General features: G+C 45.6%; 1 protein-coding gene across 3 annotated transcripts; it reads left to right on the forward strand.

Annotated features, from left to right (window-relative positions):
• Positions 1 to 67,748: 67,748 nt before the first annotated feature.
• On the forward strand, positions 67,749 to 121,055 carry St3gal5 (ST3 beta-galactoside alpha-2,3-sialyltransferase 5). 3 transcript variants are annotated; one of them, XM_035448628.1, is made up of 7 exons: positions 67,749 to 67,887; positions 94,151 to 94,274; positions 97,394 to 97,505; positions 109,588 to 109,931; positions 113,975 to 114,161; positions 115,901 to 116,059; positions 117,478 to 117,720. In XM_035448628.1, the coding sequence occupies exons 2-7, from the start codon at positions 94,153 to 94,155 to the stop codon at positions 117,703 to 117,705; spliced, it is 1,152 nt and encodes a 383-aa protein (XP_035304519.1). In that variant the 5' UTR covers positions 67,749 to 67,887; positions 94,151 to 94,152; the 3' UTR covers positions 117,706 to 117,720. The 3 variants fall into 3 exon arrangements, with proteins under 3 accessions (XP_035304519.1, XP_027285303.1, XP_027285302.1); XM_027429502.2 differs by lacking the exon at positions 117,478 to 117,720 and adding an exon at positions 119,816 to 121,055 and having other exon boundaries at positions 67,750 to 67,887; XM_027429501.2 differs by lacking the exons at positions 67,749 to 67,887; positions 117,478 to 117,720 and adding exons at positions 67,906 to 68,100; positions 119,816 to 121,055.
• Positions 121,056 to 126,790: the final 5,735 nt, after the last annotated feature.

Consider the following 126,790-nt stretch of genomic DNA (forward strand, 5'->3'; position numbering starts at 1 on the left):
TTAGAAAGATGTGGTCAAGTCACAAGGGAGCTACAAGAAAAATAGGAACCTACAAGAGTAGAGAATGCTAAGGATGAGACCAGAAAAGTCCCAGAATGTAGACGAACCCAGGCTGTGTCTACATGTGCCACTGTGACACTGGCTAGTGCACCACAGACCAGTCTCTCTTGGAACCTGGGCTCCCTGATTAGGCCAGGCTGGCCAGCCAGTGAGCCCTCCAGGACCTTCCTGCCTCTGCCTTCCTGGCACCGGAATTGCAAGCTTGATCCACCATGCCATGCTTTTTTTTTTTTTTTAAAAAAAAAACATGAGTTCTGGGTCATCAAACTCAGGTTCCTCATGCCTGCAAGTCAGACACTTTACCAACTATTCCCAGAGCCCATAAACCTTAGTGTCTTTATCCCTAAAACTGAGAAAAGAAATAACATCATGGGCCAGCTGTGAGAATGTCACAAGACTGTGTAGCATACCAGTCCATGTGAACTGCATCTCAGCAAGGCCAGGGCCAGACAAGGAAAGCCTTCACATTTAAACACAGCAGATGAATCCTTATGCCTAGGGGACCAGACTGACAGAGCTTTGTTCAAGGGCAAAGGAGCCCTGGAATTTGACTTGGGGTGCTAGTGAGAAATACAATTGCATCTGAAACTGACATTGACGGTGGCTGTGGTGGTTTGAAAGAAAATAGTCTCCAAAGGAATGACACTATTAGGAGGGGTTGTCTTGTTGGAAGAAGTGTGTCACTGTGGGGATGGGCTTTGAGATCTCTTTTCTCAAGCTTCACTCAGGGTGACAGTCAGACCACTTCTTGCTACCTAGGGTCAAGATGTAGCACTCTTAGCTGCAGCACCATGTCTGCCTACAGACCTCCGTGCTCCCTGTCATGATGATAATGGACTGAACCTCTGAAACTGTGAGCCACCACCTCAATTAAATGTTTTCTTTGTAAGAGGTACTGTGTCTCTCTTCACAGCAATAGAAAACCCTAACTAAGACAGTGGTATTGGTCAAGCTTTGGGTCCTTACCAGCAATTCATCCTTAGAATCTGAGGTTATTGCCTTCTGAGGGTAGTCACCAGGCTCTGATGACAGAGCCTTGTGAACAGCTCTGCTCTGACAGGACTGTGTCCTTATAACATATCTACCTCTGCAGGGAGTTATTGTATGTCACATGGTCTGTGTCCCCGATAGGGAGTACATGGTCCACTTGGGTTAGAGGGCCACACACACACACACACACACACACACACACACACACACACACACACACACACACAGAACAAAGACAAGGGTCACTGGGTGCTTTGTAGAACCTCGGACTGGAACTTCCTGTTGAGGATCCAGAATGACGACGCCACAAACATCTAGAGGTCCTTCATTGTCTGAAGCCAGAGCAAGAAGTGATATGTTAGACAGGAAATTCCAGTGAGTTCATTGACCAGGAAGGAAGTAACCAGAAGTAAGGGTCACAGGAGGGGCGGGAATAGAGGAAGTGAGGAAGCAAGTAGGAGAGACGCCTTCTTCCCTTGCTAGCTGCTCATCATGTCCAGTGACTCAACCAGACCTGGCATCAGGGCCTGGCCACTACCAGAGAGTCGAACTCCACTTCTTAACCCCTGACCCCTAGCTGTGGGAGCCTCCTAGAGTGAGGCAAGGATTCTGGAGAAGGCACTGGCTGATTCAGGCACTGGCCTGATTCAAAATGCTAGTTGGATGTGGTATTGCACACCTTTAGTCCCGGCACTCGGGGCAGAGGCTGATGACCTCTATGAGTTCAGTGTTGGTCTACTCTATGTAGCAAGTTCCAGGCTAGCAAGAACTACATAGTTATATCTGATCTCAAAACAAACAAACAAAAACCCAGAAACATTTAGATTTGAGAATATTTGTATGCTCATAGTGAGACAATGGGACCTAAATACAAAATAAGTCAAAACATGAAGTTTATTTATGTTTCCTACACATTTTTATATACCATAGCCTGGAATTAATTATATGGAATTTGTTTTTGAGACAGGTACTTTTCTTTAGCCTCGACTGTCTTGGAAGTCACTCTGCAGACCAGGTTGTCCTGAAATGCATAAAGATCCACCTGCTTTTGCCTCCCAAGGGCTGTGAATAAAGGCATGTGCCACCACTGCCCAGTCCTAGAATATTCTCAAGAATTATATTAATTTATTTACTATGTATAAGAGAAAAATGTGTGGGTGTCCATGTGAGTGAGTTCTCATCCTTCCACCATGTGCTTCCCAGAGATCAAACTCAGGTCATCAGATTTGGCAGCAAGCACATTTACCCACTGAGCCACCTTGGCAGCCCTTGTACAATGTTTTACTGTGCCCACATTTTGACTGTGACTTCCAGAGATGAAGGTGAGGTCAACTGTGGCGTTTTCTACTTATAGCATCATGCCGGCTCTCAAAAGCTTTCTGAGGGTAGTCACCAGGTTTAGGGTACTCAGCCTGCAGTTCTCTGAGGCCATCATAGCCACTCAGATTACATTATAACACAGGTCCCGTCTGCCCGACTGTCCTTCAAGCCTTGAGAACAAAACAAACCAAGTCACCATAGATAGGATCCATTGCCACAGGCTGCTTTGACTAAACAGCCATACTTGAACAGTTGTCCCATGAGATACAGTAGGTGCCGCTGTGGGTCACCATCAGGGACTAATGCCTGGTACCCAGGAGAGGTGACCTGAGTGACATGGACTCCACACTATGGAGGGAGGCCTCCAGGATCAGGTTCCTTATCGAGGGAAGAAACTCTAGATCAGGGTGGAGAGACCATAAAAAAGCAAGATGCTCCAGACTCGTGTGCTAGGCGAGTTGGAGGCTCTTGGGGCAGTGTTAAGGGGACACTGTGACTAGGGTGACAAGGAGAGAAGTTCCCTGGGGTGTGGGGCATCCTCCCTTCTCCCTCCTCCTTGCTCTTTCCTAGCAACATTTTCCTGGACTATTTGTGAGCAGCACAATTTCTTGGAACCTTGAAGAAGTGAATGTGCATTGGGAGTCTAAAACAAAACAAAACAAAACAAAACAAAACAAAACAAAACAAAACAAAACACCGCTGTCGCTGTTCTCCCCTTCAACATTCCGTGGTGGTCACACCAAACTTTCCTCCTGATGGGCAGGAGCAGGTGGACGTTCCAGATTGAGGCTGACCTCTGGCTTAGTTAACAGTTCTCTTTAGCATCATGGGAAAGGATATGAATACCTTGTTCTCCCAGCTGCGATGGAACACTCCAGATCTTATCGTAGCCGGAGCTGCCGCCTGGGTGGACTGTTTCCTTAGAAGAGGCCCATAGTCCAGTAGATAAATCATTTAATTCTCCCGTGGTCTTATACCCAAGCCCAGGGCCACAGGATCTGAGCAGTCCCCACATGGAAGTGTGCAGACTCCACCTAGCCAGTAGGGTCTCTCTGGAGACATTGTACCTTCACAGGGTCAATGGAGGCGGACAGAGACTTAGTGGTCCAGGCACTGTCCTGTGTCTCATATCTGAGTTCTTGTGGGTCCATGAGCAATGAGATCTGAGAATCTTCCTTGACAACAAGAACTTTACCAGTCTCCCTAACTCCAGTACCATCTCCTTCTCTACCATGCCGGCCAGAAATGGTTAAAACACAGATCTGATCCAGCCATGGTAGCCTACACCTATAGTCTTAGCACTTGGAAAGTGGAGGCAGGAGGATTTCAAATATGGGCCCATCCTGGGCTGCCTAGGAAGAGTGTCTCAAAAAACTAAAAACAAACAGAAACTCCCATCTCTTGGATGCACTGCTTCCCCCCCCCCCGTGTCTGATCATCTCCAAACCCTGAACACACTTTGTCCTGCTCCAATAAACTTCTCAGAGGGGTTCCATTGCCCCTTCAACCCATCTCCTGGCCACACCCCACTGCCAGTTCCTGATAATGCTGTCTTTGCAAATACCAAGCCTCTGTTAGAAATAAAGCATTTCTTGTTCTCCTTCTGATTCCTCGTGTTCTCCTCCCCCCTTCTCCCCTCCTTTTTCTCCTCCCTCCCTCCCCTCCCGCCATGCTCCCAATTTACTCCGGAGATCTTGTCCCTTTGCCCTTCCCAGGGGGTCTGTGTGTGTCTCTCTTAGGGTCCTCCCTATTTCCTAGCTTGTTCGGGGCTGGTAATGTTTTGCTCTATGTCTAATAACCACTTATGAGTGAGTATATATCATGTTTTTCTTTCTGTGTCTGGGTTATCTCACTCAGTATGGTTTCTTCTAGTTCCATCCATTTACCTGCAAATTTCAAGATTCCATTGTTTTTTTACTGCCCCATTGTGTAAATGTCCACATTTTTTTTTTAATCCATTCTTTGGCCGAGGGGCGTCTAGGTTGCTTCCAGGTTCTGGCTATTACAAAATGATGCTGCTATGAACAGAGTTGTTATGTTCTTGTGTTATGAATGTGCATCCTTTGGGTATACACCTAAGAGTGGAACTGCTAGATCTTGAGGTAGACTGATTCCCATTTTCCTGAGAAACTGCCATGCTGATTTCCAAAGTGGCTGCACAAGTTTTCACTCCCACCAGCAATGGAGGAGTGTTCCCGTTATGGGCTTAACTAGAAACCTGGCACTAGGGAAATCTCCAGGAATCCACGAGGATGACCCCCACTAAGAATTTAAGCAATAGTGGAGAGGCTACCTTAAATGCCTTTCCCCTATAATGAGATTGGTGACTACCTTAAATGCCATTATAGAGCCTTCATCCAGTAGAAGCAGAAGCAGAGATTCACAGCTAAACACTGACCCGAAGTCCTGGGATCCAGTTGTAGAGAGGGAGGAATGATGAGTAAAGGGGTCAAGACCATGCTGGGGAAATCAGCTGACCTGAGAAAGTGGGAGCTCTCGGACCCCAGTCTGACAGCTGGGGAACCAGTATTGGACTGAACCAGTCCCCCTGAATGTGGGTGTCGGTTGGGGGGCTTGGGCAGTCTATGGGGCCTCTGGCAGTGGAACCAGTATTTATCCCTAGCACACGAATGGGCTTTGGGGGCCCATTCCCCATGAACGGATACTCTCTCAGCCTAGATACATGGGGGAGGGCCTAGGTCCTGTCCCAAAAGATGTGACTGATTTTGATGATCCCCCATGGGAGGTCTCACCCTCCCTGAGGAGTGGATGGGAGGAGGAATTGGAGGATGGGAGGGAGAGGGAACTGGGATTGGTATGTAAAATAAGATTGTTTTTAATTTAAATAAAAATTAATTTTAAAAGAAAACAAAAACCAAAACAAACAAAAAGAAATAAAGTATTACTCATCCTCTCAGATCTGGAGCAAACACCATTGCACCTTTGCCCCATGTGCCTCTGCCTGCCCCAGGGAGTATGCTGCAAGTCCTTGTTCCAGTCTGGGTGATGACTCTCAACACCCACACCTGGGGTACAAACCCTCAGCACATGTATGGGCATGGCAGCCACGGATAGGAGCACTATCTGCTCTGCCTCCTTTTCAAGTTCAAAATGTTCCTAGGAAGCATAAGGCTGACGGGAGAGTTGGAGTCTAACATCACAAGGGCAAGTACAGTTCAAGGACTTTGACCAGATATTGATGTCTGGAATTAGTTACTAGTTAACAAGCTCTGCAAAGATCAAACAGAACAGGGCATTTTCCAGAGTTCATTGGGAAATTATTGCCAGATAATTGTAACATAAACATCCATATGTCATTGCTAAAGTACCCAGTCTTTCAATTATGGAGGAAGCAGATGTCCCAAAAGCTACCCATGAAGACACTTTTGTTGGGCCCATTGCAGAAGAAGCCATGGTAAACCCTGGACAGGGGCATGCTTGCAGTTAGTAAGAAATGGTGAGGGCACCAGGGTGCTGACCAAGACACAGACTTCAGCCTCCTCAGGGTTGTCCCACCGCCTGCCCTGTGAAGATGGAGCATCCTGAGGCTGTGGCCATCATTTTCCTTTCTTCTCATTTCCAGAGAGAAATTTCATTGCAGGCTTTCTATTTCCTTTACCCCTGGGCCTGATACGATAGGCAGGGGTGACAGTGGGCAATTTATCTTTTAGCAATGTGCTCCCACGATATCTGTCGTCATCCTCAACTTGACTGGATTTGGAGTCAGCTAGGAGACACACTTCCTGGCATGTCCATAAATATGTAGGCAGCACCATCCCTTGGCCTTGGGTTCCAGACTGAATAAAAAGAAAGGAGAAGGTGAATGGAATACCAGCATTCATCTCTCTCTGACACAATGTGGCCAGTCGCTGCCTGCTTCTGCTTCCATGTCTGGACACCATGTTAGGCCTTGACCTTCTTAACTGTCAGCCAAAATAAGTCTTCTTCTCCCTAAGTTGCTTTTGCCTCAGTGACAAGAAAAGGAAGGAACACAGCTGCCAAGGACACAAATACTGCTTTGGAGTTGAGGAAGTAAGGAAACACATTCCCAAGAGCTTGACCATGAACTTGAGATCAGGTCTGTCAAATGCTTGGTTTTCTGTGGATAATTATCGCACTGTGCTCTGAGGTCACTCTCTGATCCTCACCCCCAGTGGCCACATCTGAGTATCACTAGAAATGATGGTGGTTGGAGCTGCAGTATTTCCTGCTGGTGTGGCATTGGGACATGATGTGCTTTGGGGACTTTACCTGTTGTGGATTGTAACAGGCCGATATGAGGGATTCTTTAGCAGTATTGTTTATCTGGTAACTTAATAGGCTTCCAGACTTTACAGAATAGAGCTCAGTTGGTAGAGTGCTTGCCTAGCATGCACAAAGCCAGGAGTGAAATCCCCAGCACTGAGCAGGGGTAGTCCCAGCACCCCTGGAGTGGAAGCAGGAGGGTTAGAAACTGAAGGTCATTTTCAACCATGTAAGGAGCTGGAGACCAGCCTGAGCCACATGAGCCCCATCAAAAATACAAAAGTAAGAAGACTTTAAGCCTCCAGATTCCTTGGGACAAGGTTTGCTCAGATATCATTATCTGCTCTGTCCTTTGACTCATTGTCTTATTACTTCTAAGGCATGCTTTTCTTAGACGTTTAATCAGCATAAAGCTATAGTACATTCATATAAAGTGAACAAATGGTGGTGTAGTGTACTTCTTGGCACATTTTCACAGGATGATCCCATAGATCTGACCCCACCCAAGAACTATAGCGTTAGCCATAACATAAACCTTCCAGTAGCTGCTTCCTTTGTGGGTGTGTGCTCATCACCCAACCTCCGACATTACAGAGTCGGCAGGCAAGATGTCTGGCTATGTGGAGGCCACTATATTGTGAGGAAGCTTAAGCCACCCAAACAAGCTGAAACACACAGGGTCTACACTTCAGGCCTGGGATAGAATCCAAGAGGCCTGAGTCTCTGTGAGTTGAGGTCTCCAGAGCGAGTGCCAGGATAGGCTCCAAAGCTACATAGAGAAACCCTGTATCGAAAAACCAAAAAACAAACAAACAAAAAAGAAAGAAAATGTGACATTATCCATGGTTCTCAATTGTAGATAATTTTCCTCTCCCTTTCCTGAAAGGTACAGTTAGCTGTCAATGTCTGGAGATATTTTTGGTTGGTTAGTTGAGAAGAGGTTGTGACTAGCATCTCATGAATGAGGCTAGGGATGCATCTAAACATCCCATAGCACACAGGACAGGCACCATCATGGTAATTATCTCATCTAAAATGTCAGTACTGCCAAGGCAAGCAAACACATTCTGCTAAAATCTTCCCAGGAGATCTGGGGTGCAGGTGTGGCAACAAACTATATTGATTATATCTCCTTTGGCTTAGAGAAAAAGCTTATTTGCCAAAAATTAATGAGGAAGAATGAACATTCACAGCTTATTGAGCCCTTTCTTTTAAAAAATTTTTTAGCTTAGCACAGAAATCTCCAGGCTGCTTTTTGCTACTGGTGTATGTTTCTGAGCATGAGATCAGAAAGGCAGCGACTCACTTATTTCCTTGTTTTCTCCAGACCTTTGCTGATTTGGATCAAAGGCTAACAAATTGTTGAGGGCAAAGGCAGGTATGTTGCTGTAGTTTTAAATAAATGTAATTTTAAACTTGAAATCCAGTTTGAGTCTGGATTTTCATCACTCGAACATGTCACACTGTATGGAGGGGTCATGGTAAGTTTCTTGCTGACTTTTGAAAAATCTGGAGACCTAAACACAGAGTTGACATTCACCTTCCAGCACTGTGACTCAGCCCTCTTGGATTCTATCCCAGGCCTGAAGTGTAGACCCTGTGTGTTTCAGCCTGCGGCATCTTCTCACCAGGGCTTCCCTCTCTGTGAAGAGATGAGTGGGATATTACTTACTGGACAGGCAGAAAAAGAAAAAAAAAGAAGACAGCCTGTTTGAACAGTTTGCATTGTTGCTTGACTTGGGGAATCTCACAAATTGTCCAGAAATGGGATCAGTAAACAGTGATGAGGGTGTGCAGGAGGAGCTGGAGTTTGATACTGATTCACAAGGACCATGCACAGTGCTTCGAATGGGTCCTCGGCAATGTGCAAACCCAGGGGAAAAGCTACAATTATCAAGGGATACTTACTGGCACATGCCATATTCACGTTCCTGCTGTAATGTCTTGCTTTCATCTGAGGATGAAACATTTATGTCATTTATACAGAGTTAACAGCCACGTATCCAGTGTTGGCACATTCCACCAAATTATAACCAGGAGGCGATGACTCCATTGGCAAAGTGCTTGCCGCATAAGCCTGGGACCTGAGTTCTAGAATCAGCACCCACATGAACACAGGGTGCCTTGGTGTGCACCTATGATCTTGGCCCCAGAGAGGCAGAAGTAGGTGGGTCCCTGGGACCTGACCTAACCAGGAAACTCCAGGCTAATGAGAAGCTCTGACTGAAAAAGTGAGGTGGAGAGCACTTGAGGAAGAGTCATGGGGCTGACCTCTGGCCTCCACACACATGTACACACACACACACACACACACACACACACACACACACACACACACTTCACAACCAGCTCTCCATAGTCCCATGACCATTGTTATTGTCTCCTGGTGGAAGAATCCTAGCTCCACACTAGAAGAGCCCCAAGACCGGGTCAGGATTCCTCTCCTTGCTCTGTAAGGCTCCTGTGATCCATTCATATTCCTCTCTCAAGGACAGTGACCACCCTTCCCAGGGACTCTTATTTTTGCCATTCAGACATACTGCCTGATTTTGCATCACCAAAATAAAGTTGCTTTGTAACCCCATTCATATACATACACCAAAATATATAGAACCTGGATTCTTTTCACTCTTTCTTTTTGTTTGTTTTGTTTTTTTTGAGACAGGGTAGCCCTGGCTGTCCTGGAGACCAGGCTAGCCTCTGTCTCCTGAGTACTGGGATTAAAGCCATTCGACAACACCTCCCAGCTTAGATTCTGGTTTCTAATACCATTTTCTAATCAGAGGATCCACGGCTTTTGGAGGAAGGATTGATTCTGTCTGGACAGGAGGCCGTGATGAGGAGATACTGGAGCATTTCATAGTGCCCAAAAGTCAGGAAGTGGTCCTAAACATGTGCTCACATACTCATGCAAACATACACACACTGAGGAAATGCCACAGCATGTGGAGGGACCGATGGGAGCACGATGGAAAAACTGAAAGCACTCCCAGTGGCCAAAGCAGGAGATAACTGAGCAATGAAAAAGAAGGAATAGGGGATTATGTCTAAAACATGCAATGAACACCAATGCATTGACGCTGATAACAGGATAGAATAGATAGGTGTGCTGGCTGGTTTTATGTCAGCTTGACACAGGTTGGAGTCATTTGGGAAGGAGGAACCTCAATCAAGAAAATACCCCCAACCAGACTGGTCTGTGGGTGAGCCTTTAAGGCTTTTTTTTTTTTTTTTTTTTTTTTTTTTGATTCATGACTGATCTGGGAGGGCCTAGCTCATTGTGGGCAATGCCACCCTGGGGCAAGTGGTCTTGAATGTTGTAAGAAAGCAGGCTGAGCCAGCCATGAGGAGAATGCTAGTGTCAGCATTTCTCCATGGCCCCTACACCAGCTCCTGCCTCCAGGTTCCTAACATGGCTTCCTTTGGTGATGGACTATGAGCTATAAAATAAAATAAATCTTTTCCTCCCCAAGTTAAATTTGGTCATAGTGTTTTCAATCACAGCTGTAGAAACTCAAAGGCAGTACATGATAGGATAAATAGCACGAGAGAACTCCCTCATCTAGAAGGACAGATAAGTCACGTGACCAGCTGGCCATGAGGAGACAAAGCTTGAGTCTGGACTCCTTCAGGGTGAATTGTACAGTGACTTCCTTCTAAACAACACAGCATACAAGGGGAGAGTATTCATTTCCCAGTGGAGAAACTCAGCAAGTATCACCTTAGCCAAGCAATCGAAATCAGTGCCAAAATAAGCCGTGTCAATAGTGTGAGGGAAATGGCCTTTACTGCTGTGGCCTTCCTCCCAGAGACTGCACCCCAGTTGGAGCCTGAGAAAAACATCCAAGCTGAGGGATCGACTACAAACCAGTGTTCCTAAAACTGTCAAGATCATGACAAATGAAGAAACAAGAACAAGAACCAAAAGAGAACTGGGGAATGAATGGACACTCGATGTCCTGGATGGAGTCTTAGAACAAAGGACATTAGAAAACAGAAATCGGAATAAAACCTGCATCTTAATTGTCAGGCATCAGTATGGGTTTCCTCGTTGCCACAAATGTGCCTTGTTAGGAAAGATGTAAAGAGTAGAGGGAACTGGGTGTGACATTCTGTACTATTTCCAAAAGGCCGAGGCTGGAGCTCAGTACTAGAACATTTGCCTAGCATATGCAAGGCCCTGGATTCAATCATCAGCACTTTCCAAAAAGAAAATGAATGTTCAGTAACGATAAATCTTTTAAAATAAAAAGATCTGTTTTTTTTTTTTTTTAAAGAAAGGGGGTTAGGACATGGTGCCAGGTAGTGATGGTGCAGGCTTTTAAACCCAGCACTCAAGAGGCAGAGGCAGGAGGAGCTCTGTGAGTTTCAGGCCAGCCTGCTCCACAGAGCTAGTTCTAGGACAGCCAGAGCTATACAAAGATACCCTGTATCAAAAAATAAATAAAAATAAAAAGGAGATGGCAAGCATGAGCCCCTGAGTTTAATCCCCAGTGCACAAGCCAAGAACAAGTCTTGGTGACACTATAACCCGAGTGCTGGGGAGACAGAGATAAGGGGATCCCTGCCCTTGCTAGTCAGTGCAGCCAGTTAACAAGGTTCATGTTGAGTGAGAGAGGCTGTCTCAAAACATAAAGTGGAAAGTGACTGAAAAAGACACCTAACATCAAGGGCTAACCTTCACATGCATGTACATACATCACACATGCCCATACACATATGTGTACACACAAACATGAACACACACACCAAGAAAACAAAGACAGGTGCCAGGCATGGTGACACACCCCTTTAATCCCAACACTCGGGAGGCAGAGACAGGACAATCTCTGTGAATTCGAGGCCAGCCTGGTCTACATAGGCAGCTCTGGGACAGGCAGGATTACATAGAGAGACCCTGTCTCAAACAAACAACAAACAGACAAAGACCAAAGACAAAGAGGGGAAAAGTGGATTTTTATTATGAAATTAATAATGCAAGTTCAGAGCTGGTGAAACCTCTCAGAAGGTAAAAGTGCTTGTCTGGGAAGCCTAACAAGCTGGGTTTGATCCTGGAAGTCGGTGAAAGGCAAGAAGCTGTCTTCTGACCTCTACATGTGTGCTGCACCATGTGTGGCCCCAATAGTGAATAATAATAATAATAATAATAATAATAATAATAATAATAATAATAAATAATTATAAGTAAAAACTTAAAATACAACTTCAAGTAATACAAAGAGCATAAAGACAAAAACAGTACTCACTCAGAAAAATCTTCCTTTAACATTTGGTCATTCCTTCCAGATGCAGAGCTGAGAGTGAGTTTTTATAGGGGACAGACAGATCCTGTGCCCATGGCGATCTCATCACTTGCCTCTTTCCACACAACAGGAAATCCAGCATATCTTCCTGTAATGGAATAGTGTTACACTATTGCTTTACTGGTTATGGTGCTCTATTATGGTCAACTGTGTGTGTGTGTGTGTGTGTGTGTGTGTGTGTTGGCTTGTTTTATGTCATCTTGACACAAAAATCTAGAGTCATCTGAGAGGAGAAAACCCCCAGTGAGAAGATGAGGCTGTAGGCAAGCCTGTGATTCACTTGGGAGGGCCCCGCTCACGGTGTGCCTTCCTGGGCTAGTTAGTGGTCCTGGCTTCTAGCCTTCTCAAATAAATCATGAAGAACAGCCAGTAAGCAGCACTCCTCCATGGCTTTTGCATCAGCTTCTCCCCCAGGTTTCCGTCATGTTTGAGATTCTGCCCTGACTTCTTTTGATCGTGAACAGTGATATGGAAGTGAAAGCCAAATAAACCCCTTCCTCCCCAGCTTGCTTTTGGTCATAAACCCTAAGATAAGCGGTATGCCATTTAAAGTGGGGTTTTTCAGTCTCTGAAGAATACTGTGCGCGCACACACACACACACACACACACACACACACACACACACACACACCTCTTTCTGCTGTTGTTGAGTTATTCACACAAGTTCCTGGATTGGGCATTTACTTTAGATTGCCCGATAATCTTGGCAATATTGCCACATTGTTTTTCATTACTGGATCTGGTGTACATCTTGCCAACACTGGCTGTTCATCTTTTGCAAGTCTTTACCGATGCTTTCTGAGAGCTGCAGGCTTGGATCGAGTGCTACGGGAGCATCACTCAGACGTATGCTCCCACTCATACTGTACCTGCTTTCTGTTCTTCTATTTCTTTTATTTTTTACTTTGCACACTTTTAGTATGCTATCTTTGCTAATCTGTGTGAATTTCGTACATGCACATGGTGTAGTTTGATTGTATTCATTCCCACACTTCTCCCCACAGCTCTCCCTGTTCTAACTTGTAACTAGGTCTTGGGTCTGATGACTAAGTTTCCACCACTAGAAAGATTTTGGGACAGGGAGATGGCTCAGCAGGTAAAGACAACTTGAGTTCCATCTCTGAGTCCCACATGGTGGAAAGACAGAACAAACTGCTGCAAGTTGTTCTCTGACTTTTACACACGTGCTCACACGTATGCTGAGGCAGACTTATGCCCACACATTTATAAACACAAATAAATAAATAAATAAATAAATGTAACAAATTCTTCTTGTTACTTAAAATCGGGATCATTATATTTAAAATGTTCCCTTCCTCCTGGCTAGAGAGATAGGTCAGTGGTTAAGAGCACTTGCTGTTAACCCAAGTTTGATTCCCAGCATCCACATGGTAACTTACAGCTATCTGGAACTCCAGTTCTAGAGGATCTGATGCCTTCCTTTGGCCTCCACAGGTACCAGGCACACATGTGGTGCACATATAATACATGCAGGCAGAACAACATACACATAAAAAATTTTAAAGTAATAATACACTTTAATATTACTTTTCTTTACACTTTCTTTTTCATTTTATTTTGTTATTTGTAGTCTAGGCTTGTTTTTCTGTGTCTATGTCTTTGTACCACATGCATACAGTGATTGGAGAGCCCAGAACAGGGTAACAGATCCCCTGGAACTAGAGTTATAAACAGTTGGGAGTGGCCATGTAGTACTTGGAAACTAACCTGGGTCCTCTCTCAGAGCAACCAGTGCTCTTAGCTTTGAAGCCATTTCTCCAGGACACGTGAAATCACAAGCCACGTCACAGAGGGTAGATAAGAAATATGGATTAATTTAAAATATAAGAGTTTTCTATTAATAAGCCTGAGCAATTGGCTGAGCATTTACAATTCAGGTAAGCATCTGTGTGGTAATTTGGAAGTGGCTCCTGGGACAGGAAAACTCCACCAAGACAGGGGCTGGAAAAATTGCTCAGTGAGTAGAGATTTTTGTTGTCAACCTGGTTTGCTCTCCAGGGTGCACATGGTGGAAGCAAAAGGTAGACTGCCACAGGCTTTTCTTTGACCTCCACATGTACACACAAACAAAATAAAATAAATGAATCAATCAATATATAACTCGCAGGAGCCCTGGCCTTCTTGAAGCCTGCCCAGCCTCTCCCAGAAGTGCTCTGTGTGCTTGCTCTAAAACAGAGTGCAGGTGTGCCCGTCTCCTCTCACTCAGTTTCATGTCCTAATTCTATACTGTGGAGAAGCCTCGGCGTCACTAAGAGCTAACACTGTCCAAGTGGCTTCCCACAGCCACTGGAGTGGTGAGTGGAAAGGCCGCTGCTTCCCTGGCTGTCCAGCTACTTCCTTCCCTGTGGTGAGACAGGACACCGACTGTGGTGGTCCTCTCAAGGAATGACCAGCCCTGCTTCAGGACAACTATGAAGTTGTTTCCACCTTTCCTACCTGATCTCAAAAGATCCAGATCCGATTACTCCTTTTCTGTTCTTTGAATGGGCTTGTTTCTTTCTTTCCTCTGGACATACTGTCCCTTCTTCTAGAACACATTCCCCATCCTCTCTTGAACAACTGCTTTTTTGGCTTAGTTCTCAGCTTCAACATCAGGCCTTCTAGGAAATGTTTGTGTTTGCGTCTCATGTAGCCCAGGCTGGCCATAAACTTGCTATTTCGCCACAGGATGACCTTGAACAGTTTCGCCCTGTGTCCACATCTCACATACTGGGATGACAGGCACTCGTCCCACACATAAAGCTGCTATGCTCTGTGTGGCTGGCAACACGGGATTCTCATCCTATGTTCTAAAGATTGTGTGATGCTGCTACTGCTGTATCCCAAGCAGTCATGCAACACTGCTACTGCTGTATCCCAAGCAGTCATGCAACACTGTTACTGCTGCAACCCAAGCAGCCGTGCAACACTGCTGCTGCTACATCCCAAGCAGTCAGTACATGGTTCATTCAACACCTCACGAGGATGCATGATTGAAAGGCCATTCTGCTTACATTAACTCACCCTTCCCATCATCACCTCGACTGTGTAAGTAACACTACAGTTGCTGGGTCCTGGGGAGGCCCAACAGCAGAGTACATGTACTCCAAGGGGCTTGGGACAACAGAGCCTTTTATTTTCTGCTTTTAACAAGTTGGTGTGTTCTGGTGGTGTACATGTTTATTTTCCCGACGACTTTCCTGACTGAATGGAGATGGTAGTCCCTGGTGAAATGACACAGAACTGGAAATGGGCTGGATGAAGGGGAAGACAGATTTTCTGCCAATTGCTGAAAATAGCATCTTTGGCTGGAAATAGCAAATCACTCATGGTAAGATAAGGAGACCGTAGGTTAGTCCTCTTCCTCCCACAGTGACATTTCCCTTTGACCCAAGGTTTGGGAAACATTCTAGACTGGGTAAGAATATGTTCTATTCATGTTCCAAACAATGTGGTGTGTGTGTGTGTGTGTGTGTGTGTGTGTGTGTGTGTGTGTGTGTGTGCATGTGATCGTATGCGGGGGATGATGTGGAGGGTGTGTCTGTGGTATATGCCGTGATATGGTCTGTGGATGTGACTGTGTGTGTATATGTGTGTGTTTGTTATGAAGGTGTTGAGATGAGTATGATGAATGAGACTAAGAAGAGAAAAGAGTGGAGGATCCTGTTTGGCCAAGTCCCCTAGTCTTTGGATGTGGCCATGCAAATGGTGACAGTGAACAGCTGACTTTATGGCACCAGCCGTCAGTGGGACCAAGGAATGTCACAGAGGAAGCCAGAGCTGTCAGCCACAGTCCCACCAGGCTTGGGTGGCTTCCTGCTCTGCATTATGAGAAGGAAGTATTTCCTACAGACAGAAAACGTTATAAAAATAAACCCTGTATGAAACGGGAGGGTTTGCTGGAGAGATGACTCAGTGGTTGAGAGCATTTTCTGCCCTGGAGAGGACCCAGCATCACACTGGTGGCTCACAACTATATGTAACTGCAGCCCCAGGGGATCCAACCTCTGTGGGGACCAGCACACACATCAGATACCCATCCCACAGACACACATAGTTAAAAATAATAAAAACAAAAGCTTTAAAGACAGAGAATTTTGACATAAAAGGGAAGGGCTCCTCAGCTTCCTCTGAAGCCTCGGGGCTGTTTGTGTTTGCTCTGTGCCAAATTAATTTATCCAGTTGAGGATGTTGGAGAAAACCCACGACTTGAGTCAGTCCCAGGCCACATCAAACAAAGCAATCCCTGCGGACCAAAGTAACTCTTCACACTTCCTGGCTTAGGATAGGCAGCTTCCTAACACACATCCTGCTTCAGGAGCCCCTGGTTTCAGGACAGACTGGGAGGACAATAGTACCTTGTTGGGGGTCACATACCATTGCTTCTCTGTGGCTATTGAGTGTTGGTAGGGCTCCAGGTGGGTTAAGTAGTCAGTACTGGTTATTGGAAAGGCAGAATCTCACCCTTGAATTTCTCAGCCCCATTCATACCTGCTAACATAAGGCCTGTGCTTTTCTCCAACTCCCTGGTGCCTTTCAATCTCTTGTTTTGCCTTTTTCTAACCAGTATGTCACAGTGTCTTCAGACCTGTGTGGCGATATTTTATTTATGATTTATTAAAGCTTGCCTGAAGGTTCAGAAAGCAAAGTCAACCACAAGCTATAGAGGTCAGGAGGCGATGACACACACCTTTAATCCCAGGACTCAGGAGATAAATGTAAAGGGATCTCTGTTAGTTCAAGGCCACCCAGGGATACATTATAATGAATCAGTCTAAAAGAGGTTTAGAGCTCACACCTTTAATCCTAGGACTCAGGATAAAGAGGTAGATGGATCTCTGTTAGTTCAAGGCCACACTTAGCTACACAAGATTGATCCAGTCCTAAAGAGAAACAGCTCACACAAAGATGATCTCAGCACCTGGGATCACATGCCTTTAGAGGGTTATAAAAGATAGGAGCAGGGTCTTCAGTAGTCAGTATCAGGCATTTATTCTCCAGCCACATTGAGGATAGGAAGACATTGAAGTCTCAGAATTCTCCAGCCACACTGAGGAGAGGCAGCAGTCTGAAGTTTGGTGGAACCAGGATTGCCTTTCAGTCTGAGGTAGAGTAAGAGCTAGTGACCAGCTGCTTTGCTTTTCTGATCTTCAGCTTGAAGCTTGAAGCCTTTTTTTAACCTGGTTGTTTTTCTTTTTCATGTTACAGACCTGGGTGTCTGGGGACTTGGGCAAGCCCTGTTCCTCAGCAGGGGTATGTCTTGGGACTGACACATAAAATCCACCTATGAGGATATTCTGATTTAACTAGACTAAACAGAACCTGAAAAATTGCAAAATCACCAGCATCATGATCATCATCATTGCCATCATTAGTTGAGACAGGGTCTCATTATGTTGCCTGGATACATCTGGAATTCCTGGGCCCAAGTGATTCTCCTGCCTCAGCCTCCTGAGTTGATAGAAGTATAGATGTATGTCACCATGATCAGTTCATTTGTAATCTTCCCTTGGACAGGTCTTGTGTTCCATTCAGGAAATATTTCAGGAGTGATTAAATACCGGCACAGAGTAGAAATGACGCTGCTGGCTTCTCCAGCATCACTAGTCCCTGTTACAGTTCAGGATGCAGTTCAGTTTGTTCTTGCAGCTTTGAGGAGACAGCTTGATATGCTTGTTGTTGTTGCTGCTGTTGTTGAGATAGAGTCTCTCAGAGCCAAGGCTGCTCTCAAACTTACTTTGTGCCCAAGGATGACCTTGAACTTCTGAGCTTCCCTCCTCTACCTCTCAAGTACTGATATTATGTGCTATCACATTTAGCTAAAAGTTTTTTCTTATATTAAAAAGACATATATATATATATATATATATGTGTGTGTGTGTGTGTGTGTGTGTGTGTGTGAGTGTGTGTGTGTGTGTGTGTGTGTGTGTGTGTGTGTGTGTGTGTGAGCGTCTAGGTGTGAATGTGCAGAAAGACCTGTAGAGGCCAGAAGAGAGCATTAGATCTCCTGGAGCTGGAGATAGGTGACTGTGAGCTGCCTGACATGGGTGCTAGGAATCAAACATGAGTCCCTTGTGAGAGACGCAAACTCTCTTAACTGTTAAGTCATCTCTTCAGCCCTAAGAGTTTCCAAAGCATCATTTACATTCATTTACACACTGAGCCATCTCAAAGAGTTCTGGAAGTGTTCTTTGTATAAAGTGAAATGCTCAGGTTGACCTTTACAGAGTTAAATGAGTTTTGACAAATCCTTACACTATACAACCCCACTCCATGAAGACATAAACCTTTCTGCAAACAATTTAAAAGTGCAAGACTAGGGTGTGCTAAGTGGTAGTGCAATCGAAGTAACATGCCATTCCACTGTGATAGCACTCGCTCACTTAGAGATGAAGGGAAGGATCTTTACTAGCGCTTGCCCAGTTCTGCCCAATGCCCAAGGAAGAGTCAGCCCTGAACAGAAGACTTTACTGCTTAGACATACATTCTCCAAGCTTCTGGATTCCACTCACGCTGCCGTCCTTAAATCTCTTTTGCCCCTCCCCGCCCCCCCAGGTTACACTTTAAACAATTCAAACAGAGACAGAAGACTGAAAGTCTGGCCATTTGGCCAGATGGGACATATATCCAGCAAAGATTTTGCTACTGTTATTTCTTAAGTTCACCAGTGTTGTTCTTTTTGAATAGTAGTTACCCAGGGTTATGTTGCCCACCTGGCAGAATAATGCTTTGTTTAATAAGAGCACAGGGAACATAATGATAGACAGGACTTAATGGTAGCTGTGACCCTGCTCTTCCTGACTTCAGCTGCCCTTAGAGGCATGTCTTTTGTTGTGGGAACAGACCTAATGACTGGTTATAAGGGATGGAGCCTAATGGCTGGTCAATCCTGGTTAATATTTACATCCTAACATGGCGTGATGACTATTCTTGGTTGACAACTTGAGTACATCTGGAATGAACTACAATCCAAACATGGATTATTTTTGCTTGGTTTGAAGTGTGTGAATCCACTTCTGGTCAGACATTTGACATAAGAAGACACACGTCTTTGATCCATATCTTGAGGATGAAGACACAAGCCTTTTGTCAGGATCTGGAGACTGGATGATACACCTGTAATCTGAACCACTCTTTCTGCTGGAAGCCTATATAAGGACTTGGAAGAAGGAATTTTTTGCTCTTTGCCTGCTTTCCCTCACCTTGCTGGCATACCTATTCCTCCACTGACATTGGAGTCTACTTCTTTGGGATTCCAGCATCTACTGAAGACCAGCTGAGCCACCCAGTCTTGTGGACTGAGCAACTACTGGATTTTTGGACTTCCTTTTCACAGCCAGCCATTGCTGGATTATCTAGACTGTAGCCTGTAACTCATTCCAATAAATCTTGTGTGTGCATGTGTGGGCATGTGTGTGTTCATTTTGTAAGTTCTGTTACTCTAGAGAACCCTGACTAATGCAGAGAGATCAGTTATGAATGGTACTCACTCTGCTCATGTCTACATGTTCTAACTCACCATTGCCCTCTGTCTGCTGACCTGGGCTCAAAGGACATCAGGGCAATGGCAGTGATAACTTCACGTAAAACTTTCTAGGATGTATTGTAGAAGCCAGGGGAACATTCCAACCATGTCAGCACCTCTGCTGGGCTCCCATCTCCTCCCCCAGTCCCTTGGGACTGAGGAAATAGAGCAAAAATGGGATTGGGAGCCCTCTAAAAGGACAATGACACAGGGACTCAGATCCTGGGGCTGAGATGCTGACCTTCAGTCCAGTCTGCCAATGGGGACACTCGGGCTCAGACATGTTAAAAGGCTTCTTACAATTCTGTGGGTCTTGAGCAGTGGAACACATAGAGTGAGCCGGGTCCTATGTGCTCTAGGCATAGGACTAAGCTGGAGAAATGGGTATGAGAAGGAAACACAACAAAGAATGGACCCTTTCACCTCACTGTCTGAAATGTGACCCCCAGCACTGGATACCAATTAAACTCCAAATGCTTTGACATCTCTTCTATCATCTCTGGTTCTCTCTGTTGCTGTTTTTCTCTAAACTAAAATGTGCCTCCTGGTGGGAGGACAGGAGCTTGTTCAACTTCCCAGGCTTTGGAAACTCAGAAAGTTACAAACCAGACCCCTACCCTGATGTTATCTAAGTAGTAACAATCACTGGGGACAGGAGGCAGACCAGCCGAGCTGCCTGCGGGTTGTACGTACAGCTCCAGGGATGTAGCTTTCTGGGGACCTCATCCATGCTAGATGGTGCCGTTGAGTCACCCATGCTCCTATGAGGAAATCTTGACCGGTAAATCAATTTCCAACTTCAGCCAGTTTACAGGCCCAGGAACCCTTGAATGAGGGACACCCAGGTTCCCTGAGGAAAGAACTTGATAAAGTATCTAAGAGTTTAACTGCTAATCTCTCTCCAGACCTTCCCCAGAGGGCTCTACAGCCTTTACAAGGATAACTGTACACTTGGGGAAAGGAAACTACCAGACTCTCCAGGCTCTGTTGGACACTGGTTCTGAATTGACGCTGATTCCAGGAGATTCCAAGAAACACTGTGGTTTATGGAGGTCCATAGGGGTTTATGGAGGTCAAGTCACACTAGGTCCGGTGTGTCCCTAAACTCATCCTGGGGTTATTTCCCCAGTTCCAGGATATATAGTTGGGATATATATACTTAGAATAGAGCATAATTCTCCCATTGGTTCCCTGACCTGTGAAGTGAAGGGTATTATGGTTAGAGGGGCCAAATGAAGCCTTTAGAGATGCCTTTGCCAAAGAAATTGGTGAATCAAAAACAGTGATGCATCCCTGGAGGAATTTCAAAACTTAGTGCCACTATCAAGGACTTGGAAGAGGCAGCAGTGGTGGCTTCCACCACATCTCCCTTTAACTCTTCTATCTGGCCAGTGCAGAAGACAGATGGATCGTGGAAGGCGACAGCAGACTATCAAAAACTCAGGGGGGCAATGGCCCCAACTGCAGCTGCTATACCGGGTATGAATATGGTGTCCTTACTTGAGCAAATGAACGCATCTCTTGGTCCATGATATGCAGCAATTGTTCTAACAAATGTTTTTCTCTTAGTGCCTGCCCATAAAGACCACCAGAAGCAATTTGCTTTCAGTTGGCAAGGCCAGCTGTATATCTTTACATTTTTACTTCAAAGACATATTAACTCTCCTGCCCTGCGTCATAACTCAGAAAGGATCTTGATTGTCTCTCCAACAACATATCACACTGGTGCTCTACATTGTCGACATTGTGCTGATTGGACCAAGTGGGCAAGAAGTAGCAACCACTTTGAACTCATTGGTAACACACACAGGCATCAGAGGATGGGAAATAAATCCAACCAAAATTCAAGGGCCTTCTGCCTCAGTGAAATTCTTAGGAATCCAGCAGTGTAAGACATGCATGGGTAATCCTTCCAAGGTAAAAGATAAGTTGCACCTGGCCCCTCCCACCACCAAGAAAGAAGCACAAAGTTTACTGGGCCTATTTGGATTCTGGAGACAGCACATTTGCCACTTGGGTGTGTTGCTCTACCCCATATACCAAGTGACCCGGAAAGCTGCCAGCTTTGTATGGGGTCTGGAACAGGAGGTGGCTCTTCAACAGGTCCAGGCTGCTTTGAAGACTGCTTTATCACTTGGACCATATGATCCAGCAGACCTGATGGTTCTAGAGGTGTCAGTGGCAAACAGCGATGCAGTTTGGAACCTTTGGCAGGACTCTGTATGTGAATCACAGAAGAGACCTTTGGGATTTTGGAGCAAGGCTCTACCATCATCTTCAGACCCTTCTCCCTTTGAAAGGCAGATTTTGGCCTGCTATGGGGTCTTAGTGGAAAATGAACATGTGACAACGAGCCACCAAGTTACCATGCAATCTGAGCTGCTCATCATGATCTGGGAGTTATCTGACCCAGAAAACCACAAAGTGGGCTGTACACAGCATTAATCTATTATCAAATGGAAGTGGTATATATGTGATCAAGCCCAAGCAGGTCCTGAAGGCACAAGAAAGTGACATGAAGAAGCCACCCAATTGTCTATGGTTTCTGCTTTCATTACAATGCTGTCTGCTGCCAAGCATGAACCTATAGACTCACAGGGCATTCCTTATGATGGGTTAACTAAGGAATAGAAGACTAGGGCCTGATTACTGATGGTTCTGTACTCTATGCAAGCACCACCCAGAAGTGGATGGCTGCACCATTACAACTCCTTTCTGGGCCAACCCTTAAAGACACCAGTGAAGCTAAATCTTTACAGTGGGCAGAACTTTGAGCAGTACATATGGTCAGTTTGGAAGGAGAAATGGCCATATGTGCGATTCTTCTGATTCGTGAGCCGTAGCCAATGGATTGTCTGATGGTCAGGGACTTGGAAAGAACATGATTGGAAATTTGGTGAGAAAGACATCTGGGGAAGAAGTGTGTGGGTAGATCTTTACAAATGGACAAAGGATGTGAAGATATTTGTATCCCATGTGAATGCTCATCAAAATGTGACTTCAGCTGAGGAGGAGCTCAATAGTCAAGTATGTAGGATGACCCACTCTTTGGACAGTCAGCCTCTTTGCGCCCAGCCATCCCTGTCATTGCCCAGCAAGCCCATAAACAATCAGCAATGGTGGCAGAGATGGGGGTTATGCATGGGCTCAACAACAGGTGCTTCCACTCGACAAGGGTGACCTGGCTACAGCTGCTGCTGAATGCCAGATCTGCCAACAGCAGAGGCCAACATTGGGCCCCAGATATGGCACCACTCCCCAGGGACCACTTCCTTTATGGAAAATGCAATGCTCTATTCTTACTGGAGTAGATACTTATTCTGGTTGTGAATTTGCCTTTCCTGCATTAAATACTTCTGCCAAAACCACTATGCATGGACTTAGAGAATGCTGTATCCACTGTCATGATAATCTGCACAGTACTTCTTATGACCAAGGAACTCACTTCATGGCTAGGGAAGTGTGACAGTGGGACCATGATCATGGAATCCACTACTCTTGCATGTTCCCTACCATCCTGAAGCAGCTAGCCTGACAGAAATATGGAATGGCATTTTGAAGAGATATTTGGAGTGCCAATTAGGTGGCAGCAGCCTGGAGGGTTGAAGCAGGGTTCTCCAGAAGGCAGCATATGCTTTGAATCAGTGTCAAATATATGGCATGTTTCTCCCATAGCCAGGATCCACAGGTCCAGGAATCAAAGGGCTCCACTATCACCCCTAGTAAAATTTTGGCTTCCTGTTCCCATGACCTTAAGTTCTGCTGGCCTAGAAGTTTTGGTTCCAGAAGTTTTGGTTTCAGAGTGGGAGAGCACTCCTGCCAAGAGCTGCAACAAACATTTCAATGGACTGGAAGCTCAGACTTCCCCCTTGGTCACTTTAGGCTTCTAATCATTAGGCTAAGAAAGGAATAACATTATAAGGAAGGGTGATTGCTCCAGATTATTGAAAGGAAATTGGCTTGTGATTAAAGTCAATGGGAAACTACAACAACCTAACCCAGGCAGGATGGCAAAGGGCGCAGACCCTTCAGGAATGAAAGTGTGGGTCACTCCTCCAGGAAAAGAACAAGACCTGCTGAGGTTCTTGCTGTGGGTAGAGGAAATACAGGATGGGTAGTAGAGGGAGGTAGTTATAAATGCCAGGTAAGGCCACGTGACCAGTTACAGACATGAGAATTATAGTTGACATGAGTGCTTCTGGTGTATTTTGTTAAGAATGCATTTGTACAGATATTTGTGTTTTCTTTCCTCAGTGTCTTTATCATGTGGTGTAACATCAATTAAGAGTTGTGTGTCAAGTTGACAAGAGGTGGACTTGTGATAGCTATTCTTGGTTGTCAGCTTGACTACATCTGGGATGAACTACAATCCAGAAATGGAGGGCACACCTGTGAGAGGATATTTTGCTTGGTATGAATTGTGTGAATCTACTTGTAGATCGGATCTTTGAGGTAGGAAGACACAAACCATCTATCTGGACCTTTAATCCGGGCTAAACCTTCTGCTGGAAGCCTAAATAAAGGCTTGGAAGAAGGAAGGTTTCCTTCTTTGCTTGCTTGCCCGCACCGCACTAGCACACCCACTCTCTCACTACCACGGGAGCCTACGTATTTGAGATTCCATCATACACTAAAGACCAGCTGAGACATCCAGCCTTGAAGACTGAGCAGCTGCTGGAGTTTTGGACTTTCTGTTCATAGTCAGCCATTGTTGGATTAATTGGACTTAGCCTATAGTCATTCCAATAAATCCCATATACACATGGAGATTATATATGTACACACACACACACACACACACACACACACACACACACACACACACTATTACTCTTGAGAACCTGACTAATATACATGGTAAATTTTACTTATTTCTAATAGGCCTGGTTAGCATGGGGTATTTAGATGATAGTGTTCCCTAGGTTAAATTCTACTCTGTGTAATTTAACGTCTCTTAAGCGAATCTATTAGTAAATTCTTTATAACATCAGTCCTATCACCATGAGTTTCTTCTGCATCAGTAATGGGCTCACCTAACATACATGAGGCCATGAGAAAAGTTGCAAAACATTTTCATCACTTTGTGTCCTACCTGCCCCTTTCAGTCAATCTCAGGTGTCCTGATTTCTGTCCCCATAGATGGCTTTTGTCTTCTATTGAATGTTTGATAAAAATAGTCATATAGTAGTCATTTGTGCCTGGCTCCCTTTCTTCAGTGTACCTGTGACATTTATCAAGGCTCTTGTGTATTTGGGGGGTCCCTTCTTTTCTATTGTGGGAAAACTTTCTTATATTTCACAATTTATCTATCTACCCATCTGTTGATGCATAATTGGATTTTTCTGGTTTCTGGCTAGTAAGAATAAAGTTAAGCGTGATGTAGGCCATACCTGTAATCCCAGTACTTGGGATACTGAGGCAAGATCATGAGTTCAGGGATAGCCTGGTCTACGTAGCAAATTTGAGGCCAGCCTCAGCTACATAGTGAGACCTTGTCTCAAACAACAATAATAACAAAAAGAACAGAATAAAACATTTTTAAAGGGGCACTAGAAGGAGGGAAAGGAGGAAGAGGAAGAAGGCAAATAGAGAGGAGAAGCACAGAAGAAAATTACTCTGAACATTTATGGATAGGAGATTGTGCCAAACAGACTGAAGTTTTTATTTGTCTAAGTGCCCAGAAATGAAACTTTTGGGTTATAGGATAAGCTTATGCTTATGTTTAACTTTGTAAGAACTGTGGCTTACATACTTTGGTAAATCAAGCTACCGATAACCTGAAAAACTTCCTCCCAACTGCCTAGCTTTTGCAGGAAGTGCTATGTGGGCCACTGGGGGAGAAGTGCCGTCAATGGTATTACCCAGTGACAAACCCTGCAGGCTTATAATACCAACCTACCAGGCAAGATGTGTCCACTGGTACAACATTGGCACAAAAAATATGGAGGTTACCAATCACTTTTGAACTGGATTTGAGGCCTGTACCTTGGAAGGAATTCATATCCAGTGCTGTAAGCCTAGTCAAAAGCTCATGCATGGCTCAAGTGATCCCAGGCCCTACAGGGAAACCCATTACTGTTGTCTTGTTAAATGAACATGTTTTCAAACTGCCTTCTGAACGGTTTACCCACATAGATTAGCGCTGCTTTCAATCTTGGCCAGAAGCTTCTTTCTACCTACAATGGTCAGAGGTAACACAGAGACCCCCTAAGAGGTCAAAGTGCTGAGAATAAGAAGCTATTGTGTGCTGTGCTCAGCCCTAAATGGGATGCCTATATCAGCCCCTAAACCTCTAATGCTCAGGGAACATTGCCAGAAAGGGGGAGGAAAGAATGAAAAAGCCAAAGGATGGGAGGGTTTCTGTCTTCTAGACATGATTTGGCCGTTACACCCATGGCCTCAGACAGCTATGATTGCCTGTAGAAGATCAAGCCATTGAGAGCAGCCAACATTTCAACAGGTGGCATTAATTAGACTCAGTGGACAATGAGAAAGAGCAAGAGAGAGATATGATGATATATTTTTTATTATTTAATAAAGCTTGCCTGATGGTTCAGAATGCAAAGCCAGCCACAAGCCATAGAGCCAGGCAGTGGTGATACTCACCTTTAATCCCAGCAGCCATACTAGTTATTCACAGAAGCCAGACAGTGGTGGCACACACTCCTAGGACTCAGGAGACAGGCAGATGGATCTCTCTTAGTTCAAGACCACACTGAGCTACATGAAGTTGATCCATTCTAAAAGAGAAACAGCTCACAGCACTGTGATCTCAGCACTTAAGATCCCATGCCTTTAATCCCAGGATTTAAGAGGTATAAAAGGAAGATGCAAAGGGTCTCATGGGAGATTGATTCTCCAGCCATGTTGAGGAGAATCAGCAGTCTGGGATTGCAGTCTGAGGCTTGGTGGAGACAGGATTAGAGTCTGAGGTTTGGTGGAAAGCGTTGCAGTCTGAGGATTTGTGAGGACAGGACAGTCCTTTCGGCCTGAGGTAAGAGCTAGTGCCTGGCTGCTTTGCTTTTCTGAACCTCAGATATATATATATATATATATATATATATATATATATAATATATGTCCTGGGATTAAAGGTGAGTATCACCACTGCCTGGCTCTATGGCTTGTGGCTGGCTTTGCACATATGTATATATATAGTTTTTATTTTTCATGTTACAGAGAAAGGGGGGTGTGAAAGGGCAGAGGAGAAGTTAGGAGTGCCCAAGGGGAGTGGAAGAGAGGAGTTGGAAGTGGATATGACCAAGATACATTTTCTTACTATTTTTTTTTTAGATAAGGTCTTTCTACATAGCCCTGGCTGTCCTGGAGCTTACTACATAGACTAGGCTGTCCTGGAACTCACAGAGATCCTTCTGCCCCAACACTGGGATTAAAGGTGTGCATCGCCATGCCTGGCTGGATGATTGACTTTTAAAAAAAGAAACCTGTGGCTAATTTTTTGTGTCACCCTCCTGAAAAGGAATAAGAAACCAATTTGAACTTCTACATTACACAAAGACCACATTAAAGCCACCTGTATGGGAAGGGGTGGCTCTAGTGTAACAGAAGTGACTGTCACTTGTGGAATAACTAGTTGCTCGGTAATTTTTATAATTGATGTTAACTTTGGGTTGTAGCTGAGAAGTTTAGGTTTTCTCATCTATTTGCCTGGGTCTAGAATCTCCTGGGAAACAGGTTTCTGGGTGTGTCTGTGAGAGTGTTTACAGAGATTAATTGAGGAAAATCCGTTCTGAATGTCAGTAGCACCATTTCACAGATAAAGGCCCAGAATTGAATAGTATTGTTTTATTATTCAACAATGGAATGAATAATAGTTTTGTCACAGCAATGAAAAGAAGTCACTAGCACAGAAATGAGCTAAGGCAATTGGTATTAGTGAGGTACCCTGAAGGTCATTTATTTCAAAAAGGTTGACTAAACCTTTCAGAAATTTGCCTGAAGCTCAAATAATTACCATTTAGCTGGGTGACTTACTGAGAATGTAAACTACGAAAAGGTCACCCTTTGGGAAAGCTAAGCTAGTCACTGAATTCTGAATTTTCACTGTTGTAAAACCAATTTTGTTTTGTGTACGTGAGTGAGTGAGTGAATGTGTGTGTGTGTGTGTGTGTGTGTGTGTGTGTGTGTGTGTGTGTGTGTGCGCACGTGCATGCAAATGCATGGGTAAACCAGACAAAATATACATCTTCCTCAATTGCTCCCCATCTTACCTTCTGAGTTCTCACTTACTTGCATGGAGCTCACCAGTTTTTGCCAGGCTAACAGGCTGGGCCCCAAGTTCCAGGGATCTGCCTGTCTCTGCCCCTCTAAGTAGTAGAATTATAGATGTACACCAGGTCTGTGTTTTTTTAATTATGACTATTATTTTGTGTGTATGAGTGCTATGTCTGCACGTATGTGTGTGTAGTATGTACATGCAATGACAGGGGCAGGGGCAGAAAAGGGGCATCAGATTCCATGGAGCTGGAGTTCCAGAGGGTTGTGAGCCCGAGTACCTGGGAGGCATCGAACCTGGGCTCTCTGCAAGAGCAGCCAATGCTCTTAACTACTGAGCTGTCTCTCTGGTCCTTGTGTTTGGCTTTTTATGTGGGTGCTGGGAATGGGAACTCGAGTCCTCGTGCTTGAGAGCTGCAAGCACTCTACCGATTCAGTCATCTGCCTCAATAAACCCAGTCTTAATCCAGCAAAATAAAACCAGATTTTCAGAGTTCAAGGTTCTCATTGTTCAGAATCTCACTGCCTCATAAAGAATCATTAAGCTGTGATGTCACAGAAGGTGATATGATAAACCTTTGGTGTTTGGGAGGGACGGAGTTGGGGAAGTGGGTCTGGCCCTCGTTAGGCCTTTGGAAACTGAAGCAAAAACAACTAAGTTCTGGTCACACTTGAAGAGATTTAGAAGCTTGTTTCTAGGCATGAAAAGCTGCAGGTGGCTGTCAGAACAGGAAGTGAGGACTGTTAGTTGAAGTGCTTTTGTGAGAGGCAGAACTTAGCTTAGTCCTGAAAGGCAGATCATCAAGGGGGAATCAACCAAGAACTCAGGCCAGCATGGAAATCAAAGCAACGGCAAGAGGCAGTTGCTCCTGGGGACCTCAGAGGATGAACTGCTGGTTCTACCATTACTGGTGTTCTGGCTACCTTTCTATTGCTGTGATAAAATGCTCTCAGCAAAACCAACTTGGAAAAGGAGAGCATGTATTTGGCTTATACACTTCCATGTCACCGTCCATCATTGGGGAAAACCAGGGCAAGAACTCAAACAGGAATGTGAAGCAGAAACCATGGAGGAACACTGCTTGCTGGTTTACTCACCTAGGCTTATACTTCTACCTGCCCAGGGAACTGTGCCATTCACAATGGGGCTAGGCCCTCCCGAATCAATTAATAATCAGAGTCCCTCCCTCAGACATGCCCACAGACTTATATGACCTTCACAGTCCCTCATTGGAGACTCCCTTATCAGGTGATTCTAGGTTGTGACCAATTAACAATTACAGCTAACTAGCACACCAGGTAATATTCACTATCTTTTGTAGTACAATGCATCATTATTCACCATGCTCAACCACTCCTGTGTTCAAATTTACACAGACCCTTTGCCCCGTGATTTGTAATATTTTGTATCAAAATGAGTAGAGTGTCTCTTCTGTCCTTGCTGTTAACTTGGACTGTATCTGGCTTTGGTCAACAGAGTATGGGAAGGAGTCACTCAAGAGGCTTCCAGAATCATCTTGTATATTTGATTCACTTCTTGTGTACCTACCATTTGCCATGAAGAGAACCCACCCTAGTAGTACCGATCCTGGGGGGATGTGGAGCTGGACAGACCCGAACCAGCCTCAAGCCGGATCTAAGCTTATCAAGCCTGTTACTGGAACCGAAGCTTCCCAACTAACCAAGTGTACCGGAGAGCAAGTGGGGCATGGGCTCACTGATGTTTACTAGAGTTTCAGGTGTCTTGCTATGCAGTACTTGTTAAGCATTTGCTAATAGATACATGCTCCAAAGCCTCGTTTCTCTTTATGTACTAATGAGAGCCACCATGGCTGATTTCAATAAAACTAAATTCCCCAGACTTCTTTGCAGGTAGACATGGCACTATGAACGAGTCCCTATCAATGGGATGTTAGTACATCTGTTGTTGAAAGCCACTGACATGTTTTTCTAAAAGTCAATGGCACACAGCTTTCATTCTGTCCTTATTCTTGCTGTCTGGAAAGAGGATTTGATGGCCGGAGCTCCAGCTGGCATGCTGGATCCTGAGGAAAAAAAAAGTTTTACATTGGGCAAGAAGGAGTTGCGAGCTGCCTCCAGCTGCCTGTAGGATTGGGTGAGGGAGAAATGAACTGTGCTCTTCTTACATGCCCTGCTGAGTTTACCTTGACACAGTTCCCAAGTCACTTTCACTACACCCGATCGAAAGATCACGGTTCTGGGATGTATGGTCAGATGGTCAAACTATTGACCGTCATGGAGCAAGGGCCAGCTGTCACTCATGACAACCAAAATAGGCCCAGTTTAGAAGCTAGCACTTGGAAGAAAATGAAGAGTGACTTGTAAAATGTGTGGTTTTTCTTCGAAGTTTTATTTGGGGTACACAGTGCTCAGAGAGGTCAGAAAGGAGTGCTGGGTCTCCTGAAGCTGGAGTTCCAGGTGTGTGTGAGCCATTTGCTGGGATCTGAACTCCAGGGCTCTGATGGAGCAGTAGGAGCCCTTAACCTCTCAGCCATCTCTCCAAGGTGTGCACTTTCTTTGGAGGGTAACAAAATGTTCTGAGATTATGGTAATGTTTGCATAATTCTGTAATTATGCTAAAAATGATGGAATTACACAGTTAAAGAGTGGTTTTATATTGTGTGATTTCTATTTCAATAAAGCTTTTATTTTAAAAGCCAGCATCCAGATGGCTCAGTGAGTAAAGGCATGACTGAACTTCAGCATTCATTGTTTCCTGACTGAGGACACCATGTGACCAGCTGCCTCGAGCTCCTATGATCATGATTTCCCCACTAGGATGAACTGAACCCTAGAAATGTGAGAAAATAACCCCCTTTTTAAAGTCCTTCCGCCAGGTATGTCATAGCAATGAGACAGATAACTACTATGAGAAGGTGGGGTTTATTCTAGTACCACCCACATTCGAGTGCATCTTCCCCTCTGCCAAACCACTCTGGAAAGCCCCTCACAGTCCCACTCAGAGGCTTTGTCGCTTGCTTTATCCTAAACCTCTTGAACTGGCAATATGAAACGATCACGTGTGTCAAAAATAAAATCAAGTGAAAAGGAAAGAAAGACTGTCGCGACCTGGCATGTCTCAGCCTTAAGCCATGAGGTTCAGCCTGAGTGTGTCGGGGGTGGGTGGGGTGGGGTGGGGGGTGTGTGGACCTGGAAACTCCTAGCAACCCAGCGGCGATAAAGACCAAACACAGGCGTCTTGTCATCTTTAGAGAACTCTCAGTTCCATGTTGTAAAACTAGAGTCTCTTCTTTATTTACCATCTTTTCGGCTGTTTCCTGACCATGCTTCCATGGCCACGAGGAGACCACTTCTGTCCTTCTGTTCTCCTCTCTGCTAGATGGCCCCTCACCATCCTCACTTGTTTCTTACACTCCTAGCACCTCCACCCAGGTGCAGCAACACAATAGTGGGCCGGAGCTTTCGGTTGCTCCTGTATAGTGAAACCAGAGGCTGGACCTCAAAACATTCCATGATGGAATTATTTTGGTCCCCCACAAAGACTAAAAGATATTTGAGGGCCAATCAGATAGCTCAGTAGGAGAGGCTCTTGCCACCGAGACTGACGATCTGAGCGCCATCCCTGGGATGCACATGGTGGAAGGAGAAAGAGCCGCCTCGGGAAAGTTGTCCTTTGACCTCACAGGCACTCTGTGGCACTTAAGTGTATGCAAACACTAAAGAAATGTTAAAAAAAAATGTTTGAGGGCTAGTGAGATGGCTCATAGGGCAAAGTGCCTACTGGGTCCCATCCTAGAAGGAGACAATGAAAGACCCTTGGAGGCTCAGGGCCCCAGGATCTCAGACCAGGACTGCAGTCACCCCAATCACCAGGCAGAGTCGAAAGCTTGATGCAAACAGCAAGAGGCTTTATTGCAGTTGTTTAACGAGCTAACCCCATGTTAGCTTGGGCCTTTCATCCATCCACCATGGCGGGTGGCTAGGAAAGACTCTGCAAAGCCACTGCATAGAGATCTTGTAGGGCAGCACACGGGGAGTGTTTAGGAATACGCACAGGCTCAGGATTGGTGTGCCTCCAGGCTGGGAGGGTTTGCCCTGTGTTGATTGGTCAACTGGTTATTATGGCCCATAGGCCCTCCCAGGGTGGTTGCTATGCTTTGTGCGTCATTGCTGTGCACTTGTCCGAAAAGCACACCCAGAGCCTAAAGTATAGCACCACCAGCTAACTTCTGATTGGTTCCTTGCCACGAGGCAGGCATCTGACCTCTTAGTGACCAAGACAAGGTCAGGCAAACATGTGTTCTGCTGTTATGGCTGCCGAAATGGGGAGCTGGTCCCTTCAACAACTGACTCTGGCAAATTGACTGTGGGTCTCCACCTGCCCTCCTAAGTAAATAAATACACGTAATTTTTAAAAATGAAAAACTTCTGACTGATAGCCTATGACTGCAAGCAGCTTTAGTTTTTCTGGCATAAACCCCAACTCTCAATTGCCCCCTCACACAGGGTAGCTAGAGATAGGGCATGGCTCTTCTTTTGGGAGTCTAACCACAGTGGGGACTTTCAGTGACCGGCATCACATATCTTGGGGAGGCCTACAGTGGACCAGTGACTACGGGATGCTTTGATGTGCTCTTACCTAAACCTCCCACAGCTTGAAGACTCTGCGTCCCATTAAGCCCAATTTACTGAAAAGAAAACCAACACTTGTGAGGGGTGACCTGCCCACAGCTTCTTGTGAGAGGTGACCCGACCACAGCTTCGGAAACAGAGGTAAGCAAGCCAGTGAACAAACCAGGTCTCCTAATTCTAAGTCACACAGTCTTTTTTTCTTATTTTGTGAATGTGTTTGTCACCCACATTCTCCAAGGGGACTAACTCTGCTGGAGGGCAGGAAAGGGGCCCAACAAGCCACTGAAAACAAAGGAAAGAAAGCCAGCCTCAGCCAACTTGCCACAGGGTCTTTTTCCCCCTTCAGCAAAATTTACAAATCAGCCCTAAACCAAAGCACATGTGTGTGGTAGGGAGCATCAACAAAGCACACGTGTGTGGTAGGGAGCCTCACCAAAGAACATGTGTGTGGTAGGGAGCCTCACCAAAGCACATGTGTGTGAAAAGGAGCCTCACCAAAGCACATGTGTGTGAAAAGGAGTCTCACCAAAGCACATGTGCGTGGTAGGGAGCATCACCAAAGCACATGTGTGTGGTAGGGAGCATCACCAAAGCACATGTGTGTGGTAGGGAGCATCACCAAAGCAGGAGTAGCAGGAACCTCATCCAGGAGGCTTTTCAGTTCCAGGAGGGAAGGTCAACTGTCCTGAGCTGGCATTATTTGAGCATGAAACAGAAGAAGAAACTAAGGAACCCTCATTTTCTGTCTTCCACCTGGAACTTCATTTATACTCGTGGTTTATTGAATGCCTACCACGTTTCAGGACTTAGTTGCCTCCTATGGGTAGAAACCAGGGTAGGAAAGCAAGAAAGGGGGCTGGGGAGATGGCTCAGTGGTTGAGAGCACTGGCCACTCTTCCAGATGTCCTGGGTTCAGTTCCCAGCCCCTGCTTTAAAGGGCCATTTCTAACTCCAGTTCCAGAGGATCCAACTCTGTCTTCTGTCCTCCACGGGAACTAGGCACAACATGGCGCACAGACATACATGTAGGCAAAGCAGCCACACACACACACACATAATAATAACGACAAACGAAAATAAAAAATGAAAAAGAAAAGCGAGAAAGGTTTTGATTCACTTTCTTGGAGGTATCAGGAGCCTCTGGCAGGATGGAAGCCAAGCACTAGCATGAGGTGCTCCTCAGGGGCTGTGGAGTGGATCTCAGCTCACAGCAGCTCCTACTTTATTAAAGGAAAAAGAATTCGGAGCCAGGTATGGTGGTGTCTGCCTAGAGCCCCAGCACTCGGGAGGAAGAAGCAGGATGCTCAGGAGTTCAAGGTCATCCTCAGCTGCAAAGCAAGTGGAGGCTAGCCTGGGCTACATAAAACTGTCTCAAAAATTGCAAACAGGTTATCACCATGTTGAAACTCTTTTAGAGCCATAAAATACCACTCACAACGCCTTCCCTTCTTGCAAAAAATATCATAGGTAGCTGGTTACCACCACTTGGCCCAAGACACCGGTATGGTTCTAGCTCTAGTGCCACCGAGACAAGATACTGGAGACCTTTGTCATCTGCCCACCAGAAGGAATTCTGTTTCTAAAGTTTCATCTAGATCGATGAGTTCCAGGTGGAGATGCGCTGGGCCTGTCTTCCTACTCCTGAGACTCGAGAGAATCCTGTCATCTTCCCAACACCCAGATGAGACTCTCTCCACAACAGGCTCTTCTCCATCATAAGCAGTCTCCAGTAATAGTGACTAAATAAGAATCTACTAGAATGGAGGCGGGGCTACCTACTTCTCAGGGTTGCTGGGAGCTGTGAGTAACATCATGACTTATCCTTCCACCATGATTGAGTCAGCCACGAAGCTCCCCTAAGGGAATTGAATCCCTTCTCTAAGTTCTGAAACACCGCAGGCCTTCACTAAAAGCTCTGACTGGGGGACTAGGGAGCAGAGGAGCCATCTTAGTTTCTCGGTGATGCCCAGACAGAAGTAACTGAAAGGAAAGTTTATTTTTGACTCCTAGTTCACATGCACAGTCTATCATGGAATGTGCAGTCTATCAATCACTGACAAAGGCCACTGCAATCAGGAAGGAGAGAGGAAGGCATGCATGCAAGTGCTCAACTTCCTTCCTCCATTTTATACAGTTCAGAACGTTATGCCCAGGGAATGGTCCCAACTAAAATTAAGAAGGGTCTTTCTGTATCTAGTAACATCATCAAGAGAGACCCCAGGGCATGGCCAGAGGCCCACTCCAGGTGGCTTTAGAGTTTGTGAGGTGACAATCAACACTAAGCATCACAGAGGGACACTGAAGCTCCCTCTGCTGAGCACTCAAATCGACTCTGGTCTCCAGGCTTCTTGGAAGCCAGTGCGATTAGCTTTAATAACAAAACCCACAAATAATTAGCTTAGTAGATTCTTTCTAGAGTCTAAATATTGAGCCAAACATTACACAATCAATTTTCTCTACTCCTAATCCCCATGACAAATCTATCAAGTAGATATTATTCTTTTAAGATTTATTTATTTTGTGGGAATGAGTGTTTTGCCTGCATGTACATAAGTGTACCATACCCTAGGTGTACCATACCCTGGATCTTTTGAAAGAGCCACCAGTGCTCTTAACCACTGAGCCATCTCTCCAGCACCCTATTATTACTGTTAATACTAGGTTTTCCCAGATTACAAAGAAAAGTTCAGTGTGGTTAGGTAACTTTTTTTCAAGATCACCCCATTAGTAAGTGGGATTTGAATCCATACCCACTTGATCCCAGAGCCCAAACTATGAATTACACTCTGTAATTCTGTCCAGCACTAAGCATCTAGGGTGAAATATTGAGGGCTGCCGGCCTCACAGCCACAGGCAAGGCCTTTGTGAAACTCCAGAGGTCCATCCAGGCAGGCCGTGCCAACTTGTTGAGGTGCTCTTTCATTTTTTCATGTTTTTGTTTGTTGGGCTGGTTTGCATTTAAGCAACTGATTTCAAATTTCCCTTTCTTTTTCCCTCCCAGGAGCAGGGGCGGAAGCAAATGGAAGTGAGAAGCTGCTGCAGGATGGCTGGGAGAGCAAAACCAAATGTACCACGCAGGAGGCCTGGCAGGACACGGGCTTTCATCATCCGGTTTCCATTAATTCTTGGAACCAGGGCCTCCCTGGCACAAGGGCGAGGAAGACAAGGCTGATTTTATGCTCAAAAATTGGCTTAGGGCTGGTGAAATGGCTCAGCGGGTAAAGGTGGGTAAAGGCACTGCTGTCAAACCTGATGGCCCGAGTTTGATCCCTGGAACCAAATGGTATAAAGATGGAATTGGCTCCTAAATGTCTTCAGGACGCATGTGCAGGACACATTCACATGTGTGCGTGTGCACACACAATACTCTCTCTGTCTCTCTCTCACAGTAAAGTAAAATCTAATAAAATAAGCTTAAAAAAATGTTGGGCCTAGAAGAGAACTTTGAATCTTCTTATCCAAGTATTTTCCACAGTTTTAAAAACTGAGAAACATTCTTTTTAACTGCACAAATGAGAAAATTACTATTTTTATTGGCATGTATATTGTACAGAATTATGAGCTTTATAATGATGTTTTCATATATGTATAGAGTATATTGTCAAATACAGTCCTGGATTTCCTACTGTTGTGTAACGGTTTCCTTCAGAATAGAAACATTCACATTCTTCAGGAAAGTTCTTTAAGCAGGAAGGTAAAGAACTCAAAGTAGCTTCAGGAAGTCCCTGAAACTGACCAGATTCACCAGGCCCCTCACTCCCAGAATAAGCTATAACTACTGTTGAGTCACTCTCAGACAAGACAAGCGGCAAAGGTGACTCTGGGACCAGCCCAGCTGCCTGGGAGAAGCAGAAACCAACTAAGTTGCCTAAAAGAAGTTTAGACCAACTGAGGCACTTGGGAGGGACACTCTTCAAACTCTTAAGCTGCCTGCAGGCTGTGCAGTGTGCTCCAGGTTCCCAGCTTTTGTGAGCTGTCACCCACGCTGAGTTGTTTCTGCTCCTATAAGTAACCACTCACCCAGACTCTTCCTGTTAAATATTCCTGGTAAAACCAGTGGTTCATCAAGTTGGACTTTGGTAGTATCCATACTCTGGTCTCTCATGGGCTCTCTATCGGGGATGAGTAAATGTGTGTGTTGCATTTCTCATTTGTTACATAACATCTAGTCTTATCCCCTGACCTCTGATCCCTTTTTCCCATCTCTTCACTTTTCTATCTACCTGTCATATTTGTATATGTGATACAAAAGTAGGAAGGAAATATATACACAGAAACATTAAAATCTATATTCTACATGTTAGAAAAATGTGACATTTATCTTTGAAGTCTGGCTTGCTTCATTTAACATGATGAGCTCTGGGACCTATCTATTTCCCTGTAGATGGTCTAATTTCGTTCTTCCTTAAGGCTGAATAAAACTCCAGGATGTACTGATACCCAATTTTATTTATTCACCTGTTTATTGACAATTTGAACTTTCTTGGATGGAGTCTAACTCTTACAAGACAGGTAAAGGAAATGAAGTCTAACCAAGAGAGTAAGGTCCCTTAACTCACAGCTGTTTGGTAGCAGACTCCGCACCCACACTCAAGAGTAGCGCTCTGAGCCAGAGCCCCGCTGCTCAGCTCCTGCTTTCTTAGCACACTCCTTTGAAATACACTTTCAGGTCTGATGCACTTATGGCCGAAGGAACCATGGCAGTCAGTATCCTCGCAGAGTGCAACGGAGAAGGAGGTGGCCATCTTATACAGCCATAGGGGCATGTGTCCCCCAGCTATGCATCAACAGGACAGAATGGGGTCACTAGTGATGCAGGGGAGATGCTAGGGTATTCTGGGAGTATGTGTCAGCCCCAGAGTGCCTGAATTGTCAAGGTCAGAATCAACAGACATCAACGGAGTATCTGAGGAACTGGTAATGGAGGGCGGTGTGTCAATCACTGTGACAGATTCTTGACAGAAACAGTGTGAGAAAGGAAAGACCATTTGGCCCGGGGTTTCAGAAGTTTCCGTCCCTAGTGGCTGGTTCTGGAATTTCTGAGCCCGTGGTGTGTTAACTGGAGTTTTCCTGCCAGCCTGGTCCTGCCACTGCTTCAGCCCCAAATAAACATACAAAGACTTATATTAATCATTAAACTATTGGCCAATAGCTAGGGCTTCTTATTGGCTAGCTCTGTCCTAATTATTAGCCCATAACTACTAATCTATATATTTCTACTTATCTTACTGGAGAATTCCTGGTGTGTCCTATCTTCCTGGTCTCTACATGTCATCTCTTTGAGCATCCTCTCTGCCTACCTTTCCCAGAATTCTCCTCATCTCCTAGTCCTGCTTATCCTCCTACCTCTATTGGTCAAACAGTGTTTTATTCACCAACCAATAAGAGAAACATATATACAGAAGGACTTCCCTCATCAGTGATGGGACAACATCAACTTCCTGTAGCTAAGCCCTACCTTCTAAATTTTCCACTACCTCCCAATGGCGCTACAAACAGGGACCACACCTTGAATACATGGGTATGTGAACAGAACATTTCATATTTGAGCCATTACAGACCATGTAGAAAGTTAGTGACAGGAGCATAGGAAACTTGCGTGGAGTAAAGGTGTGGAACATCCCAGGTGAGCTCCTCTGAACCTCTGCCAGACCAGGAACCCATGGCAAAGGAACCTGGATGAGGCAGCTCAATGAAGGTCAGCATTGCAGGGCACTGAGTGAGGCAGAGGACGGAGGAGGGAGAATTTGTTGGGAGTCGCAAGTCTATTTCATGGTGCTACAATAGAAGACCGCAGCTTGAGTTGTTTCTAATAAACAGAAAGGTTTCTTTTTTAAAAAAATAAAAATAAAAAGTTATTAGTTCCTAGTTCGGGAGGCTGGGAAGTTTAAGATTAAGGTACTAGCAACTAGTGAAGGCCTCTTGCTATATCATAACATGGTGGATGGGAAGCAAAACTTCAATAGAAGAAAGGTAAGCGGAGAAAAGAGAGGAGAGGAGAGGAGAGGAGAGGAGAGGAGAGGAGAGGAGAGGGAGAGGGGAGGGAGGGAGAGGGAGGGGAGGAGAGAGAGGAGAGGAGAGGAGAGGAGAGAGGAGAGGAGAGGAGAGGAGAGGAGAGGAGAGGAGAGGAGAGGAGAGGAGAGGGAAGGGGAGGTGAGGAGATGGAGAGGAGAGGGAGAAGAGATGGAGACTGGGAGGTTCACCAGACTTGGGGGCTTCAAGTCGCTCCCATGGACATGCTAAAGACCTCTGTCCAATCTTGGACAGCTCTTAAAGCACCTTCCACCTCCATAGACCTTTCTGTGTAACCTAGGCCAGCCTGGGGCTCCCAACGGCCAAAATCTGTGGTCCTTCAGCCTCTACTTCCCAAAGGGCTGTATCCCAAAGGGCATGATCACAGATATGTGCCACCACAAAAGTCCCATCCATCAACTCAGCTCTCATGGTAAATAAGTTTCACTCTGAGTTTTCAAGGGGGCAAACTATCCAACAACAGTAGGGGCAAGCTGTGTCAGTTCAACCACAGCAGGGGCAAGCTGGATCTGTCCAACACAGTGTTATGCAAAGAAAGACGCAGCAGCAGACAGGCCACACAGCTGATCATGCTTTTTTATAATGTATGAGCCCTTTTCTGCAGCTTGGGACATAGAAGCTACTAAGGCAGTCAGTGCAGGAAAGAATTTGCAAAGTAAGGTCATGACTCTTACCCCATTCATAGCTATTAATGCCTGGGGAAACACGGCCCACAGCATTCCCAAAGCCCTGCTTCTCTAAAGTTACAGTGGAGGGAGATGTTCTCACTGGAAAGGCAGGTGAGGTCCTCAAAGATTCTCTCTATGCCAGCACTCCAGCTGCTCTGACAGCCTTAGGGGCAGGTAGCTTCATCTTTGGCTTTCACCTCTGCTGAGCTGAGCTGCAACCCTGACCACAAGTCCCCCAAGACTACCATTGCTACTGGTGTCAGTTATAATCTTGGGAGTTCCCAGACTGCTACTTAACTCCCTATGAAGTCAGGGTTTCTCCTTGCCCTCTCTTTGACACTTTTCTATAACAACTCTTAGAACTAAAAGAGAAAAAAATGCAACAAACAAAAAACCAACCCACATTATAGACATGATCTCAGTGATTTTTAGAAAGACTTAATTTATGTTTATGTGTGTGTGTGTGTCTTTGAATATTCGCCACATTTGTGTGGCTTCCAAAGAGGCCAAAAGAAGGTATTGGATTTCCCTGGAGTTGGAATTATCGGGTGCTGGGAACTGAAATCAAGTCATGAGGAAGAGCAACAAGTGTTCTTTCATGATTTCCAATTTATTTTTATTTATTTTTTTTAACTTTTTATTGATTCTTTGTGGCTTTCACACCATGCATCTCCATCCCACACCTCTGCCCCTGCAACCTCCCCCACAAAATGAAGTAAAATAAGAGAAAAGAACAACAACAAAATCTCTGCATGGGAGCTGCAGTGTGACACGGTGAGTCATGCCGTAAGCCCTTTAGTCCACATATCTTTATTTGCAAGTGTTCATTGCAGAGAGTCATGGGTCTGGTTTGAGGCCTCTGGCTTTTGCTATACTATTGATACTGGACCCTCACTGAGACTCTTCTTGGATATCCTGTTGTTGCCCTGTGTCGTGGAGATCCTGCAGCTTTGGATCTGCAGAGCCAGCCCCTTCACAAGCTCCAGTAGTTAACAGATGAAGTGGATGCTGGGATGGGCCAACTCATAGCCCTGGTTTTGTGCCTGGGTGGCTGCAGGGTTGGTCAGCCTGCCGGCTCTCTCCCATCCTCATGCCCAGGGTGAGCTCTCCAGCACTGTCCTGGCAACGAGGAGCAAGGGGCTCGGCCAGTTCTCCTGCTTTGAGGCTCTCTGACCAGCTATACCCATGCCTGTGTTCCCCAGGGGAGGTGCAGGGGTCACTCTCCCAAGTGCTACAGCCAGTGAGGGGCAGAGCCAGCTCTCCCACTCTCATGCTCTCAGAGCTGGCTCACCCACACCCTGGCCAACAGGGTCAGCTTAACTGTGCTGACTAGACAAGATGCTCTCCCAAGTGCTGCAGGACCACCTCTTCTACTCTGATGACCCAGGGGCCAGCTCTCCTGCCTGCTGCAGATGGTGAGGGGCAAGGAACAAGAGATCTCTCCCTCACACATGCCACCATACGGCAAATGGAGCAGGGGCAAATCTGTCATGCTCATGTTCTCAGAGCCAGCTCTCTCACACGAACAGGGTCAGCAGGTGCAGGACCTGCTCCCCTGAGTGCTGCAGCCTGTGAAGGGACAGAGCCAGTTCTCCCTAGTGTTGCAGCCAGTGAGGGGCAGGGCCAACTCTGAGCACCCTTATGCTCTCTCCATGGCCCGCAGGCCACCCACTGCAGCCTACTCCTACCACCTTCCCCTCTTCAGACCTGCATCTCTCCACAGGCATGAGGCATTCTCTCTCTCTCTCTCTCTCTCTCTCTCTCTCTCTCTCTCTCTCTCTCTCTTCTCTCTCTCTCTCTCTCCTCTCTCATACCCCATCATATATTTGCTTACCATAATAGTGCCAGGTGGGCCCGAGTTTTCTCCACGCTGCCTGGGCAGGCTGCCCCAGGCAGGCGTGTAGGTCTCCTTCTCCTGCTCTGATTCTAAAGGGCATATGTAAAGATAAGTCAAAAGAAGAGACCCTTAGAGCATTGTTTCTCAACCTATAGGTCTCTACCCCTTTCACAGGGGTCACACATCAGATATCCTGAATATCAGATATTTTCATTGTGATTCGTAACAATAGCAAATTAAATTATGAAGTATCATCAAAAACAATTTTATGGTTGGGGGTCACCGCAATGGGCAGAACTATATTAAATGGTGACAGCATTAGAAAGGTTGAGAACTACTACCTTAGAGTGAGGACTAATAGGGTCCCCTCTGCAATGCCTCTGAGGCTTCCACACACAACCAGGGGGGTGTTACCCCACAGCATATCACCTGGACTGGAGTATCCAGAGTTTTTATTGGGGCTTCATGATCCCGGAGTGATAGATGGAACACCATCTCTGGCTGGCTGTCCCTTTCACTGACATCGCATGACTCAAAGCCCTAACCCTCTAATCATGTCAGGGACCATCTTTATCCTACAGATATGAATGGGCCACTGTAATGTCCGTTGTATTGGTAAATTGCCAGTCACTGTTTGAGCTGCTTGAGAAGTTGTCTCTGGAAGCAGAGTCCCCCTTCCAACTTCTGACCCAAGCATGTTTATGTCAAGTGTCCTACAGGACCCTTTGTCTGAGAATGGGCTGTCTCCCTAACTCTGTGACAGGGAGGGAATAGCAAAGCAGCCCTGGAGTAAAAACATTATGTCCTTGGAAGCAGCTGGATGGTGAACGGTTTCCAACAGGTGTTGCTATTGTTTATCTCATGATAAGAAAGTGCCAGTGATGGGAAACTCGCTCCTGCTCCTGCTGACCGTCGTAACTTCTTTAGCTGGTGTCTGCTCATATTTGCAAGCCCCTGGTTTGGTGATGTATCTGTGTCTGTCACTATTTGTTCTTTTACTAGGAAGTCTCACCCGAGGGGACACTAGTCTGACCAGGGCTTTCTTTATCAGAACTCCAGCTGGCTGCCTCAATGGGCCTTGGCCAGTCAATTTCTGCTGGGTGTCTGCACTCTTTAATGGTAGGACATTTCTGTTGTTATTTGTTTTTTTTACTAGAAAGCCTCACCTGAGAGGATACTCTGTTCTGTCTGGTACTCTACCAGATACCCAGCTGACTGTCTCATGAGGGTTCCTTAGTTGGTTTTTAAAAGCCGGATTTGTTTGGAACATCTGCTTTGATGTTTGCTATCTAACATCTGTCTTCCGGTCTACCCACCTATCTCTTGTGTTTATTCTTTTACTTTGGTTTGCTTTATGCTTAATAAACTCACTCATGCAAAATTGAAAATACGGCTGCCATAGATCATTTTCAAGCCTGTACAGAACAGCCATCATTAATCACCTTCTTAGTATAAACTCTGGAGTGATCCAGGGCCCACCATGACTACCAAAGACACTCCTACCACTTAGGAAATTCCAAGGGTTTAGAAGCTCTGCCTCAGGGATCTAAGACAAAAAACAGACAAATTCTTTTTTTAAAAAAAAAAAATACCATGTCCCATAGACTGGCTGAAACGTCTCAGCTGGAGCAGACAAAAGACTGGTGTTGCCATGGCTGCAGGTCGGTCTTGACCTGCTATGATCTTAGCCTTTGCCAAGAATGCCTGGGAGGCTACATCTAGAGTCTACGTAAAGGGGTAACATGGTTAGCATTCATGACAGCCCTGACACGGGGAGCTGATGAGAAGGGGACAGTCAGAACATGCATGTTTGGCACCAGCTATGCCAGGTCCATGGGATTACATCTTCATTTTTATTACATTTATTTATTTGGGGGGGGGGCACATGTGGAGGTCAGAGGGCAATCTGCAGGCTCAGTTCTCTCCCTCATCTTGTGGAGAAGGGATCAAACTCAGGTCATCAGGTTTAGCAGCAAATATTTTTACCCACTGGGCCATTTTTTCAGCCTGGATCATTTAAGGCGAATAAAATCTTATTACAGAGTAATAAAAAAGTCACATTATCTACAAATGAAGGCTTACATGTTAGAATGTGCAAAACCTATTCAATTTTATCTCTGGTCCTAATGTATAGAATGGATGCAGCCAGACAGTGGTGACACATGCCTTTAATCCTAGCACTCAGGAGGCAGAGGCAGAGGCAGAGGCAGGCAGATCTCTGTGAGTTCGAGGCCAGCCTGGTCTACAGACCTAGTTCCAGGACAGCCTCCAAAGCTACAGAGAAACCCTGTCTTGAACCCACCCGCGAAAAAGAATGGATGCTATGCTTCATTCCTGCCATACAAAAAGCATGCCTCCGTTTTTCTTCTTCAAAATCCAGCCTAAGAAATGGAGACACAGGCAGAGATGGGGGCATCTAAGCATCTCCCCAACATGGCCCAGCCCAGCCCTCTGAGCCTTACTAATCCCAGGAGTCCCTTCTCCAAAGAACTGTCTCAGCAAATGTGAACTGTCACATCAATCCACCCACATGCAGGACAGAGATCCAGCTGGCATGTTCTGGTTGCTACCAATCGTTAAAAGATTGGGTTGCTTTATGGTGGTGTTCAATCCTCTCTTCCCCTCACATTCTGTGCAAAATAAAATAACAGGGTTCCTTGCTGAAAGATTAATAAGGGACTGGGAATGAAGCTAGTTTGTACAGTGCTTGCCTGGTATGCAGGTGAAGACCCTGTGTTCAACTACCAGAACGATATGAACCAATCCTAATAGTACATGCCTGGAATCTCAGCACTCAGGAGGTGAAAGCAGGACAATAAGAAGTTCAAGGTCAGCCTTAGCTGCATAGTGAGTTTGAGGCCAGCAAGAGCATAGCATTCAACCTGCTGTAGCGTCTTACTGACCATGAACCCCTTCTGATTCATAGAGCCGATGTGTGATGGTCACTCTCAATTGTTGGCTGGATGAGACCTAGAATTACCTTGGAGCTAAGGCCCCGGGTAGGCCTATGGGAGATTATCTTGATTAGGTTAATTGAGATGAGAAGATTCACCCATTGAGGGGCCACTCTCTAGGCTGGAATCCTGGGCTGTATGAAAGGGATAAAGCGCCCTTTATCCTCCCTCTGCTTCTTTTGATCTGCAAAGCAGTCAGCTGCTACAGGCTGCTGCTACCCCAACTTCCCCACTAATATGGACTGTACCGTGTGAGTCAAAGTGAAATCTCCCTCCCTTGTGGTGATTTTGTCAAAGTATTTTATCATAGAACAGCAAAAGTAACTAAAGCACAACAAAACTGCAGAAGTCCTGAATCATGAAGCTAAACCTGCCTGGGACCCCTTCAGTCTTCCAATCTAACGGCAGGGGCCTCCAAGACCCTGGCCAGCTCCAAAACCAGCATCCTTCTGATTGATACAGTAGGTAGTGGAACACTCCTGTGTTTATAGGCAAAGAGGGGTTAAGCAACCAAGAAGTCAGCCTGTCTCAAGATGCTGACATTTACCACAGCATAATTCAGTGTGGAAGGAGGAATACTCACCCTTCAAACTCTGTTGTTTTGCCTGTGGTCCTGCCCACGTGGTTATATCCTTGTGGACCATATGGGACAACCAGAGTCAGTTTTTAGAAGGAACAGGGCTGGACTTGGTTCGTGGAAACTCTTTCTCAGAATTGTCCAAGGGAAAACAATCATCACAGACTTTATTTTTAGCAGATGTCCTTTGCTGGCATGACGAAGCGTGCTGTCTACCAGCGTTCTAGTAAAATAGTAAAGTGTATATTTATAAACATGCTCTAATGCATCATCCTGGAGTAATAGACTTCTGTTTTCATGGGCTGGCCTTTCCAGATGAGTGCCGACTTCATCTTCCTAGGATCCAATGAGGCACGAGAGCGCGCTCGGGGGGGGGGGGTTCACTTTTATTGATTTGGGGGACGGCTGGGCTCCCTCCTGTAGGAAATTAGAGGAGGATAGTTGGCCACCAAGGAAGGCCTTAGCCCCTCTCACTCACTCCTCACTGGTACCAGCTACTTCATTCATTGCTGTGACAAAATATTTGGCAAAAAGCAACTTAAAATAGGAAGTGTTTTAGTTAGGGTTTCCTTTGCTGTGAGGAGACACCATGACCATGTCAACTCTTGTAAAGGAAAACATTCAATTGGGGCTGGCTTACAGTTCAGACATTCAGTCCATTATCATCACGGCAGGACATGCCAGCATGTAGGCTGACATGCTGCTGGAGAAGGAGCTGAGAATCCTACATTTTGATCCACAGGCAGTAGAAGGAAGAACTGTGTCACATTGGCCAGACCTGAGTTATAAGACCCCAAAGCCTCCACAGTGATTCACTTCCTCCAGCAAAGCCACACCTCTTCCAACAAGGCCACACCTCCTAATAGTATCACCCCCTAGAGGCCAAGCATTCACACATGAGTCTATGGGGAGGGGGTCATACCTATTCAAACCACCACAGGAAGGATTTCTTTTAGCTTGTAATTTGAGGGGTTACAGTGCCGCATGGTAGGGAAAGGCATGGCAGCACGCTGCAGGTGATCATGTCATGCCCAGTCAGGAAGGAGAAAGCCATGAGGCTCAGCTCACATTCCCCCTTTTCCTTTTTGTTCAGCATGGGGACCTGACTTCAGGATGGTGCCACCCCAGTCCAGTCAAGCTGATAAGATTAACCACCATACTATTCCTCTTTACCGTCCACCTCTGCAAGAGGGGCATTGATGCAGTCAGGGTTGTCAGGGGGCAGAACATTAAGAGTTAAACAGTTCATAAGTGCGGGGAAAGGGGAGGGAGAGGGAAAGGAAGCATAGGTGAGGCGTGAAACTACTCTGTGTGATACTGTGTGGTGGACACATGTTATGGTCACACACTTGTTACAACCTGTAGAAGGAACAACACCCAGACTGAACCCTAATACAAACCACAGCCTTTGTAAGGTGTGAGTATTGGCTAGCTAGCAAGAATTTGTGTGTCCTACTAGCCCAAAGCACAAATGGGAAATTTAGAGGTGGTGATGGGACTGTCTGATATTTTCTGCTCATTTTTCTGTAAGTCTAAAACTGCTCCACACTAAATTCCATTAGTTAAAAAAAAAAAAAGGTGTGCCAAGCGGTGGTGTCACACACCTTTAATCCCAGCACTCAGGAGGTAGAGGCAGGCAGATCTCTATGAGTTTGAAGCCAGCCTGGTCTACAGAGTGAGTGCCAGGAGAGGCTCCAAAACTACACAGAGAAACCCTGTCTTGAAAAGTAAAAAAAAAAAAAAAAAAAAAATGTGCATTTGAGAAAGCACATTCACTCATTCTCACCTCCACTGTCTGCTGGGACTCATCAAGGCCTCCCCTGACTAAAAGAAGGAAATGAAAAAAGGGACTCAGAGAGGCCCCTTGGCAAGCCATAGCTTTGAACCCAAGGCCCCATGTGTGTTGCTTGGGTGGAGCACTGCACAAGGACTCATACTGAAGAGGACACAGTTTTCTTATGGACCCTGGAGCTTTGAGTGTCGCAGAAATACCAAGTGGCTTTTCTTATGTTCTCAAAGACTGTAGGTGAACCTTGTAGCACAAATAATATAACCCAGAGACAGATATCGGGGTTCAAGCTGAAGATCAGAGAAGCAAAGCAACCAAGTCACCAGAGAGCTCTTACCTCTACCATGGCTGGGGGGATTCTGTCCTCAACGTGACTGAAGACTAATTGCCAGCACTGAGACCCTGCTCATGTCTTATATGCCTCTCTAGTGTTGGGATTAAAGGCATGCAGCACCACTGCCTGGCTTCTATGGCTAACAAGTGTAGCTGCTGCTGGGACTAAATTGCCTGGCCTCTATGGCTGTGGTAGCTTTGCATTCTGATCTTTAGGTAAGCTTTATTAGATCATAAATAATATATAATCACAGAACCTGTCTGGACTGTAAGCCTTCTCCAAGCTGGGGGACCCAATTTGGGGACTTGGGGTAAAAAGAACTCTGCAAATTTACCACTCTTCAGAACCTTGAGTGTGACAGGAGGAGGCAAACTGCACATGAGAAGCTCAGGGAAAGACATAAGTGGAAACCATGGAGCCTGGTCACCATGGTGAAGAGAAGAAGAAATGGTTTAAAACCAACTCAGCCTTAGCTTCCAAGATGGCAGGATAAAAGCCACGTATAAGCAACAAAAGGCCCCAGGATGCAGATGGTTATGGTATAAAATCCTAGACCTACACTGGTTCTTCCAGATTCCCAAGCTTCTGGCTGTCTGTTTGTCTTGATTTTTGTCACTAAATTTTTTTTTTCTGCAATAACAAGTTTGTGTGTGACTGGGCTTTCACAAAACTCGACTGGCTTGTCATTCCACATAGTCCCAACTCTTGGCATGGCCTAAGGCCCAAGACAGGTGAGAGTAAGCTGAGGCAGCCCAGATGGATGGCAACCTAGTCTATAAACCTCCATTCACTCACCCACTGAGATATGGCTTACAGTGACACTTTATGGCAATAGCAGTAGCATTTTGGAACCAGGAAATCAAGCAAATGAGGAACACCTATCTGATTGAGCAAATCACACAAACCAAACCCTAAGCACCAGGCTCTTCAAAGGTAGAAGAGTGGCCAAAGAGATAGCTCAGTCCATAAAAATGTTGGCCTTACACATGTGAGAACCTGAGTTTAATCCCCAGAATGCATGTAAAAAAGCCAGGTGTGGTGCCACACACTTGTAATCTCAGCTCTGGGAAGGTTGAAACAAAAAGATCCCTGAAGCTTGCTGGCCAACCAGCCTAGCCTGCCTGATACACTCCAGGCCAGTTAAAGACAAAACAAGAACAAAATCAAAACAATAAAAAACAACCAAAAGATGAATGGCACCAGAGGATCAATACTGGAATTTTCCTTTGGTCACCACACAGGGCACAAACACATGCAGAGAGAAGAGGGAGCCCCAAGGACTTTGGAACATAGCAGGCAGCTGCTAGGTAGTTAAAATGGAGAAGACTAGGGAGAGGGTAGGTTGAGAGGTCACTGTGGCCGTGTGGAGCGGTTACTTGGAACACTTGGTGGGCCACCCATGGAGGAGCTGCTGGACCTGTTCTCTCTAGTGCTTTGCAGCCTTTCCACCTCCTTCCCCTGGATACCTGCCTTGCCTCAACTCAGAAGTCAGAGCTCTACTCTGAGGAGGCAGACAGTGTGGGTTTGGACAGGAAGACAAAGGAATCTAAGCTACAGAGAAGGATCGAAGACATATTGATTACCACACTCAGCAACTTCTAGCCCTTTCACCGCTAGCAGTGGGAACGTGCTGGAAGTCTGATCCTCACTTTCCAGGCAAGAGCCCGGAAGACTTTCTCTCTCTGGGGAGATTGTGCAGTCCCAAGGGAGAAACCTAGAGATGCTGCTGCAGGGGACTGCCCCTAAGACTCTGTCAGGCTCTATCCTGATTGACAAGTGACATCTAAAAATGACTTGGGGGTTTGAAAAAGGAAAGTAAATAATTATGGGGTGTGGGGGGTAGGGAGATGGCCCACTGGATATACCTTTTGCCATTATAAGCATGAGGAGTTCAAACCCTCCGAACCCACATAAATGCTGGGCGAACTTGGCAGCCCAGCCTACCTGCAATTCTAGCACTCAAAGGCTGGAGACAGGACCTTCAGAACAGGCTGGGCAGCTAGACTTAGCTGTATTGGAGAGTTTTGGGTTCAGTGACCACATATATGCCTAAGCACCTGTGCCCACACATACAAACACACACATACATGCACACCACATACATACACATAATTAAAAAAATAATTAAAATAGAAAAGATAGCATGACAAATGCGCAGGACCAGAATTGTATGATGCCTGTCAGGAAAACTGTAGGCAGAGTACTGGGCCATAGATGAGGTAGGAAAAAGTGAGAGCCGGAGGTGAGAATGGCAAAGCCAAGTGAGACCAGTGGGTACCTGATAAAGACACAGTGCATCATTCCTACAACAAGGACATCTGTTCAGCTGTGTTCATAGCAGCGTCGTTTGTAATAGCCAGAACCTGGAAGCAACCTAGATGCCCCTCAACTGAAGAATGGATAGAGAAAATGTGGTACATTTACACAATGGAGTACTACTCAGAGGACAAAAACAATGGAATCTTGAAATTTTCGGGCAAATGGATGGAACTAGAAGAAACCATCCTGAGTGAGGTAACCCAGTCACAAAAAGACACACATGATGTTTATTTACTTGTATATGGATTTTAGACATAGAGCAAAGGATTACCAGCCTACAATCCACACCGACAGAGAAGTTAGGAAACAAGGAGGACTCTAAGAGAGACAGACATGGTCCCCTGGAGAAGGGGAAAGGGACAAGATCTCATGAGCTAATAACGAGCATGGGGGGGGTTAGGAGAAAGAGAAGGGGAGAGGAGGAGGGGAGAGGAGGTCTTAGAGCAGATTGAGTCAGGGGAAGAATAGAGGAGAGCAAGAAAAGAGATACCATAATAGAGGTAGCCGTTATAGGTTTGAAGAGAAATCTGGCACTAGGGAAATGTCCAAAGTTCCACAAGTATGACCCCAACTAAGAATCCAAGCAATAGTTGAGAGGCTACCTTAGATGCCCTTCCCCGATAATGAGATTGATGACTACCTTATAAGCCATCTTAGAGCCAGCTGATGGGAGCAGACGCAAACACCCACAGCTAAGCACTGAGCCGAACTCCTGGAATCCAGTTGCAGAGAGGAGGAGTGATGAGCAAAGGGGTCAAGACAAGGCTGGAGAAACCCACAGAAACAGCTGACCTGAACAAGGGGGAGCTCATGGACTCCAGGCTGATAGCTGGGAAACCAGCATAGGACTGATCCAGACTCCCTGAATGTGGTGTCAGTGAGGAGGCCTGGACAATCTATGGGGCCTTTGGTTGTAGATCAGTACCCTAGTACACAAATGGACTTTGGGAGCCCATTCCACATAAAGGGATACTCTCTCAGTCTAGACACACAGGGGAGGGCCTACACCCTGCTCCAAATGATGACAGATTTTAAAGATCCCTCATGGAAGGCCTCACCCTCCCTGGGGAGCAGAAAGGGGGTGGCATGGGGGGTCAGTGGGGGGGCAGGGGAGGAGGGGAGGGAGAGGGAACTGGGACTGGCATGTAAAACAAGCTTGTTTCTAATTTAAGTAAAAAATATTTATATAAAAAAAGATACAGTGCACAAAGGAACCCATACTCAAATCCCGTTCTCCCTTCTAAGTAATGCACTGTTACCCAAGGCTGCATACGCCTGCAGAATTGTTGAGTCTGGCCCTGGATCTGCTAGCTGTTGCCCTGAGGAACCAGATGGAGAAAGGTTTCTAAGGCTGGGCTCAGCGGATGGGAATTAATTGAGGAGCTAATCATGAGCCTGGTGAGACTTTGGAGATGGAGGAGTGATATGTGGAATTGAGTTCGATTTAAGGACAAATTAATTTATGAGCCAGACGCAGTGAGAGGTGATGCTGGGCTGCACCAAAGCTAATTGAGAAAGTCCAATGCACTGTTTATTTGGCATCTGTATTTACAGGATGAGACGGCAGTGGGAGGCTAGGAAGCAGGAGTCAAGTGCTTTGGCTAGGAAATAAGAACTTGGATGGGACACAGGGGTGATGAGAAAACAAGAGAGAAAACAGCCATAACCCGTGTGAGCAGAAACAAGCACCCAGACACAGCAGGGGGCTTCAGGTGTCACCAAACACACCGGCAGATCGCACTCCATTAACCAGGGGAAAGAATTCTTCCCTCCTGCTGCTGAAAGAAACCTTGATGAAACGCCACTATCCAGGGGCTGATGCGGGTGGACCCCTCCCTGATCAGTGCTTTATCTTTATAGAAACTCCTTCCCCTCAGCCTTCCGCACAGGCTGTCTCTGGTTTGTAACTAAGCCCATCCCTTTACGGATAGAGATGGCAGTACCAGCACAGCATTCTGGGGAGGAAATGGAAGCAAGCTCAGGAGTTGTCTTCCCCGCAGTCAGCCTGTGAACTTAAAATGCATTTCTTTATAGGCTCTAGCACAGGCTGGGCTTAAACACATGGCAATCCTCCTGTCTCCCAAGTTACTATAGATTACAAGGGTGAGCCACTATATCTGATTTATCCACTAATTCTTCTTTTTGTTTTGTTTTTGTTTTTGTTTTTTGTTTGTTTGTTTGAGACAGGGTTTTTCTGTGTTGCTTTGGAGCCTATCCTGGCACTCGATCTGCAGTCCAGGCTGGCCTTGAACTCACAGAGATCTGCCTGCCTCTGCCCCCCAAGTGCTGGGATTAAAGGCGTGCACCACCAACGCCCGGCGACTAATTCTTTTTTTTAATATTCATTTGTTTTTATTTTCTGTATCTGGGTGAGAGAGTGTGTGTAAGTGCTCCTTGTGTGTGCTGGTGCCTACAGAGGCCAGAAGAAGGTATCAGAACTAGATACCTTCTCTAGTAGGTCTCTAGAACTAGAGTTACAGGAGGTTGTAAGCAGCTGTATATGGGTGCTAGAAACTGAATCCAGGTCCTTTGTAAGGGCAGTAAGTACTCTTAATTGCTGGGCCACCTCATGTTCCCCATCCTCTATCCTTATCTATGAATAAAGTCTGGTTTCTAGTGCCAATAACTTTCTGGAAAAGGATGCAACTCTTCATTGCTGGCTACCAACACCTATTCGTTTCACGGGGAGGGCCCAAAGGCTCTGGGTAAAGAATAATAAATATGAACCGAACTTTGGAGTCCATTGAAGACATTTGCACACATTATTCTGAGCCCATGGCATCCCCCATGAGCCTCATTGAAGTATTATCTTCCTCTTATATCCGAGGGACTCAATACCCAGTGTGGTTTGGGCTCAGAGACTCAGAGACTCATTTGTGGTAACTGATGGCATGACTGGTGTCTTGTAGACATAGCCCCTGAGAACATCTGTCCTATAAGCTAGGAAGTAAGAACTCAGTCCAAGTTCCTGCACCAAAGCAGCCCTGGCTTTCAGCACTTTGAGGACCTTGGCCTTGGGGGATGATAACATCAGTGATACAGAGTACCAAGTCGACAGTCCAAGTTCAGGGACATGCTTGCTTCAACACACAACACACACACACACACATACACACAGAGGCAGGGGGATTTTTAAAAAGGGAAAGAAAGGGGTAGTGCAGTGGGTTTTGGTGATGCAGCTATCTTGAATCATTTCTGCTCCTGTAAGTAACCCCAATAAAATCCAGGGTTCACCAAATTGGACTTTGGTGGGATCTGTACTTTGGTGTTTCATGAACCCTTTATCTGGGCTTGAGTAGATGTGTGTGGTATCTCCTCTATCTGGGCTTGAGTAGATGTGTGTGGTATCTCCTCTATCTGGGCTTGAGTAGATGTGTGTGGTATCTCCTCAGGAAAAGTTTGTTCCACAACACCATTTCTGTCAGCTCTGGTGAAACAGGAAAATAGAACAGTGGGTGATAATTTCACCCCAGTGGATAGCTCCTCAGGAAAGACCTGGGAGATCAAGCAGTAAGTAGCCTCTTTCCGTGGTTCCTGCTCTGCTCCTGCTTCAGTTCCCGGCCTGGCTTCCCTCAGATGGGCTGTTACCTAGAGGTATAAACCAAATAAGCACTTTCCTCCACCCCACCAAATTGTAAGCATTACAGCTCAGAAAGGTGTACTGGCAGCTGGGAGCCGAGGAATACCACAAAGTCACACCACACAACAAACCTCATGCAAGAGATTTATTGGGAGGGGAAAAAACAGGAGGGTAGCTTCCTCTGCTCGGGAGAGAAACAGTAGCAAATTGAATAGCATACAGGGCTTATGGAGAGTTTCTTGGGAACTTTTCAGGGTAAAGATTGGTGGGATTTCATGTCCAGAGATTGGGCTTTTTTTGTTTTGTTTTGTTTTGTTTTGTTTTGTTTTGTTTTGTTTTTCAAGACTGGGTTTCTCTGTGTAACAGTTCTAGCTGTCCTGGAACTCCCTTTGTAGACCAGGCTGGCCTCAGACTCACAGAGATTGCCTGCCTCTACCCCCCGAGTGCTGGAATTAAAGGCGTGCGCCACCACACCTGGCTGAGATTGGGCTTTTTGCTCTGTAGGGGGGGGGACAGGGTTGGGCAGTTAGAGTGTTCTGTGGGTGGAACCTGGCAGGTGGAGGTCCTCAGGGGAGGGGTATGGCCACTTCTGTGGCTCGAGGGGCTTACACAAGTTATTTTTGATCATGCTGTAAGCAAACTTGCACCCCCACACAGTTCACAAGTCATTAGTGGAGGTACAGAGCTAGTGCTGCCCATGTAAAGTCCTCCGCTGGAGGAGTCAGACTGCATGATGGCTTCTCTGGAGACCAATGTAGGACGGGGGGAAACCTAGGCCTGCCCTGCCCTGGACTTGGACCATGACCCCAGCATATGCTGGAATTAAAAATGAACTGATGCTGGAGTGAGGGTTCACTGAGTTTCATCACCAGAACCCATCTGAAAAAAACTTAGGTGTAGTGGCATACATTTGAAATCCTGGAAATATGAGGCAGAGACAGGTAGAAGATCCCTGGAATTCACTGAGCAGCCAACCTAGCCTACAGGCCAATGAAAGGCCTTCCTCAACAAAACAACTGCAAGGTGAGTGGCCCCTGAGGAACAGTATTTGAGGTTGGTCTCTGGCTTCTGCCTGTACTTAGCACCTTTAACCACAGGTGCACCTGCGTATCTATTAATATTCAAGCACACACACACACACACACACACACACACACACACACACACACACATTATTGAATTGGGTGTGACAAAACATGACTGTAATCCCAGGATTTGGGAGGCAGAGGCAGAGGATTACCATAAAATCAAGCTTGGTCTACATGGTAAATTTCAGACCACCAAAGCTATATATTGAGATGCTGTCTCAAAAAGCAACAAAAATGAAAACAAAATGACAGGATGAGCATTCATCTGTGTAGCAGGCATCTTTTTAGGCCACATCATGACAGGGAGACTTATTATTACTTATGAATGCTCAGCCTTATCCTATGTCCCACTAGCTCATATAACGTTGTCCTGCGCGCTGTATTTTCTCGCCGGCAAGAAATACACGCAGGACACTCGGATCCTTCTGCAGACAAGCTTTAATGCATCTTGAGAGTTGGGAGAGAGCATAAGCTTACCAGAGCGGAGACACTGAACCAAGAATCCCATTCCTTAAAAAGGCTGGCAAGCCGCCTGGGACGTGTTACCCTATGAATGGCTTCAGCTCCTCAGGCCAAATGAGCCACAGGATAGGCAGAGATCAAAGGAATGGAGATTACCCAGCACCTGTGAAGTAATTTACATCTTGGTGTCTTTAGGCACCATTATTGTAATGGAGAATGCAGGAAACGGCCCCCTACATAACGTAACCTGTTTCTCTTCATCTATATTTTGCCTGGGAGTTTAGTTTTTTCCTTCCTTCCTTCCTTCCTTCCTTCCTTCCTTCCTTCCTTCCTTCCTTCCTTCCTTCCCCCTCCCTCCCTCCCTCCCTCCCTCCCTCCCTCCTTCCTCCTTTCTTTCTTTCTTTCTTTCTTTCTTTCTTTCTTTCTTTCTTTCTTTCCTGCCATCTCCACGGCTGGGTAGTGGCAACCTGGCTTCTGGCCCTGGGAGTATCTCTATCAGTATCTTTCTTTCTTTCTTTCTTTCTTTCTTTCTCTCTCTCTCTCTCTCTCTCTCTCTCTCTCTCTCTCTCTCAGACTCCTACTACTTATTTTCTTTTGCCCACCAGCCCCACCTATCTGCCTAGCTATTGGCTATTCAGCTTTCCGTTAGACCAATCAGGTGCCTTAAGCAAGGTGAAACAAATGTAACACATCTTTACATAATTAAACAAAGACAGCATAAATAGATGTAACACACCTTTACACAGCTAAAATACTATTCCACCACACATCCGTGGCTAATTAGAATACCTTTCATATTCTGATTTGGGGGTGGGAGTGGGGATACAAATCCAGGGCCTTGTGCATATGAGATACTAGACAGGCTCTCCACGACTGACCCACATTTCCAGCCAACCTCACCCCCTACCTTACATTTTTATTTTGAGACAGGGTCTTGCTAAATTGAGCAGGCAGGCTTTGAACTTTTGAACCTCCTTCCTCTGCCTTCTGAGTAGCTGGGGTTATAGGCCCAGTTTTGTCTTATGTTCTCACAGGGTTAAAGAATCAAGCTCCTCCAATAGAACACAGTGAGGGCCCCTGAAGTCAGACTTGGACTGAATTGGTGATACTGAAAGGAATTTGGTGTGATCAGAGGATTCCTGATACGGTCAAGAAAATACAAACAAATTGCTGCCATTCCAGCCAAGGCTAAATTAGAGTTCTAGGAGAATGGAGAGACACTGGGCACTTCTGCAGAGAAAGGGGAAAGTAAGAAGCCGGCTTATCAAGAAAAAGGTCCTGGGTTGGGCTTTGGACCTTAGATGGCATCAAAGCAGAGACGGGGAAAACAGATGAGTCAGAGAAACATCATGAGGCACATGGGTGACATCCAGGAGTCTTGGAGACTGGCCATTAAAGCAGCCATAGTTGGCACCGGCAGAACCTGGATTAAGACAGGGGAGGGAAGTAACAAGAGAGTGGCTTTGTTTTGTTGAACTCTACCTGGCCAGATTTGTGTAATCCCAACACTCTGGAGGCTGAGGTGGGTGAATCCCAAGTTCAAGGCCAGCCTGGGCTACATAGTGAGAGACAAAACCAAACAACAAGCTGACCCTTAGGGCAGAATTTACAGCTAGGAATACTTGACCAGGGATGGCATTCCTAGCTTTGGGTCTCATAGGCTGAGAGACCTTGGATAAATTCCCTCCTCAGTTTTTGCTGGGATCTGCATAGGTGCAAAGAACACATAAAATACTTGGTGGTATTTGTTGTTGTTGTTAGTGAATTCCTCCCAACAGAAGACAGGTGGCCCCATGGAAGCCAAAAGTTGGGGTGGTTTTGGTAAAGGGACTGTTGATTAGGAGACCACATTGCTAAGGGAACCAGCAAGTGGTAGGGAACTTGCTTGGCATTCCCAGTAGCTGGAAACACTATTCTCTTAGGCTTGAAGTTGCTGTAAGAGAGGAGCTGTAAGAGAGGAGCTGCCTTTCCTGGAGAATGCAGCCGCTTCTGATGGAGGCGAGGAAGGGTGGAGGCAGTGGTGAGAAATATCCCAAACCATAGCTACTTTCCTGGGCCTCTCAACTACATGGCCAAAATCCAAAGGATAGGGCAGCGTTCAAGGCTGTGTGTCAGGGCAGGGCATGGACCAGAAGGGGCCACTGGGCACTCTCTCACACGGGCTGACAATTAAATTGAATAGCCAACTTTATATGTTTGTTCTCTTGTACAATAAAAAGATTATATGCAGCATAGTAAAGTATAAGTTCACAGTTGTTATTGATTAGGACAAGACTAAAGCAGATTTAATTTTTTAAATTTACTTGTGCGTGTATTCATGTCTGTGCGTGTGCTCATCTTAGTGTGTGCATGTATTTGAGAGAGGGGGGAGAGGGGGAGAGAGGGAGAGGGAGAGAGAGAGTTTATGTGTGTGCATATGCTTGCCTCAGTGTGTGGAGGTCAGAGGACAACTCACTAGGGCAGTTTGTTCTCGCCTTCTACCATGTGGGTCTCTAGGATCAAACTCAGGTCTTCAGACTTGGTGCCAAGCACCCTTATCTGCTGAGCTATTGTGCTGGCCTTAAAGCAGATATTTAAATGATAGTTTGTTGGGCACTTTGAAGAAAAAGTGAAAGAAGTAAGGGACTAAGTGATTTGAGGACAGGGTGAAAATGACTAAGACAGCCTTTTTGAGTCTAAAGTTTGGGGAATTCTAGGCACAAGATATGAAAGATGTCTCCAGTTCTGCAATTCTGCTGATTGTATCCATGTAGCTGTACTAAGTATATGGCAAATGCCAGGGACCTTTCTTCTGCCCCGAGGCCCCCCTCCCCTCACTGCATTCAGACTAGCTGATTTCAGGGAATTCATGCTACAAGTCATATAGTGAGACAATTGTAGGATTTCCAGTCACTCTGATACAGGAACACAAGAATGAGATTATTCTCACTCTTAAAGGCCAAAAGCAACACAGGCCACAGCCCTAGCTTCCTTTCTGTTGCTGTGATAAAATTCCCTGATCCCCCACCTCTGGAAAAAAAAAAAAAACCCAACTCAGGGAAGACAGGGTTTACCTTAGCTCACAGTTCCAGGCTACAGCCAATCTTCATGGAGAAGTCAGATGGCAGGATCTTGAACAGCTAGCCACATCTACAGTCAAGAGCAGAGATAGAATGCATGCTTAATGCTCAGTGGACTCCTTTTCATCCGGTCCAGGAGCTGTCGTGAAATAATGCTGCCCACATTCAAGGGGGATCTTTTGCCATGTCTGTTAAGCCAATTAAGAAAAGAACCTCATCTAGACCATACATCACTAAAAGGTATTGTCTCAGTACCTCGTCCCACGTGATTCAGAATGTGCTGAGTTGGCGAAACTACCCATCAAAGCCACCAAAGACTGGAGCAAGACTATTCATAGTAGCACTATTTGCAACCAACTCAAATGCCTACGAATTGGATTTTTAAAAAGATGATGATACACTCATACCATGCAGCAATGAAAATGAATAAATAGAGTGCAATGCCATGGTGGAGTGCTTGCCTAGAATGGGCAAGGTCCTGACTTTAATCGCCAACAGTGAAGAAAGAAGGAAAGAAAGAATATAAATATAACAAACATTTTATAGCCTAAATAAATACAAAATAATAAATATAAAAATAAACAAATATAAGCTTCATTCAGCATCCTAGATAGGATCCACAAACCGAGTTATCTCTTCTAAGAGAACTAGACACAAGCTGGTCTGTTGTAGGACTTCCTTTATACCAAGTCTGACAGTAGGATAAACTAACCTATGGGGCGGCAGGAGAGCAACCTCAGGGTAAGAGGAGGATGAGGGTGGTGACCAGAAGAAGCCACAGACTATCTTCAGAGAAGCTGCACTGTTTGGTCTTGACTTGAGTGGCCACATGATGAGTTCTCTAAGAATCCCTCACAATTTTGAGTAATATTGAAATATTTTTTATATTCATATATGTGGTTGGTGTACATGCATGTGTGTACGCACGTGTGTGTGTGTGTGTGTGTGTGTGTGTGTGTGTGTGTGTGTGTGTGTGTGTACAGGATGTGGAGGCCCAAAGTTGATGTTGAATGCTTCATTGATCGCTTTTCACTTTATTTATTGAGGCAGGGTCTCTGGCCAGCTTGCCCTATGGATTCCTGCCTCTGCTTCCTGAGTGCTGGAATTTCTGGAGGCTGCCAAGCCTGCTCAGCTTTTGTGTGGGCTCTAATATCTGAACTCAGGTCCTCACACCGGTGCAACAAGTTTTTATTCACTGAGCCATTTCCCCAACCCTGACTTCAGTATTTTTCAACAATATTGTATTTCAATTCAAATATTTACTTTTCACAATATGAAACTTTTAGATGTAATTTCTATATATCAGGAGTATGAGAGTTACCCTTTACAAATGGGAGCTAGTTTTATAACTGTATTTTATTTTATGTGTATGAGTGTTTTGCCTGCATGAGTGCCTGTGCTCCACATGTGTGTAGTGCCTATGGAAGCCAGAATCAGATGTCATATCCCCAGGGACTGGAGTAACAGAACATTGTGAGTACATGTGGGGCTGGACTTGAACCTGGGTCCTCTTGAAGAGCAGCCAGCCAATGTTCTTAATTGCTGAGCTATCTCTGAGACTAATTCCACTAGAAGAAATGACCAAACCAATGCAGTGTCTAATGTGGCTACAGGGGGAGGAGGTGGTTATACTTCAAATCCAGCCAAGAAGTTTGTGGCAACCTCTTTCCACTTTGCATCTGATTGCTTGGAGGTTTTTTCTATCAGCCCTGGTATTGTTCACTAGGGATTGATGCTGACTGATAAAATGATACAGGAAAACATTCTCCAATGTTATGATCTTACAGGGCTCTGGTTTATCAAGACACCCCCTCACAGTCAGAGATAACAGCTGCCCCTGCTTCAGTAACCACAGGAAAACACACTTTAACACCTCAGTCAGATGCACCCCACAGTTTAAGAGTTGCAGAGTGCAGGAGCAGCAAGATCAGAAGCAAACTGGGCCAAAGCAGCAACCTCACAATACGGAGCCAATTCAAGCTTCATGGTACCCACAGCCTGCCTCACGGTCCTTGTTTGGATAGCGGGTTCCACATGGGATGCAGATAAACCTATGTGGTTGGCAGGAGGATCCCTTTATAGACTGTTTCCTAGAAGATCTGGCCATCAATGAGGAAGGTAAGCAAATATATTATCAGCCTATGTTTTTATACCTGTCATTTTCCCCTTTGTTGATCCAAGTAAGAGAGGATGATGACATTTTCTCCTGAGCCATCAGAGAGCATGTGTCTCTGTGACTGAAGGCTTGGCTGTTATTTTCATTTCCAACTCCTTTCTTGTACCCTCTCAGCCATGGGGCATCTGCCATCCACCCTTTGAGCCTTTATTCTTGATGGAGTATTTGCCATCCACATAGGTCTCACAAATGTCCTCATGGTAGACATCAGTGGAGTTCTTATTGCTAAATACAGTTTGCTAAGTCTGGGTCTATGCAGTTGACTGGATGACTCATGTTAACCTTTAGCCTTGTCTACTGCCAGGAAAATAGGTCAAGGGACCTGCTCCTTGATTGTAGTTGGTGTCTTTGCATTGTTTGCCTTTACTTCTAGCTCTGGACTACTGCTACTCCAGGAGTTATGGAGCTGCCCTCATCATGGATGGTTTAGCTACAAGCTTGCCCACAGGTCCTTTAGTATGAGTAGTGCAGTAGCATTTAGTAGTCAGTACCCAGCATGCATAGACTTCCCCAGTATAGTTCTCAGGGGAATTGAACATGGGACTTTTCCTCTTCAATTCTGCTCCATCCTACTCCAGACAAGGGAAACCCAGCTCTTCTAAGGGCATGGAAAGCAGATCAATGTATCAAATTGTTTGGGAATTGGACATAGGTATGAAAGAAGAAGACAACTGACTTCTATCAGCGCTATTTACTAAAAGCCAGAATGTTCTCTGTCCTGTGGAATGATGAAGAACCATGAAGCTCCTATCTATAAAGATCTGCTGTTCCAGTTGGGGGAATAAGAGCATCTCCGTGGTTAACACCAACTCACCAAGCTGGCCAAGCCAACAGATGTTTAAGGAGGCATCAGAGATTGGGGCTGGTCCCCGTATTGAACTTGCCTCAGTGTGTTGGAACACCATCATCGTTGCCAGTCTAAGGGAATATGAGGAGACCTCAGGTCTACATCTGCTATGCTACTCCACATACTCCAAGTGAACTTGGGTGACTCTGAGCCCAAGTTAAGAACCAAAGCCCTGGCCACCACCTTGGTTGTAGTTATATCCTGGGTGGAAAGTCCAGTATACCATACCCAGACTTAGACTGTAATATAGTAAGTGTGTGTGTGTGTGTGTGTGTGTGTGTGTGTGTGTGTGTGTGTTTTATATTTATTTACTTAATTTTTTTGAAACAGGCTTTCTCTGTAGCTTTGGAGCCTGTCCTAGAACTCACTTTGTAGACCAAGCTGGCCTCAAACTCACAGAGATCTGTCTGCCTCTGCCTCCCAAGTCTTGAGGGTAAAGGCGTGTGCCACCACCACCTGGCGTATTTATTTATTTTTATTTTATGTGTATGAATGTGTTTGCCTATATTTACGTGTGCACCACAAATAAGCAGTGCCTGGAGAGGTCAGAAGAGGGCATTGGATCCCCTGGAACTGGTGTCACTGATGGTTGAGAACTACCAAATAGGTTGTAAGAACCGAATCTGGGTCCTCTAGCCAGTGCTAGTCACCACTAGGCCATCTTCCCCAGCTCCAGATTTTTGTTGTTTTAATGTCAGTTTGTAGTCATTTGTCATACAGCAACAGAAAAAATGTCTATCATATTCTTGAAAGCTAGATTCAATTTCACTGGTCCTTATGTAAAAGAAACTTAAAAGCAATAGAACTGATGTTGTAAAGGATTTATTAGTAGATTGGCCTAGGACACATAAAACCATACAAAGCAGAATTCAGCTATGGGAGCACCACCTCCTAAATACCCCAAAGATAAGTAGTGTGCTAACCAGCCTGCTAGTGACAAGCAAAGTTTTTTTCCTCACATTTATGATTTCTTTTATTGGAATATATTCATTGTACATAGCAACAGGGTTTATAAAGACATTTTCGTAAAGGATGTCAAGTTCTATGACTATATCATCCTCTAATATCCTACCCTTTCCTCTTTTGTTCAAATTTTTTTATTTAAATTAGAAAAATGATTGTTTTACATGACAATCCCAGTTCCCTTCTCCCTTCCGTCCTCCCCTACCCTCCCCCCAACTAAAACCCTACCTATCACATGTCCTTTCTGTTCCCCCTGGATGGTGAGGCCTTCCACAGGGATGATAAGCAAAGTTAACACACTAGGAAGTAGTAGGCCCATCCCCAGAGACTATGCCTCTAACAGGCTGCTCAAGGGGACTTAAGCACAGGATCACAGCTACCATTAAGTCCCCTGTGCTCTTATCAGGAAAAGCATAATTCTGCCAGGTGGGCAACATGACCCTGGGTAGCTGCTATTCGAAAGGACATTATTTGTGTGTTTAAGAAATCTGACAATATCTTTGCCATGTAAATGTCCCATCTGCCCAAGTGGCAAGACTTTCAGTCTTCTGTCTCTGTTTGAATTGTTCAAAGTGTAACCTGGGGCGGGGACCCAAAAGAGATTTAAGGATGACAGTGTGCATGGAATCCAGAAATCTCAGGAATGTATGTCTAAGTTAGTAAAGTCTTCTGTTCAAGGCTAGCTCTTCCTTGGCCATTGGGCACAACTGAGCAAGCGCTAGTAAAGATCCTTCCCTTCATCTCTAAGTGTGTGGAGTAATGTCACAGGGGAATGGCATGTTAGTCTCTAACAGTCCAAGAGGTGTCCCTGTGCTCTTAGCTAACTCCCCTCGGACCTCAATGCCACTGAGGCTCTTTGTTAATGTGGCTTGTTTGTTTGCTTCCTTGAAAATGCCATTCTCTTTAGTTAGACATTTGGTCCTGCATGACTATGACTCAGGAAGGCTGTGAAGTTGGAACTTGTGTGTAGGTGTGCACGATCCATGTGGATGTGTGGGTCAACTTCAGGCATTATTCTGGAGCCATCCACCTTGTTTGCTTTTGTTTGATTTTTGGTTTTTTGAAGCCTGGTTTCTCTGTCCAACAGCCTTGGCTGTTCTGGAACTTGTAGACCAGGCTGGCCTCGAACTCCCAGAGACCTGCTTGCCTCTGCCTGAGTGTTGGGATTAAGCAGGCACCACCAGCCCGGCCACCATTTTTTTTTTTTTTAATGTCTTCTCTCATTGTGAGCTAGGACTTACCAGTTAGGTTTAACTGGCTGAAAAATGAGCCTCAGGGATCCACTTGTCTCTACTTCCTCAGCAGTGGAATTCCAATCTTCCGTCTCCGGGCTGGTAATTTTCACATGGGCGCCTCAGATCCTCATGCTCTCTCAAGGCAACACTTTGCCAATTGAGCCAGCTTCTCAGACATGAGTTCAAATCTTGACTTTCCTACTTCTTAAACAGGTAAAAATCAGCAGTGTCTTTCATTGCCCTAAATTCCTCTAAAACATGGGGGTAAGAAGACTGTTACCTTAGAAGAGTCATGAAGAGAGAGACTGAACCAAGTTATGAAAGGACTTTGCATCCTGGTTGGCATGTAACAGGCACTCTGCAAAGGAATGTGAAAAAACACACAGGTGAGGGGTTCAAGACGTGTCTGAATGTGGCCAAGTCTAACCCTTTGGTCCCACACTTGCCAGATGATTGGGTCCTTGTTGGGACATTTCCTCCATCAGGACCCCCCCCACCTCACTGGCAGCTTTTCCATGGTGTTTTATTGCAAGTTCTTTTTCCTCACTTTATTTATCTGGCTCCTGGGAAACAGTCCTAGAAAAACCTCAAGGGACCAACTTCTTTTGTGCTCCAGGGTAGCAGACAGACAGTTGTGTTGTCTGCCACAGAATTCCAACCCCTGGGGGCCCTGAGGAAGGGACAGGGAAGTTAGTTGGGGTCAATTCACACCATAAAGTGCTGCTTCAGTAAAGTGAGCCTAGCCTGGGATCCCAGGATAAGGTGGAGTCAGAGGATGAGGGATTCCTTCCCCTTACAGCACACACACCCTCAGTCTAGGCTGAGGTACCTTCTGTCCCCTTTCCCTCGGCTTTCCTACAGAATGGTCACACCAGTGGCAGTCCTAACTGCTTTGAAGGCACCAGCCTCAGGGGAAGCCCTGCTTCTGTCTTGGTTGTGGGAAGAGAGCCATTTGGCAGGCAAAAAGAAACAGGCCATCTGGAGAAGCCTGAGACCTCAGTGAATTGTCCCAGTGACTCTCTGAGCTTCTATTTATTGTGAAAAATAACATGATAACAACATTCAATAGAATTTTTTAAAAAGGGATAAAAGATGACTCATGATTCAAGAGCCCTGACACCCACAAGTGTTTAATTTTTTTTTCCTAGTCTCTTCTGAGTTTTGGCTACAAACTTAGCTGCATGCAATCCGTGTCTGTCATTCGTTCTCAGTGACTATGTAGACTAGGCTGGCCTTGAACTCATAGAAATCTGCCTATCTCTGTTTCTTCAATGCTGGGATTAAAGGCATGGGCCACACCCAGAAGATCCTCTTTATTTATTCACTTTTAGGCAGGATACTGTGCATCTCAGGCTGGCTGGAACTCAATCTGTAGCAAAAAATGACCTTGACCCTCATGTCCCTGCCTACTGAAGTCTGGGATGGTAGATAAGTACCACATGCCAGTTTATGTGATCCTGGGGTTGAATTCACAGTTTCATGCATTCTGGGCAAGTACTCTAGCAACTGAACTACATCCCAGTGACTTCTTTAAAAAAAAAAATTATCATTTAGCTGGGTAGTGGTGGTGCACACCTTTGATCCCAGCACTTGGGAGGCAGAGGCAGGTGCATCTCTGTGAGTTCGAGGCCAGCCTGGTCTATAAGCGAGTTCCAGGATAGGCTCCAAAGCTACAAAGAAACCCTATCTCAAAAAATAAAATAAAATAATTATTTAATACTCTTTAAGTCTTTTCTAGTATTAATACAATTGGTCTCCATTTTTCAGTTTTTGGTGTGTGTGTGTGTGTGTGTGTGTGTGTGTGTGTGTGTGTGTGTGTTTTCAACTACAAATATCCCAGCCAATTTGATTCAGGCATAATTAACGATCCCTCATCCCTGGAGCATTCCTGTTCATGGCTGGAATCTTGGCAAAGCTGTTAGTGAAAGGGTGTTTGTTTTCTGGGCTCATGTACACCACGGAGAAGATCTTCTTTCTTCTCTGCTAACGTGTAACCTGAGAGTCCCCTTGTCCTATCCTGATCTAAGCTGCCCTCTGAAGCTGTGCCCTTGGTCAAGGACTTTTTAAAAAGTAATGCTATATGTCTGATTTGTTCCTCCCAGTAAAACCAATGTGTGCTTATGTAAAATTACAGGAAAGCCAAAGAGAATAAAAATGTTATATGATGGTTATTGTGGTGCAGACCCAGGGAGCTTAAGGTAGGAGTACTGCCAAGAGTTTGAAACACCTTCTGTCACTCCTTTCCCTCTGCCTGGGCTGCACAGTGAGTTCCAGGCAGGTTGGGGTTACATACAGAGACAGCATTGCTATCAGGCCTATCTATATGCCACTGTTTTGACCCTGTTTCTGTTCTGTTCTCTTTCTTCCCACGTTCTGCCACCTTCCCAGTCCATTCCAGAGCTGACTTGTGTCATATGAATGATGGCAGAATGGAGGGATTCCAGGGGAATCAGCTGAGGTCTTGGACACTTGTTAGTTAAAAACTTGCACAAACAAGCATACACGGAGTATCACTTGGATGGGCTTGAGGGTGGTTAGTTCAATCCACAGAGGAAGCCAAAGCCTCATCTAAGTGGAATGTATGGAGGCAGGGAGTTAGGGCTTTAGGAATGGTTTAATCCAGAAACTCAAAAATATCAAGAAGGAAATGGTTTCTTTCTAATCTTTGTACTCTGTGTTCCCACAGCATATTTTCTTCTTCAGGTTTCCTCTTCTAGTCCAAATGGCTATCTTTCCTACTTCTTCTGAGGCTACTCATTGCTAGTAGGAAATGGAAGCATTTCTGGAGATTTCCTTTAAGTCATTCTGGTTCCTGTGGCCAGTGATAGGAATCCTTTCTATTTCTAGAAATTATTGCGGCTGCCAAAAAAAAAAAAAAAAAAAAAAGGAAGAAAGAAAAACAACCTTTTAAATATTGAATTTACCTCATGTTTGTTGCCCAATCAGAAATTAGAACTGAAGATGCTTAAAAACATTACACCAGGTTTGGTGGCATTCAACTTTAAGCCTAGACCTCAAGAGGCAGAGGCAAGCAGAGCTCTGTGAGTTTAAGGCTACCCTGGTTTACTTCGAAGTTCCAGGTTAGCCATGGCGAGACACTATTTAAAAACAAACACCTTCCATTCAAACCCAAAAGAATATGCATTACTTCATTAAAAATAATAAACACAGGTCTGAAGGTATAGCTCAGTGTCAGAGCGCTGGGAAGTCCCCATAGTACTGGTCTAGTCCCAATGAGGCCCTGCATTTGATTTCCAGCACTGAAAAAAAACAAAGGCACAACTGTAGTTGCTGCCCTTGATTTATTAGTAGTCCTACTCTATGCTAGAGTCTGGAAGCTTCTCTGAGGCCCACTAGTAAACCTTGGAGACCTAGTAACCGATTCTAGTGTATTATTTGGGGTTTTGAGGCGGGCAGATCTTATCTTCCTTAACTGTGAACCAGGTTAACGAACTGCAGGCTTAAACAGATGTGAGGCCAAGGCAGGCGGCGCAGTTCACATCTTACTCTTCATCACCCCCAACTTAGACCTATCCTTGCAAGTTAGCGTACTTCCAGACTCCAGGGCAGCCATTATTGCTAACAGGGTGGGGTTCCATACAGGGAGACGTGGGAGAGAACCGAGGCCAAGAGACAGCAGGATGTCTGACCACGCAGGCAGGCCCCAGGCTGGTGTCCAGTAGAAAGAGGGTGACGTGCTTCGCATTCTCTATACAGCTGCCCCCATTCCAGGCAGCTGCTCTGTCTGACGCCTGCCCCATGCCAAGCTTTCTTCCATTTTGCCCCTTCTGGGATTTCCCCAATGTCCTCACTTTAAAATACAGATTATTACTATTTTTAACGGAAGCAGAATCCACCCACCCTATTCTTTCCTATGTTTTTATTCTTGGCATTGACTAACCAGATAACATTCGGGCTCCTCACCCCCCACCCGCCACATCTGCTCTCCACCCTGGGGAAAGAACAAAGATGTGCCCAAACCTGCTGCTCTGTTCGAGCTGTTGAAAAGGAAAAAGTGATAGCACTCTTGGCTCCGGGTCTAGGATCTTGCTCTTCAAAGTGAGAGAGGTATTGTTTGGTCAAAGATAGACACGGTGCTTGAGGGAGCCAGGAGAAGGGGTTCTAAAAGCTAGCCCAAGTCCTCTTCCTGTTTGTACAGCCTCACATGCTATTGTAAAACCTCGGCCCTCGCTTTCACTCCAAAGCTTCAGCTTTCTCAGCTGACACACAGCCACAAGAACTATCATGGGACCATGAGCAGCCTCAAAAAGGAGTTTGATATGCAGTAACCAAGAAAACTGGAGCTGTATCTTGGAAGATGTGTGTCCAGACTGTCAGAATACCCCTTTGTGGCTACATGTTCTTGAGGCTGAAGGCAAGCTCTTCCAAGTTACAAAAACTAAGGCACCCTGGCATTTCCCCCTATACACATGCACTAACAAAGGGTCCACATCCTCTGAAGAATTTGGCTTCATTATAATATCATTTACTTTGTGGTTTGGATCCCCTTCTTGTCGGCTTTTCTAGAGGATCATGGGAAGAAATACCCTAAAAGGGAGATCCAGTCCAGTTTTAAGCGTCTTTAATGCCCCAGATTTTGAGATTTACTGAATGTGTAAATTGTACGGTAGTTCCTTTCCAGTATAGGGTGTGGGAGGGGAGGGGATCAGTAGTTTTCAGCCAAATGGATTTGAGTGCTCTAAGCCCAGGTTCTGATCTTGGTTCTGCCACTAAATACCTCCAATGGCTTAAAAGCTACTCATCCCACCCCCCACCCCCACCCCGGCCACATCAGTTCCCCCTTCTGTTAAAATTAGATTGACTTGAGTAAATAGCACTGTGACACTAGGTACAATATAAGGCCGTTCTGGCAGGGCCCCAGACACCTCCAGTGGTTCTCAACCTTCCTAAGACTACAACCCTTTAAAATGTTATGACCCCCCAACCACAAAATAATTTTCGTTGCTACTTCATAACTGTAATTTTGATACTGTTATGAATAGTAATGTAAATATCTGTGTTTTCCGATGTCTTAGGGGAACCAAGGTTGAGAACCGCTGATCTAGCCCGTCCTGGAGCTTGCCTCGCGGGCGGGATTCGGAGACCCAGGACCAGAGGACAGCTGGCGAATAAAGCGCGTGACTATGTCAAGCCCCTTCATTCCCTGGCTCCGTGATTCCTTATTGGATGCTCAGCCAAAAGCTCACAACCGGTCCAAAGACGCCTTTGGTTCCCTGGGCCGCCTTCCACCATCTAATCCCGGGCAAGCCTAGAGAGAAGAGTTGGAGAGAGCCCCAGGCGAGGGGAACCCGCGTCCCAGGCTGCCTGGCGCCCTAGCAGCCTCCCGGTCGGAGGCGCCCTGCTCCCCCTCGATCTACTGGGCGGAGGGGGCAGCCTGCTCGGAGGCGGGGCGGCAGTGGGGCCCCGCGCGCTGTGATTGGCTTCCCAAGTCCTCGTGACACGCGACCCCGCCCCCCCCTCCGCATCCGCGCCGGGGAGCGGACTGTCCGGGGCTGAATGGGCGCGAGCGCGGCGCCGGGGGCGGGCTGGGCGCGGGGCCCGGGGCTGGCGGCGAGCCAGCGCTCCCTCCCTAGCATGCGCACGGAGGCGGCGGGCGGCGCGGAACGGCGGCCCAGAAGCCGCGAAGCCAAGCAGCGGCACCTGCCTGCCGAGGTACGTGGCGCAGCCCCCAGTCGGCATAGCGGACTCCGGCAACCCAGGCAGCGGCGATCCTCCTTTGCCCACTCAGACCCGGGGCCCAGCGACTCCTTCCCAGCCCTGCGACGCCGGATGCGCCTGCTGGGGGACACGGGCAGAGGGTCGCGGCTCCGGGCCGCTTAGATCGGCGTCCCCGCGGTCGGCGCAGGTGTGGATGCGGCGCAGCGGGTAAGGACGACCCGACCCGCAAGGCAGGTCCAGCCGGCGTGGCCCTTTCCACGCCGCTTGAGTCGGGGTTTTTAATTCATTGCTGGAATCTTCTAAGCCAGCAGAGCCGAACTGGCTAAGTGTCCCGGTGACTGGCTTGGGGAAGCCTCTGCAGGGTCACTAGTGGCTCCTGAACCTTCCCTGTGCGTGCAAGTGGGTAGATTTCTGCTGGCAAAAATTCTCTGGTGACCTTCCCCGCCCCCTCTGCGGCCAGTCCTGCGGAGGAGACACGCTGGGGCGACCTTTTTGGTTCCTTGGAAATTTTAAACAGTGGCCTGCCGAGAGGGTGCGTTCTTTGTGCTCTGTTTTGTTTGTTTTTGTTTTTGTTTTTGTAAGAGAATATTTGGTAGGACCCCAGTGAGTAGAAGCGAACTCCTGCCCCTACCCCACACCAGCTGAATGACCTTGGCAGACACTGATCCTTCTGTGGGGGGCTTGCTCTCCTGGTCTGTACTGGAAAGCTTAACCTACTGTTGGCAGAGGTCTTTTCCAGGCCACTAGGTTTGTGGTTCTAGCCATTTAAAATAAATCTATCATCGAAGAGAACTCGGCAGAAACATTAATTGACTTGGAAATGAAATTTTTATACCTCTCCATCTTAATTCATGTATCTGGCCTTTGTAAAATTAGGTGTCATTTACTTAAAAGGGGAAAAAGCGCTTTTATGTGTTATGCTTTTTCTGGGACCGATGGTTGCAGGTTCCTTCAGCCAAGGGCTGTGCTAGGTTTTAGACTCACAAAGGAAAAAGACTCTCATCTTCTGCCCTCTGGTGTCTAGCCAAGCCTTCCTTTGGTTTATGACTATAAATCCTCTTCTACCTGCAGATCGACACACGTGCTGGGGCTGGCAAGAGGGATCTGTGTCTGTTGAATGGAAGGACCAGACAGGACAGATTTTGGTTTCATTTGTGTAATTCCCTGTCCTGACATCTCAGAGCAGTGGCTAGCATTTCTAGTTGTAGAGCTGGGACTCATCTACTTCCAAGTGTTTGGACAAGAGAGAATTAATACAAACTTCCAGAGCACTGTAATCAGAATGCTGAGCCTCTTAAGGACACCCATGTCTGCGATGTGGTTGATGCCATTTCTGTAAGGTGGAGATTGTGGTTAGTGTTGATAGTGTTTCCTTGAGACTTGAAAAGAACTGAAGGAGATGATTGGGGGTCTTGCTGGCTGTTTGGTTGGTTGGTTGGTTGGTTGGTTGGTTTTGACTTTGGATATCGCATAGCTCAGGTTGGCCTTGAATTCACTGTGCAGCCCAACTTGGCTTTGAACACTGACTGATCCTCTAGCCTCCACCTCCCAAGTGCTGGGATTACAAACCTGTGCCAACATGCCTGGAAGATAGAGTGCTGGGGGCCTGGCAGGAAATTATAAAAGCACACTGATTCTGAAGATTCATTCAGTTTGCTCCATGTCATTAAAATAGGTTAAATGATGAATGGTTAGAGAAAGAGTCAAGAAGAAACACCTGTCCTCTACGATGCCTCCTCTACTTCTCTCTGCTCCCTTACTGAGCTGGCCGAAGCAGTGAAGAGTTAGCAGCTGTCTCTTGGGACATTAATGGTGTGCTGGGTAGTTTTTAATGTCAACTTGATACAAGCTGGAGTCATTTGGGAAAAGAGAACAGCAATTGAAAAAGATGCCCCCATCAGATTGTCCTGTAGGCAAGCCTGTCTGACATTTTCTTAATTAGTGACTAATGGGGGAGGGCCCAGCTCCTTGTGGGTGGTGCTACTCCTGGGCAGGTAACCCTGGGTTGTATAAGAAAGCAGGTTGAGCAAGCTGTGAGGGGCAAACCGGTAAGCAGCGCTCCTTCACGGCCTCTGCATCAGCTCCTGCCTGCAGGTTCCTGCTGTGTTTCAGTTCCTGCCGTGTTTCAATTCCTGCCCTGACTTTCTTCATGATGGACGACTGTGATATGGAACTGTAAGCTGTAATTAAACACTGTCTTCTCAGTTGCTTTTGGTCGGGGTGTTACAGCAATAGAAACCCTAGCAAAGACTTGTGGGAAGTAGAAAGTCACCCTCCACACCTTTCAGCGTTGGAGGAGGGGCTTTATTCTGTGCTGCTGGTGGAACCAGGAGGATGGTTATCACCCTCCGAGGGCATGCTCCACATTGCTTGTCTAGCTGGGAAGGTTTGGCATAGAAACAACTAGGAATATACATGACAGCTGCCGAGAATGGAAAAGCAAGGACTGGATCGGTGTGGGTGGCATAAGTTAGCAGAGGCAGCCACTGGAGGGGGGTTGACTCACAGGCCCAGTGTGGGAGGAAACCATAAATACGGATGGTGGCACAAGGGCCCTCCTGGAAGAAAAACCCAGCTCAAGCACTCCTGCAGAGGGAACAAGTGGGGTGTGTGAAGGAGGAGCGAAGAAATGAACTGAGAGGGGGGCTCATGGTTGAAACTAGCTTACCTGGACACCAAACAAGGTTTGCCCCTGTTTAAATAAAGTGTAGGTACTTGCAGCTGGGGGTGGAGTGCAGGCTTGTTAATCTTAGCACATAGGCAAGAGGATCAAGACTTAGTTTAAAGTTAGCTCAACTGTCTTGGTGTGTGTGCGTGTGCGTGTGCGTGTGCGTGTGCGTGTGCGTGTGCGTGTGCGTGTGTATTCATGCAAACACATACATAGGTAAAGCCAGTGAGATGTCTCAGTGGTCCTAGGTGCCTGCTGCCCAATGATCTGAGTTAAATCTCCATAACCTACACAGTGGAAGGAGAGACCCAACTCTGTTCTCTTATGACCACGTCTTAGAAGTGTGTGTAGGTTCAGGGAAGATGGACATACCTAAAGTGTGTTGCCGAGCAAATCTCCATCCTGAACATGCACCACCTTCTGTTCAAGGAACAGAACATAACAGGACCTGTGCTGTATCCAGTCACTGCCCCTCTTAGCATTACCTGGCCTTCCTTCCTTCTCTCTTCCACTGTGCATAAATGGAAGCCTACAGTGTGTGTCTTCTTTTGTAAGCACTAAGTGACAGAGGCCTCCTGGTGCTGCCTGTAGTTATGCTCATTTTCATTGCGATGGTGATCATGGGGTGAGTTTAGTTCGCCTTATCTGTGATCAATTGTTGAATGTTTAGGCAGCTTCTAGTGTTCGTCTGCCCCAGATAACTGGTGTAATTGCTCTTGTGCTTAGCTTTGGTAAAGTGTGCATGCATTTCTGAGAGTCTGTGCTGGGCAGTAGGATTACTGGGTCATGGGTTTATTATGGGGTGATTGCTCACTCGGGGGATCCCCAGGCAAAGCTGTTTTATTGTAGTCTTTTTATTAGCAATGGCGGGAGCTCATCCTCCTGAATGATGCAGGGGACAGTTTCCAGTTGATGGTTCTGGAGTTGCTTCTATAGTAAGATAAGTTTCTGCTTGGTCCTGCTCTATCTGGCCTCAGGAAGAGCAGTCCTACAGGCTCCAGTCTCTCCACCAGTCCCGGCACAGGGCAGGCTGAGCTCTAGCCCTGAACTCCATGGTCCTGTTGATGTTGAAGTGTCTCTAGTCAAACTACTTAGTTTGCTCTTAGTCTCCACCAGTTTTGCTGCAAACAAACCTCCACCCAACCACTACAACTCTTATTTACCTATGGGAAATAGCCTTTTTCTTACTTGAGTTTCTGAGTGATACAAAGCATTTTTGTACTCCAGTTACAGCAGGGAAAAATACCCAGGAGTAAATTTTTGGGTCACAAACCGATATCTATACTTGTGAATTCTCTTTTTTCCCCCTTAGACCTAATAACATCTGGGATTATAATAATTTAAGATTGTGTGATTGGGTTTGATCAGCTCAACAAATAGCATTTAAAAGGTCTACTTTTATGAATAAGCTTTTTGAATGTTGCCACCACTTTTGAAATTATTTGTTTATATATTTGTGTTTTTAGTTTATTTTTGTTTGTTTTTGGATAAGAGTTCATACAATCAATCCTGGCCTTGACTTTTGGCTCCTGCCTCCCCTTCCAAGTGCCGGGACTACAGCCATGTGCTGCCACATTTCACTGGACTGTTTTATAAGACTGTCATTTTCATAATGGCAGGTTTATATGTATTAACTGAGAAGAGGCAGCTTTTCTGTTAGACAGAGAGAATGCATGGCTGTCTTCTCTCTGGCCTCTGCTCTCCCTCCACTTCCCTCTTGTTCTTTGCCCCTTTTCTGGTCTTCTCTCTCTTTATCTAGACACCAGCAGGCAGCAGGACAATCAGGAGGACAGAGTGGCCTCTGATCTTGCCTTCTCTTTGCTTGTCATGATTTCACTCAGCTGGGGCTTATCGGCTGTCATGGGCTGTCGGTCACTTTATCTCCTTTCTGTTTCGGTGCTCTCCAGTGGAAAGAACCTGATCCATACCTGTAATTTAAAATTTTCTAGTAGCCTACCTTTAAAAAGGTAAAAAGCAACCGGCTGGGCCTCAAGAGATGGCTTAGTGGTAAGAGAGCATGCTGCCCGTACAGAGAACTGGAATTCCATTTCCATCACCCACATCAGGCAGCCTATAGTTCCAGCTGCAGGGTAGGCAGTGCCCTCTTCCAGCCCCTGTGGGCATACACACAAAATTAAAAAATAAGGGGCTAGCAAGATGGCTTAGTGGGCAAAGGCTATTGCTGCCTGGTCTGACAACCTGAATGTGATCCCCAGGACCCATATGCTGGAAGGAGAGAACTCAGAAAAAAAAGTGTGACCTCCACATGTATGACCTCAATATGCACACCATGGCATGTGCACACAAAATCAAAATATAATAAAATGAAGGAGGAGGAGGAGGAGAAGAAGATTAATCTCTAAGAAGATAAAAAAGAAACAGGTAGCTTCAAGTTTCCATTCTCTGGAAGATACTGACTTCTAAACTCACATGCCCCTAGTGATGCATAGTGACACAGCTTCCAGCCGTAGGGAATACATTAGTGAGTACTGTATACTCTGTTAGTCATACTACGCCTTCAAATCTTGCTCCCTACTTCCTCTACTATAAAGCATGAGATGTTTTCTCACTCTGCCCTCACCTGTTGTAGAACTGTTAAACAGTTTACCGGATTCCACCATAACCCTATTTGGAACCACTATCCCTCCCATTTTTTACAAAGGGAGGGTATTGAGATAAAAAGATGTAAGAAGTTGCAGAGTTTGAAGCTAGGATTCAGATCTAGGCCTGCATGTTGTAGATGAGGCCACTTCGAATATCTTTGCAACAAATAATGTATTTCCATCCCTTGGAAGGGATCCTGTCAGAATCCACGGCATTGGTTTGAGGTGGCTGAGGTAACTCTGTCAAGGTTTCTACACCTCCAGTGTCGAAGCATTGTTCCTCTGGGTCTTCACAGCAGCCTTCTATCTGGTATTGCCCCATGAGGAAGTTTCTTCAATATCCAGTTCCACTTAGAAATCCCTTTTATTCCTCTAGAATAATTTCAACACCCACGGTAGGGACTGCTCATTTCTCCATTCGGTTCAGCCTCCTGGGCTGGACCCTTCAGACTTCTGCCTCTGCCGGCACCTGCTGTTCTGCACTGACATCTGCCTTCCCCACCCCACTCCAGTCCCTATCAGTGGCAGAGGAGCATTCCTTCTTCAGGGAAGCCCCTTTCAAACCCCTTGTAACGCCTTGCCCCAGCGTGCGAGTGCGGCACAGGACACCGTGAGAGGGAAGTGCTGGTCCACTCTTCGTCTTTACTTTTTGTTGTTTAGTTTTTTTTAGGTGGGATAGTAAGACCTTCTGAAGGAAAGGCTGTGTCTGCGTTGCTCCTTGCTGTATGTCTACATATGTACCCCGTGTAGGGTGGAAACCTGGTATGTCTGTTTGGGAGCCTGCCTAGATGCTGGCTTAAAATATTTTGCCAAACAAGATTGGGCCCCTCAACATTTTATCCTGGGTGGGGGATAAATTCCCTCCCTGAGGGACTATTGGTAATTAAAGGTTGTTGGAGAAGGGGTGTCATTTTCTTCAGTGGAGTAGCTACTAATAAGTTGCCCTTGCTGGGGCAAGAAACACTAATTAAACTCAGTGGACCACAGCAAGAGAGGACTTGCTGGTGGAAGGAAGAGTTATTCGGAAGAAGGGCTCCAGCAAGGGGGGAAACGGGTATAATAATGACTAAAATTCATTTATATGATATATGAAAGTGTCAAATGAAAGTGTCTCAGTTAGGTTTCCATTGCTGTGGTGGGACACCCGACAGCAACTCTTAATGAAGAAAACATTTAACTGAGACTGGCTTACAGTTTCAGAGGTTTAGTTCATTATCATCATGACAGGAAGCATGGTGGTTCACAGGCAGACATGGAGAAGAATTGTGCGTCTGGATGAGCAGGGAGAAAGAGCCACAGTGGGCCTGGCACACCTCCTAATAGTGCCACTCCCTTGGGCCATTTTCATTCAAAGTACCACAGTAAGAAAATTTTGCTAAAAAAAAAAAAAAAAAAAGTGTTCCAGATAAAAGGATTCCTGCTAGGCATACATCTTTGATCCCAGTACTCTGGAAGCAGAGGCAGGCAGATCTCTGTGAGTTCAAGGCCAGTCTAGTCTACATAGTGATTTCCGGGACAGCCAGGGCTGTGTAGAGAGACCTGTCTCAGAAAACAAAAAATAAAATAAGTAAATAAAACAAAAGGGTGCATGACCAGGGTGTGAAAGGCCATCGTGTGTTTGGGTCATTTCTTTCACAGACTTTAATATGCATTGCTGGCTTCAGAAGTAGGAACATGCTTAGCCTGATCTGAGTTTAACATGGCCCAGACACCTCTTTTTATCTCCTTCTGTTTTTCAGTTGCCAGGTCCTGTCAAGCCCTGTGTTGTGCCTGTCACGTTATTGCTGCTTCCTGATTTGGGGTTTAGCCAATGTGTTCTGCACCTGTAGGGCAAACACAGTTTTCATCAGCATTGGTTAATGTCAGGGCTGTCTAGCAAATCCCCAGCACCTGTCCCCATCAGCCTGGCTCCATGGGGAGTATATCTAAGGTCCCTTTGGTAATGTTATGGTAACACTTTACCATTTTAAGAGCCTGACTTTTGCCACTTCTTTCTGGGGTGCCGGATGGTGGCATCAGAGAGTGCCTGCCCCTTGTCTCATCTGTTTTTCATTGTCTTCGAGCATGCGGGGAAGGTCCTGATGCTAAACCTTTATTTGTGTTGGCCTCACAGTTGTTTTTTCAAACTGTCTGTTCTTCTGGCTTTCATTTTCTCCTATGAAGTATGATTTATTCAGCCTACCAACTTATCTTTCCTTTTTATAGGGAAATCTTCCATTAAAAACTTTGCTTCTGGAGTTTGCTATGTTTGGGACAGGCAGGGATTGCCACAGACTTGTTTTACCATAGCAGATTCTTTGAGGGTGATAATGTGGTCATGTTGGTTTCCCCACCCAAGAGCTCTTAGATAGGCCATTGTTAAGGGGACTCCCCAGAAAGGAGAAGTCCTCTGAACAGTTTTCCCTGGACCATCCTGTCTTGCTGCCTCCGTTCTCTCTCTCTTTAAAAGGTGTCTCCACTTCTGCCACTAAATTGTCTTGAGAGCTATACCCCACATCAAACCTTCTTGCAGGATCTTACATTACTTTAAGAACTGCTCCTCCCAGCTCAGCCACCAATTTCTGAGGCGTCTTACTCCCTGATATCTCCTGCTTGGCCCCCTTCTTGCCTTCCTGACTTTGGCTCAGCAGTTTAGTCACCCCTCACAGCCATGAGCTCAGTGACCTCTTGACCACCACAGTGCCTTGGCCTTGCCCTGCTGAGGTCGTTGTCACCACTGTCCTGCTGAGTGGATGTCCTGGTGTCTTTGTTGACTCTTAGGACCACTGTCCCTTAGATCCCCTTGTATCCTTCCTCAGAACACTTCTGAGCAATCAACATGTTCTACTTTCCATCTAGAGCACGCTCTGAAATCCTTCTCACCGTTGGAGCATTCACTCATTGCCACGTCCTCTAGGAGGCCTCCCTGATTTCCTCTGTTAGACCTGGGGCTCCTTACCCATCCATCTACCACACTATCTCATTGTTGGTGCTCTGAGTATTTGGGGAGTTCCTGGTCAACTGTTCATTGAAAGAGTAAGGGGATTATGCCCTATTTACTTTCCTATTCTCAGCTACTGATATGTAACATTTGCTTATTAAATGTTTATTTAAAGGATTATAAATCTGGGCATGGTGGTTCATGACCCCAGGGAGCCTGAGGCAAGAAGAACACATTGGATTTAAGGTTACTTAGTTTTAAAAAAAATACATAAATAACTGGAGGTAGGAAGACTTGTTAAGAGAACAAAGCAAATGCCATACCCTGCAGACCTGCTCTTCCCAACTGAGGCAATATGAGAAATTTAAGCCCTAATGCCTGAAGGCAGTCTGTGTTATACTTTAACTTCCCCCTATGCTTCTGTAAGGATTCTAGTAGTTGGCCATCCTTGGGGCAATTGACAAAATTAGTCATTCTAGCCCTTTGTTATGGGGATTCATCCCTAGTGGAATGTCAGTCAAAGAAGGCCAATGCAGACGACACGTAAAATACATGTGAGCTAGAGGCTGAGAGGATATAGATAAGAACGGTAGCAATGGGCACCCCTGGGGTGTCAGACAACATCTTGCTAATCTTCTTTCCACTGTCAGATATTTTCCAAGTCAGGCTGGGGAGATGATTTTGCTGTGCACCTGTGTAAAAACTGGGTGTAGCTGCAATCTGGTAACCTCAGGGTTGGAGTTGGGTCCGGGTAGGAGCAAAAACAAACAAAATGGAACGAATAAGACAGACAACAATAGAGGGAGGCACCTTATGTCTGTCTCTGGCCTCTTGAGAGAGAGGGAGAGAAAGAGAGAGAGAGAGAGAGAGAGAGAGAGAGAGAGAGAGAGAGAGAGAGAAGTACACATGGAGATTTCAAAAGCCCATACCTTTCCTGGTTTCTTTCTTTCTTCTCTTAACCTGAGGATCGGGATGTAAGCTCTCAGCTACTGCTCCAGCACCATGCCTGTCTGCCTGCCTGCTGCCGTGCTTCCTGCCATGATGTCATGGTCTCACCTTCTGCAACTATAAGCAACTAAATGCTCTTTTTTTTTTTTTTTTTTTTTTTTTTTTTTAATAAGTTGCCTTGGTCATGATGCCTCTTCAAAGCAAAAGAAAAGTAAGACACTAGGAATCTCCCATCTGTCACTTTTTAATTCATAAAGATAGCAACTTGATAGTGGATTCTCTCTTAACCAGCTGTTCACATGAAATGTCACCAGTGCCAGGCCAGTTCAACACCATGAGCTGCCTGAGAAAATGCTGAGAGAGAAGTGTAGCCTTTCACTATGCTACTCTGGCTCAGTACACAACTTGAATCTGTGAAGAAACATCAGATGAACCCCAACTAGGGAACGTCCTACAAAATACTTGGCTGGTACTTTTTTAAAAATGTCAAGGTCATGAGAGATAACAGAACCATTTTAGATTAAAGGAAGCCAAAGAGAAGACATGACATTGGGCTTCACATGTGATCCTGGACTGTGTCCTGGAAAAGAAAAAAAAAAAAATTGTTGCTGTTTTTGTTCACAACTCATTGCTAAACTACTAGAGAACTTTTCTTTCCCAAGGCCTTTATGTTAGAGTCTAGTTTTGAATCCGTGTTCATGTTCTGACCTTGACCATTATACCGTGCTTATATAAGGAATGATTTTGTTTCTAGAAAAATAAAATATTCAGGCTCACAATGCCTTCAACTTGCTTTCAGGTGTTTCAATAAATTACGCATATTATACACTGACAGGACAGCGTGCACATGTTAACCATGGGGGGATATCTGGGTGAAGGATAGATGAGAATTCTTTGTATCATTCTTGCACCTGTTCTCTAAATACAAAATTGTTTAAGAAAGCAAAGTGGACATCACTGCAGCCTCCTGCTCAAGGTGCCCTGACACCATGACAACAGAAGCTGTGGAAATGGCCACTACGGCTCATTTTATCTACTATTGAATACTTTTCAGTATCTTTCTCTCCTGGCCTCTCGGGAACAGAATGAAGACCTAGTATCTGCTCCAGAGTTCTTTCTGCCATGCCTACTACTTCTGCTATTCTAAGAGGCTTCTGGTTTGTGGCTGGGCTCAGGGGCTCAACCAGCTCTGGCCACCCTCCATCCCCCCATTTCCTGATTTAAACTGAACCTACCACAGTCCTGTGAGAGAAGTTTCCCACGAAGACTTTGCAGTGTTTTTAAACCCAAACACAGGATCTGTACACTGTAAGATGCTGTGGGCCAGCCCTCAATAGCAGATAAAGTACTAGTCCCAGGGTTTGCCTGTTAAAGGTGGGTCTGCCCACACTGGCATTGTGGCTTAGTTACACTTGTAATTCCATCACTCAGGAGGCCAAGCAGGAGGATCCTGAATTTGAGTCTGGACTAATAGGGAGATAATGTCTCAAAACAAGACCTACAAAGCAAAAAGTAGTCCCCCCATGCCTTGAGAGAACCCCAAGTTATACCTTTCAGTAGAAATCTCATCCTTCTATAGGCAGAATAGTTTTATTAATTTTTGAGAATTTCATACATGCATATAATATACTTTGATGGTACCCTCAGATCTTTCCCCCAAACTTCTCCCATCCTTCACCCCTTCCAGATTGACTTCAGTTTGTGCTGCCCACACTCCATCCCCAACCATTTTAAATCCAGTTTGAGGAGCTTTTGTACTCCAGCTGGGCTCCTCTGTGGAAAGGTAGTGCCGGGGCAGTTCTTGAATCCAGAGGAGGATCTCCAAGTTGGGGCTTGTTAAGGGTTTATAACAGGTTTGTTGGTGGGTGGGCTCATAAATGTCTGCAGAGATCCTCTGAAACTGCCGAGCTCCAGAGGACAGAGGAAGGAAGGATGTTCTTCTTTTCTACCTTTTCAGCCCAGTTCTCACTTGCCAGAGCCTTCCCCTCCCCCACCCTTCATGGCTATCTGCTCAAGCCCAGCCGGTAGTTACGTTGCGTTCTCTGTGTGTTTGAATTTAAGAAGAAGAAAAAAAAATCCCCCACTCTGTTTTTTTTTTTTTTTTGGTGGGGGGGGCGGGTCTTTAGTCTAACTTCTTCCATTTATTCTTGCTTTCATTCTCTCCCTCCAACATTTTAGTGCCCATCTAACTGGCCAAGCTAGTTATAGGTTCTTATTTTGAAAAGTTAGAAGAGTGAGGATTCCCATCCCGGAAAGGAAGATGAGCAATAGAAAGTTTTCTCCCAACCCTGTTTTTTGCAGTTAGTAAACTGACTCCAGTACTAACCTTGCCCACATCAAATTGACAGATAGTTGAGCATTTTAATCCTCCTGTTTTCTTAGGAGGTGATGGCATCAAAGAGAACCCCCAATGGTACATAGGGAAGTCATTGATTTGTTCACCTGCCCCTCTCTCAACTCACACACATTCAAAAAGTCTTGTTTGTGCAACCTGGACACTTAAGGAATATCTACTGAGACTAGAGAACAATGTAGTCAGGATGGCTAAAGGTGACCCCAAGAAACCAAAGGGCCAGATGTCTGCTTGTGCCCTCTTTGTGTACATATGCAGGGAAGAGCATGAGAAGAAAAACTCAGAGGTTCTAGTCAATTTTGCAGAGTTTTCCAAGAAGTGCCCTGAGTGGTGGAAGACCATGGCCAGCAAAGAGAAACTGAAGTTTGATGATGGCAAAGGCAGATAAAGCCCACTGTGATGGGGAAATGAAAGGTTATGGACCAGCTAGAGGAGGCAAGAAGAGGAAGGATCCTAATGCCCGCAGAAGACCACCGTCTGGGTATTACTCTGCTCTGAATTCCACCCCAAGATCAAATCCACAAATCGTGGCATCTCCATTGGGGATGTGGCAGAAAAGCTGCGTGAGATGTGGATTAACTTAGTGGCAGTGAAAAGTCGCCTTACATTACCAAGGCTGCAAAGCTGAAGTATGAGAAGTATGTTGCTGACTGTAAGTCTAAAGGGGATTTGGATGGCGACGAGAGTCCCACTTAAGTTGCCCAGAAAAAATTGTGGAGGAAGAGGATGAATAAAAACTTTGTCTCCTATGAATTCCTTAAAGGAGGAGAGTGTCTGTGAGTGATGTACCTCTTACCTGAGCCGTGCCGATTGCTCTTGTTAGGTTTAATGACACAATTGATCACGACCATATTGTAGTTTCTCAAAGTGGCCATGAGTGTCCAGAGTGCTCTGAAACTGTATCAAAGTTGTACATAACTCCAAACGTTTTTAAAATGAAAGGGCGCACCAGTGTTCTCCTCACTCTGTGCACTTGCTGTTAGTGTGACAAGGCATTTGAAGATGTTTCTGTTGGTGTGACAAGGCATTTGAAGATGTTTGTGGCATTTGTTTTCAACTCATAAGGTAGTGTTAACTATATGGCTATTGGCTAGAAATCCTGAGTTGTCAACTGTACTTATCCATAGTTTGTAGAGAGAACAGAACAACCCAGACTGATATCTTGTTTGGTGTGGAAGCCGTGAGGGGAAGATGCCTCTTGGAAGGGGCCATAGCTTAGGGCATGTGCTGTGAGGCTGGGATTCCATTTAGCTTCAGGTTGTCTTGTTTTTGTATATAGTGGCAAGCATTCTGGTGACATTCTCAGTTGTGGAAAGGAGGGGAGGGGTCAGCTGGCATGAGAAGTGTTTGGAACTGTTTTTAAGCAAACAGTAGAACTCATCCTTGTCAGCAAAGCAAGGAACTACTGCATCGATGAAGCTCAAGAACCCTCTGTACCTAACTGCAGTTTTCAATATTCTGTTGGTTTTTTTGGTATGTTTAGAATGCTGAAATAAACAGTATTGCATTTATAAAAGAAAGGAAGGAAGGAAAAGGAACATCTAGTTATGGTTTATTTGGATATGAAGTCACAGGTGAGTTTGGGTGCCCTTTGAGTGTGGTTCCAGTTGCAAGCTGATGATCAGTGCATTCACTCACGAGTCAGTCCCTTCAGCCAATAACTGCTTGTTAAGTGCCTTTTGCACTGTTTTAGGGTGCCAAGTTAAAAGAGTGAACAAAATGGACAGAACCCTCACTCTAGGGATCATCTACATTGTTAGTGTGGAGAGCAGGCGGCTAGACTGATGTTTGCCAGTAATGGTCTCTCCAATGCAGTGAAGTCAAGCAAGATAGCAGGCGAGCAGTTAATAAGGGGTGAAAAGCTGTTTGTCAAGGAAGGCAAGGGAGCCAGGCCCCTAGGGAGTAACTGCTTTTGGGTAAACTCTTAGAGAGGCCACATCTGTGTGCATTAGTCTAGTTCTCATTTTGAAGAATGAATGTTTTAGAGACATTCCAAGCATTCAGAATTCATTGCCTCAATGTTTTTAAACTTGTAAAAACAGAGACTTGAGTGGTGGTAATGATGCCACCTTCATATCTGAGGAATTCCAGTTGGTGTGGATTAAAAGACGTGCCTCGGATCATGAGGGGGTTAATTGGGCAGAACTAGGGCTCACATTCTCAGAGGAGTGGTTTTGCTCCTCATGGAAGACAGACCCTTCTAACTTGACTCAGTCTGCAGAAGAGGCTTGGTGGTCTTCAGGCTGAAACCTGTCATTCATTCTATGTGTTTATCTCTGCTGTGAAAAGCTTGCTGAAGAGGAGGATTGCTTTTTAAGTGCTGTGCCCACATAACATGAGGGAACTTGCTTGAAAACAGGCATCTTCATCTGATCTGCCAGGTGTTACATTCTGGGCACCAAGCACAGGAATCTGTGTGTTTCACAGCCTCAAGTGGTTCTTGTATAAGGTCGGGTTGCAAAACCCTGGCTGAGATAATAGGAGGTGGGATTTAAGATTTATGTGTGCACATACTCACTGGGAGATGGTTGGGGAAGCCTCAGCAGCCAGCACTTTCTGTGGTTTTGATACTATGAGGAAACTGCATACTAGGGAAGGTCAGATGAGACCCTGCCCATTCCGTGGAAATGGGAGGGGCGATGTGGCTGGGTGCCCCCCACCCACTTGGGTGATATGATAGGAGTAAGATTGGTGAAGTACTCAACATAACAAGCCATTTGGATCTGGGAGTGGGTGCTTCCCTCCCACAGCAGGGCACTGGCTGCTAGTGGCTTTCTTCAGCTTCCCTCTGTGTGTGGATTCAGGCTAGTGCGTGTTTATTGTCTTGTATACCCTTGACAGGTAAGGACCAGACCATTATCTTGATAAACGAAGATGTCTTGAAATTGTACATTCCAACCCCAACACAGAACATTAGATACTGAAATGCAGGTTTCTTTAGTTTCAGTTCTTGATTTCAATCTTGCATTTAATTCTAACTACCATCTTGACTTTCAGATGTGGCAGTGTTAAAATATCAGTATGTATAATAACTGTCCCAACAGTGCCAGGGGTGCTTTTGTCTCTCAGGAATATGTGGCAATATCTAGGGACATTTTAAAAAATCACTACATTTTATTTATTGAAACAATATGTGTGTATGTGTAGATCTGAATGCCATAGCAGGAGTTTGGAGGTCAGAGGACAGACAACTTGTGAGGGTCTATTCTTCCACCATGGGGGCCTGGGGTTCCAATTCAGGATTTGGGGCTTAGAAGCAAGTGTCTTTACGTAGTGAGCCATTCTGCTGCCCTGAAAGACATTTTAAAATAAGATTATTTACTTACTTATTTTTATGTATTTACCTATGTGAGTTCATGTGCACCAGAGTATATCAGATGCCTGGACTGGAGTTGGAGGTGGTTGTGAGTTGCCTCATATGTGTGGCAACCAAACCCAGGTCCTCTGCAAGAGTGGTAAGAACTCTTTTAACAGTGGTGCCATCTCACCAGCCCCACAAGAGACATTTGGTACCCACACACAGGAGAAACAGAACGAGGGTGGTTTAGAGATGCTCACATTCAGTGAGGCCAGAATACTGCCAAACATCCCATGATAAAAAGGACTGCCTCTCCCCACAAACAATGGAGCTGAGCATGTGTGTCCCAAGGTTGAAAAGACCAACTGAATGCTTTGTCTCTGTGTTGTTACAGGTTAGGATTCTAAGCAAGCTTTTGGGTGTGTGTGTGTGTGTGTGTGTGTGTGTGTGTGTGTGTGTGTGTTGTACTGCTATAGCTACCCTGTTCTTAGTTACCTAGATTATGTGGGTGGAAGTCACTTGGGCAAGGAAAGGTAGGTTGTCTTCTAGAACGGAACGAGAAGTTAGAAGTCAGGGGCTTCCTAAGGCATGCATGGGTAAGGCACAGGACTGGTGTGCTCCTGAGTGATCTTATTATGGCTCAGTGAGGTTTACAACACGTTCTGTGATGCATAAACAGAAGAAAGTGGCCACTATAGTACAAAGTAGTGGACCTGTCATCTCACAGTTAATTTTTTTGTGATTAGCTGAAATACGCTTATCTAATAGGAGTCCCTCATACATTTTTATCTACTTTTTAAAATTGCTTGTTTTGATTTAGGTTTTTTAAGATAAGCCCAAGCTGGCCCAGAACTCTGTGTTTAGCCCAGGCCTACCTTATACTCGACAGCAATACCCACCTGTGCTGGGGTTATAGGCATATGCCCCACACCCAGTTAATAGTATTAGCTTTAGCCTCAAATGTTACATTAGATATCTATACTTGTTCATTCTATATTTTCCATCTGCTTTCTGTTTCCTTCCCCTGACCCAGCCTGTGCTAACTGCTGGTGAATTGCCTGTATCTGTATTTTGAGGTTTTTTTTTTTTTTTTTTTTTTTTTTTTTTTTTTTTTTTTTTTTGCACATGTAAGTATGATCAAATAGGCTTTGTCTGTGTCCAGCTTATTTCACTCAGCACAGTGTCCTCCATGGGCCTCCATGTTGAAGCAAGTAGGAAACTTTATCCATCATTGCTTCAAGATGGGGTAAGGATAGAAGAGAGTTTTCTTTAGAATTTACTGGCACCTATTGCAGCCTGGCCCCTTTGTGCTAGCTGCAGTGATGATTGCCTGCCCACGGACAGCTCTTAGACTGCTCTGCTCAATGGCAGACACCACTGCTGAACAGCCCCTCTCCAGGCAGCACTCCCCACTTACTGTCCTTGAGATCATGTTACTTTCTGGCAGGTTGGTTTCCAAAGCAGGACTCAGCCGTTGTTTTCTCTCTGTGTCTTTCCTTTGTGCAATGGCAGGGCCAGTGAAACTGACAAATTACCCTTTCATGTGAATGCATCAGGGGTGTCTGTGGTAGTCCCTCCTGGGTTAAGCATTTTGTCCAAGAACTAGTAGTATTCATTTTAAATGATGAGAGTTCCAGAATTATCTAAAGCCTACAAAGGCACAGATTTTATCTACCTTCCTTTTTTCTTTTTTATATGTGACAGATTCTTACATTGTACCCCAAGCTGGTAACTGGCATTAATTCTACCTCTACCTCCCGATTGCTGGGATTGCAGGTATGACCTACCGTACCCAGCATAGATTTTCTTTTTTCTTAATACTTCTTTTCCTTCTTTCCCACTCCTTCAAGGTAGATACTTCCGAGTTAAATCTGAGTGTTGCTCTTCCACACTGGGATTTTATCTCTGTAAGGATCTTATCTCTTATCTTCCTTGTCCAAATGGCCCTAGGTCCTTATCTGTTCTAGACTTACCTATTTCCTTCTTTACTGCAGGAACTGAATTTTACCTGGGCAAGCAGCATGCCCAGTTTATGAAAAGCCTCAGCCAACTCTGCTGTTGGGGAGGCCATGGCAACTCTGCTGTTGGGGAGGCCGTGGCAACTTTGATGTTGGGAAGGTCATGGTATGTAACATGAAAAATAAATGGACTCAGAGACTGATACTGGGGTTCAAGCTTCAAGCTGAATATCAGAAAAGCAAAGCAGCTGGCCACTAGCTTTCACCTCTAACTCAGGCTGAAAGGGCTGATCCACACATGAGATCTTCATCAAGTCTCAAAGTGCTGCCTCTCCTCAGTGTGGTTGGAGAATGAATGTTTCTCTGAGACCTTGCTTCTGTCTTATATACTTCCCTAATATTAGGATTAAAGGTGTGAGCTATAATTCTCTTTTAGACTGATGCACTCTTGTGTAGATCTGGGTGGCCTTGGACTCACAGAAATCTGTCTACCTCTTAATCCTGAGTCCTAGGATTAAAGGTGTGTGCCTCCACTCCTAGTTTCTGACTGCTGGGATTAAAGGCGTGTGCCTGGCTTCTATAGCTTGTGGCTGACTTTGCTTTCTGAATCCTCAGGCAAGATTTAATAAATCATAAACAATATATCACCACAATCGTAACTCTGCTGTTGGGGAGGCAATGGCAACTCTGATACAAATGGAAGCTGGGAAGGGTCTCAGAGGTATGCCTCTCTCGATCCTGGCAATGCCCTTTGCAGAGCTCAGCTTGCTCTCATATGTGACCCTACCTTGAGTTAAGGAGTTGACTTTGGCTGCAGAAAGAGGGTGGCTGTACAGAAAAGGGGAAGCCAGCATGGGCTTGAACCATTTAGGGCTTGGGTTGGAATGGTAGGGACAGCCCAAGGTATTCTTATTCGGGCTGAACTAGGGCAACCAGGATCTTTACTAGGTAGGTGATGATCAAATTTACAATGTTATTGTAACCACCCATGCATTCGTCATAATTTTCTTTATAGTTATACCAGTAATAATTGGTGGCTTCAGAAACTGGTTATTCCCATGAATAATTGGAGCTCTTGGCATGGCATTCCCACAGATAAACAACATGAGCTTCTGGTTACTACCCCAACATTTCTATTATTACTAGCACCATCAATAGTAGCAGCTAGGGCTGGAACAGGCGGACTGTATAGACCCCCCATTAGCTGAAAATCTAGCCCATGCTGGGGCATCCATAGATCTTACCATTCTCTCCTTACACTTAGCCAGTGTTTCCTCAATCTTAGGCACAATTAATTTTATTATTACTATCATCAATATAATAGCCCCAGACATAACATAATATCAAACTCCATTATTTGTATGATCAGTCCTTATCACAACTGTTCTTTTACTCCTCTCCCTTCCAGTCCTAGTTTCGGGAATTGCTGACAAAAATCTAAATACAACATTTTTTGACCCAGCTGGAGGAGGTGACCCAATCCTCTATCAACACCTATTTTAATTCTTTGGTCACCCCAAAGTTTATATTCTTATTCTACCAGGCTTGGGAATTATTTCCCATATTGTCACATACTACTCATACCAGTTTGCCAGAGGGACTCTGCCATAGTTAGGGTCACTATTGCTATGATAAATGCCATGACCAGAAGCAACTGGGGGAGGAAAGGGTTCATTTGTCTTACATTTCCGCATCATTGTTCATCATTGTGTTAGTCAGGGTTCTCTAGAGTAAAGAAACATACAGAATGAATCAACCCTCCTCCTTACCCCTCATCTTCAGTATATGCTGGAATGTCTTTTCATAGACTTCCTGCAGAAGGCACAGTCTCTCCACCTTCAGATTAAAAAGGTGTGTCTGTCCATCTCAGAGATCCAGATTAGAAGTGGATCTTACTACTTCAAATTAAGCAAAAACCTGGAACAGGTGTGCCCCCTTTTGGGGTTTTAGTTAATTCCAGATGTAGTCAAGTTGACAACCAAGAATAGCCATCACAATCATTGAAGCAAGTCAGGATAGGATCTCAAACAGGCGGGTCCTGGAGGCAGGAGCTGGTGCAGGGGCTACAGAGAGGAGCTACTGACTGGTTCGCTCTCCATTGCTTGCTCAGCCTGCTTTTGTATAGAGCCCAGTGTTGGCCCCATCCACAATGGGCTGGGCCCTCCCCCATCAATCATTAAGAAATTCCCTTCAGACTTGCCAATATCCCAATCTTACGGAGGCGTTTCTCTATAGAGGCGCCCTCCTCTCAGAGGACCCTAACTTGTGTCAAGTTGACATAAGACTAGCCAGCACAGGCGCCAGTACTGCCTTCTTCGTGCCTGCACCTCACTCCAGTGCCAATCATTCTCAGGCATTTGCTCTTGCCCTCACAGTAGCCAGGCCTCTGGGCTGAGCTTACTAGTTTCATGTGCCCAGGTCACATGTCAATATCACCCCCACCCTTTTCTACCAGAACTAGATGCATTTGTGCATTTACTAGGAAGTGTTTGGTTTGGGTTTTTGGTTTTTGAGACAGGGTTTCTCTGTGAAACAGTCCTTGCTGTCCTGGAAGTCACTCTGTAGACCAGGATGGCCTTGAACTCCCAGAGATCTGCCTGCCTCTGCCTCCTAAGTGCTGGAAATAAAGGCATGCACCACCAACTCTCTGGAATTACTAGGAAGTTTAAGGTGCAGCCTTGTGGTGATTTGAAAGAAAATGGCTTAAGTCTGGTCTTGACCCCTTTGTTATCACTCCTCCCTCTCTGCAAACTGGATTCCAGAGTTCAGCTCAGTGTTTATAGCTGTAGGTGTCTGCTTCTGCTTCCATCAGCTACTGGATGAAGGCTCTATCTCTCAGCCTAGACACAAGGCGGAGGGCCTAGGCCCTGCTCCAAATGATAGGACAGACTTTGAAGATTCCCCCATGGAAGGCCTCACCCTCCCTAAGGTTGGTGGGGGCTAGGGGAGGAGGGGAGGGACAGGGAACTGGGATTGACATGTAAAAGAAGCTGGTTTCTATTTAAATTAAGGAGAAAAAAAAAGGAAATGACTCATTGGGAGTGGCAGCTATTAGGAGGCGTGGCCTTGTTGGAGTAGGCATGACTCTGGAGAAAGCGTGTCTCAGTCTCTTCCTGCTGCCTTCTGATCTGGATGTGGAACTCTCAGCCCCTCTGCAGCACCATGTCTGCCTGCACACCGCCGTGCTTCCCACCATGGCAACAATGGACTAAGGCAGCCCCAATGAAATGTTTTCCTTTATAAGAGTTGCCTTGGTCATGATGCCTCTTTACAGGAATGGAAACCCAAACTAAGACAACACTAGATGCTTTTTTTTTTCCCCTGTGGGAAGCTTATCTCCTTTACCATGTACAAATTCATTACCACCGGAAACCACACAAAACCTGACATTCATGTCTCCTTTCTGTAGTTGAGACCCAGATCCTTGGTGTGTTCTTTCTCCACCACCCTCCTTTCATCATTTCTTAGTCCATCTGCCACAGCCTCCTCCTCCTTCCTTTTGGTCCACCTCAGGATGCCCCCTGGGTTCCTCTTCACCTTGCCAACCAGCAGTGAGTACCTAGATCTTGCCTCAGAGTCACTAGGAGTGTAGCATTCAGCCAACTGGAGTAAGTCTTCACCTGTTGTGAAATCCATTTCTCATAAACCTCCCGTTCCCATGGATGTAACCTTCATGGGCTATTTCCTCACCTGTTGTGCAATCCATTTCCCATAAGCCTCCCACCCCCATGGATATCATCTCTGTATCAGTTGCTCACCTTTCTGGACAGCCTAATCCAGTCACGTTGATTTACTCACTGATTTCCCAACTTCAGATGTCATTTGAAACAGTGTTGCCCTAGCAGGCCCTCATTGTTTAAGCACCCATGTACATGTTCCAGCTGCTCATCCTAGGCAGCGGAGGGGGAGAAGGATGGCTTGGATTTCTCAATACCTCTACTTACCCAGGTGGATGTTTAGGATCTGGTCAGCTCAGATGTAGGCTTATCCTTCCCAGTCTGTGGGCGCCCTGTCTACTCTCATGGCAGCAATTAGGGTCGGTTTGCCATTTCATCTTTTACTGCTTTGAGGTGTCTATACTATTATGTGTAGTGGTTGATTCTTAATTTCATGAAAGTTTAGGGGGAACCTATGATGGGTGATCCAGTTTCCACAGACTCATCACTTCTCCGGGTTCCTCTCAGCCACCCTTTAAGATTCTGAAGTTTCTTCCCATTGTTTTTGTATAACCATATTCATTTTTCTTCTACAAACAGCACAACCAGTCCCCAGGTTCTTGCAACCATTTACTTCCCTCCATTCCTAAAATTCTTTCATTTCAAAAACAGATCATTGGGAGCCAGTGAGATGGCTCAGTGGGTAAAGGCTTAAATAATAGTACCTCTGGGGCACTGTTGGTCCTCACACCTGGACGTTTGCTAGTCTTGTGCCTCCTGCTCTATGCCAACAGCAGTTGGTAGTCCTGTAACAATAGCTGATTAGGAGTGGTCAGTGGGTCTCCTAAAAACATCCCAGTGAGAGCAAGAAGTATAGACAATGACACAGCTCCCATGAGTGACGCAGAGAAGTAAGACCCAAGGGCCTGCGGTTTCTGTCGTCCCAGGAATTCAGAGAGGGTCAACTGTGAGAAGGCATAGGCTGCTCAGTGATTCATCAAGCACAGCAGGGACCTAGGTCTCTGAGCCTGATAGAGACAGTCTCCTGGCACCAAGACTTTAAGAAAAGCCAGAAGAAGAGGAGAGAACTGTGCCTGAGAAATGAAGCCTTACATCCTGGGAAATGGGCAGAGGCCGGTAGCCCCACCAGAGACCCTCTTGCCAGTATTGAGTGGAAGACAAAGCCTCCAAGTAAATGAGAAAGCAGATTTGTTGCAGATGGAAGAGAGCAGATCTGATGAGGGTGGAGCCAGGTGGGTAGGGTCCCAATATGAAGTGATTATCTTTCAGTGGGTCCTCTCATTAAACAAACATGCCACCCTCAACAGTTGGTGTAAGAGGTTTATTGGGGAAGGAGAAAGCAGAAGAGTGAAAGACTAAAAGGGTGATACCTCCTTCCATTTTTGGCTGGCTGGCAGAATGTTGCAAAGGTGCCATAAAATATTAGGATATAGAGTTCTGGGAAGAGGATTTTTGGTAGGCTTATTCACCATAAGTGAACCAGAACGAGATCTAATGGCTTTTTTATCAAGTGAGGATTGAATGAGAAAGGCACAAGCTTCCCGTTAAGTCGTCACACAAAGGGCAGGGGCGGAGGACCCTAACTAAGCCTGAGAGACCTGTTGTTGCCAGTACCAGGTCTTGTCCAAGAGTCAAGGAACCACAGTTGAGAGATGAATCCTCACTTGTGGGAAGTGGCCAGAGGTGGGGAAGGGGAAGTCACACTGGTGTTTGATGGAGGGACCCAGGGATCCAGAGAAGTAAGGCTATCTTATGTGGAGAAGTAAGGCTGTCTTATGTGGAGAAGTAAGGCTGTCTTACGTGGACCAGGTTCTAGGGTTCTGGTGTGTCTCAAACTGCCAGTTGGCAGGAGGAAATGCCAGGAGAGCGTTTCTGGATTAGGGAACCAATGTTGTAATTAAAAAAATAATAATACACAAAACACCATGCAACAAGGCTCACATAGGTTTATTTGAAGAGGAGAGAGAAGGACAGAGAGGTGGTCAGAGACCAGTTCTTAGGATCAAGAGTGACAGAAGAGAAAGAGAAGAAGAGAAAGAGATGGGAGGTGGGTAAGGCCCACCTTTTAAAGGAAATGTAGTGCGCGTGCACAGGAAGTGCTTTTAGTGGTTGCAGCTGAGGGCATATCCTGTCAGGATCCCAAGAGCAGGCCAGTACAGATGTTTGAATACTAACACTTGTCTTTAACTTCTCTCAGATTCTCATGACATGGAGTAAATAAGCCAGATTTTTGGTCAAAATATCACACGAATGGCCACTGCCTCTGTTCCTGATGAGTTGTTTCCTTCCGCAAGCTCATGAGTCAGGCCTCCACCGTCTGCACATCCATCCCGTGTTTGTGGCTTCTAAGCTCCCAATAGAACAGCCCATAATCGCTGTTCCCGGCATGTGTCCTCTGCTTCTGTTCACTAGGCTGACCATAGAGTTTGAAAACTTTCCAGTGTCTTGGCTGTTGTGACTTCTCATTTAAGGCTTCAGTAGTATCTTCAGCAAAGATTACCTCATTAGGTCTTTGGCACTGTGTTTTGAATATACGTCAAATAGAATGATACACTATGGTGTTAAATATTTTCAGTGTAGAATGGGTAGGATATCTGCTGAGTTAGAACTGGAGTTGAGGGAGAGGTTATTTCCAGTATGGGGGTGGGGGGAGAGAAAAAGAAAAAAATGAAATTACTTGAGTGTCAGTTTACTTATGTTCATCTAAGATAAGAAACCACATGTTTTCACTCAGGTCCTCTGGAAGAGCAGCCAGTGCTCTTTCCCTGTGAGCCATCTCTCCAGAGTCTTAAATCATTCCCTGATAGACTGAACTGGACCTTTGGTAAGGAGAGGTGTTCTCTAAATTCTTTGCCATACCACTTAGGTCATTGTCTTGCTGCATCATTGGATAGGAATATCTTAGTTTCTGGTGTTTAGTGTTTGGTGTTCATAGTTGTGGCCCTAACTCTTTAGCCTTTTATTTATTTATTTTTTAAGAGCGCATATTAATAATACAAAACATTTTATAAATTTAAATGTCCCATAGCCTTATAAATTTAAATATTTTAAAAGCTGTTTCAAAAAAAAAAAAAACAGTTTTAGCCGGGTATAGTGGTACACTCCTTTAATCTCAGCACTTAGGAGGCAGAGGCAGGAGGATTTCTGAGTTTGAAGCCAGCCTGGTTTACAAAGTGAGTTCCAGGACAGCCAGGGCTCTGCTAAAGAAACCCTGTCTCCAAAACAAACCAAACAAATCTAGTTTTTTAATTTAAATTTAAAACTCCAAAATTTCCTCCTTTTAAAAAAGAGTTATTTTTTATTAGGAATACAACAATCTGCCTCCATGTATGTCTGCACACCAGAAGTGGGCACCATGTGGTTGCTGGGAGTTGAACTCAGAACCTCTGGAAGAGCAGCCAGTGCTCTTATCCTCTGAGCCATCTCTCCAGCCCCCCCCCCCCAATAGCCTCTTAAAGAAGTTTAAAGTCTCTCAACTGTGGCCTCCTGCAATATCAAAAAATAAAGTACCATTTTGACTTCAAGAGGGAAGAAGCAGGGCACAGCCACAGTCTGGACCAGGGAAAACCAAGCTCCAATAATGCAAACAGCTCCATGCTCAACAGCTGGGATTTGCCCACAGTCCTCTAGGCTTCCCCAAGGGGCTTAGGTCACGTCTCTGGCTCCAACTTCAGCAGCATACAAAGCATGCCTTTCAGGTCCCAGCTGGGTCCATTTCATGGCAGCTGTTGTTTCTGGTGGCCATCAATGGCACCAGTCTCTCCAAAACTGCTAGGGTCCTTTCCTCAGCTCTCCTTAGGAACTCAGCCCTGCCACACAGTGACAAGCATCAGGTGTTCTCCCTATGATCCCTTCTTATCTTTAAAACCAATACCACTTGGGTAACTCTTACATTACAGAGTTTGGCTGCCAGCGCAAGGTATGTTCTTGTACATGAACAATATGAAGGTGCAGCTTTAATACCTTCTTAAACAAGCGTTGTTTTAAAATCCTATCTTTCATAAGCCTTGTTTTTATAGCCTTGTTTTCAAGGCAGGAATTTTTATACGAAAATCTACCCTAATCCAAAATATCTTGGAGACCTGTTGCCTCCTTGGTTGGTTTATGCCATGTGATCAGCTTTAATCAAGATGGCAGTGAAGTCACATGACATCCATCATCTGCAACCCCAGCAGAGAGGACTGCCAACCACCTAGCTGCCTACTTCCTGATGGGGGCAGCAGCTGCGATGGCAGCAAACCACATGTTGCTTATGTTGTTCTTTGCTGTAGCTTCTGGGGATGAAACACGATCTGCCAAACTGAACAAACCCACATGGAGTTTATTGGGAAAGGGAGCAAAGGGAAGGGTAGCCGTTAGCCAATCAGGAGCAGAAATGGAAAGGAAGAAAGAACAGGCAGGAGGTAATTGCTTATATAGGGAATGGGAGCAGTTTTGAACGAGTTTCAGCAGTTGGGGCCGTTGGCCCAGTTCTACAAGGCCCTAGTTCCAAAAGGCCCTATTTCCACTTGGTTTCTACATGCAGAGTCCTTATGCAGGCACCTAATGCATGCATGATGCAGCCATGCAACCTTTGACAGCCTTTGAGCTGTCAGTGAGGAGTGCTCACCTGTCAAAGATGGATCCCGGGGCAAGGGAAGGTAGCCCAGAGAAGAGTGATTCTGGGGTGTGGGGGTGACCACAAGGATTAGAGAGGCCTGGTGACCAGGAAAGGCTCCCTAAGGAAAAGGTCCAGGCCCAGGAGAGGGCTGGTGTGGAGTGACAGGCGGGTGCTGAGGAAAAACCATGGGGCAGGAGAAGGAGAGGAGTCGGGAACAGGAACAGGGCCAGATTGTCCAGGAACCGGGAAGAGGGAGAAGCCAGGATATCAATGTGACTTTGTATTCCTTGGCTCATACAGGGAATCTACAAGACAAGTCTGATAATCTGGGTTAATGCTCAGGGCCCACATAAAGGTGGAAGGAAAAGTGGACTCCATGAAGCTGTCCTCTGATCTCAACACAGGTGCCATCACACACACACACACACACACACACACACACACACACACACGTGGGGGGGGCGGGGGAGGTAGAGGACAACTTTCAAACGTTGGGACCCAGGGATCAAAATTAGTTAATTAGTTCATCAGATTTGCTGGCATCAGACTTGCCTTGGCCTTCTTAGCCATCTTGCCAGTCCCCTACCCCAAATTAAGATTTTAAATTTTGAAATAGTTGTAGATTCATATGTGACAATCTATAGATTCTCTGTAACTTTACCCCCTCCCACCATGGCTTTTTGCAAAACAATAGTGCTGTGTCTCAACAGGTATGTCAGCAAGGATATGTCAAGACCCAGAACATTCCTTCACTTCAGGGTCCTCACAGTGCCACACCCCATACTCCTACTTATTTATTTATCTATCTATCTATCTATCTATCTATCTATCTATCTATCTATCTATCTATCTACCTATCTATCTATTTATTCATTTATTTATTTCCCGAAACAGTGTCTGTAGCCCTTTGTACTCACCATCCTCCTGCCTCAGCCTCCCAAGTGCTGGGATTATAGGCATGTACTAGCACCCCTCCTTTTCCCCTTCATACCTGGCATCCATTGCTGTGCTCTCTGCTTCTGTGGCTTGTCATCTGAAGATTGTGATGTCTCATACAGTGTGTGGACCTTTAGCATCAGCTCTTCCTAACCCCCTGTAGTTTAATCCAAGTCGTGGCATCAGCAGTCCATCCTTTTTACCACCAAGTAGCACTCCAAGCATGGCAGGATCACTCTAACGTCTCTTAATGTGTAATCCACCTGACGCTTCTCTCTTCCCCTCTCTCCTCCCAGCAATGCCAACTGAGTTCGCCTCTGTAAAGCTGCGAAGAGATTGCTCAAAGAACTCCCTGCAATGGTACACCCAAACCCAGAACAAGATGAGAAGACCCAGCTCGCTATTAAAAGGCATTGTCAAGTAAGCACAGCCTCCAGGTCCTGTCCCCTCTCCAGGTCAACAGCATAGGGTTAGGAGAAGTGTTCGGTGAAGTTCCTACCTGTTATTAGAGGAAAACCCTGGGTCCAAGCAGTGGGTTAAACCTCAGCTGTGTGTGATGTGTGTGTGTGTGTGTGTGTGTGATATGTGTCATGTGTGTGATGAGTGTGTGTGAGTGGGGGAAGAAAGATGAAATTTTGTCTCCCACCTCACTTTACTAATCTAGGAGGTATGAAAGGAGGTGGAAGTTTATGCGAATAAAGGCTTGTATCCCATTCAGTCCCCGTCAGCTGTTGTTTACTGAGGCTTACAACACGCCTACCACTCTAAGAGGTGCCTGCTATAGGACCTCAGACCAGATGGACCTAGGCCCGTGCTGAGTGGTGTGTGTGCACAGCAGACCCATGCTAGTACAGCAAAGAGATGTAGGGATCTCTTTACTACTCTTCCTTAAAAGAAAAAACGTCAAATTGGGGATCCAGCTCAGTGGTAGTGCACATACCTAGCACGCAGGAATCCCTGGATTTGATCTCTGGTGGTCCATAAACGAGGTGTGGTACTATATGCCTGCTATCTCAGCACTTAGGAGGTAGAGGCAGGAGAATCAGGAGTTCAAGATCTTCTTCACCTACATAGTGATTTTGAGGCCATCACATGAGACTGTGTCTCAAAAAACAAAAACAAACACAGGGGGTGTGGTGCAGGCAAAGAAGACAGGGCAGGAGAGCTGGGAGACACTTCAGTCATTAAAGTACCGAGGACATGGGTTCAATCCCCAGAGCCCACATTAAAGAATTCAGGCAAGGAGGCATGTGTTTATCATCTCAGATCTGGGGAAGTCTTAGAGATGATTGGATCCCTGGAGCTCACTAGTCAGTCAGCCTAGGCTGCTTGGAAAGTTCTAGGTCAATAAGAAATCCTGTCTCAAAAATGGGTATAGGAGCCAGGAAGTGGCTCAGAGGGTAAAGGTACCAGCCAAAAAGCCTGGTGACCTTTGTTCAGTCCCCTGGGACCAGCTCCAACATACAGTCCTCTGACTTCCACAAAGCTGTGACACACATTACACACATACCACTCATACACACACACACACACACACACACACACAGAGAGAGAGAGAGAGAGAGAGAGAGAGAGAGAGAGAGAATTTCATGCATGCTGTATAATCATAGGGTTTAGAGAGAGGAGTTGATCATACTGAGTTATGTCTCTTCTCCATGTTTTCCTTCTGATCTGGAGAACTGACGTTACCTGTACCTGTATCTTGTATGTATAAGATGTATTTCTCGTAACGAGATTTGCTCTCTCCCAACTCAGCCAAGCCATTTTCATAGACAGTACCAGATCTGTGTACTCAATCCCAGGGGAAACTTAAGATGCAGTCCAGGTTTCTGTGTGCAGCATGTTGAAGAAAGAACTCTGGAAGTCTTAAACACTCCCAGCAACCTCTCTGTGCGTTGCTGTTTCCTCGGCATTTTGCATCTATTACAGCCAGCATAGTTTGCTAGGGGCTTTATTTTAAAAACTGCCTCTGCCTTAAGAAATTGTATTATTTTTCTCAAAAGATTATTCCTTGCCTTTGTTTTATAAAAACATAGATTGGAGAGTTGGAGGAATGTCTCCCGAGTACTTTGTGCACTTTGAGTGGACCTGGGTTTGTTTTCCATCACCCATGTAGTGACTCATAACCTCTTGTAACCCCAGTTCCAGGAGATGTGACCTTCATGTGTCCTCCTTGGGGACCAGGTGCACATGTGGCAAACATACATATATGTGGGCAAATATTCCTACACATAACATACAAATGAATAGTCTTAAGAAAAGCAGTGGCTCTTAAGTTGTGGGTTAGACATTGTAAACCTTCGCTTATCATTGTTACTGGGGACTTATTAAAACTGAGATCATATCTCGGCTGGGCATGGTGGGTGTGCACCTTTAATCCCAGCACTGGGAAGGCAGAGGCAGGGGGAGCTTTGTGACTTAAATATAGCCTGGTCTACAGAGCAAGCTGCAAGACATGACTACTTAGAGAGACCCTGTCTCAAAAAACAAGGAGGAAGAGAAGGATGATGCTGATGCTGATGCTGATGCTGATGCTAGCGATGATGATGGTGCCAGCATCAGCATCAGCATCTCTAGAACCAAAACTGACACTCTGTTTCCTCCAAGGACTGTGTGTCTGGCCATGTGCCTGAAGTGACAAACTAGTGTGAATTTATGAGAGCTCTGAAGATAGCTCTTTGATACTCTTAAGGGTAACTGTTAGTGCCCTCTAATTACTCATTTCGTGGTAGAATTCTCTAGAAATACAACTAGATTTTTTTTTAACATTTTGCCTGCAAGTGTGTCTGTACACCATGTACATGTCTAGTGCCAGAGGTCAGGAGAGGAACCCCTAGAACTGGAGTTACAGGCGGTTAGCCACCATGTATGATTGTTTCTTGTTTGAAAACTCTGAGAACTTCATACATGAGAACTGCATCTACCACTTTCCCACCTCTCCCTGCACCCAGATTGTTTCTTTTTTTAAAGTCCTGACAGTGTTTAAAGAAACAGGGAAAAAAAAAACAGCAACAATCGAAGCAAAGGTTCTGTTGTTCAGTAGTTCAGCTCTATCGCTCACTCGCTCACTCTGTTGTAATTTGGATTTTATTATTTGGATTCTCTGCCCTTGCAAGAGAAAGTCGGGCTGGGAGAGGATTCTGTATTTGCTTATAAAAACGACAATCATAAATGACTATCTCCTCAGGAAATGACACCTTCCCTTTACCCTATGGTGACCTTTTATCAGACCTTTTATGGTGACCTTCCTACTGCTTCGACCCACTATTACAGTTCCTCATGTTGTGCTGACCCCCACAAAATTGACCAACCACAAAATTGTTTTCATTGCTACTTCATAACTGTAATTTTGCTACTGTTATGAATCATAATTTGAATATCATCTGATATGCAACCCTGTGAAAGGGTCATTCAACTCCTTGGTTAAGAACCACTGCCTTAGAGTCTACTTTTATTCCATTTGAACTAGGATTGCACTTGGTTTATGTTTTTCTCTGGCTATCACAGACTGCCTTACTATACCTGATTCCCCCCCACAGGTGTACAGTGGTTGTGTTTGTAGTGTGGCTCCTGTACATCTTCAAGGTAAATTACACTGTTGAAGAATGTGACATGAAAACGATGCATTATGTGGACCCTGACCGCATAAAGGTGAGCTATTGCATGTGCTTTAAACTCGAACATTTCCAGACAGGCACTTCAGCTGCAGTCCCATCTCTACTGTGTGACATAGACATGCTAATGAACATCTGAATAAGAGGTGTTCTAGTTTCACATCTGTTTCTGGTTTTATAAAATAATCCAACCGAAAGCAATGTAGAGTAGGAAAGCCGTATTTCAGTTTACAGGTCACAGTCCGTCTTTGAGGGAAATCGAAGCAGGAACTCTAAGGCAGGCCTGCTTGCTATTCCATGCAGAATACTTTCTAACCAGGGAACTCACTCATGGTCAAGACAGTATCAGAAACCATGGAGGAGCACTGGCTTGCACATTCTCATGCTCAACCGATTTCCTTACTTAGGCCAGGACCACCTGCCCAGGGGATGGTCCTTCCCACTGTGCGCTGGGCCCTCCAGCATCAATGAACAATCAAGACAGGTCCCCCTAGACATGCTCATAGGCCAGTTTGATTTGGACAGTCCCTCCATTGAGACTCCTTTCTTGGGTGACTCTATAAAGCTGAAAGTCGAAGGAAAAACCAAACTCAGCACTCCGAAAACAAAGACGCCCCTTTCGAACCCACCATCTGGTCCTTCCACTCTGCAGTAGTCTCCGTTTGCTGGTGGGCTCTACTGGACACGTATTGCGGCACCTGCCATGGAGTTCATTTGTCATGATGCTGTCCGACATTCTTCTCAAACAGCAGATGAAAACACTCTGTTGATGTAATGTGTCATTCCCAGGCTTCGGTTATTGTGGCATCTCTGCAAACACCACAGCCGGCAGAGTAATGATTGAGTGAGGCACAAAGCAAATCCAGTTCAGCACTACTCAGTAGCTGGTGTTGGTTAAACTTCTGGAGTCTGACACTGGGCAGTTTATTGTCATCATATTCAAGTCTGATACAATCTGAACAACAGTTCCCTGGTGTAACACAATCCCATGTACACAAGGCGGCATCATTACATACAAACTCTTCCCACAGAGTTTGTATGTAATGTCACTTCTTCCATGAAGATGGGTTCTAAAGACAGGTCACACATGTTAAGGGCCTGAGGGAGGTATCTGGTGTGGTCTGGTCATTCAGATAGCACATAGGTCATCTGGGCTGTTAGCCACCTCCAGTCCTGTTTGGAGGAGTTTGGGGGTCCCCTGACCGTACAAATAGTGCAAGGATCATCTAAGCTATTAGTACCTCCTTCTGGGCAGAAAACAGTTATGTATCTCTTTCATTGAAGAGACAACACTGTGTGTTTAACATTCCTGGTTTTCCCAGTGCTTATCTGTGAGCCCCAGGTCAGGTTTTAGTTTTAAAGATTTGCATACAGTATTTCAATTGTTCTTTAAATTTTTATCGATGTTTCTAAGTGGTTTGTTCCATGAAATGCAAATTTCACCGGTAAGCTGAGTGATTAAATTGGGCATAGTGTTCAGCCCAAGGTTCAAGACGAGGTGATCTTAAATAAGGCGGTGTAGCAGGAGTGAGATCCAGTAGGAACCCATGTTACAGGTAGTGTGACTCACTGTGTCATTGTCCTAGCTCATCCCAGCATCATGTCTCTCCAGACGGTGGCCTGCAGGTTTGGCCTGCTTGCCCATGTCCATGTCTAAAGTAGGTAGCTAGTGTAGTTAGTCTAGTTCAGTGTTTGGTGTATGCCAGGAATCGTGCCACAGGTGCACTGTACTATCACCTCAGTGAGCCCTCAAGATCTCTCTCGATAGGCAGCATGTCACCCTCCCTGTTGAGATGACTGGAGACGGAGATGAAGCAGTCAGCCCAGGATCCTGACTACTCTGTAGTCCCAGCACTTAGAAAGCAGAGGCAGGAAAACGGCTTCGAGTTCAAGGCATTGTCTCACCAAATTAAACCAAACCAAACCCATTGATACTGAATCCCTTGGGTTCAGTCCCAAGTTTTCCCAACTGGGAAAATGTCAGGAGCAGTTGTAGGTCTGTGTAGATACTTCGTTTCTTGTTTGATTTGGATTCGTTCATTTCTACTTTTAGTCTGTATTCCTCAGATGTTCCAGTTTTTTATGGTCCGGGTAGATAAAAGCCCCTGAGGAGGAGCATAACCCTGTTTAGTCATAGGATTTTGTTTTCCTGCTGTCCCTGTGTCCTCTTGTTTCATCAGTGTTCCACATCCGCTCTGGAGCCACATGTGTCCAGTATCCCCTACGCGGAGCTCCGTCCTCTGCCAATCTGTCTGGCTTGGACATTCCCTGAAGCCCGTTCAGTTCCAAGGCCTTTCACAGTGCTCTTGGATCAGGGTTTTTGACATCCTGTCTGCTTTCTATCTCCTGCGAAAGGCCTAAAATAATGGCATTTGGTGTGGTTTGCTGAATCACTGCGGATTCTTCTGTCTGATTCTTTCCTGAGCTTCCCCACTTTCTTATTTATGCATCTTTTTTCCTGTCCTTTTAATTACATGTGCCAATGCCTGCCTGCCAGTTGATGGCTCTGGAATCTGTGTAGTAGAGGGGAGAATGAGCCTCTCACATGAGGATGAGCACGCTGCATGGGCACAGGGTGGATGCTTTGTCATAACGTTGTATGTGGAGTACACTTGGCAGAAGTAGAGACCTAACTGTCTGCCATCACTGTTTCCCCCCACAGCTGCATTAAGGATGGTCAGACAACTGTACATATGTGTATTTCTGCATGCACACACCACCACGCCTGGTTTTTCCCATGGGTCTTCAGGCTTGTGCAGCAAGCACTTTGACACTCCTGCTCCTGCTCCTGCTCTGATTATTGTAGCTATTGCTCTTTATTTTTTGAGATTAAAACAAAAACTTCATGTATATAGAAGTTTTGCCTGCATGTCTGCCTTTATATCACAAGTGTGCAGTGCCCAGAGAGACCAGAAAAAAGCACTGGATCCCTAGAACTGGAATCACAGATGCTTGTGAGCCTCCAGGTGGGTGCTGGGAATCAAACCCAGGTCCTCTGGAAGAACAGCCAGTGCTCTTAACCACTGAGCAATCGCTCCAGCCACATAATTATTGTAGTTGTTGTTCTTTAAAGTTCTTCAGGGTCTTAATGACTTTTGATAGAGACCAAAGAGAAACTTGGAACTGCATTTCGGAGGCACCATCACAAGGGAGGGAACGCTTGCATAGTCTGAAAGATCTGATATGGGGCAAATGATGGGACCCACCTACGTGGCCTTAATGATGGAAAGGTATATTAGACTAGCAATCAGACTGCAGAAGAAAAGGCTTGAGATCCTCTGCCATTTGCCACCCTCTCTCATATTAATTCATGTGAGTATATTAGCAGTCTGTCTGAACTGTAAATTACTTGAGAGTGGAATTAGGTTCATAAAGTCCCCCATAGTCTAAGAAAAGACCTGCATGCCTAGCTGGCCCTTAGGAGTGCTGTGTTCTACGTGTCTGTTGCTGGCTTGTCCTTGCCGCAGGCGTGCCCTGTGATAGCACAGCAGAATTTCTGAAAACTGATCCTGCTGTGTCTCGTCCCCCTTAAGACTCTTGGTCTCATCATCTTCATCCACCTGTGAGACTTCATGGTCCATCATGGGTCACCCCAGCACTGCCCCTGTTGTGTGCACTGGGTGGAGCTGCTCTCTCGTTACCTCTCAATCTCTCTCTTTCTAGCCACTTTATTTAGATACAATTCACACATCATAAAATTCACGGCTCAGAGCATATGGTGCATCAGGTCTTTCACATTTTACAGAGCCGTGCTGCTTGATGTGTGCACAGAGCCTTTTCATCGCCCCCCAAAGAAACTCTATGACCATTAGCAGTCACTCCCTGCCCCAAGAAACCATGAATTCCCTCTCCACCTCTAAGACTGTTTGCTGTTTATGTAAATACAACCCATCATCTTTTGTTGCTGGCTTTTTGCACTTATCGAAATGTGTTCATCTTTCCAGTTGAAAACTAACACTAGTGCTGGGCATAGTAACCCACAGCATTCAAAAGACCGAGGTAGCAATTGGAGCCAGCATGCACTGTATAGCAAGACCCTGTTTCTAAACCCAAACGATAAGAAAATCCTCAAATTTCAAATAACACAGGGAAGAATAAAGGAAAAAGTTTGCTATGGTTTTTCCACTGGTGAAGAGAGACTAAGGGACTGTTATGTGCGCATTACCCCTGAAAGCCTATGGCAGCCATGGGAGAACTGGAGTCGAAGTGTGTTACTTGAGATATTTTTAAAGGCTGGTTCCTTTTTTTATGATGTTATTTTGTTATTATTATTATTATTATTATTATTAATTTTATATCCTGACCACAGATTCCCCTCCCTCCTCTCCTCCCAGTTCCTCCCCCCAACTCCTCCCATCCACTCTTCCACCGTTTCCATTCAGAAAGGGCAGGCTTCCCATGAATGTCAACCAAACATGGCATATCAAGTTGCAGTAAGACTAGGCACCTCCCCTCATATTAAGGCTGGGCAAGGCCAGCCAGTATGAGGAGCAGGGTCCCAAAAGCTGACAAGAGTCAGAGACAGCCCCTGCTCCCACTGTTAGGAGTCCCACAAGAAGACCAAGCTACACAACTGTAGCATATATGTAGAGGGCATAGTCAGTCCCATGCAGGCTCTCTGGTTGTCACTTCAGTCTCTGTGAGCGTCTGTGAGCCAAGATTAGTTGATTCTGTGGGTTTTCTTGTGGTGTCCTTGACCCCTCTGGCTCCTACAATTCTTTGTCCCTTCTTCTGTAGGATTCCCTTAGTACTGCCTAATGTTTGACTGTGGGTGTCTGCATCTATTTCCTTTTCCTTTTCCTTTTTCTTTCTTTCTTTTTTTTTTTTTTTTGCCATTCATGTTTGTTTGTATCATAGATCTCTGGGCATCCTGATTCTCTAGGCAGTCTGGGCTCCCTCTTGTGGCATGGTTCTCAGGCTGGACCAGTCATTGGTTGACCACTTCCACAACTTCTGTGACAGCTTTACCCCAGCACATCCTCAGAGGCAGGACAGATTGTAGGTCAAAGGTTATGTGGCTGGGTTGGTGTCCCAGTCCTACCACTGGAAGTCTTGCCTGGTCACAAGATTCACAGTTCAGACTATGTATCCCCTATTGCTAGGAGTCTTCACAAGGGTTATCCTTGTAGATTTCTGGGCGTTTCCATTGCACTAGGTTTCTGTCTCACCCTGAAATGCCACACTTTTCCAGCACTCTCCCCACCATCCCCTGACTAGATCCTTCCTGTTTCCATCCCCACCTCCTATTCAGACCCCCTCCCCCCATCCACTTGCAATGTCTATTCTATTTCCCATTCACAGTGAGATTCATATATACCCTCCTTGAGCACTCCTTGTTACTTAGCCTCTCTGAGTCTGTGGATTGTAGCCTGGTTATCCTTGACTTTACAGCTAATATCCACTTATGGGTGAGTATATACTGTGTTTGTCTTTCTGGGTCTAGGTTACCTTACTCTAGATGCTCTTTTGTAGTTCATCCATTTGCCTGCAAATTTCATGGTGTCATTGTTTTTGTTTTTGTTTTGTTTTTTTACAGATGAGTAATACTTCATTGTGTAAATGTACGACATTTTCTTTATCCATTCTTCAGTTTAAGGCATCTAGGTTGTTTCCAGGTTCTGGCTATTATAAATAGTGCTGCTATGAACATCGTTGAACAAGTGTATGATTGAGCATCATTTGGGTATATGCCCAAGAATAGTATTGCTGGGTCTTGAGATAGATTGATTCCCAATTTTCTGAGTAACCACCATATTGATTTTCAAAGTAGCTGTACAAGTTTACACTCCCACCAGCAATGGAGGATTGTTCCCCTTTCTCCACATCCTCTCCAGCATAAGCTGTCACTTGTGTTTTGATCTTAGCCACTCTGACAGGTGTAAGATGGAATCTTAGAGTCGTTTTGAGTTGCATTTCCCTGATGGCCAAGGATGTTGAACATTTCTTTAAATGTTTCTCAGTCATTTGAGATTCTTCTGTTGAGAATTCTCTGTTTAGATCTGTACCCCATTTTTAAAATTGGATTATTTGGATTTTTGATTTCTAGTTTCTTGAATTCTTTATATATTTTGGAAATCAGCCCTCTGTCAGATGTGGAGTTGGTGAAGGTCTTTTTCCATTCTCTAGACAGCTATTTTGTCCCATTGACACTTCCTTTGCCTTATAGAAGCTTTTCTGTTTCATGAGGTCCCATTTATTAATTGTTGATCTTAGTGTCTTTGCTGTTGGTGTTATGTTCAGGAAGTTGTCTCCTGTGCCAGTGTGTTCAAGGTTTTATGTTGAAGTCTTTGAACCATTTGGACTTGAGTTTTGTGCAGAATGATAGATATGGACCTATTTGCATTCTTCTACATGCCAATATCCAGTTATGCCAGCACCATTTGCTGATGATGCTTTCTTTTATTCCACTGTATAATTTTGGCTTTTTTTGTCAAAAATCAGGTGTCCACATGTGTGTGGATTTATGTCTGGGTTTTGATTGGATTCCGTTGATCCACCTACTTGTTTTTATGCCAGTGACATGTGGTAAAGTCAGGCTTTTGTTGTGGGGCTCAAGCTCATCTTAAACTCTTAGTAGCTCTTTCTTTTTCTCTTTGGTTTTTCAAACAGGGTTTCTCTGTGTAGCTTTGTAGACCAGGCTGGCCTTGAACTCACAGAGATCCCCCTGCCTCTGCCTCCTGAGTGCTGGGATTAAAGGTGTGCACCACCACCACCTGACTCTTACTAGCTCTTTTAACATCTTTTAAAAAACATTTATTTGTGTGTGTGTGTGTGTGTGTGTGTGTGTGTGTATGCAAAAACATTTAAGTGTGTGTGGATGCAAAAACATTTATTTATGTGTGTGTGTATGTGTGTGTGGATGCATACATGATACATAGAGGTCATAGGACAACTTATAGAAAGAAGTTGGCTCTTACCATTCCAGGGATTGAAATCAGATTTTTGAGTTTATGGGACACTTTTCCCTGCTCAGTCAGCTTACTGCTCCCTTCTGGAAAGAACAAAAACAAAACAAAACAAAACAAAACAAAAACCAGCAGTATCAAAAACCAGTTTGATCCTGTCAAATTGCTCCAATCTTCAGAAAGGTCTGGCAAGATGTCCCTCTTCTGGTGTGTGCAGCTTACCATGGAGGGCTTGAGATGGGGCACAGCACGAGAAGAGATGGAAAGTAGACAAACAGGAAGTCCTTAAAACCACAGCAGATAGCACTAGTTTGTTGTATGTTGTACTGGGGTCGAAGATGTGCACCACACCCCTGCTTTTACACGTGGGCAGATTTGAGTAATCATGAATGTATAGTCTCAGAAGAGCGAACCCTGTTAGCTTCATTAGTTACATCCAGCATCTGGAAACACACATGGTACCCTGCCCTGGCACTGCCCTGTCAGACTAGTGTTCCCAGTTGCACTGTGCCCAAGTGACATTCATTCTGCATCAGAGAGAGAACAGCTGCCAAGCTGTGGAGTTTGTGGTTTTTCTTTTCTTTTTTTTTAACTTAAAAGTGTCAGATAATGTGCCAATTGTTAACAAGACCAGTAGTAGTCTCTGAAGAGATGCTTAGGCATATCGAAAGTGTGGTTCCGAGTGAAATTGCACTTAAAAGACATTTGAGGAGAGACTGGCATGTTGTGTTAATTTAGGCTTGGTCTGAGTGAGCGGTGGAGTGATTTGAACTTGGCCCACTCATCTTTGAGAGAGCCAAAGACCAGAGATCACCCTGGAGACAGCATTCCGTGCAGTATAGTTAATAATCGTGGCCCAATTCCTCGGCTTGTTCAGCTCCACAGATCCCACTTACTGGGTTTGCTGTCAGCAGGTTCATCCTGCTGAGTTGCTCCTTGAGCTAAGGCAGCAGCACCCTGCAGGTTTCCCTCATGTCCTTGGTACCACCTCTCTTCCCACAGACCACCCCAAAAGCTTGAGAGATGAAGAAACTAAAGTCTCCACCCAGTGTCCACTGCTATGACCAACATGGTGTACTACCAGTTAAATAGATCTGAAACTGCCTTATAGTAGGAAATTACCAATATGGAGTCAGGTAGAAATATAAGGGTATTTAATAGGGAAAAGCCTTACTTACAGAGCGAACCAGCCAGCTGGTGGTAGTCTGTACAGCAAGCAGCAAAGAGAAACCAAAACCAAAACACAGACCCCCTACTCACTCTGACCATGCCCTCACAAGCCTGCTCAGGTACTCCTATAGCCAGCCCCTAAGAAGGCGTGGCTACAGCTTCCCCTACACTGCCCAGCCTTTCCATGCTAACAATTGGTGAATATGAAAGCACACAGTAGGACTTACTCCTTTGGGCTGTTCTCTGAGTTACACCATTTGCACCCTAATTCATTTTGGAGTGTTCTGTCACTGTAGTTCTCAACTAATTCCACTCAGAGCCCTGGTATCCCCTATCTCACTGAGGTTTTGCTGTGGCATGCTTCCCTTGAGCATCCTTAAGTTTTGTCTGCTTTGAGTCACAGTAAGGCTGTGGACAGGTAACTTGTACCTGAAAACTTTGTTCTGAGTTGTGCCAGGCACTAGGCAAAATGCTTTGGTCCTCAAAGGGAAGAGGCCAGTGCGCAATTACAGATGTGCAAACAAGCGTTTCTGTAATAACTGTCCTCGGATCCCAAGAGCTGTGGTGGCGCTAGACTCCTTCGAATATTTAGTTAACCTGAAGTTCTTTGACCTAAACACCCCCCCTCTGCTGAAATTATAAAATCAGTAGGTGATGAGGATGGAACTTCATTGTGTGTTCACAAGTATGCCACTTGTATTTCTGAGAAACATGATCCTTCAAGTTAAGAAGTGGAAATGACATGGAGATTTTGCTGAGGGAACCACCTTGACCTTAATTCCCTTCAGTGAACTTTCATGTTGTGGTGTTTCATGGCAAATTGTCACGTCAATAAATAGCTGGACCTTCAAGATGTCTTTCTTCTTCATTGTTGGTAGTTTGCAGCTCAACCTGGAGACTGAAGAACTAAAGCCTTTATTTCCAAGAGTAACGTTAGCTCTCTGCACCCCAAGATCGCCTGGATGGTGCCATCCAGGCCAGGAGCTGGCGCCTGCCAGTCAGCCCTCCCTGGCTTGGCTGCCATGCTCCCCACTGCTTCCTCAAAGCACCCCAGTTCCTTAAAGTGAGCTGTTCCTTCTTTGAATTTTTTTGGGCTGTGAACCTCATGTAGGGAAAGGAAGAGAGACGCTCGGGTACGGTCTAGATAGGAGAAAGTTATCCCACGTGATTGCAGACACGTTGAGAGCTCAGTGTGGCTTTAAACAATGGAAACGAAAGTGAGGAGGGACTTGCGGTGGCTGCAGCATCTCCAGTGCATTCAGGTATGCTTGCTTGCTCCCTCAGATTTCCTGCCCTGGCTGTGAGGCAGGCACAGGAAGAGTTACCACAGAGGGTGACAGCTGGGCCTTGGGCTCTGCTCACAATATACTAGATTAAATTTGAAGCCTGAAACCGGAATGCTTTGCCAGGTCAGGGAATGGAATGAAATTTCACTCCTCTTCAAAGGAAATGTCTAAAGAAAAGATTTGGCAGCACAAGAGAGCTGTGCACATGCTTCTAGCTTGCTTACGACCTCCTTCCAGTCCGGACAGAGAGACGCCTCCCTGGGTCTCCTAGTACTGTGCGGATGTTCCTTTGTATCATGGGTGATGTGTGAACCCATGTGCTGGGCATGGGGTATCCTAGGGGCAAACTGGGCCTTCGGGGCTCAAAAACAGCTGTTTACAACTACCAGACCTGAAGTCTATAGAGGTGAATGAAGATGGAAGCAGGGCCCTTCTGTGTGCTTTGCCTCCCCCAGTTTTATTTTAAGGCCCCTAGCAGGTGGAGTTTCACCTGCTTGGCATTTGTGAGAGTGCAGGGTCATGATCAGTTCCTTGCTTGGCTTTCTGACTGACCCTGGGGGAAGATGCCAGTCCATATGTGAGGCGCTGTTCTCTGGAATGTTACACTTTCCTGTGGGTGTAGAAGCTGCTATTTCAAGCCTTGCCACAAGCAGCCTATATCAGTGATTTATTCTGCTGGTTAGGCCACCCTGAAACGACAAAGGGAACTCACTAGTGGACCTTGTCTTACGGTGACACAGGGAGTATGAGGCTGTGAGACTTTCAGTTCCCCTTTTTCAAAGTGGAGTTGATTCCCAGAATGCACACGCTGTGCCCTTTATAGGCATTAAATAACTTTTCAAGGCTATACTTTTAAAAGATTTTCATGAGGGAACTATGTTAGAAAATGACTGGTAAAGTAGCTGCATGTGTAAAAAGTTTGGCTGCTGCCTAGCCTGACAGTCAGACCATCCCTTAGTCCCACATGGAGGAAGGAGAAAACTGACTCCCATGAATTGTCCACACACACACACACACACACACACACACACACACACACACGTTAAGGCACATGCACACACATACACATGTGAACACACACAAACTGAGGCACATGCATACACACATACACTAAAGCTCATGTACCCACACACATACACATGTACACATACACACAAAGACTCATGCACACACACACTGAGGCACATGCACACACACACACACTAAGCACATACACACACACATGCACAGGTTAAGGCACATGCACACATACATACATACACATGTGAACACACACAAACTAAGGCTCATGCACCCACACACATACACATGTGCACACACACACTAAGCACATACACACACACATGCACACATTAAGGCACATGCACACATACACACACACATACGCGCGCGCACACACACACACACACACACACACACACACACGAAGGCACATGCACACACACATACACACAGAATAAAGTGTAATAAAAGTAGAGTAGAAATAATAAGACTGAGGGAAACAGCTGAGGTAATGTTTAAAACTACAATAGTAAGATTATTTGTGATACACTGACAGGTTTAAAGACAAGACAAATTCCTAGAAATCGCTATCCAGGGAAGGACAGGACCTCATGCCACACATCTGATGTACTCACATGCAGAGAAGAGGAAGTTGCATCGGAGCATCTCTGTGAGGCCGGCAGAGATGCTAAACACAAAATAGAGAGCGTGAAGATGCAGGGGCAGCATGTGGGGAGTCTTCCGGCTTCGCCTTCGGCAGCTGTTCTTTGCTGATAGGAGCCATTAGCTCTGGGGAAATGCGCATGAACCAGCAAGTCCTGTGTGTCAAGACACGAGTTCCCTGATAACACCGAAGGTCATTTGTCTTCCAGACTGCCCAAAGCCGATTAACTCTACTGATAAACAAGACTGGTTCTTACCCTGCTAGGTAGAAAATATGAAGCTCTTTATTAATGTTGTGGTAAAAAACAAACAAACAAAATACATAACACAATTTACCATCTTAATCATTAGGGTGCAGTGTTAAGCCAACAAAAGCTTTGCAACATACAAAGAAAACATACCACTAAGCTACATTACCAGCCCCAATTCAGCATGGTGAAGCAGACTTCTAGAGCTTCCTCTTTTTTTAGTGTGTGTGTGTGTGTGTGTGTGTGTGTGTGTGTGTGTCTGTCTGTCTGTCTGTCTGTCTGTCTGTCTGTACCATAGCATAGTATGGAGGTCAGAAGACCATCTTTGGGAGTCAACTTTCTCCTTTCATCACGTGGGTCCCAGAGACTGAACTCAGGCTGTGTCATCAGGTTTAGCACCAGCCACCTTGACCTACTGAGCCAACTTGCTGGCCCTCTAGAACCTTTCAGTGTGCAAAACTGAAACACCATGCCTGTTAGACACATTTCCTCTCCCCAAGATGTCCTTGGCTCCTGGTTCCCACCATCCTGCTTTGTGCTTCTGTAAATCTGACCACTTTACACACTGCAGGTAAGTGCAGTCTTGTTAATGCCCGTCTTCATGTGACTGGTTTGTCTCACTGCCATAATGAAATCAGTGCCCTAGTAGAGTTGTTATTCTTGTCATGTGATGTGGCGTCCTGATTCCTTCTTGTTCCTGAGCAAAAACTAAAAGGCAAATGTTCTATATTACCAGATAGTAATCAACAAGGGAGTGACTCCAGGCATCACAGGACTGAGTGTCTACACAGTGTTAATTTAATGTTGGAGAGGTTCTAAAGCCTGTGTTGGTCTTCCCCTTGCAGAGAGCTCAGAGATATGCTCAGCAAGTCCTACAGAAGGAATGCCGGCCCAGGTTTGCAAAGAAAGCCATGGCTCGGTTATTTGAGCACAGGTACAGCATGAACTTGGAGCCCTTTGTGCAGAAGGTCCCCAGGGCCAGTGAAGCTGAACTCAAATATGACCCTCCTTTTGGATTCCGGAAGTTCTCCAGTAAAGTCCAGAGCCTCTTGGACTTGCTACCTGAGCGTGACTTTCCTGAACACTTGAGAGCCAAGCACTGCAAGCGCTGCGTGGTTGTTGGCAACGGAGGCATCCTCCATGGACTAGAGCTGGGCCACGCTCTCAACCAGTTCGATGTGGTTATAAGGTATCTGCACTCAAAACCAGCCTTGCTTGGGAATTTGGTCTTGTACTCTGGGCCAGTGCAGCTCTTGGGACAGAGAGGAACCCTGGATGCTCTTTCAGCATCCCTGCTTCAACTCTTGAAACAAAACCACAAATGGCCAAGTGTCCCAAACTATTTAGATTCAAGGAGTATGCTATGGGCTTGAGTCACTTGCTAAGCCTTTCAGAAGAGGGAGGTTTGGAAGGCTGGAAGGGCTTGGTAAACAGAACGTTAAGTTAGGTGGAGGCTACAGGGTGGTGTAGGACAGAAGGACGATGGGGGACACCTGGCTTAGGAAATAGGGTGTAAGGGTAGTGAGCCCTGGGAGGCAGTGCTGGCTAGGCTAGACACCTCTAGAGTAGTAAGAACTCAACATAAGCAGTATACAGCTATCCTAGAGTTCTGATTTACCTAACTCTTTAAAGGGAGTTTTGTTCATTTGCTTATTTGTTTGGTTTGGGGGTATTTTTTTGGTTTGTTTTTTTTTGGGGGGGTTGTTTTGTTTTTTTTGAGACAGGGTCCCTCTAAATAGCTCTGACTGTCCTGGAACTCACTATGTAGATCATGCTGTCATGGAACTCCCAAGTGCTAGGATTAAAGGCATGGCCCAGCACACCGTGTTTAGAAGTTACTTTCCTAGGTTAGGGGTGTAGCTGAGTAATGGAACACTTGCTTACAGTTCACAAGGTCCTGGTTTCAGTGACAGCATAGGGAAGGAAAAGGTTTTCCAGTGATAAATGTGAAATATTCCCATTGTTAGGAAGAAATTCCAGCTCCCCATAGCATGAGTCACCAGCCCCTGCTGATTTGCTGTGCTGCTGGTCACTCTTGCCCTGGACACGTGCTTGCATCTGGGTTTCCATCTCTCTCTAAAGCTTGGCTTTGTTTTATATTTGAGTGTCTGGGTTTGTGCACATGCATGCAAGTGCCCATGGAGGCCAGAAGAGGACATCAGAAGTTACAGGCTCTTGTGAGCCACCCAGTATGGGTGTAGGAACTAAATTGTGGTCCTCTAGAAGAGCAGCAAGCACCCTTAACCACTGGGCCATCTCTCTAGCCTGGCTTTACAAAGTATTTTAAACTTATATTTATGATTAGCTTCTGAAGCAATTAATATCTTAGAACTCCTAAAAAGAAGATAAATGATTTGGTGACTCTTGCTACACATTAGAATATTCCCATCTTTTTACTTTTCATCGCAAAACTGCTTTGCATATTTTTATCCACGTGTCTTTTTATCCAGCTCTGATGAGTTCCTTAGGCAAGTTGTTTAGAATAGAATAGGTGTCTTCACGGCCTGGGTCTGTTTTTCCAGCCCTTAGTACGCTGCAGTAAACTAACCACAAGAGTGGGGTCCTAATTCAGTCTGGGCGGATTGAAGACAAGAGAATGGGAACACAGCCGAAGGATGACGGTGTGACATACATGGTTGGGGGTTGCCCACAGAAAGTGCAAACAGTGGGAGAAGACTGGGTCTGAGTGGCATACTGAAAAGTCATTGGCAGCCCCTTGTGATGATCTGAAAACTAATGTCAAGTGATGCCAACCAAGATCGCTACTCCAGGGGCCTGAGGCCTTAGCAGAAATGCTGTCAGAAACTCGGATGTGGAAGAAACTGGTTTGAGAGGGACGTGACAAAATCCACTCCAGCCACTTTGATCCCCAAAGTGATGATGTTCACATAGGGCCTTTGTGATTTAGACTACCCACTCCATGCTGCCTCAGTTTCCTCATCTGTAGCCTGGAAGCAGTGGGGTTCATCCACTGTGGAGACTGCGTGAACAGGTGTAAAGTGCTAGGAGCGGTGAATGACAGGGTTCTGTGCTCAGTAAATGCCACAGCTGCTTCAGGAGCGTGCATAGGAAGCCGAGGGCTGCAGCAGGGTGCAGAGGGTGGACAAGTAAGTGTTCAAAGGAGCAAGGGAAAGAGACAAGGAAGGAGCAGAAGCCGGGGAGTGCAGACTGCTGTGAACAGGAGCCAGGTAGACGCTTTCTTCTCAGAAGTTACCCTAATAGGTTGTCATGCCTAGCAGGTGTCACGGAAGACACAAAGGTGTCAGTCAGTCCCTCACTGCTCAAATACAAGGTCTGGAGGCTTCCACAACCTTGTACCTGGTCCCACTGAGCAGATAAATGAATGCCTGTGTGCAAGTAGCGGTGTACAAAACAGGGCCAAGAGCCCCACCCATCCAGCAATCAAGTGCCAGGCTATGGGAAGGAGCCCCACCCACCCAGGGGTGCAGGGCCAGGCTATGGGAAAGATGTGGGTAAGAGAACGGGTGCTAACAGTACAGACCTTCAGTTCTAGGACAGGTAGCTAGAGGAGGCTACACATCAAGCTGGCTTTGAAGGACAGTGGTGTGTGTCTTCTCAGAAAGGATTCAATTGGGGATGGCTGAGTGAGGAACCCTACCTGGTATGAGGACAGGGCTAAGACAGCTGGGAGGGGCCAGAAAAGAGACTTGATGTCCTGGGGTGGCAGGGCTGGGGCATGAGGACATCAAGGGAAGGAGGCTTCTGTGCACCAGAGACAGTGAAGGGTGCTTGGAACCTGGTTAGAAAGAGATAGTTTAAGAAGTATTTTTTTCATAATTTTGTGGAAATAGTACAAATAGTTCCCATTTACCTTCTCCCAGATTTCCTCCCAGATTGACCACACTCCATCCATTTGCTTATTCCCCCCGTTATCTATACAGATGCTCTTAGCTTTTGAGGAGGCTCCCACCTGTACACCCAGCATACATTTCCATCCGGAATGCATTAAGGGGCAAGGGAGATAGCTCAGTGCATAAGGCTCTTGCTGCAGAACTGTAACTCAGTCTCCAGTGCTTGAGCAAATGCCAAGCAGGCGTGACAGCCCTCCTGTAGATAATTCCAGGCTCAGAAGGTAGAGGCAGGGGATCCCCTGGGCAGGCTGGCTGGCTAGACTAGCCATACTGTTGCGCTTTAACTTCAGTCAGTAAGTTGGAGAGCATTTGAGGAAGGCTCCCCATGTCAGCCCATCATGCATATAAGGTGAGGAGTGGGGATGCACTGACTCCCCCTAACTTACTACACCGCTTAGCTTAGTTTAGAAAGCCAGTCATTTCCCCTCAGGCTCCACGTGGCTATCACTGTGGCATCATAAAAAGTTTCATACCGCAAATGATAGCAGCCCAGGAAGAGAACAAAACCCAAAGTTCAGAATTGGGTTCTGTCAAATGCACATTGCTTTGAAAGATTTTAAGTTGAGCCAATGAAGGTCAGATACCATCTTGTACTGTTACTTTCTGCTGACCCCTTTTTGAAAGTTGCAAATAGCAAGCCTTGAGAACTTGAGTGTGTTTTTCCTGAGAACAGAGACACGATACTCAGGATCAGAAAGTTAACATAATACAATTAATAAATTGTATCCATACATCAATACTTACAGATCTAATCTACAGACTTTATTTATATTAATAATGCCCTTCCTTTTAAAAAACAGAAGAAAGAGAACCATCTGGCCCAAAGGCATGCTTTGGCATTTAATTGTCCTATTGAGTAGCCTGCATTAGTAACCATAGGATTAGGTGTTAAGATCTGGAAGAAGATAGCAAGGTTAGACACAACTGTGTGTCTGATATTTTTATGAGATTTCAGAAGACATTAACTAGCTGGGCACAGTGGCATAGCTCTGCAACCCCAAGTGCTCAGGGTACTGGCAAGAACTCTTCATTATCTGAGCAAACAGATTTTCAAAATAAGAAAATTCCAGGAAAGCCCTAAATGTTACGTTTGGATTAGCTTCAAACACCAGGATATGACAGAACTGCTTAAGTTGACAGTCTAGGGTTATATCCTGGTGCTCCATCATGGACTTCAGGCTGCCCTCAGCCAGTGACCTAAAGGACAAGGCTGTGTAGAGCACCGAGGCCCCTGGGAGGGAATCCTACTCCAACAATGTCCTGATTCATGGAGGATATGCCATAGGATATTGGGCTGCCACATGGTGTGACAAGGTGGTTAATGACTTTCTTTGTCAATTGTTCCTTTTTGTTTCACTAGGTTAAACAGTGCCCCAATTGAGGGTTATTCTGAACACGTTGGAAATAAAACTACCATAAGGATGACTTATCCAGAGGGTGCACCACTGTCGGACGTGGAATACTTTGCCAATGACTTGTTCGTCAGCGTTTTATTTAAGAGTGTTGATTTCAAGTGGCTTCAAGCAATGTTAAAAAATGAAACCCTGGTAAGCACTCACAATGCTTCTGGAAATCTGGCACTGGTAAAAAGTGAGGGCATCTTAGATGGCAATTATGGACTTTTATTTTTAAATAGACACAGTAGAATACAGACGTGTGTTGTCTTTGAAATTATGTCCTCCCTCTGTGTAGAAACCCCTCAGAACTCTTCTGCACATTTGCTTTCGGAACCTGATTAAGAATTGGCATGTGGGCCAGGTGGTGGTGGCGCATGCCTTTAATCCCAGCACTCGGGAGGCAGAGGCAGGCAGGTCTCTGTGAGTTCCAGACCAGCCTGGTCTAAAAGAGATAATTCCAGGACAGCCTCCAAAGCCACAGAAAAACCCTGTCTCAAAAAACCAAAAAAGAATTGGCATGTGAACTGAAAATGTAGCCCAGCCTGTAGAGTGCTTGCCTAGCATGCATAAGGCTTGGGTTCAGTCCCCAGTACCACATAAAACCAGTTGTACACAGCTATATTCTCAGCACTTGGAAGGCGGAGGAATAACCTCCAGGCCATCCTCAGCTACACAGAGTTTGAGGCCAGCCTGGCTACATGAGACAAACAATAGTAAACCAAAACTTTTATGAAAAGAATTTTGTGTGAAAATGGTGGTCATTACTAAAAAGGACTATCAACTTTAAGTTGACTGCTCTTTCTATTCTGGGGTTGATTGCCTTGTTCTCCAGACATGGACTTGAATGAAGTGAGATTTGCCTGGATGAATGTAAACTGTGCTGAAGATTATACATAGTCATCCCAGAGATGTTCTCCAAAATGCTGTAGGCAGGATCCTTTCATTGGAGTAAATCCAAAGCATTCTTGAAGGGCAGAGTCAGAGACCTCCACTTGGTCAGATTCCTCCTGTTGGTCTTTCCAGGAATTAATTAATGTTCTGTCCATTAGAGTGAAATAATTTTCAAGAGTTCAGTTATCAAGCTGATCACAATAGCTACCTCCAAAACTAAGAGGATAGGGCCCACAGAGATGACTCAGAGGGCAAAGGTGTCTGCCACCATGCCTGACAAACCAGGTTCAGTCCCTGGGAGCTGCATGGTAGAAAGAGATGATTTACAGAGATCATCCTCCAGCCTCCATGCATGTGCTGTGACCACACACACACACACACCCTATACATGGTTAAAATATACTTTTTTTTTAAATAGCAGGCTGTGCTTTGTGATGGAACAGTTTATATGTCCAGAGACCAATTCTCTGGAGATTATTGTGATCTTCTGGGTTTCCTGTTGTGTAGAATTTCTGATGGTAAAATGAAGTGACTGCTTAGTCAGTTGCTAAGCAGCTTTATGAGACTAGGAAATAAAATCAGTGGAGAGTGGGTACGAGGTGAGAACCCATCCAACAAGGCACCCATAGCACTTACTACCCTAAAATCAAACCTGTTAATTGGCCTTCCCTGGGAACATGATGGCTGTGGACTGTAAAAGAGACACCCTGGTTCAGGTCATCCTTTAGGAATTTCTTCCTCAAGCAAACAAACTGGTTCTTTCGTTTCTGTTCACCACCTATGTAAATTGCAACTTTCAGGGTTACATTATTGGGTTGAAATACTCGATTTCCATGCATTTAGATGATTGTACTCCAGGGTGCTGGGTATGAGGCCACCCGGAGTTGTGCCCATGACCTTGGCATAATGGCATAATTAGCAGTGAATGCCTTCCTACCCTCTGTTGACAGGATGAAGTGGTTAAGCATCCCTAATGACTGCTTGCATTCTTTCCTCAGCCATTTTGGGTTCGGCTCTTCTTTTGGAAGCAGGTGGCAGAAAAAATCCCACTCCAGGCAAAACACTTCAGGATTCTGAACCCAGTTATCATCAAAGAAACTGCCTTTGACATCCTTCAGTACTCAGAGCCTCAGCTGAGATTCTGGGGCCAAGATAAGGTATTTTTGTTACGACTCAACTAACTGTCCTCTGTGTACAAGAGAAAATGTGTTTGAGTGTTGTGTGGGCTCATCTATACCACTAGAGGCATCTCTGGTAGGGAAACCTACTCTGTGACCAGGCAAGTCCATGTGTGGTTGTCATTACACCCCTTGGTGCCAGGGTTCCTTGTGGTTGAATTAGCCTTTTTCCTGGATGTACCCTTTAGAATGGTGACACTTACGTTATTGACATGTTAATTAAGATATCTTTGCCCCAGGGTCACATTCAACTGCCTGACCCTAAGAGAGGTATTTTGTTAATCTAAAAAGGTTCTGTATATTTCATCTCTACAAGATACTAAGAATTGGTCCTTACCAGTACTTCACAGGTGATGATGAGTGAAGTCTGCCCTCTACGACAGTGCTTTTCAGTCTGGCCCCACCCCAGACAGTCAGACTTCATTGGTCAGGGTTGTGGTCTGTACACAGAGATTTTCAAAATCACCCAGATGATTTACCTCACAGCCTAATTTGAGAACCTTTGTGTTCGAGGTTTCCATTGGGGAGGTTGTTAACCTGCAGTTAGCATGTGCTGCCAGAAGGGGGGTAGTGTGGAGAATGCTTTTATTGTCGCTGGGCCCCATGTCTTTAAAACTTTTAAGACCTGTATGGAAGTCTTTCTTAAACAAGATTTAGCACATGTATGATCAAGTAAACGTGTTTGAAATACAAAGAATTCTTTCTTGAGCTAAAAAAAAATGAGCCTGAATAAATAAAAGGGATGGGACTGGAGACATGGCTGAGCACTTACAGCTAAGAGCACTGACTGCTCTTACAGAGGACCTGAGTTCTGTTCCCAGCACTTACATCAGGTGCCTCCCAACTGTCTGTAACTCCAGTTCCAGGTCATCTGGTACCCTCCTTTGGCCTCCTTCAGCACGCGCGCGCGCGCGCGCACACACACACACACACACACACACACACACACACACACACACACACACAGAGCATACATTCACACATGTACATACACATAAATAATAAAGATAAAAAATCCTTTTATATTATCCCAGCACTCAGGAAGTTAATGCAGGTTCAAGGCCAGACTCAGCTACATAGTGAAACCTTGCTTCAAATAGAATGGCACTAATAGCAAAAGGCTGAATGAAGGCAGGGTTTAAATGAGTCCATCACCACACGCTCACTGGCAAGGCATGATGCCACTATAGCCGAAGAAAACATCAGCCAAGTGCTTAGCACACTCAGGGTTTTTGGGAGCTGGGTGATAGATTGCTTGACCAGCATTAGTGAATCCCTGAATTCAATGCCCAGAACCACGCAAACCAGGCATGGTGTTACACGTCTGTAATCCCAGCACCCAGGAGGTGGAGGCAAGAGAATCAAAACTCTTAAGGTTATTCTCTACTTCATGGCAGGTTCAACGCCAGCCTAGGTCTGCTCTGAAAATCTCCATGTCAGAGACTTCCTTGTGCTTGTGTCCTCCCATCATGGAGAAGTTTGGGGGCCTTGCAGCTGTTTGGTGCAAATGGTACAATTTGAGGACATTCTGGTCCTTTTTAAGAATTACATTCATTTATTTGAGGGGGGGGTGCAGCTTGCAGGAGTCAGTTCTCTCCTTCCGCCTTGTTGGTCCTGGGAACTGAACGCAGCTCCTCAGGTCTGGCAGCCGGTACCTTTACCTGCTAAGCCTTCTTGGCAGGCCCTGCAGTCCTTTCTGATCTCTCGCCATGTGTTGCTTCCATGAACACTTGTTGCACACACAGTTGCACAGGCACTGGTTGTGGATCCCCTGTGTGCTCCGGGCTGAATGCTAGAAGACACACACAGTGCCGCACAGCGGTAGCAAGGAGGCGTCCTTGGCAGTCACCTCTCTTGGCCTCTGTTTACAAGCATGCAGACTGCGATGGTCCTTTTTTACACTGAGGTGAACTTTGAGAAGTGGATACCCATGGAGCAGGAAGCAATTTAGAATGAATGATGAGTTGCTGGGAGCATCCCTGACCCCACCAGATTCTGTGAACTCTGGGAGTCTCTTGTGCCAGTTTACAGAAGAGGAATATTTATGGAAGCTATAGGCTTCACTAAGATGAGAGAAACATCTGTACATTAAAAGCTATCCAAAAACAAATTCAGGTTGAACATCCTGAGTCTGAAAATCAAAAGCTCTTTGATAGTTAACAGGACATCATAAGTGGAAAATTCCATACCTGCCCTCATGTGGCAGGTCATAATCAAAATGTTAATAACACTAGCCAGGTGGTGGCAGCACATGCCTTTAATCCCAGCACTCAGGAGGCAGAGGCAGGCAGAAGAAACTCACTACAGAGTGAGTTTCCAGGACAGCCAGGACTACACAGAGAAACCCTGTCTTAAAAAAAAAAAAAAAAAAGTAGATACACTAAAAAACACTGTATAGAATTATACTACATGTATAAGGCATTCATGAAATACAAGAAGGTATCAGTACATGTGGGTACTAGTCCCAAGACTATGTATGAACAAGTATTCTAGAAATGCCTGAAACATTGCTGGGCTCACACATTTTGGACACAGGAAATAGCCTGCAGCTGGACGAGTGGCAACCTTCAGGGAGTTGTGTCAGCTACAGACTCTCTGGACTTGCCTTATGGTGCTATTTTTACCCAAAACTTGAATGAAGATCCAAAAAGCTTGTGCCAGGATTGCACATCCCAGGAGACATGGCAAGATGCTAGGCAGACAGAGAACATGTCAACAGTGAGAAGCTAGAGTGGGTTGAGCGTTGGCCGTGCTAGACTAAAGTTAGTTGGCTCTATTTTTGGAAGGAGTAAATGAAGCCAGGCAGAGTGACTCCAGTAATTGGGCACTCCAGAGGCTGAAGCAGGAGGCTATGGTGTAGAAGCCAGCTTGGGTTACATGGCAAGACCCTATCTTAAAAAACAAACAAACAGACGGACAAAAACCAAACAGACAGGAATGGGTGTGGCAGTGCATGCTGGGTAACAGGAGTTCAGTCCCAGACCCACATGGTGAAAAAGAACCAACTCCTGAAAGTTGTCCCCTGACCTCCAATCATGCACGGTGACATGTGTGTCCAAGTGTGCGTGTACACACAGGCACACCTTGAAAATATAGAAAGACAGTTGAGTTAGTTAATGAAAATCTAAAAACCAAGGAAGAAACGTCCTTAACTCGGGTCTGGCGTAGCTGCTGTGCATATAGAAATAGTCTAGGAACAGCAAATGGTAACATTTGGCGGGACACTAGCAGCTAGTGGGGATGTGGGAGAGATGGGAATTTAATAGGGAGTGTGCCACACAGGAGGGACGGGCTCCAGAAACCACGCCCTGGGGAGGACCACGGAGCATCCTCTTGGAAGTAGACATCCTGACAACATACATACAAGTAACATACAGACTGAGCAGGTTATATTTAGGAGTATACATGTCTGTACATATATGCTTGCAGTAACTATTAATGAAAAGAAGAGGCCATGAATTTTCAGGAGAGCAGGGAAGGGGACGTGGGAGGGTTTGGAGGGAAGAAAGAAAGGGGAAACATTGTAATTATAATTTAAAAAACTAAAAAATGTTTGGGTACAGTGGTGCGCACCTTTAATCCCAGCACTTGGTGAGCAGAGGCAGGGAGGTCTCTATGAGTTCCAGGACGGCCAAGAGCTACATAGTGAAACTCTGTCTGGAAAATAAAAATAAAATTTAGAGTATTATTTTTAAAAATGATTAGATGTAATAAATTGGTCTGTGTCCTTTTCAGAATATCCCCACAATCGGTGCCATTGCCATTGTCCTAGCCACACATCTGTGTGATGAAGTCAGCTTGGCAGGTTTTGGATATGACCTCAGTCGACCCAGGACTCCTCTGCATTACTTTGACAGTCAGTGCATGAGCGCCATGAACTCTCAGGTCATGCACAATGTGACCACAGAGACCAAGTTCCTCCTGAAGTTGATCAAGGAGGGTGTGGTGAAGGACCTCAGCGGGGGCATCCATTGTGAATTTTGAGCACAACAAACCTCAATTAGAAGCGCAGCTGAGAACTGTGGCGAACAAGCGCCACTTGCAAGTCACCCCACAGCTACTTTGACTCTTGCAGCTGCTGTTTTTAAACTTTTAATTAAAAAAAAAGAAAAAAAGAACAACAAAAAAAAAAGTTTAGCTCCTCCCACTTTGCCCTATTTATTTGAAGTCAATGTTGGGTTTTGCACATTTTTATAAGTTAATTTTAAGAATGGGATTGGAAAGACTTGTCAAAGAGAATGATACTTTATTGTACTATAGGGAAATAATTTAATTTGCAAAAACTGTACTCATGTTGTCTGCGCCATGAGTAGCGGGTGATGAGGTGGGAGGAGAGGGGCCTCTGTCCCTTTGGTGATGGCCCTGGTCCCCGAGTCTGGATTCTGCTGCTCTGTTTGGTAGAACTGAAGGCAGAGGAATTTCCTGCTTCCTGAATGAAGGGCTTACTCATCACCACTGGCAGCCACGGAGGTGGGGACCACTAGACAATTCTGTAACCCCTTTCTGCCAGTCCATCTTCTGCCAGAAGACTCAAGGCAATCAACCGGAGCAGCTGGCCTGGAGGATCCTGGCCGGAGAGCCACTGTTTGCTGAGTACTCTGCTGTTACCTCGGACTACAGAAGCCGTGTCTAGCCCACACCGTCAGGACACTTAAACTTGTAGAGATTTTTTTTTCTGCCCTTCCAAAGCACTTAAGTGTTACCAAGACACTGCTGTTTGTCTGAGGTGGCACATGGAAATTATGACAAAACCTCAGTTATCCAGAGCCATGGCTAATGAGCCCTTCCAGGGATGAATGATCACATTTCTGAAGCACTGGAATGAAATCCTCCCATTGTTATAAGTTGCTTATTTAAACAAAAAAGAAAAAAAAAGAGAGAGATTTTCAGATGCCCGACAGTGTATCCCAAGTAATGTCAAAAAAGAAAGGAAGAGGAAGAATAAAAGCTATTGAGGAGCCCTGTGATCTAGTTACTTTGAGTGTCTGTTTCTTTATTGGTTCATTTTGAGAAAACCCCTTTTCTCTGCTGAGTGGAAACCTCACCCTGGATGCTGCATTATGAGGGACAAAGTTAGGGAGCCTCACTCTCCTAGCTCTGTGATCCAAGTCAGGGGACCCACCTGGAGAGGTGATGGGTATCTTAGTTACTTTTCAACACTGTGACAAAATTCCCTGACCAAGACAACTTACCATGATGAGGAACATGGGAGCAGGCAGGCAGGCATGATGTTGGAGCGGTAGCTGAGAGGCTCATTCATATCTTGATCCACAAACATGAGGCAGAAGGAGCTAACTAGGAATGGGGGCTTTTGAAACCTCAAAGCACAGCCCAGTGACACACCTCCAGCAAGGCCACAGCTCCTAATCCTTCTCAAACAGTTCCACTGACAGGGGACCAAGCATTCAAATAATGAGCCTCTGGGGACCATTCCCGTTCTGACCACCACTGTAGTTACCAGGTGCCTCACCCCCAAGCTCTAGCTTGGCTTTTAGTGGTCTGGTGTCAGGTGTGTGCAGCTGGTTTGTGCCCATCTGCTGTGCCTTTGCTCTATAGTCCCTCCCTGCCATGCAGTCTGGCACCTCCCGCAGTTCACTCCACTGTCCTGCAGCTCCAAGGAAACCTGTCCCTAGTACGTTCTAATGTTTGTACCATGTCCCTTCTAAGCTGTGGGAGAAAGAGACAAGTCATGGCTGTCAACACAAAATCCCATCTCTAGGGATATAAGCTACAGCTCAGAGGAACTGCAGAGCAAAATAGTGTTTCTCTGGTTTCTTGTCTCTTGGCTTCTACTTTGGAAGATGCTATTTGCTTATAAGACAGTGTTTCTGAACTCCCAGTTCTATGACTTACTTGAAAACACTCTAGTTCAGATACCATATAGCCCCACTGATGGGGAATGTACTTCTGTGTATGTTCATCTTATTGATTGTTGAATAAAGTACTGTTTGGCCAATGAGGCAGCAAGTTAAATGGGACTAGGAGTCAAAGAGAATTCTGGGAAATGTAGTAAAGAAGTGATGATCCAGGCAGGAAGTGACATAGCAAGGAGACTCATATTTAAGGAAGGACAAGTAGGAAGTAGTCCCTTTTCCCCTCCGCTCTTCCTCCAGTTTGCAATGTGATCCACCGGCAAGGGAGAATGCCAATGGAAGGTGTCCGATAAGATAAGTCTTATAAAATATATAGATTTAGGATAATTAATACTGAGCTAACAGATGAGAATCCTTGTCATTGGCCAAGCAGCATTTGTACCTAAAATAAGTCTCTGTATTATTTTGTCCATCCACGTGGTGGGCAGAACTCAGGCGGCTGGAGGAGACTGCCCACGTGGCAGTAGGGCTCAGGCGGCATTTGGCGGGAAGATTTATTGTAACACCCCACCCCTACACTCAGGGCAAAGAAGCCAGGTGTGTGTGGGCTGGTGCAATGGCTCAGCAATGGTGCTGCCAAGCCTGGACCTGAGTTCAGTCCCCAGGACCCCATAATGAGAGGAGAGAACCAACTCCTTTGCAGTCAGGAAGTAGAGGGAGATGAATGCTGCCACTCTGGCAACTTTATTTTTATGGCGCTCAGGACTTAGCCCGTGGAATGAATGGTTCTCCCTACAATTGGGGTGATTCTTCCTACCTCAACCAATCTAGAAATATCCCTCGGACACGCCCAGGTGTTTGTCTGCTAGGTGATTCTAGAGCCTGTCATGGTGATAATATCAACCGTGTGTGTGTGTGTGTGTGTGTGTGTGTGTGTCTGTGTGTGTGTCTGTGTGTGTGTGTGTGTGTGTGTCTGTGTGTGTGTGTGTGTGTGTGTCTGTGTGTGTGTGTGTGTGTGTGTGTGTGTGTGTGTCTGTGTGTGTGTGTGTGTGTGTCTGTGTGTGTGTGTGTGTGTGTGTGTGTGTGTCTGTGTGTGTGTGTGTGTGTGTGTGTGTGTGTGTGTGTGTGTGTGTGTGTGTGTGTGTGTGTGTGTGTGTGTGTGTGTGTGTGTGTGTGTGTGTGTGTGTGTGTGTGTCTGTGTGTGTGTGTGTGTGTGTGTGTGTGTGTGTGTGTGTTGTGGTAGTTTGAATAAAAATGGCCCCCATAGGCGCATAGGGAGTGGCTCTAGTAGGAGGTGTGGTCTTGTTGGAGGAGGTGTGTTACTGGGGAATAGGCTTTGAGGTCTCAGAGGCTCAAGCCTGGCAAGTGTGTCACTGTCATTTCCTGCTGCCTGTGGATCCAGATGTAGAGCTCTCAGCTACCTCTCTAGCACCACGTCTGCCTGCATGCCGCCATGCTCCCCACCATGACAATAATGGACTAAACCGCTGAACTGTAAGCCAGCCCCAATTAAATGTTTTAACTTATAAGAGTTGCCATGGCCGTGGGGTCGCTTCACAGCGATAGAAACCCTAAGATACATATATATACATATTTTTTTAATTTTTTGAGAATTTCATATGTAAATACATTGTACTTACATCATCACCTCCACTCCAGTTCTTTCTGTGCTCCCTCCACTACCCCTTTCAAATTTACTAGTTCTATAATTATTGTTAAATACATTGTATATATATGTATTGCAGTGTGTTGTGTGTGATTGTGGCCCTGTATGCATGAGCTTAGGGCTGACCACCACTTCGGATTGAAAAGCCCATCAGGTCTTTTGTCCCTGTCAACAGCCATTGATTGTTTACAATCAATGAGAATGAGGCTGTCTGAAAATTTCCCTGTACACACTGGCATTTTGACTGGCATGGTCTTGTACAGGTCTCGTGTGTAGGCAGCCGTATTGTTGAAATTTCATGGGTGCAGCTTCCCTGCCATGTCTGGAAAAATACTATCTTGAAGTAGGTGTCCTAGTCCTCTGGATCTTACAGGCTTACTGATACCCACCCACCCACCACCCCCATTCGGCAATGTACCCCATGGTCACTTACTCTCCAAATTTTGGCCTGGTGGAGATCTCTATAAAAGCTTTAATCTGCTGCAAAGAAACTTATTTAATGAGACATGAGAGCTGCCCTCAGGGGTGGGTGTAAGGATAAGTATTTAGAATACAGTTGGAAACTATATTGATTTAGCAAAATGGCAGTAGTGGGTATTCAAATAGGGGTTTATGACCTGTGCAGTCATGGCTTCTTGGCTAGCCTTATGGTAGCAAGCGTGAGTTTCTTTCTATTGAGCGGGCCTTTCATCTAATTAGCTGTTGGTTACCCCCACCACAGAAGTGCCACTGTTTCACCATCAGGGTATCTTGCTGGGTTCTTGAGCTTTACAGGCAGATAGGACTGTTAATAACGTTTCTCCATTAGCTTACAAAGCACCTTCCTTCTTGGAGGAGGCTTCCAGGTCAGTGCCCACTTGCTTCCTCCAAGTCCTGCGATGAAGTGTGTGCTGTCTTCAGCAATAAGGTCTTAATTAAGTCCTGGGAGGGAACTGAGAGCAACCTATTATGAAAAGCAGGCTTGGAAGCCCCGAAGGCAATCTTGTTAAAGTGGCACAGACCTTCTCACGGGTTGAATTGGCTGACAGGACTTCTGGGAATTGGGACATTCAAGCCTGCACCTGATAATGCATTACTTCCCTTTCTCATAACAGTGACATAAACTTGACAGAAGCAACCTAAAGTCAGGGAGGTTCATTCTCACTCTCATACAGCCATTATAGCAAGGAAGCCATGGCAGCTGGCGCAGCTGTCTGGCGATGGGAGTTTGCAGGGCAGGAATGACTGATCAGGAAGGACAGAGAACTGGAAGCAGGGCCTGGCTATAATCAGCAAGGTCTGACAATAGTAGCCGATGTGCACCAGCTGGGAACCATGTGTTCACTCACATGGGCCTGTGAAGGGGACCTTTTTATATCCGAAGGGTTAAGAGCTTCTGTTATCTTTCAGGCCTCATCCTGTGGCCACCTGTCCTCCACACTGTGCCTTTTGCATCTATATTGTTTCTGCTCCTCTTCAACTTTTACTCCCTCACAGACAGTAAGCAAATGCCCTAGATAAGTAATAAGGCTTGATGGAGTCCACATGCTAAAAGGAGTTGTTGTGAAGGCATCTTCAAGAACACTTAATCAGCACTGTGTGTGTGTGTGTGTGTGTGTGTGTGTGTGTGTGTGTGTGTGTGTGTGTGTGCCTTTGAACCTCCAGGAGGTTGTGGAGGTTCAAAGGCAGCCTCAGGTAGTGTCTCCTCAGGCACTTGCCATGCACCTTTTAATTTTTGAGACTTGCCAAGGATGTCAGACCGGCAGGCCCATGAGCCTCTGGAATCTATCCACCTGATTTAATTAAAATTTAAACACTGTGGCAAGGCAGCTTACAGAAGAAAGGGTTTATTTTGGAATAAGAGTCTGTTGTGGTACAGCAGAGGCAACAGGTGGCAAGCGTAGCGGCTGGAACAGCAGCTGAGGGTTCACCTCTGAACTGCAAACAGGAAACAGAACTGGGCCCACCTCCCATGACGTACTTCCTCCATCAAGGCAGTACCACCTAGACCTACCCAAACAGCTGGGTATGAGGTTTTCAAATGCCCAAGACTATGTGGGACATTCCATCCACACCACCACTACCTGTCTTTGCCTTCCCAGCACTGGGATTGTTAGGTGTGCATCACCACACCCGGCTTTTCTCTCTTGGCTTCTTGGGGGGTGGGGGTGAGCAAGTTCTCATGCTTATGAAGTAAGAACTCTGCTGTTGAACCATCTCCTCAGTCCACAACACTTCAGCACTTTAGACTGGAAATTTTCTGCATTGCTTTCAAGTATACCCCTGCCCTGACCTCCTCCCTCTCCTTCCCCCCCCCACACCTGTTAGTCATGGAACAGACCTTCTCTAGGTTGTCATAAGGTTGACTTCCAGTAACAGGAGTCACACCATCACTGTCAAGACAGCATTCAAGGCACACAGGTGTGCCCCTTCTTACACTCGTGGAATTGCTGGTATTTGAACAACTTGGGAAGGCTAGATGTGGTCTGTCTATTCGTATACTTCTGGACCTTTGAGTCATGGGCATGTTGAGTGGATTTCACTCACTTTGTTTTTACCTGTGGAGCCTATACTCTATCCTTAGATGGAGTGAAAGGCCAGGATAAAGAAGACCCCCTCAGCAGACAAAATAAGGCCTAGGATATAGGGTGGCTAGCTGGTTCAGCAACTCTGTTCCAGGGAAAGGCTAGCCATAAAAAGTTAAGATTAGAATCTTACAAACAATCTTAAGGAATAGGGAGTTTCCCCTTGTGTTTTCCCTCGGGACCCTTCACTGGTATTCTTGGTATTTTGGGTTGGGGTTTCTTTCCTCATTGGTATTCGTGGTATTTTGGGTTGTGGTTTCTTTCTTTAAAAACCCCTATTCCCAGCCATTCGGGGCCGAAACTCCTCTACCCCTGCGTGGGATATGAGTCTTGGCCCCAGCGTGCTGGCTCCTGTCAATAAACCTCGTGCGATTGCAGCAAGGACAGTCTCTCGTGAGTACTTGGGGGGTCGCGTCATCCTTGAGATCCTTGAGTGAGGATCTTCCCTTTCGGGGGTAGGCCTTACAGGAGTATAGTAAGTTCTGGCCTTAGAATGGTGCTTTAGGGATGGGCACGAATATGGGATGATGGATGTATTCAGACAAGGTCAGTCAGGACCTTATAAAACCATATTGTGTATGTTAGACCCTTGCTTTCTCCTTCATGTTCCTCTTGTGTCACACATACAAAAACAAAGTCTATTTCCATAGATCATGGAGGGCCAGTG

Source organism: Cricetulus griseus, chromosome 8 (genome assembly GCF_003668045.3).
Source record: "Cricetulus griseus strain 17A/GY chromosome 8, alternate assembly CriGri-PICRH-1.0, whole genome shotgun sequence".
Classification (NCBI taxonomy): domain Eukaryota; kingdom Metazoa; phylum Chordata; class Mammalia; order Rodentia; family Cricetidae; genus Cricetulus; species Cricetulus griseus.

Bases quoted from the DNA above. Each gene is read 5' to 3' on its own strand.
- St3gal5 (XM_027429502.2), top strand. From the start codon at position 94,153: ATGCCAACTGAGTTCGCCTCTGTAAAGCTGCGAAGAGATTGCTCAAAG. The intron at 94,275-97,393 runs GTAAGCACAGCC...TCCCCCCCACAG, and splicing joins CTATTAAAAGGCATTGTCAA to GTGTACAGTGGTTGTGTTTG. The intron at 97,506-109,587 runs GTGAGCTATTGC...TTCCCCTTGCAG, and splicing joins TGGACCCTGACCGCATAAAG to AGAGCTCAGAGATATGCTCA.